This window comes from Mustela putorius, unplaced genomic scaffold (genome assembly GCF_011764305.1).
Source record: "Mustela putorius furo isolate JIRA1106 unplaced genomic scaffold, ASM1176430v1.1 tig00003859_pilon_pilon_pilon, whole genome shotgun sequence".
NCBI lineage: Eukaryota > Metazoa > Chordata > Mammalia > Carnivora > Mustelidae > Mustela > Mustela putorius.
The window spans coordinates 16,310,429-16,433,210 of record NW_025422011.1 but is presented as its reverse complement, the minus strand read 5'-3'; the positions used below and the strand labels follow the sequence as shown (position 1 = coordinate 16,433,210).

The window sequence follows — 122,782 nt, the reverse complement described above, 5'->3', positions numbered from 1 at the left end:
CTCTTGGAGCCTTCTAATATGTTGCTTGTTTCCCTATCTGTCCTTTCCAATGGCAGTGAGCTCTAGAGTAGGTACTATCACACACACAATAGTGATGCACACATGTACATATACTATATATACATACACATATGTATGTATATATGTAAGTATGTATGTATTTAGTTTTTATTTAATGAATAAACTAACAACTTTTCTATGCTTTTCTATTAGGAATTAGGGATTCATTTGTAAATATTTATTGCTATTTTTCTCATCCTATATTATTCCTCTTGTGATAAATACTAATGTTTCCTCAATCATTGGAAATTCCACAGCCAATCCATTATTCTTTCTGTAATCCAAAAAAATAACAAAAGAATAAATTTGATTACATTTGACAATCTACAATGCATATTTATGTTCCTGTTAGGTAGTGGGACAAGTATGATTTAATTACATTTGGTTAATTTTAATAAATGAATTTATGTAATTTAAAAAAAAGTGTATCACCTTTTTTCTCTACAAATTACATGTTAGAAGCACTTCTAGGGATAATAGTAAGAGAACGAGAGGTTGCAGGGGCCTCTATAAAACAAACCACTATGACCACAATTGAAAAATATGAGCAAGCCCTCCCTTCAAAATACTGTAGAAATAAATATTCGCAAATCTGGGCATATGCATGTACTTGAGAAAGTAAGCTCCTAAAGATAGCTGGGGGTGACCCAACTGGCAAAATCCAGCTTTTCGGGGAGAAAATTCACAAATGGCCTGGTAGGCTTAAGGTAGATGGCAGGTTACTAAGAGATCAAGCTATGACAAAATGTATGATCTAGTCTATAGGCATTCAAAGATGACGTAGTCTGGTAAGCCCTGTGCCAAGAGAAGAGCAGACTGTGTAAAAGTTCAGGCAAGCACCACATTTTTTTATAAGAAAATTTCTTTTCAACTTGAAAATGCTATTGACCTAGAAATTTCTGGTATGTGGGGTTTGGCTAGGCAATGAATGATGAGCTCTATCTGAACATGTCAAACAAGAGAGGATGGTTTGTTGTGTCAATACAATGTCAAACTCTTATACCCACTATTGGTAATATTTGATCGTTGATCCTCCTGGGTCTCAGACTGAGTGCTTCATATTTAACACATGGAGGTAATAAAGGCAACATAATTAGCTGGTAATACGATGAATAAGAGACAGATGTCTTTCATGTCCCCCCACCCCTGTCTTATTCAACCAGATTGTATTGATAGCCAGAGGTAATTTTTCAACTGGAGCTGGTTTAGCAAGAAGTCTAAAGATGAGATAGCAGTTGTACTTACCTGGACAAGACTTTATTTGAACAGGGACCTCGGTAGGTGTAGAGGGATACCAAACCTGCTAGAAAGAAACTGTGGAAGGTCAGTGTCGGGACTATAGCAATGGTCTCAAAGTAGGTGGAAGACTTGAGGCTGCCTTGAATGAAGCTGAATTGTCAGATGAAACATGCACGATCCTCTTCACCCACTTATCCAAGAATTTTACTTATTTATTCCAAGGATTCTAGTCCTACTTCTAAACTGCAAGAGAATAGAAAACTGGAAAAAAAGATCACTTTGGTAACAGGAGCTGGGTTTTACCTAGGTTTCATCTGTCATAGCTAATGGTGTTGCTGTGGAAATTATCTTCATGGTTTGACACCTTCTTTTACCCTTCTGCAGTGATGACATTGCTGGTGCAGATCCTTCTGCAGGCAGAAGTCATTCTTCAAGACTTGATTTCTTCACTCTCTCCAGGGTTAGGGTCTGGGAAGAGTGCTCTTTTGGGAAGACTCCCAAGGTTGCAGTTCTCTAAATGATATTTTCTCTTACTTAAAGAGACCCAAGAACCAGGGAGGCTGGCTGGATGGGAGAGAATTCCAGTCTTGGTAATGTGCTTTTCCAGAACCAACGCTTTGAAGATACTCTTTGATTTCTTTCTTTTTATAGCTAATAAAACAGAACTCCACAGGACTGAAGTGTTTTTCCCATTCATTAAATGCTGAGCCATGACAAATTTGTGGGTCTGCCTGTCAGTCAGACCAGTGACGGTCTTCCCTTCTTGCTACCATCCAGGCTGCTTGCAGTCTGCTGTGCATGCACACTCATTAGAAAGCAGTGATCTTCAGCTGGGCATAGTACAAGATACTTATCCCGATACCTTCCTCTGTGCTCTGTTTGCCTCTGCAAAACCAGGCTTGCTGGGGGTAGTAGACAAAGAACAGAAAATGAATAATTTATATTTCTCTCTTTCACAGAGGCTCCCCACTGGGTTGCTTTCTAGGAAAAATATTCCTGGCTTGCTGTCTCAGTGTGAGAGCATGTGCCAGGCCCAGCCCATTGTCCCCCTCTTCACACTATCTGAAATATTACCCAGACAGAAATGTCAGGCTGCTGGGCTTGAATATTGTCTTTTTATTTTGGTCCCTGGGCAAAGGGAATGCTTTCCATCATTTATGAGCAAAACCTCACTTTTTTAGTGTTTAGTTGCTGTCAAAATGACCCAGATGGCAGGTAAGGCAATAGTGGTGTTTCTAACAAGACCACCAGAATTCTGATTTGATATCTTCTTTGCATAGCTACTCCCAGGTGTCAGAATTATAGACTGAGAATTGACATAAATCTTGGGGCCTTTTTTTGTTTCCATTTTCTTCCTACCCACTGTTCTAAATGAATTAACCAGAATATCCACCATTCTTTCCTAAAAGAAAATAGATTGTCTACCGAGTATGTTGAGTGTCCAGCTCTGGGCTGCTGTGTTCTTTACCATATAACTTCATTCTACTCTGAACAAAGCTGCTGGGATCAGATGTAATGATCTGACCCAAATATAGACAAACCTTAAGCTAACTGGAGGTATATGATATAGCTTAGTGTTAAAAGGTCAATTAAACAATAATTTTTATGAGACAATCAATTTCCTTTCTGTTGTGCACTTTTCTGTGCTATGGAACAAATCACATTATAAGCAGTCGGAACTTAGAGAAGGACCATAACAGACATAGATGAGTAGTTATGAGTAAGTTAGACTCTTGAAGAAGCAGAAACCATGGGTAAGCAGAGACTGGGATTGAAAAGGAAGTCAGGCAGAAATACGAGAAGCAAGAGACAGAAGGAGAAACAGGCAGAGATGGTAGCTGAGAGCTTAGCCACTTTACTGACAGCCTACCTGAGACTAAAATCCCCAGACTTGTGGCTGCTGAGGTCCCTAGAGTTTCAACAAGTACAGAATTAATTTTTGTTCCAGTTTCCTTAGGTATGGCCATATTTCAATTTCTATTCATGAATATCTGGCAATATTTCCTTACCTTATTGCCACAATTATTTTTATAACATAAATTAGACTGAATGGAACTCTGTATTTTGCCACTAAAATAATATAACATCCTTCATTTCGTACCTCATCTAATATAAGAATATCCTCTATAGCATTCTGGCAAATATATTTTCTGCTAAAGACCTACAAGATTTGGGGTGCCTGGGTAAATCAGTCTTAAGCATCTGCCTTCAGCTCAGGTCATGATCCCAGGATCCTGGGATTGAGCCCCACATTGGGCTCCCTGCTCTACTGGAAAGCCTGGTTCTCCCTCTCCCACTCCCCTGGCTTGTGTTCTCTTTCTTGTTGTCTCTCTCTATCAAATAAATAAATAAATAAAATCTTTAAAAAGAAATACCTACGAGATTGAGGTGTTCTATGACGTCACTAGAAGAGCCACCCCATTAAAAAATTTTTTTTTCTTTTCAGCGTAACAGTATTCATTGTTTTTGTACCACACCCAGTGCTCCATGCAATACGTGCTCTCTCTAATACCCACCATCTCATTCCCCCAATCTCCTACTCCCCGCCCCTTCAAAACCCTCAGATTGTTTTTCAGAGTCCATAGTCTCTCATGGTTCACCTCCCCTTCCAATTTCCCTCAGCTCCCTTCTCCTCTCCATCTCCCTATGTCCTCCATGTTATTTGTTATGCTCCACAAATAAGTGAAACCATATGATAATTGACTCTCTCTGCTTGACTTATTTCACTCAGCATAATCTCTTCCAGTCCCATCCATGTTGCTACAACATGGGTATTCATCCTTTCTGAGGGAGGCATAATACTCCATAGTGTATATGGACCATATCTTCCTTATCCATTCATCCATTGAAGACCCACCCCATTTTTAATCAGTCTTGAGACAGTTTTCTACAAATCTTATCCCTCCATAATTTTCCATATTCATCTTGATCCACCCATCGTTCTTGAACTCTGTTACAAAGTGGGTATTTTTTTTGTTTGTTTGTTTTCTTTTGTTTTGCCTTTGTTTTTGTTTTTAATTTTCAGTTTTCCTTTATGGAATTTGTTGTAGCTCATCCTTAAGCTGTTGTTATCTTGAAATTTTATTTCCATTTTGGAATGCAACCCCTAGTAATTGACTCCATGAAGACTCAGTTCTTATATGTTGGTGGTGTCTCATGTATTCATACCACCTCCTGATCCTAAATTCTCTTTTCAAAGTTGTTCTATCTTTTACCCATTTATTGCCATGACTGAACTATCTATATCCCAGCTTTAAACTTAAAAACTTAAAATTTTACTACTTTAAGCCTTGATCTTTGATCTTAATACTTAGATGAAGAATAGAAGTTTTGGAAGAAAGCAAAACTTCTGTACAACCTAAGGAGATATCTTATGAAGAAATAACCTTTCTCTTGCCTTGGTAAAAATGTTGACCACATGTATTTCAATTCAGTTTATGTCATAAAGTTATAAAGCTAAAGACTGCTTACTCACAGAGATGGTTATGGAGGAGTCTGTGTCTATCAGACTTCATGCCTTTAAATGAAAAAGGCTATCACCACGTCATTCAAACAGAGGTAATAAAACATGAGTATTAGGTGGACCTATGGCTTCGAACATGGTAATTACCTTGCCTCTCTCGCTTTTCTTCTGTCTCTATTGTTTGCACTCATTACTGTTCAATTTCTACCCAGCTCTAGAGCCTCGTATATTTGTCTCCAATGTTTTCATGTCCCAAACTTGCCAACATATTTGCTTTCTCTGTTCTTGGTGGTTGGGATGCCTGGGAAAATCTTCTGCACTCCAGTTTTTTTCTGCTCCTGGATACTCACAGTAGCTACCTGGCATTCCTTCACTTCCCCTGTCCCTAAGAACATAAAAACCATGAAAAGTGAAGTGAAAGTGGTAACTTGAAGAAAGTTCACTACACTGTTGTTGCTACCTTGCAAAGGAGCTGTGGATTCTTGGGAGGCCTCAGAGAGGCCATGGATGGCTCCGAAAAAAAAGAAAAAAAAAAAAAAGAACCTGGGTTTTAATCTACCTTTGACCTGTAAATGTTTACATCAGATTATCTCCTAGGAGTCAGAAAACAATATGGCTCTGCCAGTGGATGACACATGGATGAGGTTCAGACAAGGTATGAAAACAGAACAGTGGCCTTGTGCTTGGCAGGCATTCTTATTACCTCCCATAAGAATGTAAACTTGTATTTTGTAAGCTCTACCTTTTTGAATATTGCTTATTTCTCTTTGCATGTGTGTGTGTGTGTGTGTGAGTGTGTATGTTTGCTTTCATAATGTCCTTACAAAATTTCACCCATAATCAGTTGAAATACGAGTAAAAAAAAAAAAAGGGTCACGATTCCATTTTGTTTTTTAAATATTTGTTATTTAAATAAATATTTGTTAATACTTCCTACATGTCATGACTGTGCTCAGTGCTAGGGTTAACAAGATGAAAAAGACAGATACAAGCCCTGCCCTCACAGGATATAAAGTCCATAAATGTTTTGTAGGACAAAGAGAGGAGGGAAAGCCAGTAAACTCAAAAGGACAAAGCATGTAAGAGTGGTAGAATCCAAAGAGAAAAGAGACATCTTAGAGACTAAAAACTGAAAAATCTTTGTACAGTTTCCATTGGCTTCCTTTTCTACAATAGTTGGTTTTCTCAAGAGCACTCTTAGCTGGGCCTTCAAAAGATTTTATTCAAAGTGATTCTCTTGTAGTCTTTAACCCTGCCTGCAGAAGGTTTCTTAGTAATTCTAATACAGGTTCTATCCAGTTTGCCTCTAGTCTCTACCCATATGTAGGTCCACCTTCATGTCTCTTTTAACGATGAATGTTATGACTGGCCTGAGACTATTCGCTTTCATCTTTGTAACTTGTCTTAGTGGGCAAATTCCTCTTTCTAAAAAAAAAGTAACCAATAGTGTGACAGTAAATATTTAGTCCCCAGCTCTATGAAGAAGAGTATGTGTAGGTATAGATATATACAGTACATATATACATATTTGTTATAAATTTTAGCAACATCAAGTACATGTATTACAAATAATAAAATATATGATATTTTTGTCAAAAATTCTATATTGGGAACTAATTCTCACAGAGTGTTTGTTTGTTTGTTTTTGCTAAACCCTTTCATCCTTACCTGCGCTGTGGTTTCAGTTGATGAATGACTGTAGTTCTGACATGAATGCTTCCTGGTATTTTCATTTCCATTAACTAGTAATACAGAAGAAGTATGTTGGAATTTTATTCATTTCTCAGTGATGACTACAGCTTATTTGCCGAATTTGATAAAAGTTTTAGAGTATAGCGAGATTATTTTCTCAAACACTTATAGACATAACATGCTGTTAAAGTGCAATCTGTGTTATTAACTTTTTCTCCAGCACATTCTTAAGTCTCGATAGTCAGCAAAACAATAAATCAAGCCCTGACTTATATTTCAATGCTGTGGATATGCCCACCGTGGCTGATTTTAAGCTACTAACATGATAGCACTGAATGTAGGCTTAGGAAGAGATGTCTGGCAATATACCATTAAAGTATTTCCACTTTACAGCTATCATAGGTGTAAATAATCTCAAAAGCACATATTATATCAAACATAATAAAATCATTAGTAGTGGTGGGTTTTGAGGATTTATTGACTTTGTTTTTAACATTATTTAATTATAAATTTATATAATAAAAATTTTAATAATAGTTATGTATAACAATCAGTTTGCCAACTTCCTGGAAATTTAACACCAAACTGACTCCGACATACCACTCAGTCTAGTAACCCTTTGGTTTTAGCAGAGTTATCCTCAGTCTTAATTCCCAGAGCAGACTGAGAAAGAGTAATACAATCAGTGGTATGGCTTTGTGATTATATATTATTGTTTCACATCTTCATCCCTATTTTGAGACTTTTAAGATTTTAGAACTCCAATTTGCAAGCTGTGTGCAATTGTAATTTGAAGCCTACGCAGGGACTTTGGATGTGCTTTCTTGGTAGTAAGCTTTTCACCTTGCAGTGGTTTCAGAAGAAAGAAGAGACACTTTGTCCAATTTGCACACTAACTCCCTGCTGCATAGATTTTAGTCCCGGAAGAGGTCCTTGAAGCTTTGTTCCTTTAATGGGAGCAGAGACTTGTGGCAAATGGGGTGAGGGCTTACCTGGTTAAGAAGCAATGTTTAGACAGGAAGAAGAGCGAGAAGGAATGGGTCTTCTTTGCTAATGTCAGAATGTTTTTGAAATTCCAATCTTCTTGAAAATGAGTGATTAAGGAATGAACTAAAAAATAGGTAGTTCTGGGGGGGGAAGAATGTCACATTATTGATAAAATGGTAATCCAGATGTCAGCTAAGTTTATGTACTCCTTGAAAGTTTAGAAGAATTGATCTAGGGTCTATAACCCATAACCATGTGGAAAATGGCTCTAGAAGAAATGCAGCCATGCTGACATCTTGATTTTGGAAAGCCCATTTTGGACTTCTGACCTACAGAACTCTAAGACAATAAATGCACATTGTTTTAATCCCTTGAATTTGTGGTAATTTGTTGTAGCCCAAGAGGAAACTAATACACCCTCTTTTCTATCGGCAGGGATTTGATGTAAAGGTTTTCCTATGAACATAAAGGGCAGCACAGAATTATTGATGGGTTTGCTTTTCAATTGCTCCAATTTTGGGGAACACACTCAATATCCCCACAAAGTCTCTATCTGTGGCTTTGGTGATGTAGTTGGATTTTGCTCTCTGATATCCCATGCACTAAATGAGAGGGGTCCTTTTTCCTGGAACCTCACCATAATATCCCCTAAAGTTACTAAAGTAGCCAGGGGAATCACCATCATCCTAAACAGCACAAAGCCACAGCTCAGGCTGCTCGGCAGTATCTGTGTGACAGCTCCATTAGAGGGGTGTGTCACACAGCCATTATCCAGTCACATCTTAAGTGCAGCCCGCTGGGCTCAAATACCACTTTAGGAAGCAACAAATAATTTTCTGTTATTGGAGAGGGTCGCTGCAAGTCTCCTCCTGCTCTTTGGCACTTGTTTCCACAGCCCATTGCTGTTACAAAGTGAAAACCCAGCATTAAACGTTTAATTCTGAAATATATTTTCTCAAGAGGTGTTCTTTTGAGCTCCCTGGATTTTGAAAGTTGTTTTTTTTTTTTTCCTCCCCACCCTTGACTGCAAGCTCTCTCAGCCCTAGGCACCCCTGCTGCTGGTCATTGAAGGATAAAGGATGGAATGATTGCTTTCTAGAGTGGGTAATCACTGGTCTCAACACTCCATCAAATAGCATCATCAACAGAGGGCAAGTGGGGAAGCTGTTTTTACTTGCCTGATGGCTGAAGGCTGTGGCTGCTACCTCTAGTCAGGAGCTCAACTTTCTCCTGCACACTGGGTAGAAGTTACCACACAAACAATTTCAGGTAGAGATAGGAGACTAATTATGCCTGTTTGGGAGATTTAAAAGCATGCTTTGGTGACATTCAAATCTGGGTTGGAATTGCAGGGTTTGTAGTTCCTAGCTGTGGATATTAGACAAGGCATCTCTTCAGGGTCCTTGCCTGTTGAATGATGATAATACTTCTCTTTTGGCAGGGTCTTATGAAGACCTCAGAGATAATATGTGGTGTAAAGTGCCTAGTACAGTGCTTGGCATTGTACTGAAGAACTACTCAGGAAATTCTAATTCTCATTATTAGTAAATATTAAAACAGCTTCTGAGTTAGTCTCCTCTTGCATTGGTTATTAGTTTAACAGCTTCATTTTTTCAGATGAGGAAGGTAGAGCCCAGGAAGTTTTAGCAACTTGCTCAGGTTTCAGATGGCATGCCACTGGCCAGAGCCAGTTCATTTTTGCTCAGTGCTTTGCAAAAATGTGGCTCAACATCATTTGGTAGCTTGATAGAAATTCTGAATCTTAGGGCCTATTATAAAGTCAGCGTCTCTGGAGACAGAACCCAGGAACTGATATTTTAACATGCTCTCCTGGGGTGTCTGGGTGGCCCAGTTTGTTGAGCATCCGACTCTTGGTTTTTCCTCAGGTTATGATCTCATGGGTCATGAGCTCTAGCCCCACGTTGGCTCTGTGCTCAGTGGGGAATCTGCTTGAGGATTCTCTCCTGCCCCTGCCCCCTACTTGTGTGCATGCATGTGTATGTGCATTCACTCTCTTTGTAAGATAAATAAATAGATCTTTTAAAAAATGCTCTTCTGGTAATTCTTAAGTTCAAGAGACACTGTTCGAACTCATGGCCCAGATCTCATTCCGATATAGCTTGCTGACCTTCTAGCTTCAGCTCTAAGATGTTGCTGTCATCCTGGACAATTTAATCTAAAGCTAAACTGATATAACTGACCATGTTGAGACCCAACAGGAATCATCCTCTCTCTTTTTCCCTCTTCTTCCTGTCCACATATGGGCATACTCATGTGAAAGTAAAAATGCTGCTGACTAGCCCCAAATCAGAAAATGTATCAGTTATAGCAGAAGGACCACTAGTAGGAATCTCTTTGGTGTGACACCAAAAAGAAAGAACTGTGCTGCTGGAGCAATGCAGTGCACATAAGGGGAAATATGTGCTTTGAGCTCACTCCATGTTGCCTGGCATTTGGCAAGATGGTTGGAGACAGCCAGGCTATGTAGTGGGTGGCAATGGCGGTAAATGCTGTTGACTCATGGGCCTGATGTCAGATATTTAGATGACTGATTGATGTTCAAAGCTCCATCTGCTTATTTCATCAAGCCTTAGAGACTTCCTCTTGGCCTTTCCATTAAAACCAGTAACTTTGGAGACTGTATAATAGTGATTGAGAGCCTGAGCTTGAAGACAGGCAGACTTGGGTTTGAATCTTTTCTCTGAAGCTTGCTGCATGATCCTGGACCCTACATTTATTTTTGAATCTCAATGTCTTTATCTCTTTGCAGGAGGAATTAGCAAACTTTTTCTGAAAACTTCTATCTCAACTAAGCAACCCTACCGCTGTAGCATGAACATAACTATAGCTAATACGTAAATGACTGGTGTGGCTGTGTAATGAAACTTTATTTTTACAATAGACAGCGGGCTGGATTTGGACAGCAATTTGTTGTTTCTTGGCCCCTACTCTAGAGCAAATAATGGCATTTTTTTACATTTTTTTGAAGACTAAATGTGATTTTATATATACACATATAGAGGATACATATATATCTTATATAAAGTATAAGTATATAAAGTATAAGTAAAGTATAAGTATATATATGTGTATATATAAAGTATAAGAAAAGTATAAGTATACAACAATTGGTACTTATATTTGTAGGCTATATCAAAATGCCACATTGGTACATATTTGAAAAGTGAGAGCTAGATGACAGAACTGATGTTCTGAATAAGGGCAAGGTTATAAATCTTATTCTTAATTAGCTATCCTCCCTGTTAGGACTTAGCGATATTTGAGCTGATGAAGATGATGATGATGATGATGATTATAAGAAGGAGAAGGAGGAGAACAGGAAGAACACATATTAAGTACGTGCTCTAATCTGGAATTATTAGTATGTTACTTGTACTTTATTTAATTCTCACAAACAACCCTATTAGTTGTATACTATCTTTTGCCCTCTTTTATATACAAAGAAATCAAGGCACAAGTTGAATAATTTGCTTAGTATCTTTGCTGAGATAGGAACTTAGTCTTGTCTCAGAGCTAACTCTCTCACCCATTAGGCAATACGGCTTAATATTATATAATAATAATAATAATAAATATAATAATATAATAATAATAATTATTATTATATTATAATACAGCCTAATACAACTCGAAGGCACACTGCCCTGATAATACGCACTGAGTACTAAAGAGAAGAAATGCCCCAGTGGATGCCTAGCCCACATGGATTTCAACCCTGAGCAATTTGAGGTATGCTCTTGTGTGGGGTTTCCAACTCCTTTGCTGTCTACCCCTCTCTATTCTCTCTTTAGTCTCTACTTAGGCCAACCAGTCTGAAGTCCCTTTTGAGGATTTGCTTTTGACTCTGCACACTGGCTCTATCTCCCTTGCTTCAAAACATCATAGACACTCTCATAATGACCCTGCCAACGTCTCTGCTGTCTCCCATCAACACTCTTCTTTTTCACCAGAACCCCTGCTCTTTTACTGGGTACTCAGTAGTTCTGAATGGAAACGCAGAGACACAGCAGATGAGATTCATTCTCAAGACATCAAGTAGGATTTTGCCAAAATATATGGCAAGGAGTTTCTAAAGAGTCTGGTGTCCTGCCTCAGCATTTACTGACTACATCTACAGCTGTTTGTCCTGTGTCCCATGTCTGTGCTCCATCTGCTCATGAGTCTTAGATTCTCTGATGGCTTATTTTTCTCTCCCAGGCAAATGGAGGGCAACGCTGAGGACTGGAGAGGGATTATAGGATTCTATTCATATTCTCCCTTGCTCTGGTGATACGTCCTGGTATCAAGTTTCTCCTGGCCTGTGATATCTTGTAATCCAAAAAGGAATTTTTTCTCCCACCCCGCCCCAACCCCATACACACACCAAAGGGCCACAGCTAGCATGCACATTCTTGTTTCAGCTGTTAATTTGGAGGAAAGTATGACTAACCATGCCTACACTTATTGAAAGGTAGCAAAGCAAAGAAAAATAGTTTAATTATAATGTCACGATGCTGGATAATAATAATGACAATAACTACATTTACAGGGTTCTCTATGTGCCAGGCACTGTTCTAAGGTACTAGACGTCTTTTCTTACCAATGACAAATTCATTAGTCAAGATCAAGTGCGATTCAGCATTAAGAACATAAAAACTAAATGGCCAAGAAGAGGGAACATTCAGAAATTCAGACTATTTATTAATATGAGGATAGACACATTAAGGTCAGAGGAGGAGTAAGAAGTGCTAGGAACAGAATAAATTATAATATTGGAAACTCTGATACATGCTGGGCAGATATCTTGGTGACAAGGTTCTGAGGAGGATAGGGGGTAGAAAATAAGAAATGTAAGCTTAAATGAATATTTAATAAGTGATATGTATTTCCTATACAAAATGTGATTTAGCTCTCCCCTACCAACACAATCTTGGTCAACTTGGGCTGACACACGAAAACACCATAGATGGGGTGGCTTCAACAACAGACATTTATATATCATAGCACTGGAGGGTGGAAGTCCAAGACCAGCGTGCCAGCATGGTTGGGATCTGGTAAGGACACTCCTCCTGACTAGCAGCTGTCCATCTTCTCACTGTGTCTTCACATGGCCTTTCCTTGGTGCATGTGCATGGTTAAAGAGAGAGAGAACTCTTCCTCTTCTGATAAGGTTACCCATCCTGTGAGCTTAGGATCTCACCTTTATTACTCATTTAACCTTAACTACCTCTAAAAAGTCCTTATGTCCAAAAACAGTTACATTGGGGTTACAGCTTCAAGATAATGAATTTGGGAGGGACACAACTCAGTTTACAGCAAACACTATGAGAAAAGTAGCATTAAGTTTATAGTTGAGAAAACTAATGTTTAGAGGAGGGGATAACTTGTCCATGACCTCACCTATAGGATATGGTAAAGGAAGGTTCAAACCCAGGGACTCTGACTTCTGAGTCTTCCTTTATCCCCAGCCACTTGGGGGGATAGTGTGGGCAAGTCCATGGGACCCCTCTGTGGTACTGGCGACGGAGCTAAGCCTAATGGACCTACTCCTGTGTTAATTTTTCCCAGCAAGGTATGGCTTCTCAGATGAAGAGATAGGGAATGTGTTTTTTCTTTCTCTCTCTCTCTCTCTCTTTTTTTTCCTCTGCCTTTCTTAGATTATTGGTTCAAGCAGATGATCAGCCACTTTATAGAGAAATTAGTGGGCTCTGGAGATACTGAGAGGACTTCTGTGATTTTCTCCTGTCTGTGCCAATGAGAATGAGCTTTTGCTGTTTCTTTTTCACCCAATGCTACCAGGATTGTTAATGAAGCCTGAACCTTTCTGGTGGCAGGGTGACTATCTGCCCTCTAGGCCATCTATCTGGTTGACCGTAAGTAACCTCTCATTGTCTGTGGCAATAAATCCAAGCTGGGAGCCTCTCTGAGAGAAAGAACTTTTACAGCCTCATCTGTCTTCTCCCTAACGAATCTTCAGAATGTCTTTTAGCCATGCCAGGATTTTGTAGGTGATAACTTATCTCTCTTTATCCATTCAGCTTTGAAGTTTGCACATGGGCATTGTTCACCTCGTCAGGAAGAATCAGCTTTTCCATGAAGAAAGGAGGTGAGAAAGCTTCAAGCTAGGTCAGCCGTGGCCACATTCTTCAGTGTGAGTTCTAGACAGATAGGCATGGGAAACTAAGAATAGATGCACAAATAGACCTTTAAAAAGGCACACAGAAAATGAAAATTAAGAGGGAAATATAGTGCCATTTCCTTTTATCATACTGGTAAAATAATTTTTTTTTAAGATGGCAAAAAATTCAGTTTTGGTGAGATTGCAGTGAAATGCTTAGTGTATTAAATTTCACAGCTTTTTTGGTGGGAAATATGTTGTCATATTTCAAAAGTCTTCAAAAAGTGCTCACCATTTGGGAAAAACAAATCAAATCAAAACTACAGAGAGATACCACCTCACACCAGTCAGATATGGCTAAAATTAACAACTCAGGAAATGATAGATGTTAGTGAGGAGGTGGAGAAAGGGGAACCCTCTTAAACTATTTGTAGGAGTGTAAACTAGTGCAGCCACTCTGGAAAACAGTATGGAGTTTCCTCAAAATTTTAAAGATAGAACTACCCTGTGACCCAGCAATTTCACTACCAGGCATTTAGCCAAAGGATACAAAAATAGTGCTTTGAAGGGGCATCTACACCCCAGTGTATATAGCAGCAATGTTCACAATAGCCAAAAATATGGAAAGAGCCCAACTGACTATCGACTGATGAATGGATAAAAAAGATGTAGTATATACATACAATGGAATATTACTTAGCCATCAAAAGAATGAAATCTGACTATTTGGAATGATGTGGATGGAACCAGAGGGTGTTATGCTAAGTGAAATAAGTCATAGAAAGACACATACCATAGGATTTCACTCATATGTGGAATTTAAGAAATAAAACAGATGAACCTAGGGGAAGAGAAGGAAAAATTAAATAAAATAAAAACAGAGAGGGAGGAAAATCATGAGAGACCCTTAACTATAGGGAGTAAACTGAGGGTTGCTAGAAGGGAGGTGGGTGGTGTGTGGAGTAAGTGGGTGATGGGCATTAAGGAAGGCACTTGTTGGGATGGACACTGAGTGTTATATACAAGTGAGGAATCACTAAATTCCACCCCTGAAACTAATAATAGATTATATATTAATTAATTTGAATTTAAATAAAATATTAAAAGGAAAAATAAATAAATAAAATGGTAGAAAAGAAGAAAGCACCTACTCTTTGGAACAGGTGCTCCACTTTAAAAAATGTATTCTAATAAACTAATCATGCACCTGCACAAAGATTTTGCTGTGAGACATTTATTATAACAATTATAATAGTGAAAACTGGCATAACTAACTGCTAGCAAGTACATAATTAAGTAATTTGTGGTACATTAACTCAATGGAGTAATATCCAGAAATTGAAAACCTAGTATATTAAATATTTGTTGACATAGAAAGATACTTATGATACATTTCAAATTAAAAATAGGTTAAAAACAGTATATACAGTATGATTTATTATACATACTATATGTATTATATACATTTAAAGACTGGAAAGTTGTATGCCTAAGTTACTCTGTAGCCACAAATGGTAACATGATTGTAGTTTTCTTTGCGTTCCTATATTTTTATTAAAAATTTTAATACAATTAACGGGTCTCATTTTTCTAACAGAATAAAAGTTTATGTTATAGTTATAGGAAGTTGGGATGCCTGGGTGTCTCAGTCAGATAAGCATCTGCCTTTGGGTCAGGTCATGATCCCAGGGTCCTGGGATCGAGTCCTGCATCTGGCTCCTTGCTCAGCAGGGAGCCTGCTTCTCCCTCTGTTTGCTGCTCCCCCTGCTTGTGCTCTCTCTCTCTCTGAAAAACAAATAAATAAAATCTTTTAAAAAATAAAGTTACAGAAAGAAAGAACCAGTATCTTAGAATGTACACAGCACCAAAGGCGCAGGTATAGAATCCAGCCCTACTGAATGCCCCAACACCACCCACCCACTTTTCTTCCCCCTGTCTTATCTTCTCCTCTACTTTCCCTCATGATACAGCTCCTTTCCTTGGCTTTCTGTGACTCTGAACAGTCCAATTGGGTGAAATTGTGGAAACTTTGATAAATTGTCTACAGTTTAAAAGGAAGACACATTTACTAGGATGATTGGAACCATGAGAAAGGAGAAACTTATCTTTATTTGTAACTCAAGAAAGCCAGAATTTTTAACTCCTTTGGTTACAATGGAGAATCATAACTTCTAAACTCTGGTTAGTGTCCAACTGAGGACAGTACAACAAGCAATTTCTACCTTGACTGGTAGTCCTACACTTATATGCTTATTTATATAAGGGTTTCCAACCTAGCAATGAAAATATGCTCATTTCACCAATATCTTTGCAATGAATTGTACTTCCTCTTCAAGAACAAGTCTTAAAATGTTTTGAGGCTAACAACTCCAATTAAAGCAAAATTACTCTCCTTAAAAATATTAGTTTTGAGAATAGAGGTTTCAAATGAAGCACATTTCATGAACTAACTTGCATGTATTCAAAATATTAATCATTGCGATCTCAAACCAAGTGATAACAATTATTTGAATTCTGGCATGGACTTTCTATTCTTGCATTTATTTAAAAACATTTTTGTCTCTATAGGATAACACAAGACTGAGTTTTGCAATAAGAGCATTGTGTTGTTTTCTGTCACTTCTATTTTCTCATCTGGAATTAATTTAAATGAGTATCAGCCTAGCTCTCCACAGGATCTAATCTGTTTACACCCACTAAAGCTAACTGAACTAATTTCATTACGTCCTCATTGATGCTGCCATGCTTCTCCATGTGAGGCACTGAGTTCACAGTTCTGAGGTGGGCCCTGGAATATGCAAGTCTGAGGTGCAGAGGCTGTGGTTGTGTTCTTCCCGGCTCTGTAGTCCTTCTTAGCACATGATTTCTGCTCACTCTGATTCTTGATACATTAAGTCAGTCATACACACCTGGATACCTCATCTGATTCTCAATAGCTCTGACCCCATGAGATGGTATTTGTGGATATTCCTAGGCTTGATCTCCTTATTCCCTCCTTAGGCTACAACCCTCCCTCCCCTTCCCTTACCCAGGGTAGGCATTGCTAATCGAACACAGTACTCTGTTCCTGCTGGCTGGGTGCCGTCTCAGATCATTCCCAGTCGAGCTCCTCCAGCAATCATTACCAATTGCAGTGGATGATTTACGTGAGACAAAATCAACTCGCCATTTCTGGACTGATTCTTCTAGCTTTTTTTACTTTGGACAGCTGCTAGTATAATATCTTCCCCAAATTTAGAGCCTTTAAAACACAGTTCCAGTACAGGCTGCTTGGTTGGTGCCCCAGCCCCTTCCTCTACTTTTTTTTTTTTTTAATTTTTTATTTTTTATAAACATATATTTTTATCCCCAGGGGACAACTTTTTTTAGATTTTATTTATTTATTTGACAGAGAGAGATCACAAGTAGGCAGAGAGGCAGGCAGAGAGAGAGAGGAGGAAGCAGGTTCCCCGCTGAGCAGAGAGCCCGATGTGGGGCTAGATCCCAGAACCCTGGAATCATGACCTGAGCCGAAGGCAGAGACTTTAACCCACTGAGCCACCCAGGTGCCCCTGAACTTTTAAGTTTAAAATAAGCTTCCAGATATCAAATCCTTTACTCAGAAGCCTCCTCGGCACTTGAGACCATAAATTGCTAAATGAAATAGTCAGCTATTTAAGCATACACTCCTTCACTCCCAGATACATTCAGCTCTCACCTATTGCCCATGCCCCATACCAAATGTGCTGATGTTGAAGACATACTTACATAGGACATAGTCAGTACCTTCACAGAGTAAATATGTATAGAGGTTCACAAATTACCCCAGGAAGCCAAACAAGGCATGTGCTTAAAAGGGAAACTAAGTGCTGTGGAAGCCCAGAGAGAGGTGTTACTTTCCACCAAAGGTTGAGGTGTTGATCATAGAGGAAGTAGCAATCAAGATGCACATAGATTCTGATGATTATACAGTGTGTGGCATTATACATGCTCTTACCTCTCGAAGCCTCCGGCTCCTCAAATGCCAAGTGAGGATAATATTGGTCACTCTGCAGAGGATGGCAGCAAGAATTAGACAAAGATAAGAAAATGAAGAGAAACTCAAGCTGGAACACTGTAAGTGCTCAATAACTGTTAACTCTCTGAATGCCCCCAGAATGAGACCAGGAGAAAAAGAAAAGCAGATTTTTATTTACTGGTCACTCTGTGCAGACGACCCTGCACCTGCCTTTTCCTCCTCCTTCTCTCAGAAACACTTGCAGTGGTGCTGGGGAGAGGAAGAGAAAGAGAATGAAGAAGAAGAGGTAAAGTCAAAGAAAGCTTGCAATGGATAAGGATGGAGGAAGATCAGGTGTTTTGAAGGACTGGACTTACCTTTTCTGGGGTTGAGATGTGATGGCTAAGAAAGAAGGTTTTTTGTTTTGTTTTGTTTTTTGTTTTATAAGGTTTCATTTATTTATTTGAGAGAGGCAGAGACAGAGCATGAGCAGGACGGGTAGGGACAGAACGAGTGGGAAAAGCAGACTCCCCACTGAGCAGGGAGTCCAATGTGGGGGTTGATCCCAGAACCTCCAGCTCCTGACCTGAGCTGAAGGCAGGAGCTTAACTGACTGAGCTACCCAGGCACCCCAGAAAGAAGTTTTTGAAAGGGCATCTGCAATCTGGTCCATGGGAGGAAATGTCAAGTTCTTCTTTTATGTGCTCATGTGGCATTGCAAGTGTAGTAGTTTTAGAATTTTCTCTTCCTAAACCCCAGAGACCTCTCTGAATATTCATCTCTACACAGTGATAAATGTCCTCTGTGGAATTAGACCCTTAGAGTTACCTCTGTGTTAACCAGCACCCCACCCCACCCCACCCCACCCCCAATCCATCTCTCCATAATATTCCCAGACTGAATGACCTACTATTCACCTCACATATAGTCCTAATGCCATGGAAACAACGTTGGTGTCTTAATTCAGTAGATCTCAATCCTGGCTGTACTTTAGAATCACTGGCCAGTCAGGGGTTCCTTCCCCCCACAGGATTTTAATTTAATTTATCTAAGGTGAGACCTTGTCCTTAGTCATTTTAAAAGCTCTCCAGGTGTTTCTTAAAGTGCAGTTAAGGTCAAGTACCACTAATTTAATTGAATACACTTTGAGGGGAAAACTTCAGCCATAATTTGCCTGTTAATTCTAATATACAGAAAAAGAAACTGAAGAAAATTAACAGAGAAAAAAATTGTCTGTTGAGAGAAAAATGTTTGCCTTTTAAAATAGCTAGGCTAAAGAAGCAGCATTTATACCCAGACTATGCATAAATAGATATTTTTTTGTCAAAAGGCTTGCTTATTATTTGGGGCATTATAAAGATAGAGAAATTCCAAGGATTTGAAACTGGTCCCAGGATTAGAAATTTGGAAGGATTTGTGTTGAATTATGAAGTTAAAACATGGCTAAGTTTAGCAAAAATAACTTCCCAATGAGTTATTGCTCAATATTATCTTAACACATTAAATCTTGGCCTCCCTAAAAGGGAAATTGAACAGCTTTATGAATTTTTTTAATACCTAGGGCTGGCCATGGATATGCACATAGGCAAAACAGTTCAGATGACTTAAAAGGGCTTAGGGAGACAGATCACCTATATATTTGACTCAGTAATTTTACAGATGAGTGAACCAAAGGTTAGGGAGTGGGAGAAGTTGTGTAAGGATGCAAACTTGAGGCCAAACCTTTTACCTTTTGGTCCATTTCTTCATGATGCTGAAATTAAACATCAGTATTTATCAAGTATCTATCATATGCCTGATTCTAGCAGGAGTACTTTTCCTGAACTTGGGCACAAAAATTGAGAAAAAACCTAGGTAGTAACTCAGACCCTCACTTATTCATATAGCTCAAAAAATTATTTTGGTCATGCCAGGTACTGAGCAGGATCAGGAGCAAGATAAGTGATGTTAAATCACATGTCCTACTGACTCTTTTGATTAAGAGGAATAGGATCAGAACCTGGGTGGGTTTGAACCTGAAGGTCAAGGTTAAATGGCATCAGCAGGATGCAAGGATGGGACAGAGTCTGTCAGGTCACTCCTATGTACACTTCTATTTCATCCTCAATAAATCAAGTCTATGGATATAACATCTCCCAACCTTTTCCCAAAGCAAGACAAATCCAGGCAACTTCCTCTGGGAAGAATATTGCCAAATATAATATAGGACACTAGCTAAATTTGAATTTAAGATATATAACAAATATTGTTTTAAAGTATCAGTGTTTCTTATATTGTTCCCAAATACTTATATTTTAAGAAGTATTTGTTGCATGTCTGAAATTCAAATTTAACTGGAACCTTCTATTTTTGATTTTCCAAATCTGGCAAACTGATCTGGGAAACTCCTCTGGACCTTCTCCCCCCCCCCCATAATCTATCTTCATTTCCATGCTTCTTTGTTCATATAGGATTTAGCACCGGGTACCATGTTAGTTATTAACACTTTCCCCATTTCCCCATTTTGCTGTATAAGGTATAGGCCTCCAGTCAGCTGGTACAAGTTGGCTCTCAGAAAAGGTTGATTGCATGGGTGATGAATGGAAGAAATATGTCTGAGCCCAAGAGTGTGGCTGGTCCAGGACAAACTCCTTTTTGCTTTGGGAGAAGCAATTCCATGTGCAGCTGACACTGGTGTCACATGAAAATATTTCTGAGGCTGGTCTGAGTTTTGTTATTCAGAACCACCCTCTCTATTCTGGCTTTCTAGAAGCACAATGAAGCAGCTTGTGATGCCTTCCCACCCCATGGTGGGTCTGGGTTTGGGTTGTTAGGCCAGCAGAGTTGAGAGGCACATCTTGCGGCAGGCGCTTCTCTAACTGCTCTCGAAATGTCCAAAGGCTCTGTCTGCCTGCTGTACCTCAAAGCTGCAAACCATTGAATCAGATCCCGTGGGGGGTGGTGAGTGCATAGGTTTCCTTTGACTTTATATTCTTGCTGCGTGAAAATGTCAGAAATTGATAAATTTTAGAAAAAGGAACTGGAGACAAAAAAAAAATACTTTGAATGCTGACTTATTCCCATTGTCATAAGCAATTCGTGATTCACCTGCATGTTGATACCTCCTGGAAAGCCTATGTCATGTTTCCATTTGTGATTTTTAGAAATCAAGTCTGGCTTTTCGCTTTATGAGTACAGGGTTCACAGAATTGACTAGCATTATCTGGGGACAAAGATAAAAACATTAGTCCCTTATGTAAGTACAGAATGAAATAATTTAATGTATGTAAAACACCCAACACAATGTCTGGCCTCAGTAAGGTCAGTAAGGATTTTTAGTTACGTTAGGCATACAGTGAGGGAGGCACCCTATGAGATTTAGTAATATATATATTACATAAGGCAAAACCAGCACTAGAACTCAGCTTGGCTGGTCCTCAACCCCAATAAACAGTTCCATCTGAACAGTGATGGGTTTTGAATCTCCTGGGTGATTCTGAAGACTTTGCTCTTAATGGGAAGAATGTGGAAACCGATCTCCTAGATTTACAAGCACAGATCTTCACATTTGGTTGTGTTAAGGACATAGGCATCTCTTAGTTTCTCTCTACTTCTCAGATCTGGCAACTTGTGCCCCCCCCCTTTTTTTTTTACCATCCAGTGTGAAGGATCCTATGAAACCAGTTGAAATTTGGACTACACTGTTTTTACTGTGAGCTGCTAAGTTTGGGAGTCTTGTGGACAGAATCCAGAGTGAGCCACCCCATGCTTAGTTCATCATGTGACCTCTCTTCCAGCACTTTGGATCTTAGCTTTTGGGCCTGAAGACTAAGAATGGAGCATCAATAATTAAAGGTACAATCACAGCTGAAGCTTCCGTTAGTTATTTTTCTTCAACCCTGACATTTTATGAGTCAACAAAGACAAAGCCATCAATATGAAGCAGATTATTTTTAGCAGTTTCTTAACCAGTGTGCTCTAGCTTTAAATTAAACATTTGACGTTGGTTATTATTAAAATTCTGAAAATTCTGAGCAGAGAGGAACCCACGTTAGTACAGTAAACACTGGGCTTTCATCACCTTGTTTTGAAAAACATCGACTCACTCACTGCTCCTACCAAATACAACTGTGTAAAACTAATGGATTGTGGATTTGCTAAGGATTAGTTGTTCAAGGTCAGAGTCTGAATATGTGGGTGTAATTTGCATGGTTGAATATTACTGTAGACTTCAACCTTTTTAGATGTGCAATACCTTAGCATTGATACTATGTTATTATCATTTGATTATATGAAGTTTATCCCATTCCCTGGTCAACACCAAAAATATGGCATTTACAAAATTTTAAAGTAAATTACCACTTTTGCTTTGAGAATTTTGCTACATCCTTTGCAGTATGAGATAACTAGGACAGCCTCTGGTAGCATGAAACTAGGGTTGGGAATCAATTCTATTGGCATGATGTAGGGGAAAGAACACTGATCTTGGAGCCAGAACACCTGATTTCTGCTATTTACTGGCTGTGTGTCCTTGGGAAAATGGTATAGTGTTTCAGAATCTTTTATTTCTCATATTCTAATTGAAGGGATCTGGGCTAGAGCAGTAAGATCTAAATGTTCTACATCTATATCTACTTCTGTATTGAGATGCTTAAAGTCACCCATGAAGAAGGGGAGGAGGTCTTAAAGTAGGGATATCAAACTCCCCATCCCTAGCCCACTTCAACTAATCACTGCCATTTGTTTTACCTCTTGAGCTTCTCCTAAAGATTTTGCCTGAGAGAAGTCCCACTGCCAAGAAAATTTGAAAACCACTGGACAATAGGAGTTCCTGTTTTTCTTTTGGTTATAAATTCTATTATTCTAGATGTCAAATTAGTATTGAAAATACATCATTAAGGGGCGCCTGGTGGCTTAGTGGGTTAAAGCCTCTGCCTTCGGCTCAGGTCATGATCCCAGGGTTCTGGGATCAAGTCCCACATCAGGCTCTCTGCTTGGTGGGGAGCCTGCTTCCTCCTCTCTCTCTGCCTGCCTCTCTGCCTACTTGTAATCTCTGTCTGTCAAATAAATAAAATCTTTAAAAAAAAAGAAAAAATACATCATTAAAACACTGATGGTTTTTAACTACATCATTCTGAGTTTATTTTGTGAAAAGACACTTGGATCTCAGAGGGGCCTGAGCACTCTCATTCATTCAGTGCTGTGTGGTGAATAAGAGCTTAGGCTCTGTGTTCCAATGGCCTGAATTCAAATTCAGCCCCAGACTCTTGCAATTACCTTGAACAATTCATTTTGTGCCTCTCTGTGCCTTAGTTATCTCTATAGGTCCTATTGTCATCACCTTCTATGAAGAGAAAACTGAGTCACAAAGAGGGTTTTGAGATGAGGAAGATAACAGTTTCCATCTCATGGAAATGAGTAATGATTAAATGAATTAATGTGTATAAAATGCTTATCACAGTAACTGACACAGTATGTGTGGAACAAATATCAATTATTACTATAAATTCATTTATTTTATTTTTAAAAAATGTATTTATTTGAGAGAGAGAGACAGAGAGAGTGAGCAGGAGGGCAGGGCAGAAGGAGTGGGAGAGAGAGTCTGAAGCAGACTACATGCTGAGCAGGGAGCGTGACATGGGACTCTTTCTCAGGACCCTGAGATCATGACCTGAGCCAAAAACCAAGAGTGGGATGCCTAACTGACTGTGCAACCCTGGAATCCCATAAGATCATTTATTTTAAATATCCATTGTGCATCTGTTACGTGTCAGTCATTGTGCTAAATTCTAGAGCTTCAGAGTGATTACCACATGGTCATACCCTCATGAGCATCCTAGGCTAGTGGGAAAGAGAAACCATAGGGACAGCCAAGTAAAGACTTGTAAAGCAGTGTGATGACATATGCTAAGGCTCTGAGGGAGGTGTTTACACAGACAGAAGGAAGAACTGATACAAAAGAGGTACTATCTCATGAAACACTCTCCTTAGTTCAGAAGGGGTGGAACATGGGCTGTGGGAAGACAGCAAGGGATAAAGAATGAAAAGGACAGACTGGGTTTGGATCTTTAGTAACTACAGTCTGGCTGGTCCCTCTAATTTGTTAGCTTTCCCCTGATGTAGATGCTGAGGTGATGAGCATATTAGGAATGCGTATATTCACTACCAGCTCACCCCTCCTCCACATCGTTTCTAGCATCCCATCCAATTGTGAGGAATTATAGTGTATAGCCCCTTGCCAAGTCAGTGTCTGAAAGTTTATACCAGCTTATATGTTTTATTTATTTATTTATTTTTAATTTATTTTCGGCATAACAGTATTCATTGCTTTTGTACCACACCCAGTGCTCCATGCAATCCGTGCCCTCTCTAATACCCACCACCTGGTTCCCCCAACCTCCCACCCCCCCCACCACTTCAAACCCCTCAGACTGTTTATATGTTTTAGTTATTCATTGAAAAGTCAAGGATTTCAGATAACTTCGAAACAAATCCGTTGCAAAAGAGAGGGTAGGAGAAAAGCTAAAAATCCCATAGTCTTGTCTAATAACATGCCATCTCTCTGAAAGCTAAGTGAGGCCCTTATACCAGAATCTCTGCTGTCTTTAGTTAAAGAAAAACTCAAGCACAATCCAGGCCTAAAGAAGAGATTATGTGGGAAAGTTCAGTGAAAAAGAAAAATACATTTAAGCATGAAAAGATCCTTGCTGAGAAATGAGCCCAAATATAGAACTACTATCTCTTCTTTGGACTCTACCCTTCTTTATGGCTCACCAAATTGCTCAGACATTGGCTTCTGAATGCACAAGGGGTGCCACACTTTTCATTAGTGTTATTTAGACACATGGCATAATTACTGGTCCTGTCATATCTTAGAGTTTCAATAATATACTGTGAGAATAAATGATCAATGAGCGAACAAAAGACAGAGAGAAACACAGGTGACTATCCTGGGGGCTATCTGAGCCACCACTAAATCCCACAGGTATCGAAAGGACAGGGGTTGTGGCTTTTGCTGCCCTTTGTGGCCACCAGAGAGCTTTATGTGTACATAATCAATTCCCTACTGGACACACTACAGGGATCAGTGAGTATTTAGTGAACACTTTGATTTCTTGGTTTGTGTGTCGCCTGGGTTAATAGTTTCTACTGTGAGACATCACTAAGGGGAAACATATATACTCATTGTAAATAAATGTAAGGAAATAATGATAAAGCATGAAATTGAGGCTCATCCAGTCTCCTGACTCTCTAGGCTGCCTTTAACTTTATCTCTGATTTGTGCTATCTGCATAGCTTTCCCTGAAAATTCAGATATTTCCAAAATGTGAGGATGTAAAATGCAAAACCTATCCTAATTTTTACTTACCAAATACCTCTGAACCTTCTCACTCGACTGAGATCTTTCCCATTCAGTTCAAGGGAGTCAGTACCAGACACTGCCTCTGTATTTGACATTGAGCTGGCTTATTGAGGGTAATACAGGGGAAGCTGAAGACTCAGTCTCTGCTCTTCGGACTTTTGTAACCTAGTTTGGGGATGAGGACATAAAGTTAACAACTGGGGAACAGTTAGAAGGACACTATGATAAAGAGCTAAATTGTGTTTTAGAGTTCAGAGAAAGGACAAATCTTTACAAAGTAGTGTGAATGTTACTCGGTTATCTTTAGTTTTTTACCCCTAGCCACCTCTCCTGGTGACTCCAATGGATGCAAATATTAGTGTTTTAAGGTTCTTAAATCTAATGACATTTTGTCACACAATATAAATTCTCAGTCCCCATGGAAACTGTAGTATAAGGGTATGTGTTGGGGTGAGAGGAACTTAATTTTAATCAGTGCCCAAAAAAGAGAAAGAATGACAGTTTACACACTTTGAACATGCATTCACATGTCCACCTTTTATTTATTTTATGTATTTTTATTTTTTAAAGATTATTGATTTATTTATTTGAAAGAGGGAGAGAGACAGCAAGAGAGGGAACATAAGCAGGGGGAGCAGGAAAGGGAGAAGCAGGCCTCCCATCCATCAAGGAGCCTGATGTGGGACTCAGTCCCAGGACCCTGGGAGCTGAAGGCAGACGCCCAATGACTAAGCCACCCAGGTGCCTCTTTATTTATTTGTTTTGTAAAAATATTGTATTTATTTGAGAGAGAGAGTGAGAGCAGAGTGAGCAAGTGTGTGTGTGAGAGAGAGAGAGAGAGAGCATGAGCAGGTTGAGGGGCAGAAGGAGAGGGTCAAGCAGACACCCTGCTAAGCAAAATTAATTTCCTCAGATTGTGACCTGAGCTAAAGGCAGATGCTCAACCAACTGTGTCACCTAGGCACACCCTCACATGTCCCCTTTTTAAAGAAACATATAAATTTGGTTGTTTTCTTCATGGATATATGCATCTCACTGGATTATAAGCCCTCTGAGTCCAGGGACAATCACTTCTTTTTATTTTTCATACATAGCCTGAAACTTAAATATCTAACAGATGCACTCAATAGTATTTATTGAATTACATATATATCCTAAAAAATTGAGCAACTATGTTGGTGATTATCAAAGAAATGATAATTTCTCAAGTCTCTAAAATCCCATTCCTGACTATTTGTCCTTTCTTTTTGTACTGACCTCACTAAAATTTCCCCGTTTGGTCCAGTTATCTTGATTAATTAGAGATTTATTTATATGTAAGAGCTGCTTACTTCCCATTGCCCTTTTACTAAAGGCAATAGTTCTTGGATTAATGATCTATGAAAAACCTAACATCCAAATTATTAATCCACTTCAGAGTCTTTGTGACTCTGAAGATCCCCACAAAGAACATTCATAGATACCTAGATACTGTGTATGGTCTACATTCTGCACTGTCTTGCTTTAAATTTTTTTTTACTCAATTTCTCAACTTTTCTGATATTAGCTACTTCTTATTTCTTCTCTTATGATTTATGCATTCCATATTCTATGATGTGGAGGAGTAGAGAGAGAGAGTGGTGGAGAAGCTCTGTCTAGATTCTGTCTGTGTAGTTTTGCATCTTGACTCTGCTATATGACCATGGGCAACTTATATAACTTATCTATTCCTAACTAATAGGCTTGGTATTAATAGTAAATGAGACCTGGTATATGTTATTTTGCCCCTCATATGTTCTCTGGCATTCTCCCTTGCTTCAGATTCACACCCATCCTATAGTCTCAAGGAGATTGGTTGAATCTGCCCTGCCCTTGGACTCCTCCTTTAGTATAACAGATGTTCTCCCCACTCCTCCTGACCCTGAGCCTTTTCTTTTCCTCTTCTGCTGGGTAAAGTGGGAAAGTCTGTATTGAAGGTTACAAAGGATAATAGTTCTTGAGGAGTGTTTCAGACCTCTAGTGAACATACATACACGTGTATATGATAATTGTCATCATAACTTCTAGATATGGCACTTTCATACTTCTTTTTCCCTAATAATAAAAAGGTCGTTGTAACTAACTATGTAAATGGTGATTTCTAGCCTGAAGAAATATTAGGAATACTTTAGCAAAGGTAAAAAAAAACAAACAAAAAAAACAACAAAAAAAAACTATTTTTCCTTTAGTTCTTTTTAGTCTTTGGATGATACTGATCTTCTAATTTCCATGCCAAGATTTGACGTTGATCAAAATTGTGGCCAATCCCAGATTTTTCCCATTGCCTGAAGTCTTTAAAACACTTAACATCATTGTCTCTTCCCAACTTTCTAGCACCTGACAAAATAATTTTAGAGTGGTCATTGAATGAGTGATCAGGTATCATATTGAGTTGTGACTTCACAGTCTGGAGAAATCATAACATGATCACAAAGAAAGACATTTTGGGGATTTTTCAGGCATCAGGAACTGTAAATATGGAGGACCCTTGAAAGCTTCAGCCTCCAAGTTCATTACATGCCTCAAGTCTGGGAACTGGGGCTTCAACAATCGTATAGGAAAGATAAGAAAGGAGGGGTGTTTGATGAGATTCTGACAGTCTGCCAAATTGGAATTTAACTTTGTTGATACATGTGATATTCTGGGTAGAACAATTATCCTTTTGGTTAGAAGTAATAAATATATTTTTGTTTAAAGGAGGGTGGTTGGGATTGTTAACTTTTTGCCTGTGGCAAGCCCATAATGTAAACCAATGCAGTCTGGATGGGAGGAAATAATCAAATACAATCGTGAGTTCCTAATCCCTTAGGAACAGAGACCCATGATATAGAAGCTCAGGTACTGGCTGTGAATGGTTACACACAGCGACTAAGTGTCAGAGAGAGCATTCAGATCCAGGGCTGTAAGACCCCAACACTGTTCTATTCTACCTTGTCTCATTCTGGAATTGATTCTAGAGCCAAGAATAACCTCAATCAGCTTCTGATCCAATTATTTCATTTTAAAGATAGAGAGACAAGGGCTAAGAAATGCCCATTTACTTGAATGAAAATCTCACCCTGTAAAATACTTAGACCACATCTTGGGGTTAGGGGTGATCCAAAAACCTTGATTAAAACGGAGGCTTGAATATGATCCCTCTGCATTGGTGGTAGGGCTTCCATATTTAATATTTAAGTTTTTAAGTTTTTCATGGATGCCTGATCTCTTCAAATGGATTTGATCCTGTGCATATGTAATGTGAACAATATTTTTAAATGCTTTTAATGTGCTCTTTTCTTCCACTTTTCAGTGTATATGACTTTTTCTCCAGTAAGTTCAAGAGCTACATCTATTATGTATTTCAGCAAGAATGAAAAGAAAGATAAAATTCAGCATCTGGCATCCCAATTAGGGTTTTTCAGAGCTCTAACAATACAATGGTCTTCATGCCCGAGTTTGTTGAGCGAAACTAATATACTGAATATCTTGTATCTTCACTTTCTCCCCATCTTGCCTATTAATTATTAATATGTTAAGAGTCTAACCTGGTAGGTATGATAATGGAGTTTTACAGACATCCTTAATATATAGGAAGATCCAGGTGGAAATACTCATATCAGTTAGAGGGATTTGAAGAGGATGAGGAAAGAGAGAAGTAGAAGCAGCAGATGGTTAGCCATCTGTCGTAGTCTTCCTCCTTTAGAATGAAATATCAGGGGAGAGAAGAATGTTAGAGGGGTAGGAGGGAATGCTCAAGGGTAAGAGATTTCTGCTCCCTCTTCACTTAGGATGGTAGAAGGTGAATTCCTTATAGACCATCTATCCCTCTTGCAACTAAGCATCACAGTTTGGTTAAGTGGAGGGAAAAACTGGGGTGTAGCCCTCTCAAACTATTCTTACTTCTCATGAAGCTTCAGTAAGAGTCAGAATTACCCACATGTCCCTGAGATAGGATGTGGAGGTTACTGGAAATTTTGTCTGGGGGGTTTGCCAGAAGGTATTCCTGGCATAAAGAAAAAGTGGTCCTATAGTTGAGGACTTCATGGGAGTAACAGCTGGCTCTTGATGGAGTCTGTGAAATTACCAGTAGTTAAGTCAGCATGGAAGATACCACACCCTGACCAGGGAAGGGAACACACTGTGAGTTTTACCAGTTGCAAACTTTGGCATTGAATGTCAACAGAACACTGAGGAGTAAGACTAGTCTTGTGTCTGTGGTCATTAATCCAGAGAGGAATCAATACAAATTACTGTTCAGTAGATATAAACAAAAATCCTGAAGGTGCCACATGCACTACCTCCTCCTTTTATCATGAAGTCACAGGCACCACAAACACTCTAAAAACCAGATACCATCTTGGAGAGGAGTGAAGAGACAGTAATCTGAAATACTGAGAATTTTATCCCAAAGAGACTGATAATTTACTTAAAAGAAATTTCTTCTTAGAAACCAGCAAACTGTTTCTACAAAGAGTTAAATAGAAAATATTTTATACTTTGTGAGCTATATAGACTCTTTTACAGCTACTCAACTCTGTCCTTGTAGCATGAATACAGCCATAAACAATATATATAGTGTTTTAATAAAACTTTACTTATTTAAATAGGTTGTGGGCTTATAGACCCTAGTTTGCCAATTCCTGGTTTATATCATTGTATCAGACTGAGTTTCTTGGATTTGACTAAAGATAAATTCCTCCTAGAGGTATAGAAGAAAGATGAAATTAAATGTAGGAACAATTGGCATTTTCTTTGTGCATCTTTGTGCAATATGAATAAAATTGGTTACTTTCATAGTGAAAGGGGAGAGGCAATCTTAGTATAAAGAGGAATGACTTTTCTTTTCCCCTTTCTCAAAATCTTCCAGTCCTTGGGAGTGTTGGGGTCTATGAGAAGCCAGTAAGGGGATTCAGAGTGGTTGATAGAATAGGGAGGGGGAAGAGCAGCTGACCACAAAGAAAAGAGCACACGTTCTGTGTCTCCTGGTCTTGACCTCAAAATATAGGAAAGGAGGACCTGGGAAGGGCAATCACTTTCAGTAACAGCCATAATTATGATAATGATGGTGATGATCAAAGTAATAATAATAATGATTATTGTTATTATTATTATCACTATGGTATCAGGATGGCCTAGGTTATGCTACAGTAAGAAACACCTGAAATCTTAGTAGCTTAAAGCAAAAAAAAATTTTATTTTTCATTCACTCTCCTTCTTTGTCAAGAGTCAGCTAGAGACTCTCTTTCACATTGTCCTTGAGCTCATTCCTGGACTCAGGCATTAGATGAGCCACTATCTGCACCATCATCAGTTGCAGTGTGCACCGTGTGATAAAGTACAAACTGGACTCCACTGCAAGTGACACACCTTACTTATGCTCACATTTCATTGGCCAAAACCAGTCATATGACTAAGCCCAAGTTAAAGGGCAAAAAAATTTATGATCCTTTTCCAGGGAGGAAAAATTATTGTTAATGAAAAGCAATTCAATATACCTCAACTACTATTGCCAGGTGATGACATACTGAGCATTGTGCAAAGCATGGTCTAATTTTATCTTTATTCAGAAACCCTGTAATATAGACACCATCAACATTTTACTGATGAGAAAATTGAGCATCTTGGGAATTAATAACTCATTTCATTCAGTCGGAAGATGGTAAAGATTTAAACTCAGCAAGGCCTAATTCCATAGCTTATACCCTAAGTACTATATTACACTGTCCTAATCATTTGTAGTATCTAGATTGGGGGTCTTAGACTCAAATGTGTTCAGGGGCCAGGATTTTATTACAATTTTTTAAAATTAACATATAATGTATTATTTGACCCAAGGGTACAGGTCTGTGAATCATCAGGCTTACAATTTCACAGCACTCACCATAGCACATACCCTCCCAGTGTCCATTACCCAGCCACCCTATTACTACCTCCTAACACCAGCTACCCTCAGTTTGTTTTATGAGATTAAGAGTCTCTTATGGTTTATCTCCCTCCCAATTCCATTATGTTTCACTTTTTCCCTCCCTACCCCCGTGAGCCCCTGCCCTGCCTCTCAAATTCCTTGTATCAGAGAGATCATGTGATAATTGCCTTTCTCTGATTGACTTATTTCATTTAGCATAATATCCTCTAGCTCCATCCATATCATTGCAAATGGCAATATTTCATTTCTTTTGATGGCTGCATGTATTCAATTGTGTGTGTGTGTGTGTGTGTGCACGTGCGTATACACGTGTGTATACACATCCTCCTCATACATTCATCTGTAGATGGACATCTAGGTTCTTTACATAGTTTGGCTATTATATACATTGCTGCTATAAACATTTTGGTGTGTGTGCCTCTTTGGATCACTACATTTGTATCTTTAGGGTAAATACCCAGTAGTGCAATTGCTGGGTCATAGGGTAGCTCTATTTTCAACTTTATTTTTTTTTATTTTAAATTTTTAATTTTTTATAAACATATATTTTTATCCCCAGGGGTACAGGTCTGTGAATCACCAGGTTTACACACTTCACAGCACTCACCAAAGCACATACCCTCCCCAATGTCCATAATCCCACCCCCTTCTCCCAACCTCCCTCCCCCCAGCAACCTTCAGTTTGTTTTGTGAGATTTTCAACTTTTTGAGGAACCTCCATACTGTTTTCTGTAGTGGCTGCATCAGCTTGCATTCCCATCAACAGTGTAGGAGGGTTCCCCTTTCTCTGCATCCTCACCAACATCTGTTGTTTCCTAATGTTAATTTTAGTGATTCTGGGCTGGTTTGAGGTGATATCTCACTGTGGTTTTGATTTGTATTTCCCTGATGCTGAGTGATCTTGAACACTTTTTCATGTGTCTATTGGGCATTTGGATATCTTCTTTGCTGAGATGTTTGTTCATGTCTTATGCCCATTTCTTGATTGGGTTATTTGTTCTTCAGGTGTTGAGTTTGATAAATTCTTATAGATTTTGGACGCTAGCCCTTTATCTGATATGTCATTTGTGAATATCTTCTCCCATTCTGTCAGTTGTCTTCTGGTTTTGTTGACTGTTTCCTTTGCTGTGCAAAGCTTTAGATCTTGATGAATTCCTAATAGTTAATTTTTGCTCTTGCTTCCCTTGCCTCTGATGGTGTTCCTAGGAAGAAGCCACTGTGGTTCAGGTAGAAGAGGTTACTGCCTGTGTTCTGCCCAAGGATTTTGATGGATTCCCATCTCACATTGATGTATTTCAGCCATTTTGAGTCTATTTTTTGTGTGTGGTATAAGGAAATGGTCCAGTTTCATTTTTATGCATGTGGCTGTCCAGTTTTCCCAACACCATTTGTTGAAGAGGCTGTCTTTTTTCCATTAGACTTTCTTTCTTGCTTTGTTGAAAATTAGTTGACCATAGAGTTGAGGGTCCATTTCTGGTCTCTCTATTCTGTTCCGCTGATCTGTGTGTCTGTTTTTGGCCAGTACCATACTGTCTTGAGGATTACAGTTTTGTAATAGAGTTTGAAGTCTGAAACTGTGATGCCACCAACTTTGGTTTGCTTTTTCAACATTCTTCTGGCTATTTGGGGTCTTTTCTGGTTCCATATAAATTTTAAGATTATTTGTTCCATATCTTTGATAAAAGTTGATGGTATTTTGATAGGAATTACATTAAATGTGTAGATTGCCTTAGGTAGCAGAGACATTTCACAATATTTGCTCTTCCAATCCATGAGCATGGGAAGTTTTTCCATTTCTTTGTGTCTTCCTCAATTTCTTTCATGAGTACTTTATAGTTTTCTGAGTACAGATTCTTTGCCTCTTTGGTTAGTTTTATTCTTAGGTATCATATGGTTTAGGATGCAATTGTAAATAAGATCAATTCTGCAATTTCTCTTTTTTTCTGTGTTGCTGTTTGTGTATAGAAATGAAACTGATTGGGGCGCCTGGGTGGCTCAGTGTGTTAAAGCCTCTGCCTTTGGCTCAGGTCATGATCTCAGGGTCCTGGGATTGAGCCCCACATTGGGTTCTCTGATCAGTGGGGAGCCTGCTTCCCCCCTCTCTCTCTGCCTGCTCTTCTGCCTACCTGTGATCTCTGTCAAATAAATAAACAAAATCTTGAAAAAAAAAAGAAATGTAACTGATTTCTGTGCATTGATTTTATATCCTGAAGTCCTATATGATTTCTATGAGTTTTGGAGTGGAGTCTTTTGGGTTTTCCACATAAAGTATCATATCATCTGCAAAGAGTGAGAATTTGACTTCTTCTTTGCTGATTTGGATGCTTTTTATTTCTTTTTGTTGTCTGATTGCCGAGGCTAAGATTCTAGTACTATGTTGAATAGCAATGGTGATAGTGGGCAGCCCCACCATGTTCTGACCTTAGGGGAAAACTCAGTTTTTCCCCATTAAGAATTACATTCACTGTGAGTTTTTCATAGATGGCTTGGATGGTATTGAGGTATGTACCCTCCATCCCTACGCTGTGGAGAGTTTTGATCAAGAAAGGATGCAGTACTTTGTCAAATGCTTTTTCAGCATCTACTGAGAGGATCATATGGTTCTTATCCTTTCTTTTATTAATGTATTGTTTCACATTGATTGATTTGTGGGTGTTGAACCAACCTTGTAGCCCAGGAATAAATCCCACTTGGTCATGGTGAATAACTCTTTTAATGTACTATTGGATCCTATTGACTAGTATTTTGGTGAGAATTTTTGCATCCTTGTTCATCAAGGATATTGGTCTGTAATGCTCCTTCTTGATGGCATCTTTGTCTGTTTGGGATCAGGATAATGCTGTCCTCATAAAATGAGTTTGGAAATTTTCCTCCCATTTCTATTTTTTGGAACAATTTCAGGAGAATAGGTATTCATTTTTCTTTGAATGTTTGGTAGAATTCCCCTGGGAAAGACATCTGGCCCTGGAATTTTGTTTGTTTTGGGAGATTTTTGATGACTTCTTTAATCTCCTTACTGATTATGGGTCTGTTCAGATTTTCTATTTCTTCCTGGTTTATTTTTGGTAGTTTATATGTCTCTAGGAATGCACCCATTTTTTCCAGATTGTCAAATTTACTGGAGTATGGTTGCTCATAATATGTTCTTATAATTGTGTTTCTTTGGTGTTGGTTGTGAACTTTCCTCTATCATTCATGATTTTATTTATTTGGGTCCTTTTCTTCTCTTTTTGATAAGTCTGACCAGGGGTTTAACAATCTTATTAGTTCCTTCAAAGAACCAGTTCCTAGTTTTGTTGATTTGTTCTATTGATTTTTGGTTTCTATTTCATTGATTTCTGCTCTGATCTTTATTATTTCTCTTCTCCTGCTGGGTTAGGCTTTCTTTTCTCCAGCTCCTTTTGGTGTAGGGTTAGGTTGTGTACTTGAGACCTTTCCTATTTCTTGAGAAAGGCTTGTATATAAGGAAAGGCTATATACTTTCCTCTCAGGACCTTATTTGCTGTGTCCCACAGATTTTAAACAGTTGTGTTTTCATTTTCATTTTTTTCCATGAATTTTTTCAGTTCTTTAATTTCATGGTTGACCCATTTATTCTTTAGTACAATGCTCTTTAGCCTCGTGTATTTGAGTTCTTTCCAACTTTCCTCTTGTGATTGAATTCTAGCTTCAGAGCATTGTGGTCTGAAAATATGCAGTGAGTGATCCCAATCTTTTGGTACTGGTTGAGATGTGACTTGTGAACCAGGATGTGATCTATTCTGGAGAATGTTCCATGTGCAGTAGAGAAGAATGTGTATTCTGTTGCTTTGGAATGGAATGTTCTGAATATATCTGTGATGTCCATCTAGTCCAGCGTGTCATTTAAAGCCTTTATTTCCTTGATGAACTTTTGCTTAGATGATCTGTCCATTTCAGTGAGGTGGGGGTGTTAAAGTTCCCTACTATTACTGTATTAATGTCAATGTGTTTCTTTGATTTTGTTATTATTTGTTTATATAATTGGCTGCTCCCAATGTTAGGGGCATAGATATTCAAAATTGTTAGGTCTTCTTGTTAGACAGACCTTTTGAGTACAATATAGTGTCTTTCCTCTCTTATTATAGTTTTTGGCTTAAAATCTAATTTGTCTGATATAAGGATTGCCACCCTAGCTTTCTTTTATTGTCCATTAGCATGGTAAATTGTTTTCCACCCCCCTCACTTTAAATCTGGAGGTGTCTTCGGGTCTGAAATAAGTTTCTTACAGACAGCATTTTTTTTTTTTTTTAGCATTTTTTTTAATCTATTCTGATACCCTGTGTTTTTTGATTGGGGCATTTAGCCCATTTATATTCAGGGTAACTATTGAAAGATATGAATTTAATGCCCATTGTATTGCCTGTAAAGTGACTGTTACTGTATATTGTCTCTGTTCCTTTCTGGTCTGTTACTTCTAGGCTCCCTCTTTGCTTAGAGGACCCCTTTCAATATTTTCTACAGGGCTGGTTTGGTGTTTGCAAATTCTTTTAATTTTTGTTTGTCCTAGAAGCTTTTTATCTTTTCTATTTTCAATGACTGCCTAGCTGGATATAGTATTCTTGGCTGTATATTTTTCTCATTTAGTGCTCTGAACATATAATGCCAGTCCTTCCTGGCCTGCCACCTCTCTGTGGATAAGTCTGCTGCCAATCTAATGTTTCTACCATTGTATGTTACAGACTTCTTGCCCTGAGCTGCTTTCAGAATTTTCTCTTTGTCACTAAGACTAGTAAGTTTTACTATTAGATGATGGGTGTGGACCTATTTTTATTAATTTTTGAGGGAGGTTCTCTGTACCTCCTGGATTTTGATGCTTGTTCCCTTTGTCATATTAGGGAAATTCTATATTATAGTTTTCTCCAATATACCTTATGCTCTCCTCTCTCTTTCTTCTTCTTCTGGAATCCCAATTACTCTGACATTGTTTTGTCTTACAGTATCATTTATCTCTCAAATTCTTCCCTTGTGGTCCCATAGTTGTTTGTCTCTCTTTTACTCAGCTTCTTTATTCCCCATCATTTAGTCTTCTGTATCACTAATTCTCTCTTCTGCCTCATTTATCCTGCAGTAAGAGCCTCCATTCTTGATTGCACCTCGTTAATTCCTTTTTGATTTCAACTTGCTTAGATTTTAGTTCTTTTATTTCTCCAGAAAGGGTTTTTATTTCTCCAGACAAGCGTTTCTCTAATATCTTCCATGCCTTTTTTGAGCCCAGCTAGCACCTTGAGAATAGTCATACTGGACTTTAGATCTGACATATTACCAATGTCTGTATTCATTAGGTCCATAGAAGTCAGTAGGCCTCTTGTTTTGTTTTTTTGTGATGCGTTTTTCTGCTTTGTTATTTTATTCAGATAAAAATATATGAATGAGGGAATAAAATACTAAAAGGGTGGAAAAGACCCCAGAAAAATGTACACTAACTAAATCAGAGGAGACCCAAAACTGGGGGGAGAAGAAAATGGGTTAAAAGAAAAAAATATATATATATATATTAACATAAATAAATAATAAATAATTATATATATTTATATATTTAAATATATAAATATATAAATATATTTTATATATATAAATATATAAAATATATTTTCTTTTTTGGTGAATAGACCTGAGCCACCCACTTGATTTTGGGTGTATTTTGGTTTATTAATATAAACTACCTCCCAAGATTTTAAAGAAAGAAAACCTTATATATACAGAAAAATAAGGGTAAACATGATGAAGGGATGGAATATGACTGTACAGAAAAAATTTTAAAAAAATCAGGAAAGGATTTGATAAGATAAGTTGCTCAGGAAGAGAAAGAAGAAGGAAAAAGAGGTGGAGGTAATGTGCTTAGGCTGGAGACTACAACAAAGCCCTGTATTAGATTTAGGGCATATTTTGATCTATTAGAAGAAATTGTATTCCAAAATTAAAAAAACAAAAACAAAAACAAATATCCTATATGTATACAAAAAATAAGGTTAAATACAATAAAGGATAAAATATGAATATAATAATGAAGGCTTTAAAAAATTTTTTAGAAAGGCATTAAGATAAACTAGTTAAATATGTTAAAAGAGGAAAGGGACAAATTTTAAAAATTAGAATAAGAAAAAAAAATTAAAAATTTAATTTAACTTTGCGACTTTTCTCATAGGGAGAAAGCCATGAATTCCATGCAATGCTTTCGCCTCTCTCTGGAGTTCCTCTCTTCTCCTTGATCAGTGAGCTTGATCTTGGCTGGATGTTCTTGATGATCTTCTTGGGGAGCAGCCTGTTGCAGTGATTCTCAAATGTCTTTCCTGAGGCGGAATTGCACCGCCCTTGCCAGAGGCCACGCTAAGAAATCTGCTCGAGTTCACTTTTGGGAGTTTTTGTTCCCTGAATGCTTTCTGTAGAGCTCTGGAGGATGGGAATGAAAATGACGGCTTCCCAATCTCCAGCCTGGAGGAGCTCAGGGCCCCACTCCTCAGTGCACCCTCAGAGAAAAGGGTCAATCCCTCCCGTCTCCCTGGTTTCTGGCCACGCTCTGTGCTCACCCACCCTGTGACTGAGCATTTCTGTCTCTGACACACCGCCCCATTTGGAATCTCCAAACTCAGCAGATTCCTGCCTCCAGAGGAGGAAGGTGAGTCTCCCCAGATCTGCCACTTTTGGGATCCCTTGCCTAAAGAGCAATGGCCCGACTGTGCTGCAGATCATGGCTTAAGGTAATCCTGAACTGAGAGATTGCTCCTTGGCTCTGTCTCTGTAGCTGGCTTCCCTGCTCCAATACCTGGCAGCTCTGCCACACTCAGATACCCCCAATCCTTCTGTGACCCTGTGGGACCTGAGACCATGCTGTCCCCGCGAGGGCTCCACCCCCGCTTAGCCTCTGGAGCATTGTCCTTCAGTGGAGCGGACTTCTAAAAGTTCTAATTTTGTGCTCCACAGCTCTGCCGCTTGCTGGGAGCCAGCCCCTCCCCCGCGGTTTATCTTCCTGGCGCTTCAGATTCACTTCTCCACATGTTCTACCTTTCAGAAAGTAGTCAATTTTCTGTTTCTAGAATTGCTGCTCTTCTTTTTGTCAGTCTGTTGGGTTTGTAGGTGTTCGGAATGGTTTGATAACTATCTAGCTGAACTCCTATGACCTGACATCATTTCAATCTGCTATTCCTCCACCATCTTGCCTCTTTCTGTTGAGGCTTTGGGAATGCAGGAGGAAAAATAGAAATGACCACCAGGCCACCATCTTCCAGGCCACCCCCCTCCCCTTCCTTAACCCTTGACTCTCCTGCCAAAAGGATGTATGCCGAGGTCCTGTCTCCATAAGTAACCTGATACCTACGCAAGAAACAGGAGTATCAGGACTCCCTCATTCCCTCCCATCACCAAATACCTTACCATGTATGGATGTGAACCCATGCCCTGCCTTATCCTGATGAAAGACCCTGCTGACTCCCTCCCAGCACGAACTTTCCCAGCTCCCTCCTCCCGAGTCTTGGAACCTTGCCGGAGAGTGCTGATCTCCTCCTGGCATGACTTTCCTGGCTCCCCTTCTCCTGAGCCCTGAAACTTCGCTGGAGAGTGCTATTTTTTTTTTTTTTTAAGATTTCATTTATTCATTTCACAGAGAGAGAAAGGGAGGGAAGCAGGCCCCCCACTGAGCAGAAAGCTCAGAAAGTTGCAGGGCTCGATCCCAGGACCCTGAGATCATGACCTAAGCTGAAGGCAGAGGCTTTAACCCACTGAGCTACCCAGGTGTCCCCAGAGAGTGCCATTAATAAATCTTGCCTTGCGCTTAACTCGCCTGGTGTTGTGTTTACCTTGCCTATAAAACCTTACACTTTCCCTTGTCATAGTTCACCTTAAACTGATTATTGCTGTGTAAAATTATGCTCATTATTATAAGATCTCCAGATTCTTTAAAAAGTCCGCAGCAATTTAAATTTTAATATGGAATTACCTGATTTCAAAATGTTAAGAACAGTCTAAGATTAAAAAAATATTATGCACTAAATAAAATAAATCTCTGGGCCCAACATGCCCCATAGAACAATAGTTTACAATCTCTTAAGGAGGTCTTCTGGTGGAGTCTAACCAGTTTGCTGGCAAAACACTAAATTGAGAATAACCTGCTCATATTATTAGTTAGGTAAGGTCCAAGTCTGTATGTGATCTCTGGTAAGAAGCAGAAAAGAACGATGTTGGAAAAGTCTGAATACTGAATTCAGATGATTGTCATCAAGATGTATAAATGTTTGTATACAATGGGGACATGTTTGTGAATACACATTTGATTTTCAGCCAATTCAAGTGTTTAAGGAGCCATGTAGCAATTTCATACTTGCAAGCTGCTGCCATGTAGCATGCATTAATTCTTTCTTTCTCTGGCCCGTGTGGCACTGTCATCATTCACTGGAGAACCTTCCTAAGGGAGGGGGGGCGTTCAGTGCCCTCCAGTTCAGTTTGTGCTTACCAATATAAGCAGTCTGACTTGTATTAATTACAGCAGAACAAATGGAAGGTCCATTTCCAGTTTCATTTAAAGCTAGTCACATCTATGTCTAGTAGAAGTAGTCAGGAGTGGGGTCAGATGGAAAGTTAGCTGACATGACTTTTCCTGGAAAGTGGCAGCTGAAGTTTTTAAAGGAGTTGGGAAGGAGTCTAACTTGGGACTTCTTACCTGGGGACTAAGTATGTTTTGGGGGAGTGCAGAACTATTACTTTTGTCAAATTCTCAAATAGGTCTTGCCACCTCTAACTTATCATCAAAACTTTCGACTTGGAAAATCATTAAGAAGAGTGTAGAAATGCCTCATCCCCAGCCATCTTTCCTTAAAAAGCATTGAAGGTAGAAAGTTTTGCTGACCTTTAAACATAAGCCAGGGTTTCCTGCTGCTTTTCTTTACCTGGAATGCTCTTTTGAGCCATTTCTGTCCTGCCAATTCCTTTCTTTAATAGCAAAAACAAAAACAAACTAATTTATAAAGCATTTTCCAGTTCCTTCACAGGATGTTTTTAACTCCTCTGAGTTCTGAGAACATTTTCTTTGTAGCTCTCTGATGACATTACTGTTCTGTCTCTTATACATGTGTATGTATGTGTGTGTGCATGGGTGTGTTCATATTAAATCATTTCTTTACAGAATAGTAAAGTCCATGAGGGTACCATGAGGTATCACAGGTGGTTGCTAGTACATGTTGAAGCTCAATATTTGCCAACTTGAATTGAATTCTGCTGTCTGGTTGGCTCCATAAGTTATTTGGTGTGGTCAATGAAATATTGTAGATTCTGGGCTTACGAAAGAGTGACTGAGTAATGACAGTAGATTATGTATTTGTGAACTCTAAGGGCTTCTTTGAAGAGTCACTGGGAAGAAGAGAGTTACAGTCGACTATAACTCTAACACCTAGAATAGAATCTGGTACATAGTAACTCCACAACAAATACTGTTCTGTGAGTGACTGATTAGATGAATGTGCCCATAAGTTATCCTTGTTTTAGAATTTATTAACACTATCATTTGTACTCATGGCTTTGTTCTTTTCTAGCTACCTACCTCTCCATCCATCCAAGGAACATTAGTTTTTGCCCAGGTGATAGTCTGATTACAGAAATTGAATCCACTATAGAGTACCATGGCAGGGTCATATTTTCTTTTGGTGTGATGTTTCCACATCTCTATAAGGTAGTCTTATTGTTTAATCACTTCCTTTTATAATCAATCCTTTTATAATAGGCTCCCTCTCAATTCTTGCAAGTCCTTCTGGGTTTAAGTCTGAATAATCATCAGATTGTTGTTGGTCTTAGGAAAAACTGGCCTAAGAATGGGGTACCAAGACTTATTTCCTCTGCCAGCAGTTGGAATCCAGGGATAGCTGGGGAGAAGTTCAATCAGAAAAGCAAGGAGCACCATTAAGGGATAAGACTGAAGTACCTGTTTTTGGTCTAGCCAACAAATGGACTAGTATTAGATCAAGATGGACATGATACAGTGATGTTAACCTACATACACATCTTAGAAATGTTGTACATAGAAGGGTCCTTTTCCATGTTATTGGTTTGCTGCTATGTACTAGCTTAATTTCCTAGGTCCTCTTTTTTTTTTTTTTTAACCAACTAGTATTACCTTTTCATTGATAAAGACATTAAAATTCCTCTCTTTTTCTTATTTTACAATTTATACTCTTTCTTTGTATTGATAGCATCATAGAATTAAAATCAGGGCATGTCTGTTGCTTGTTAGTACCATAACTTTTCCGTATGTTCTAACGTTTGTGAAATGAAGAATAAATTTCTTGAAAGTGGAGATTTTCAGACTCTTGACTCTAAGCATAAACATAAGAAGTGTTCTGCTTTTATGAGAACCATGAGTGGCCTAACTTATTTGACTATATCATCTGTGATCTCTGGGATCCATCATGGATCTCTGGGATCCACCTAATATAGTGCCAATGTGTAATTAATGTACGATGAGTGAAATCTTTCCAACTTTTCAATAACTGGCCAGTCCTGGAATCAGTTTAAGACTAACCTGTCTTCCTCTTCTGCACTGAATCAATCCTTTATAATTTTCAAAGGGGCACCTGGGTGGCTCAGTTGGTTAAGTGAATGCTTTCAGCTCAGGTCATGCTCCTGGAGTCCCAGAGATTGTCTCCCTCTGGCTTTTCCCCATCTCATGCTGTCTTTCTCTCTCTTTCTCAGTCTCTCTCTGACTCTCTCTCTCTCTCTCAAATAAATGCAGAAATCTTTAAAATATATATATTAGCATAATAGAAAAGATTCCTAAAGGTCTTTTGGATAGTTCTTTTATGCACTTAAATTCTGGGGATATAATGATAAAAGAAACTTGGGAAGGAAAGCAGGAGACCTTGTTTCCGCTTTGGTGTGGGCCAAGTAATTTAGTATGCTAACTTGTGTGAGTTGTCCTACCCCTCTGGGCTTGTTTCTTTATTTGTAAAATGAGGGGCTCAGATTAGATACCCTAAGAGCTTTTCCATATTTCACACTCTGTGAACCTATTGCTGAGACACCCCCAACCTTATGTCTAAACATGGTGAATGGGAGCACATTATGGGGAGCTCATTGTATCTCAGGTGTTTTCCTCCATATTGAATTAAATCCCTCACTTGTCTTTGCCTCTGCCTCATACCTCCCACAACTTTATTTTAGATTGTAAAGTTTGCTGCCAGGTTTTTTTTTTTTTTTTTTTTTTTTTTTTTTTTTTGCCTGTTCTTCTTGACCTAAAGTAGTAAAAGAGTTACCATGACAACGGAGTAATTTTCTTGGATAGCCACATTCAATTTGCTTAAGTAGATATTAGGAGTGCAACATGTTTCATTAGCTCCAGGGCCCTTGGGATGTAACACCAAAGTGCTTGGCAGACCAGAGCTTCAGGTTAAGCCCATTGAAACCTGGGTCTATTGACTGTGTAGAGATGACATTTTCTTTATAGGGTCTGTGTCTTAGTTGCTTAGACCTGGTAAGTACCAAAAGTAATTACTAAAGGAAATTGTAAGAAGATCTGCTACTTTAGCTAACAAAAAAAGAAATGGAAGAAAAGCTTTAAGCACAGTGCTGGATAGCATAAATCAGAAAGTAAATATCCAAGATATTAAAAAATATGTTTTGTGTCTGTTTGTTTATTTTCCTTTTATATGAAAGAGAAAAACAGACCTTTATCTAAATTAAAGGTTAGATTCCCAAAGGCAGTATATTAAGTAGATGGAAATTTTATGCAACTGATATCCAACAGTAAGGAAATAAAATGAATTTGGTCATTTGAGTAAAATACTAATTCTAATTAATAATCATAAGGGTGATACAGATACAAATATCTATCATAATAATAGTAGCAGTGAACATTTTTTAATGTTTTCAATGTGCCAATGTGTTCATTACAACCATATAGAATAATAATAATAATTATTATTATTATTATCTCTGTTTTACAGATAAGAGAAATGAAGATTTGGAGAGGTTAATAACCTGCCCAAAGTTATGGCTGTTAAGTAGGCAAGTTGAGTAGGAAATTTAAGGTGATCTCACTATCACCTCTTGCATTTAGTCATATTCAATACTTGCATAATATGAACATACCTTTTAACTTCCCAGACCTTTGAGGATGATGGAGTTAAAAAGCGAAGAAGGTTTTAAGATACCTTCTCCAAGGACTGTGTTAAGTGTGTGTATGTCTAGGTACTAATGTGGAAATGACAAGTTAGACAAGCAGATGTCTTCACTGTGTAACAACACCAGGATGATTTTATGGGACATATTGGAGTGTTTCTGGAGGGAGCCTAGCCATATGCCATAAACCTGTGGAGCTTTTTCAAAATTAAAGAGAGCCATGCAAGCCATCTATTGTTAAGATTTTAAGATAACCAGAAAATAGAACATATATCCATGTGCACCCTCACATCCACCATAAACATTTTCTATTCAATACATGATTATACGTAGACACAAGGACCCAGAATGTATTCTTTCCAGACTTAAACTGTGGATTCTGTACTTATAGAAAATATTATCCATACATATACATAAGAAAACAAAGCAGATTCCACTGTTCAGATGGGAAATTTCTTAACATGGTAAGCCAGGGTGGGGTGATAACATCTAACTTTGACTTATATTTGTATCAGGGTGGGAGACATCATATGGGGTATGAGAACATGGAATTGAATCAGGTGGAGCTGTGTCTGTACCCTGAGTGTACTGCTTATTAGCTGTAATATTTTAAGGGGGGATTTGATTTAAACATTCTCAATTCCATCAGCAGTGAAATAGGGATAATTTCTTACTCACAAGGCAGTGAAGCAAGGTCTAGTGAGTTGTTGGTAGGGTGTGGTAGCATGGGATCTACCTATATGAAGACATGAAGCTTGTCTTTGAAGAGACTGTAGGAGAGGGGCCAGACATGCTAACCTTGACTTAGTGTACTGGACATTGTAATTACCCTTGAAGGTCTGCTTCACTCCTCACCTATTACATAGTTACTCTGCAGATTGATTGGGCCCTGATTAGCAAAAGCCAGTCAGCATTCTTTCATCCCATTTGGCAAAGCATTTATGCTCAGGTATTAGCAATAACCATAGATCTAAACCAATGAACATATGCCATTTACCTGACCAGGTTAGTTAAGTCAGAATATGGAATTATTTTATATGTAATTAGAGAAAAGATAGGGTCCCTGTCTTATTTTGAAAGATATAGTGTACAGGTACAAGTTCTGAGGCCACTATAGCCACAAGAGAAGATGTTTGGATATAGCTATCAAATGTAGGAAGGAAGAGACAAGTGAATTTTAAGGAAATAGAGCCAGATCCCTGATCAAGCCATTCCTAAACCCCGTCCTACTTTTTTTCACTTAAATGAGACCAGAAGTTCCTTATGCCATTTAAATATGGTTGATTTGGATTTGAATTTGTTATTACTTACAACTGAAGGCATGATAAAATACACACACTTACAGTTTTAATTGCTGGAGGACAGAAATGATGATGAGTTTAGAGTGAGCTTGTGTTTTGAACTTGTTCCTGGTAAAAGCGTCAACCACTCCATCCCCTTCCCCCACCATCTCTCCATCCTTCCTAACCATCTGCCCCCAAACTTTGGACACATGTTTGATGCATAGGCTGAGATAGTTTTGTAATTAGAAGTTAAGCAAGAATTTTACCACACTCTGGTGCACATTAGTTTCAAGCTATATTGCTTTAGGGCCCGCTAATGGACATTAACACAAAGAAGGCACCAGGCCTTTTACTTTTACAACTTTGGCCATAGAAGACAGTAATACCTTTGTGTGTGGCACATGGTTGCTCTTTTCCTTAACCAGGTTATCTATGACAACTTGCTACAAAGTTTAAAGAAATATGTACGGAGTTAAGTGTAGCAGTACAGTATTGAAGCAGGTTTATGGAGTAAAGTATATCATGTTTTACTTCTTTTTTATATGACCAACTGTTAAAGTATAAGACAGAGGACAGGAGAATAGGAAGAAAAGGATGAGAACAAGTAACTGATTCTAGGAACCAGCATGGATCAGGAGACTGGTGAGCAGCAGAATAGGATCTTGTGGCTCTGCCTTATGCTCATCTTGGTGGCTCTTCAACTTTACATATTTAATTCTCAATTTTTAAATTTTGTACTAGAATCATGCTAGTGAAGACCGCCCTAACTTATTTAATAAATAAGCTCTAAAATCTCAGTGGCCCAACAAAATAGAAGTTAGCTATTATATTCATGTAATAAGTGAAGTCTTGTGATCCTGGCATGTGTTGCTGATTTTTCTCCATGTTGAATTTGAGGAGTCAACTTTTTCTATCTCATGTTCTGCTATCATCTAAGGCAGGGGTTGGAAAATAATGTCCTGTGGACTTACCACTTATTTTGTAAATAAAGTTTTATTAGAACATGATTTCAAATGTTTATGTGTTGCTCATGGCTTCTTTTGTACTATGAAGGTAGAGTGGAGTACTTCTAACAGAGATAAGATGACAACAAAGTATTAAATATTTACTATCTATTCCTTTTCAGAGAAGTTTGCCAGCCTTCGCTCCATGGTCCCTGTGTCCTCTGCATTCAACAAGCAGGAATAAAAGTGCATGGAGAACTTATAAATGCGTCTTTAAAGCCTAGGATGAGAGAAGACATTCATTTCTTCTATTTCTATTTTATTGGTGAAACTTGGTCACATGGCCACAATAGATGTAAACAGTTCCAGGAAATGTAGTCTTTGGCTAAGAAGTCTCCTCCCAGCAATGATTTGACATTATGAAGGGTAGCACCCAGATTTTGGTAAACAATTATCAGTTTCTGCTACAAAACACATCATCATAGCCTTGAAAGAGACCTTATGGGAGCACCTGGGTGGCTCAGTTGGTAAAGTATCTGCCTTCCACACAGGTCCTGATCCCAGAGCCCAGGATTGAACTCTTTATCAGGCTCTCTGCTCAAGGAGAGTCTGCTTTTCCCTGTGCCCCTCACCCCTCTTGTGCTCTCTCTCTTTCTCAAATAAATAAATAAAAATATTTTTTTTTAAAAAAAGGGATTATAGGAGTTATGTTTAATGAATTAATTTCTCTTCATCCCCTGTATCCTATGTTTCAGGCGAAAAAAAATTTTAAATAAATGAATAAGATTCAGTCAAATAAGTGAAACCACCACACACAGATCTCTTTCACTCTTGTTACAGGAAATTCAAATTTAAGACAATCATTTCAATAATCATGTTGGGAATAATGGATTGATAGGAGAGGGGAGTATGGGTTCTGTCTGGTCCTGGGTTAGTGTTTCCAGAGATGTCAGCTGCTGGCTGTTCCTGGATGGATGAGGAAATTGAAAATGGATTTGTTTACATTGAAAGACTTGAGCAGAGACTCAGAATTGAGGCTCAGAGGACACTGGGCATGTGGAACTAGGCTATGCAGACCATACCTAAAGCTTACCAAGGAACCTTGCTGGCAACTGGGGAAGATGGAAGATGTCAACAATAATGTCAGTTTCAGCTGATGAGTACAGGACCAAGAAAGGCTTGCCTATCATGTCCTTATGAAGGCTCCCTTTCTTTGATTAAATTCAATTAGATGTTTACTTTTTGCTTGGCAGTGAGGACACTAAATAAGACATCATCTTTATCCTTGAGGAACCTGTGCTTTAATAGAGGAGATACACACAAAAATAAGTAATTTCAATAAAATGGTAATTCTCTTGAGGATACCATTCACAGGTGCCTAATTCCATATGAAGGAGTGGTCTGGGATGCTAAGAATGACTTCCTAGATGTGATGGCACCTGAGTTCTATATTGACAGGTGAGGTTAGGTACAAACAAAAGAATGAGTAAGGGGAGAATTGAAATATCATAGGAAAACCCATAGAAGCCTAAAGTAGCACAGTCATTTGGAGGAAATTAAAGTTTCTGAAACTGTTTAACCTAAGGTATAAGAGGCAAAATATTAGGACTTGGATCTGGAACAGTGGCAAGGGGCAGATTATAGTGGTCCATGTAGACCATGTTGAAGACCTAGGATTCTGTTATTTTGGTGATGGGGAGACATTGGAGCTTTTCATTCTACATTGCCATTTCTTTTTACTAATGGGCTAAAGCTGCGTTCAGAATAGAGGCTGCTGACGTGCTATAAAAACTATAGTGTAAGGAGAAGCATGGAAGATGATGCATATCTCACTAAAGACATAAGCCAAGATCAAAAACCTAGAGCCCCTAATAAGCCCTTGATCAATAGCAGCATCCTTAGTTTGGCCATGGCTCAGCTAAGGAGTGGAGAGAACCCTTAGTTCCACAGGGTTTTTTTTTTTTTTTTCTTTGAGATTATGAAAGGTGGGGTTGTATTTTCAGAATCCTAGCTCCTGCTTCCATATTATATATCCTCAAGCATAGTTTTCTTCATTGTTCTGGGCCTTGTTTTAACTCCAAAGAATTAAAAGGCAACATTTTGTTTGTGGGAAGAGGTAGGGGTATACCTGGCATCCTGGATTAGTAATTTTTCTTATCTGTTTGCCTTTATAAATAATTTTGCTTTCGGTCCAGTCTTGCCAGATGAGAAAAGGCACTTTGAGCTTTTAGAGGACAAGGGACTCCTTTCCCTTTTTAGCAACTTCTCTTGTTTATATCAATACCTCATTCCTATGTTTCACTCCTTTCCTGCCACTCTTTCCATTCTGAGCTGTCATTACCACTTTTTTAGCAATAAATAAGGAATGAAGGGCAAAACACAATAGCCTGCCACGGTTGCTAACAAGGATAAGTCTGTGGGAAACTTTTTTAGAAACCTCAGAGAAGAGACTCTAGTGGTGTCTCAGCCCACAGGTTTCAGCTGCAATGGGAACAATGACTCTTCTGCCTACCTCCAAAGGACAAGATGAGACATGGGGCTTGTTTTTCCTTTCTCTTCCAAGCTTCAAACTTGAGCAAACAATCTTTACTTAACCCATATGGAAAACTTGCAAACACAAACACATTCCTCTTCTCCTATTAGTGCTGGGATGAAAAGCAAATTTCAAATTAGTTAATGTTCATGTAGTTAAGTGGTTCCCTATTGACTGGGAATACGTAGGTGGGGGAGTGGATTTGGAGGTGGGCTTTTGCGGTCTGGCCAAAGGCAGAATGAAAGCCCGAGTCACTCAAATTGCAAGAGAAAGTTTAGGGGGAAAAAAGCACAAAGAAATCATGCAGGTAGTACAGAGCCTTGCCTATGTTATATGTTGGAGTTCCCACTCCAACATATCTTATGGTATATTTGGGTGGCACTGTGAAAAATGGAGACAGACTTTTGAGGAGGGACCATCATGTTCCTTGTCATGGTCCATGAATATTTATGGAACAGCCCTTTATAGGGGTGCTTGGCGCCACCACACAGTTTTATTGTTTGGCAGATTGAAAACTAGTTCCATGCTCACCCTTGGTCCTCTGAAAAGAATGTTGGGGCTTCCAAAAATGAGGTGGCCACATCATTCCTGTTGGAAGACATGACCCTCTTTTTCCATCGTGAGAATGTCTATGCATGCAATTTGGGAAGCAAACCAATTAGGAACTGAACAGTCCTTATATCAAGAATCTTGGGGAAATATCAGCTAGTTTAGCAATTTCATCCTCATACCTATAGTGAAGTATTTGAGGAAAATTCAGGATGACACTATCCTGGTGAATAAGAGAAACAAACAAACAAAAAAATCAAATATTTTGAACAAGTTCAAAACTGGTTTACAGGTCATAAATCAGAGGAAGCTTTGATTTAGAGCAATATCCAGCAGTCAAGAGAGTTTGATTTAATCCCAGAAGGGCTCCTTCTCTAATAAATCGCCACATTCACCCTGAAATATCACTGTTATGTCATAGATGTCAGAGTGGTTTTAACTATGGGCCCATAGTGTTCATGGATGGACATCAGGAAGGTACATAACTGGGTATTTTGTCTTTAGAGAAAGAGGAAGAGTGAGCAAGTGGGGTGGGGGAATAGAGGAGAGAGGCAGAGGGAGATGGAAAGCGAATCTTAAGCAGGATCTACTCCAAGCCCCGTGCAGAGCCTGTAGCAGAACTCAGTCTCACAACCCTGGGATCACAGCCTGAGCTGAAATCAAGGGCTGGTCACTTAACTAACTGAACTACCCAGTCACCCCATAACTGGGTATTTAAACTTGCTAAAATTCTAGGCAAATTTCAGGTATGTGTCTGTGTTCATGTGTGAGTACTTTGTGCTCGTGTGTGTATGTGTGTGTGTACTTTTCTCAGAAGATTTATTGCTTTCATCAGATTTCAAAGGGATTTGTCAGACTTAAGTATTAACAATGAAAGTTAGAGTGTTGAAGTAGAAAAAGACTTCAGAAATACCTGGCCCTGAGCATTTCAGTGTGCTTTGCTGTGCTCAAATTTTCATGTTCACGAGATTTACCTGAGATGCTTGTTTAAATATTGCTGAGCCCTACTTCTAACCAGACAGACTAATTTAGTAGATGGTAGAGGCGGTGCCCAGAGTTCTGCTTCTTTTTTTTTTTTTTTTTTTTTTTGGTCTAAAAAAAATTATTGGAGGTTTTTTGTTTGTTTATTTTTAATTTATTTATTAATTGCAGTATAATTGACACACAATGTTACAGTAGTTTCAGGTGTACAACATAGTGATTCTACAAGTTTGTACATTATGCCTTGTTCACCACAAGTGTAGCTAGCTTCTGTCATTATACAACACTATTACAATACTCTTGTAGAGTTCTGTTTTTTAAAAATACTAATTCCAGCATAGTGAATATACAGTGTTATATTAGTTTTAGGTGTACAATACAGTGATTCTGCACTTCCATATATTACTCAGTGTTCATGAGTTAATTGTAGGCTTCGTCCTCTTCACCTATTTCATTCATCGCCCCACCCACCTCCTCCCTGTAGAGTTCTGCTTTTTAATAACTTCAGGGATCATGAGCTGAATGCATGGGCTAAAGATCATACTCTGAATGCCAGGTGAATTTAAAAGATAGAGGGAAGTGTAATGGTCAGGTGCACAGGATTGGTAGAAGTCACATTTCCTTCAAGCCAAAGAAGCTCTTTTTCTGCTTGGCATATTGAACTTCGTGTAAGATTTCATTTGAACGAAGACTGAAAAACAGCATGGAAGTCACCAACGAAATGCAACACCCTCCTATTGCAGAAGAGGAAACAGACTCAGAGAGATAAAGTGGTGACGCCAAAGTCACAATAGCCAATGTCACAATGGCATGATTAAAACCAGAACCTAAACTCCCCGATTCCTTGTCTAGGCCTTTCCATCATGGCTGATTCTCTTAAAAGTCACAAACTGGAGTTAAACACCAAACGGTTTTTAGCATAGTATCTGGAAAGGGAAATAGGAAGCATTTAAGCTTTCTCATCCAAACAGATAAGGAAGTCTTCTGGCCTTGGAATGTTTAAAGTAGGAGAGAATTGAGTGATCAGGAGGCCTGAGTGAAGGCCAGGGAGAGCAAGAGAGTGATAAGAGTTATAAAGGCACCTGGGGCCCACATGACTGAAAATAGCTTCATTGCGTCTACTGCCAGACTTGCCATCCAAGAGACATTGCCTTCACAATGGTCCCAAGAAAATAATTTAGTGGTAGGCCACCCTGTGAGTTCTTTTATTCATCTGTATAGATGAGCGTTTTCTTTGGTTTAAGCATTATCTGGTAATTAATGGCTTCAAGGTGATTCTTCAAACTTGACTTAAGAATTTCCAACATCGTATAAAATTTCAATTCAGTTTATTTTTGGGGAGGAGTAACACTTAGCATTCTTCATGGAGTTTAGAATTGTATCCATTTAGGAAGGTGAACTTCAAAAGTTTTCAAAGCTTAGTCAAGGTACATTTGGGTGGTAATATCAATTAACCAGGCTAACAGGAGTTGTAAAACCAGTCTGAAAATGTTTTCTGACCTCTCTCATGATTTCTGAAGCTGCCGCCTCTGATTTATAAAAACAGTTTCTTTTCTTTGTTCTCAGTTTCCATTTTGGGTTCTGGCCAGTATTGAGAACTAGGAATTTCAAAGCTGGTTTACAAAATGATCAAAAACCTTTTTTTAAAAAAAATGTCAGATGTTATTAACATGGAACATGCAGTAAAGTGCTATTTATCCAGGATGCAAATAATCAACCTCGTAAAATAAAACCAGAGTTACATTTTATACACTTTTGTACAATAACTATTGACATTCAGAATCCTGAAGCCCTGCAGATTCTTGATTTGCCTAACTTATCAAAGAAAGATTCCACTTAAATCAGTCACTGTTCATTGCTAAGTACATCTTACCATATTTTATTGTATCATGAAGGTCTCAACATGGAGGTCTCAGCATAGACATGTCCAGCTAATTCTGACATGTCAATACCTGTCCCCAAGCCTGGGGGCATGTACCCACTGGTGTTCTAGCTGGGAAAAAAGAAGGCCCAAATAACACTGTACCAGATGCAAAAGAATTTCCACCCTGATGGGAGAGAGTTGGGGGTACAGGTTTGTGAGGTGGATAAGTATATTAAAGAAGACTGTTGGCTTTATCTTGAAGCAGCCATATGAAGTAGGAGTGCCAGAGGTTTATGAAGATAGGGCAACATGCTGGGTATCTGATGTTTGCGGACCCTCCAGATTGACTCTCTATCCTTTTCCATCCTTCTCTGAATGCCAGAGAGGATCTTGGACTCTCTTGAACTCTGGTTTCTGGTTGGGTTTGGTTGGACCCATTAGCAGGAGACAAAGAGTAAAATGAGGTCATTACTCTGATATTGTCACTCCAGTTTCCTTAAAATCCTCAGACTTGGTGTTTCTCTCAAGTGAAAGTCCCAGCTCCGTTGATTGTCCTCCACCCACATCTCTATCTTCCCAGGTTCATAAGTGGCAGTCCCATCTTGTCTCTTCAAGCCTGGGGTTGGTGATGGTGATCCTCTGTCAATTACTTTGGGATAGTGCACTACCCCATGTGGTTTTTCCATATGTTCTGTATTTTCCACAACTTGGCCAAGAATCCTTTTTTTTTTTTTTTAATGATTTATTTATTTATTTTAGAAAGAGAGAAAGAGCATGAGTGGGGGGGCAGAGGGAGAGGGAAAGAATCTCAAGCAGGCTTTACACTGAGCACCAAGCAATCAAGAATCTTTTTATTTGGATACCTTTTATTTCTCTTTGTTGTTTGATTGCTGTTGCTAGGACATCTAATACTATGTTGAACAAGAGTGATGAGAGTGAGCATCCTTGTCGTGTTCCTGATCTCAAAGAGCAGGATGAAAGCTTTTTCGCATTGAGGATGATATTTGCTGTGGGTCTTTCATAGATAGATTTGATGAAGTTCAGGAATGTTCCCTCTATCCCTATAAATTGAAGCGTTTTAATCAGGAATGGATGCTGGATTTTGTCAAATGCTTTTTCTGCATCAATTGAGAGAACCATGTGGTTCTTCTCTCTTTTCTTATTAATTTGTTCTATCACATTGATTGATTTGCGAATGTTGAACCATCCTTGTAGCCCAGGAATGAATCCCACCTGGTCATGGTGGATAATCTTTTAAATGTGCTATTGGATCCTGTTTGCTAGGATCTTGTTGAGAATCTTAGCACCCATATTCATCAGTGATATTGGTCTGAAATTCTACTTTTTGGTAGGGTCTTTGCCTGGTTTGGGGGTCAGGGTAATGCTGGCTTCATAGAAAGAGTCTGGAAATTTTCCTTCTGCTTCAATTTTTTGAAACAGATTCAGGAGAATAGGTGTTATTTCTTCTTTGAAAGTTTGGGAAAATTCCCCAGGGAATCTGTGAGGTCCTGGACTCTTGTTTTTTGGGAGGTTTTTGATCACTGCTTCAATCTCGTTACTAGATATCAGTCTATTTAGGTTGTCAGTTTCTTCCTGGTTCAATTTTGGGAGTTTATAGTTTTCCAGGAATGCATCCATTTCATCTAGGTTGTTTAGCTTATTGGCATATAACTGTTGATAATAACTTCTGGTGATTGTTTCTACTTCCTTGGTGTTCGCTGTGATATCTCCCTTTTCATTCATAATTTTATTAATTTGGGCTTTCTCTCCTTTCTTTTGGATTAGTGTAGCCAGTAGTTTGTCAATCTTATTGATTCTTTCAAAAAACAAGCTTCTAGTTTCATTGATACACTCTACTGTATCTCTGGTTTCTGCCTCATTGATCTCAGCTCTAATCTTGATTATTTCCCTTCTTATGTGTGGAATTAGTTTGATTTGTTGTTGATTCTCCAGTTCTTTAAGGTGTAGAGACAACTGTGTTCTGGATTTTTCAATTTTTTTGAGAGAGGCTTGGATGGCTATGTATTTCCCCCTTAGGACTGCCTTTGCTGTATCCCATGGGTTTTGGACTGGAGTGTCTTCATTGTCATTGGTTTCCATGAATTGTTTTAGTTCTTCTTTGATCTCCTGGTTGATCCAAGCATTCTTAAGCAAGGTGGTCTTTAGCTTCCAGGTGTTTGAGTTCCTTCTGAACTTTTCCTTGTGATTGAGCTCCAGTTTCAAAGCACTGTGATCTGAGAGCATGCAGGGAATAATTTCAGTCTTTTGGTATCAGTTGAGTCCTGATTTGTGACCCAATATGTGGTCTATTCTTGAGAGGGTTCCATGTGCACTTGAGAAGAATGAGTATTCTGTTGTTTTAGGGTGGAATGTTCTGTATATATCTATGAGGTCCATCTGGTCCAATGTGTCATTCAATGTTCTTGTTTCTTTATTGATTTTCTGCTTAGATGATCTGTCTATTTCTGAGAAAGGCATGTTAAGATCTCCTACTATTAATGTATTCCTATCACTATGACTCTTTATCTTGATTAACAGTTTTCTTATGTAAGTGGCTTCTCCCATATTGGGGGCATAGATATTTACAATTGTTAGATCATCTTGGTGGATAGTCCATTTAAGAATTATGTAGTATCCTTCTTTATCTCTGTCAATGTACAGAAATCAGTGGCTTTATTATACACTAACAATGAAAATACAAGAAGGGAAATTAGAGAATCGATTCCATTTACTAGAGCACCAAGAACCATAGGATACCTGGGAATAAACCTAACCAAAGAGGTAAAGGATCTGTACTTGAGGAACTACAGAACACTCATAAAAGAAATTGAAGACACAAAAAGATGGAAGACCATTCCACGCTCTTGGATCGGAAGAATAAACATTGTTAAAATGTCTATACTGCCTAGAGAAATCTATATTTTTAATGCCATTCTGATCAAAATTTCACCAGTATTCTTCAAAGAGCTGGAGCAAGTAATCCTAAAATTTGTATGGAATCAGAAGAGACCCCGAATCGTTATAAAACTGGGGGCATCACATTACCTGATTTCAAGCTTTACGACAAAGCTGTTACCACTAAGACAGCATGGTACTGGCATAAAAACAGACACATAGACCAGTGGAACAGAGTAGAGAGCCCAGATATGGACTCTCAACTCTATGGTCAAATAATCTTCAACAAAACAGGAAAAAATATACAGTGGAAAAAAGACAGTCTCTTCAATAAATGGTGCTGGGAAAACTGGACAGCTATATGTAGAAGAATGAAATTCGACCATTCTCTTACACCGTACACAAAGATAAACTCAAAATGGATAAAAGACCTCAGTGTGAGACAGGAATCCATCAGAATCCTAGAGGAGAACATAGGCAGTAATCTCCTCGATATCAGTCACAGCAACTTCTTTCAAGATATGTCTCTAAAGGCAAAGGAAACAAAAGCAAAAATAAACTTTTGGGACTTCATCAAAATCAAAAGCTTCTGCACAGCAAAGGAAACAGTCAAGAAAACGAAGAGGCAACCCACGGCATGGGAGAAGATATTTGCAAATGACAGTACAGACAAAAGGTTGATATCCAGGATCTATAAAGAACTCCTCAAACTCAACACACACAAAACAGACAATCATAGCAAAAAATGGGCAGAAGATATGAACAGACACTTCTCCAATGAAGACATACAAATGGCTAACAGACACATGAAAAAATGTTCATCATCACTAGCCGTCAGGGAGATTCAAATTAAAACCACATTAAGATAACACCTTACACCAGTTAGAATGGCCAAAATTAGCAAGACAGGAAACAACATGTGTTGGAGGGGATGTGGAGAATGGGGAACCCTCTTACACTGTTGGTGGGAATGCAAGTTGGTGCAGCCTCTTTGGAGAACAGTGTGGAGATTCCTCAAGAAATTAAAAATAGAACTTTCCTATGACCCTGTAATTGTACTCCTGGGTACTTATCCCAAAGATACAGATGTAGTGAAAAGAAGGGCCATCTGTACCCCAATGTTTATAGCAGCAATGGCCACGGTCGCCAAACTGTGGAAAGAGCCAAGATGCCCTTTAACGGATGAATGGATAAGGAGGATGTGGTCCATATACACTATGGAGTATTATGCCTCCATCAGAAAGGATGAATACCCAACTTTTGTAGCAACATGGATGGGACTGGAAGAGATTATGCTGAGTGAAATCAGTCAAGCAGAGAGAGTCAATTTTCATATGGTTTCACTTATTTGTGGAGCATAACAAATAGCATGGAGGACATGGGAAGTTAGAGAGAAGGGAGTTGGCAGAAATTGGAAGGTGAGGTGAACCATGAGAGACTATGGACTCTGAAAAACAATTTGAGGGGTTTGAAGTAGCAGGGGGGTGGGAGGTTGGGGGAACCAGGTGGTGGGTATTATAGAGGGCACGGATTGCATGGAGCACTGGGTGTGGTGCAAAAATACTGAATACTGTTATGCTGAAAATAAATAAAAAATCAATTAAAAAAAGAATCTTTTTATTAAAATTGCTTATTTTTCCAAGTTTGAGGGGTGCCTGGGTGGCTTAGTCATCAAATGTCTGCCTTCAGCTTGGATCATGATCCCTGGTCCTGGGATCAAGCCTGCATTGGGCTCCCTACTCAGCCAGAAGTCTGCTTCTCCCTCTCCCTCTCCTACTCCCCACGCTTGTATTCCCCCTTTCTCTTTGTGTGTGTGTGTGTGTGTGTGTGTGTGTGTGTGTGTCTGTCAAATAAATGAATAAATAAAATCTTTAATATATATATATATATATATATAGTTTGGGTGTATCATCTGTTTCCTGATGGGATCCTGACTGACAGGTATGTAATAATGAGCCAGTAAAATGAACTTGTATCATTAATATTTTGATAAGATACTGAGAGCATGCAAGGCAAGGAAGCTCTGGGTCTTAATATATACCGGAATATCTGGGGATGTATAGGGTTTGGAATTAATATTAACACATAACACATAATTTCTCTGAATCTAGCTATCCCAGGTTACTGTCACTATCTAGTTCTGGTCTTTTTAGATGAACCAGTTTGTTCAAATAAAGTCCCCCTAGTGATAGATTTCAGATCCTTCAGACAAAAGAAGTTTTCAAAACTCATTTATATCATCTTCCACTTGCCTACGTCACTCAGATCCTAATTTTTCAGATTCCTTAGTTTCCTCAATTTCTTCTGATTTGCCATTAAAGTGCAGTTTTTTTAAAATTTAATTTTATTTTTAAAATTAAAATTTTAATTTTAATTAAATGTTCCAAGATTCATTGTTTATGTACCACACCCAGTGCTCCATGCAATACATGCCCTCCTTAATACCCACTACCATGCTCACCCATCCCCCTACCCCCTCCCCTCTAAAACCCTCAATTTGTGTCTCGGAGTCCACAGTCTCTCATGGTTCATCTCCCCCTCTGATTTCCCCCAATTCATTTTTCTTTTCCTTCTCCTAATGTCAAACATGTTATTCCTTATGCTCCACACGTAAGTGAAACCATATGATAATTGACTTTCTCTGCTTGACTTATTTCACTTAGCATAATCTCCTCCAGTCCAATCCATGCTGATACAAAAGTTGGGTATTTATCCTTTTCGATGGCTGAGTTTTGATGGCCTGCACCAACGTCCATTCCTACCAACAGTGTAAGAGGGTTCCCCTTTCTCCACATCCTCTTTAACCTTTGTTGTTTCATGTCTTGTTAATTTTTGCCATTCTGACTAGTGAAAGGTGGTATCGCAATATGGTTCTGATTTGAATTTCCCTGATGGCTAATGATGATGAACATCAAAATCCTGGAGGACATAGGCAGTAACCTCTTTGACATTGGCTACTGTGCAGTTCTTATTACTAGTTTACCTTTTGATTAAATACTATTTGGACTGATGTCCTGACTTTGACCTTGGCACCTTTCTAGGACACAATAACAGCTATTAATTGTTCATGTTTTTTGAACTCTTGCTATGGCCAGATATTTTGATAAATGCTTTATATGCTTGATCTCATTTAATTCACACCAACATTATAATGTAGTTATTATTATTATCCCCATTTACAGATGAGGAACCTAAGACTTGAATGGTCATAGGACTCATACGTGGCAGAGCTAGAGGTTAAAGTCAGGTCAGCCCATGCTGGTAAACACTATGTGATATTTACCACTTGACTTTCCATATTGTTACAACAGGAGGAAAAAAGTGCAAGCCCTATATTTTTAGCTGGCTAAATTTTTCTCTAAGGAGACACCCTCAAAGACTTCTACACAATCACAACATACTGAAAGTAATCAGAAATGTGGGAATGTAGATAAAGGTGATATTTGGTGGGGGATCACATCAGGATTTCCCTTACTTTAGCCATATGAGAAAAATGGTTTGTGATGAACCCCTATATTTTAGCAGATAAGTATTGAGCTATTCATGTATTCATTCATTTCTTTAATTAACATACTTAAAAAATCTTTTATTATGGGCAGAATACAAGGGATAAAAAGATGGAAATGATACAGCATTTGCCCTCAAGGGGCTTAAAACCAAGTGAAATAAATAAATGTGGGAATATATAAGTGAAATCTAATTCCCACAGATTTAAAGACCTCTTTTTACTTCAGACATGAATACAAGTCCATGCAAACTCTTTGAAAGTAGGTATTCATGTAATATATAGGGATGATCCTATTACCTAGAATGAAGTCTGGAATCAATATACGTACATGAACAGTGTATTGGGCTCTCTAGAAAAATAAAACGTACATCTATATCTACTCTATATCTGTATATTTATTCTATATATCTATATCTGAATCTGTATTTAGAAAAAGATTTATCTTAAGTAATCGGCTCACATGATTATGGACACTGGTCAGTCCAAAATATGCAGGCTGTGCTGGCAGGCTGAAGACCCAAAGAGGCAAGGAGTTCAAGTCTTAAGGCTGTCTGTTGCAGAATTCCCTCTTGCTCAGGAGTAATCAGTCTTTAGTTTTTGTTTGTTTGTTTTTTAATTTTTATTTATTTATTTATTTTTAATTTCTTTTCAGTGTTCCAGAATTCATTGTTTATGGAGCACCCAGTGCTCCATCCAATATGTGCCCTCCATAATACCCACCACCAGGCTCACCCAACCTCCTACCTCCCTTCCCTCCAAAACCCTGTTTGTTTCTCAGAGTACACAGTCTCTCATAGTTCATCTCTGCCTGATTAGATGAAGCCTACCCACATTATGGAGAGCATTCTGCCCACCATAAAGTCCATCATGTTCCAACACCATCATGTTCCACACATGAGTGAAACCAATTGTCTTACTCTGCTTGACTTATCTCACTTAACTTAATTCCCTCCAGTTTCAACCATGTTGATGAAAATGGTGGAAGAGAAAACTGAACAGGAAGAAATCAGAGAGGGAGACAAACCATGAGAGACTCTGGACTCTAGGAACCAAACCAAGGGTTACAGAAGGAAGAAGGGTGGGGGGACGGAGTAATCAGGTGATGTATATTAAGAAGGGCAAGTGTTGTAATGAGCACTGGGTGTTATATGCAACTAATGAATCACTGAGCACTACATAAAAAAACTAATGATGTACTATGTGCTGGCTAACTGAACATAAAAAAGGAACAAACAAACACCATCATGGAACTATCCAGAATCATGTGTGATCACATATCTAGGCACTTTGACCCAGCCAAGGTGGGTAGATAAAATTAACTATCACAATTAGGCAGAAGGTGCCTCAGGAACCAATACAATTAGTAAGAGGTAGGCTCTGAAGACTACATAACCCCTTTTCTCCTCACTATAGTTGAGGAGAGCAGAACCAGCTTAAGTACTCTAATAAGCTGGGTAAGCATGAGATAATGAATTCAGGAGAGAAAACTCTACGCTACTGTACTGAATTCTAATTTTTGCTTGCTAGCATCCCCATCCTCACCCTCCATCATTAGGATATTCCTCTGTTCTCCTAGGTCAGCCAGTCATTATCTCTTGTTGACCAATGCCTGGATCTGTGTCTGGCAGAATAATATGCTATTATAAAGATTTAGTAGGTCATATCCAAATCAAGGATCATATATATCATTAATTCATTCATCCATGTATTAATTCATTTATTCATCCATTTAGTAAGTCTTTATTAAGAAGGTACTCAATGCCAAAAATTCTTCTAGATGTTGGGAACTGAACAAGCTTCAAACAAAATAGTTTTAATTCTGATCTTTGTGGAGCATATTGCCCTTGAGGTCAGGTGGATAATAAACCAATGGCTGCTCAAATAATTACTTTATAGTAGATTTAATAAATAGCATAAAGGAAAAAAAAATAAAGGGTACAAGATAGGATGAGTAAAAGTAGCAGACACTAAAAGCTGATAATAAAACCTATTTTTTCCCCAAAATAGTCCATAAAATCCCATTTATATAATGCTCCATAATCTTTTTCTTTATGGCTTGAAACACATGAGTTATGGTGACTCTTGAAGCTATATGTTGAAAATGGCAGAACCACACACTGAAAACAGCTTGGGTTTCTGAACCTCACAGAAGGCCACCCATCAAATGGCAGAATCGCACTGCTACATGCAATAAATTAATATATATTGGGCTTACCCACAATAATGTTGGTATTTGTTTATTCTGAAGCTAGAATTATGGCGACTAATCTGGAAACTCACTCTGAATCTTGAAACACAGTGCTATCTATGACAAATATTTTAAATAGGTGATATTGACCTCTCAGTAATGTGTTAGAAAGTCAAAAAACTCTAAGAGGCTGGAAAGATGAAGTCCCATGCTGTAAATTTGAGCAAAAATTTGGTAAAGATATTGCTTCTGATAATTTGAAGGCAGAAGATGGACCTAATGAGCCTGTAGTTTCAGTTCTTGATCATGGGTGATTTTGCACACCATGGGACATTTGGTATTGTCTAGAGACATCTCACAACTGGAGATGACGGTGGTGTCACTGGCTTGTAATGGGTAGAGGCCAAGGGATGCTGTTAACTAATAGTGTGTAGGATAGATTGCTGCAATAACATGATTATCTGTTGTAAAATGTCAATGATGCTAAAGCTGAGAAACTCTGTTCTAGGGTATGTAGTTGGAAAGATTCAGAATGATCATGTAAGTTGGCTTTCATTTCCATCTTTCATCAGATGTTACTAGAAAAATAAAGATAAATCCAGATAAAAAACTGCAGTTTTCATAAAGCAAGGAAATCATGAAAATCTCAAATTTTGGATACTCTAAAAAAATCTTGCCTTTTGAGAGACCCCAAACCATAACAGATGAGATCTGAAGGGGTGTTGAATGACAGTGGCTAATTTACACAGAACCTTGGAGAAAAAATCAGATTAAAGGTTATGTGACCTTCCCACCAAGTCTTTGATTTCAGGTGGCCTCAAGATATCTGCTATTAATTTCAGACAGATTGCCCTGAGAACTTGGAAGCAAAAACCTAAATCAGTCTTGAGAATTTCACCTCGGTAAAAACTTTGGACATGTTTACTGGAACATGAAACTTAATTGGAACTAGTTTAGAAGCCAACCAAGTATGTGAGGAAAAGATATTGTGAAATAAATGTTCTTTGGTAAAGCAGTTTGTATTATTTTAATGAATAGTTACTTATTAATTATAAGGGGCTCAAGAATCTTTCTGGAAATAGAGTTTAAATGAGTCCTTAAAGATAAAAGGGAACAATCAACAAGTAAAAATTGTAGAACAATTATAGAACAATTGTATACTCCCTGATCCCAGGAACTAAATGAGAGCCAGAGTAATTGAGATACAGTAAATTAAAAGGGGCATGATGATAGATGAGGCTGTTATGTAGGATAAGAACATAAAGGGCTTAAAGGTTATGGGATGATTTTTCGTAGCTTGTGTCTTTCTAGGGATTTGTCTGTTTCATCTAGGTTGTCTAATTTTCTTGGCATACATTTTGTCATAGCATTTCCACATATTTCTTTTAATATATTTTTTAGCACTTAAAATATATCATCCCACTGCCTACTGGCCTTCATAACTTTGATGAGAAGTCATCTGATAATCTCCTTGATACTACCTGACCCATAATGAGTCACAATAACTACACTCAAGATTCTCCGTCTTCAACACTGATATACTTCGAGCTAAAAATCATGTGAAGACACAGGGAAAAGATGGCCATCTGCAAGCCAGTTGGAAAGGTTAAGATGAAACAAATCCTGCTGACACCTTAATCTTGGACTATTTTCCTTCAGAACTGTGAGAAAACAAATTTACGTTTAAACCATCCAGTCTGTATTATTTGTTATGACAGCCCAAGAAAACTAGAAACTAGTATAAGCTTCATATAGGTTTCATGCAACTTAATTCTCCTTTTTAGGTCATGATTTTCTCTTCCGTTAGGTGCTCTATCAGTGATGAAAACTAAATGTGTATGTAATTGTTAAGGAACAGCAAAGAAAATAAAAACCCTTGTTCTTGTTTACCTGATCTGCCTATTTTTAGGAAGCATCTGCTTTTATACCTAGTTTAAGCAGGTGCAGACTTTATAAGATATAATTATTTTCTCCTTTCCTTTAAAAAGTAAGTATCCATTTTCTGAGGAGGCATTTTTATTTGGTTGAAGGATGTTTAACCCTCTTTTGCAAATATCATTCACCTAGAATATCGCTGATGGCTGTGCAAGTAGCAGAGAACACTTGATTTATTTTACTACCCTGGTTGTAAAACAAATTTGGTTAGTTAGTTTCCACATTTTGTTGAATTTATTTGAGTCATTTATGCTTTGGTTTAAAGTTTTTTCTCATAAGACACACTAGGAAAAGAAAATAGGATGAGAAATTAAGTCCCACCTAGCTCTGTTACTAAATGGCCATGTTCTATTGAGTTTACTAACTCGATATTCTGAGTCTACTAACTGCTTTGTAATATGGCATCAATCTCATGGTTGCCTTACCTGTTCACTCATTCCTAATTCAAGAAATAATCAAGTAAGTTTCGAGGACCTCCTGCATGCCAGGCACTGTTTGAGATGTTAGTGACTCAGTGGAGGGCAAAACTAGCTACAGTCTATTTTTGAGAAGTTACATTATGAGGAGCAAAAAAATAAACATTTGTCAAAGAACTACACAAATAAATATAAAGTTGCAAGTTTGCCAGCTCTTGTAAGGAGAAAGTCATGATACTTTGAAAGCTTATCATGGGATTGGAGGTGGGGCAGGAGAAGAGGGTATTTGATTTAATCAGAGTGTTTGAAGTTCTCCCCAAGGATTCATAATTGGACTGACATCTGACAGAAGGAGTAGATGCTAACTAGGTCACTGGGAAGATAAAAAAAGGCAGTGGATATGCATGTGATACTATTTTCGTACTATCATTACTATTATTTAATAAATAGATGCCTACTCAGCTATTTTTTTTAACCTAGTCAGTGAAGTTACAGTGTGTCTTATGATAACAACTTGTCTTCAAAATCTTTCCAAACTTGAAGGTGATGTACCCACAAAAATTCATACTCTGAGAGTAATTGCCACCGGCCACGTTCTTGAGAAGAACTAGTGAAGAAAAAAAGAAAACCACACACAACACAACAATTCAGTGTAAATCATGGCCCTTTTGCATTTTTCTTAATCTTGTTGCTATTTCCATTCTCTATACCCATATGAAATAATAACTTTTATACTGTATTTCTCATATTAAATCTGAATTATGGAATTCTTTCTGTATCTCATCTCATGTATTGGAAAAGGAGTTAATTCTCTTCAGCTTAATCCTACTCAGTTGGAAGCCTTTGTAATAATGTACATTATTTTTGAAGACTTCTCGCCAGCTATCTGATTCCCTAATACCGGGCAATTATATAAGGACCATCCAAACATAATAAACTACATTTTCCCCTCAAGGGAAGACTTAAGTGAATATTCACCTATTTCGGCTCCTTCATATAACATTGTTGCTTTCTCATCTGAATTGAGACCAACTCAGCAAGATGGTTAAACTCTTCTGAGAACAAACTGAACTCAGATGTGAATTGGGCAGGGTGGTCCAATTTTGCTTTCAGTCTTGGCAGTACGAAAGGGTCAATTTTTTCAAAGCTTTACAGTACTTGGCAACATTGGGCCAATGCTATAAAGGTCAAGCTTATGAATGTTTATTTAGCAATTCTCTGATGATTAGTTTGCCATCAGTAATCCAAATGGACAAAAAAAAAAAAAAAAAAACAACCCAAAACCATTAAATTATTTTGCTTTTTCTTCCTTTTGTGAAGTATTTTTGGTAGTGTTTGTACTACCAAGATACTAAATAGCTGGATTTTTAGATCATTCCAAGCTGGTTTAACTGAGAACTTTTTTCTTAAAATTTTTTAAAAAATTTATTTATTTTCAGCATAACAGTATCATTATTCTTTCACCACACCCAGTGCTCCATGCAATCCGTGCCCTCTATAATACCCACCACCTGGTACCCCGCCCTCCCACCCTCTCGCCACTTCAATCCCCTCAGATTGTTTTTCAGAGTCCATAGTCTCTCATGGTTCACTTCACCTTCCAATTTCCCCCAACTCCCTTCTCCTCTCTAACTCCCCATGTCCTCCATGCTATTTGTTATGCTCCACAAATAAGTGAAACCATATGATAATCGACTCTCTCTGCTTGACTTATTTCACTCAGCATAATCTCTTCCAGTCCCATCCATGTTGCTGCAAAAGTTGGGTATTCGTCCTTTCTGATGGAGGCATAATACTCCATAGTATATATGGACCACATCTTCCTTATCCATTTGTCTGTTGAAGGGCATCTTGGTTCTTTCCACAGTTTGGCGACCGTGGCCATTGCTGCTATAAACATTGGGGTACAGATGGCCCTTCTTTTCGCTACATCTGTATCTTTGCAGTAAATATCCAGGAGTACAATTGCAGGGTCATAGGGAAGTTCTATTTTTAATTTCTTGAGGAATCTCTACACTGTTCTCCAAAGAGGCTGCACCAACTTGCATTCCCACCAACAGTGTAAGAGGGTTCTCCTTCCTCCACATCCTCTCCAACACATGTTGTTTCCTGTCTTGCTAATTTTGGCCATTCTAACTGGTGTAAGGTGTTATCTTAATGTGGTTTTAATTTGAATCTCCCTGACGGCTAGTGATGATGAACATTTTTTCATGTGTCTGTTAGCCATTTGTATGTCTTCATTGGAGAAGTGTCTGTTCATATCTTCTGCCCATTTTTTGCTATGATTGTCTGTTTTGTGTGTGTTGAGTTTGAGGAGTTCTTTATAGATCCTGGATATCAACCTTTTGTCTGTACTGTCATTTGCAAATATCTTCTCCCATGCCGTGGGTTGCCTCTTCGTTTTCTTGACTGTTTCCTTTGCTGTGCAGAAGCTTTTGATTTTGATGAAGTCCCAAAAGTTTATTTTTGCTTTTGTTTCCTTTGCCTTTAGAGACATATCTTGAAAGAAGTTGCTGTGACTGATATCGAGGAGATTACTGCCTATGTTCTCCTCTAGGATTCTGATGGATTCCTGTCTCACACTGAGGTCTTTTATCCATTTTGAGTTTATCTTTGTGTACGGTGTAAGAGAATGGTCGAATTTCATTCTTCTACATATAGCTGTCCAGTTTTCCCAGCACCATTTATTGAAGAGACTGTCTTTTTTCCACTGTATATTTTTTCCTGTTTTGTTGAAGATTATTTGACCATAGAGTTGAGGGTCCATATCTGGGCTCTCTACTCTGTTCCACTGGTCTATGTGTCTGTTTTTATGCCAGTACCATGCTGTCTTGGTGATCACAGCTTTGTAGTAAAGCTTGAAATCAGCTAACGTGATGCCCCCAGTTTTATTTTTGTTTTTCAACATTTCCTTAGCAATTCAGGGTCTCTTCTGATTCCATACAAATTTTAGGATTATTTGCTCCAGCTCTTTGAACAATACCAGTGGAATTTTGATCGGAATAGCATTAAATGTATAAATTGCTCTATGCAGTATAGACATTTTAACAATGTTTATTCTTCCGATCCAAGAGCATGGAATGGTCTTCCATCTTTTTGTGTCTTCTTCAATTTCTTTCATGAGTGTTCTTTAGTTCCTCGAGTACAGATCCTTTACCTCTTTGGTTAGGTTTATTCCCAGGTATCTTATGGTTCTTGGTGCTATAGTAAATGGAATCGATTCTCTAATTTTCCTTTCTGTATTTTCATTGTTAGTGTATAAGAAAGCCACTGATTTCTGTACATTGACTTTGTATCCTGCCACGTTCCTGAATTGCTGTATGAGTTCTAGTAGTTTGGGGGTGGAGTCTTTTGGGTTTTCCATATAAAGAATCATGTCATCTGCAAAGAGAGAGAGTTTGACTTCTTCATTACCAATTTGGATACCTTTTATTTCCCTTTCTTGTCTGATTGCTGTTGCTAGGACTTCTAATACTATGTTGAACAAGAGTGGTGAGAGTGGGCATCCTTGTCATATTCCTGATCTCAACGGGAAGGATGTAAGCTTTTTCCCATTGAGGATGATATTTGCTGTGGGTCTTTCATCGATAGATTTGATGAAATTCAGGAATGTTCTCTCTATCCCTATAATTTGAAGCGTTTTAATCAGGAATGGATGCTGGATTTTGTCAAATGCTTTTTCTGCATCAATTGAGAGGACCATGTGGTTCTTCTCTCTTCTCTTATTAATTTGTTCTATCACATTGATTGATTTGCGAATGTTGAACCATCCTTGTAGCCCAGGGATGAATCCCACCGGATCATGGTGGATAATCTTTTTAATGTGCTGTTGGATCCTGTTTGCTAGGATCTTCTTGAGAATCTTAGCATCCATATTCATCAGTGGTATTGGACCAGATGGACCTCATAGATATATACAGAACATTCCACCCTAAAACAACAGAATACTCATTCTTCTCAAGTGCACATGGAACTTTCTCCAGAATAGACCACATACTGGGTCACAAATCAGGACTCAACCGATACCAAAAGACTGAGATTATTCCCTGCACGTTCTCAGATCACAATGCTTTGAAACTGGAGCTCAATCACAAGGAAAAGTTCAGAAGGAACTCAAACACCTGGAAGTTAAAGACCACCTTGCTTAAGAATGCTTGGATCAACCAGGAGATCAAAGAAGAACTAAAACAATTCATGGAAACCAATGACAATGAAGACACTCCAGTCCAAAACCCATGGGATACAGCAAAGGCAGTCCTAAGGGGGAAATACATAGCCATCCAAGCCTCTCTCAAAAAAATTGAAAAATCCAGAACACAGTTGTCTCTACACCTTAAAGAACTGGAGAATCAACAACAAATCAAACTAATTCCACACATAAGAAGGGAAATAATCAAGATTAGAGCTGAGATCAATGAGGCAGAAACCAGAGATACAGTAGAGTGTATCAATGAAACTAGAAGCTTGTTTTTTGAAAGAATCAATAAGATTGACAAACTACTGGCTACACTAATCCAAAAGAAAGGAGAGAAAGCCCAAATTAATAAAATTGTGAATGAAAAGGGAGATATCACAGCGAACACCAAGGAAGTAGAAACAATCACCAGAAGTTATTATCAACAGTTATATGCCAATAAGCTAAGCAACCTAGATGAAATGGATGCATTCCTCGAAAACTATAAACTCCCAAAATTGAATCAGGAAGAAATTGACAACCTGAATAGAACAATATCTAGTAATAAGATTGAAGCAGTGATCAAAAACCTCCCAAAGAACAAGAGCCCAGGACCTAATGGATTCCCCGGGGAATTCTACCAAACTTTCAAAGAAGAAATAACACCTATTCTCCTGAATCTGTTTCAAAAAATTGAAGCAGAAGAAAAACTTCCAGACTCTTTCTATGAATCCAGCATTACCCTGATCCCCAAACCAGGCAAAGACCCTACCAAAAAGGAGAATTTCAGACCAATATAACTGACAACTTTTTAAAATTGAGAAGAAATTGAGACTTTTCTTTGGTGAGCAATTCTGAAGCGGATATAATTTAATGGATCTTTTTATTGGTCTAATTTTGAATGATCTGCATAAAAATGTCCCTGTAGAGAAATAAAAGCGGATGAAACCAATGTTTGACATGGTAACAAAACTGGAATGAGAGCGACTACTTACTTCAGATCTAGTGCCTTAAACTGAGCAATTGCTAAGGTCTAGCTGGTGGATTCATAATTCTGGAATGTTTGGAAAAGATGGAGACATAGGTGAAAGTCGACTTGCATTGAGGAGAGAGAGAGAAAGTTTAAGATCAATAAACAGCACTTAGTTGAAACCACTAATGAGTTACATAACATGTTTCAGAAATCACAAGGTTTTTTTTTTTTTTTTTTTTTTTTTTTTTTCATGAGAACTTAGAATAACTTGTGGCTGAGGCTGTCAACACAATAGACCACAGTCTTGTGGCAGCCTCTGGTTTTCTAGTGCCCAAGAAGTGTAAAGTTCCAAGACAAGAGCAGGAGTCCTTTCATCTGAAGCGTGTAGCTCATCAGCTCCACAATGGAAAACAACTTGAGACGTACCATCTTAAAGCACCAAGGATGTACTATTATAAAAGCCAATTTCTTGATATTTCTCTGCACTTCCAACACTCCCACATTTTAAAAAAATGTATACCCTCTTCTAAAGCTAGCACTTTGAACAAGTGGAATACAGACTATCATCCTGAGCTCTTCTTCTTCTTCTTTTTTCCCCCCCCTTCTTGAATTTACAAATATACTTGAAAATATTTTGTGTTTTGTGTTGTGTGTATTGGCAGGAGGGTGAAGGGGTAGGAGAAGAGGAAATAAAATGGAATTTAAAAATTTACTTTTATTCTTCTCTTTAGATTTAGTGAAGACTTAAGTAGTCCTGGGGCGTTATTTCATTTCTGACTCTAAGATTTCTCTTTAAATCGTCATAATTCTTAGCTCTATACTTGGAACAATATGAGTGCCCTCTGGTGGACAAAATGTCATTTTAAAGTTTGTGTATATGGACTGAACATGGGTAAGTATGGAGAAAATAAGTCTTATGTTTCAAATGTCCTCATTGAACTTCTGAAATCCCTGGAAAATTAGTTCCTGATGTTCTGGGGGTGGTGACAGCTATGAACATAGTTTCATAGAATAAGGGGATAAAAAGCAAGCTGGGGTGGCACTTCCAGGCCCTATTTGCCATCAAAATAGTGTATTGGAACAAAACATAAACTGGAGCTTGAACAGGGAACTCAAATGTTTAAGGTAAGGCTTCTAACCTTATTTCTTGGCCATCAATGCCAAGATCAGAAATGCTCTCATTAAGAATGAGACACTAATGAAACAACTTTGGCATAGGCAAAACCTCTACAGACCTCTGACTGGTGGCATTTATGGTTAAAAATCTTTAAAAAAGAAGGGAAGATATTGAAAGAAAAAAGGAGGCAGGGAATGAAGGAAGGAGAAAGGAAGGGAGGGATGGAGAGAAAGGAGGGAAGAGAGAGGGAGGGAGCGTGGGAGACTGGGAGGAAGGATGGAAGGAGGAAAACCCACAGGTTGTGTAACCCTTTCACATACCCAACTAATGCAAAGGACCTAAGCCAATGCAGGCCTTGAAGGGCTCATAAAGCATATTTTCTCATTGTTTATTCAGATACTTTTTACCTTCTCTGTTAGATGATGACACATTAAAGGCTGAAGACAGACTATCTGGTTCTTCTTCTTCTTCTTCTTTTTTTTTTTTTTAAATCTCTTTTGATTCTTTTACTTGCTACAAGGATAGCAATCTGATTTAAGATTCACCAAATTGACAAAGCCTTAGGATTATGGGCAGTAGTATGCTGATAAATGTTTAACAATTGGTTCTTCAGGAAAGAAAGCTCTGCTTTTTAACATTTGCCCATTTCTGTGGTGTAAATAATCTCACCATGGTTGATTTCAAGCTACCAGCACAATATCAATGGACATGTGATTGGGAAGAGATGCACACATTTGACTCTCACATATTAAAACAAGGCAATCCAGCCAGCCACTACATAAGGGACTTTTAATTATTTCTTCCTATAACTTTGACACTTTGGACCCTGAAGATGTATTATTTTTGTAATAGGAAAAGGAACACTCAAATAAAAGTTATTGAAAAGTTGACCCCTACTGAAGAAATTATTTGTAATAAAAAAATGTCTTCCAAATTGACACATATCCCACAATGTTTAATACTCCTCAAAACATTTCCAAGCTCACTGTGCCACTGGACTCTTGTAAAAAAAAAATCATTAAAATAAATATAATAGATCTATATACTACCATTGAAAAGGGAGAAATATGAACACCAAGGGGATTGCAGCAATATATAGAACTGGTCCTAGAATTCTAGTTTTCTACCTGTTAATTCAGTGATTTCCCTGTTTTATATAGATATTAAAAAGAAAATTTACAACTGGAATTGGTGAATTCAAACTGTATTCACAGTTTTCACTCAATAATGGTGTTTACTCTGTTCACTGCTTTGGACAGAAAGGATTGTCTACAGCTATCTCTTTAAGAGACTTCTGACTTCACAAAACAATTTATGACTAGGTAGTTCTGTGCTACCAGTGCTGGAATCAAAAATTATTATAAAAGCACTATCCCCCTCTAGCTCTCATGGATCTGGTAAGTAAGAGCAGAGTCTGATTATATTTCTCACCACATCTTTCCCTTTGTTTAATTCTTTTGTTGGTTCAATGTTGATAGAGTTCTTGGTAATTCATTTCTGTAAACAATCCTCATATCCTTGGGCTTAAAAGACTTAAGCGGCTAGTTTGAGTATCTTCAAGACCACCCCCAAAACACTGTGCTATGTGAAAATCAGTATATTAAGATAATGGAAAGAGAACAGACCTGGGAATCAAGAATACTGCTTCAGATACTTACAGTGTGACATTCAGCAAGTCACTCAATCTTTCTGATCCTGTTTCCTTTTAAAAAATTTTTTTAAATTTTAATTTTTTTTAAAGATTTTATGTATTTATTTGACAGAGAGAAATCACAAGTAGATGGAGAGGCAGGAAGAGAGAGAGAGGGAAGCAGGCTCCCTGATGAGCAGAGAGCCTGATGTGGGACTCGATCCCAGGACCCCGGGGTCACCACCTGAGCCGAAGGCAGCGGCTCAACCCACTGAGCCACCCAGGCACCCCTAAATTTTAAATTTTTATTAACATATAATGTATTATTAGCCCCAGAGGTACAGGTCTGTGAATTGCCATATTTACACACTTCATGGCACTCACCATAGCACATACCTTCCCCAATGTCCATAGCCCAGCCACCCTCTCCCGACCCTGTTTCCTTTTCTAATAATAATGCCTACATCATAGGAAAGTTGAGAAAACTAAATAAGATGATATTGATTATGGGCTTACCAAAATACCTGGAATAATTTTTAGAGGCAGGGAGAGGGGAAAAGAGAGGAGGAGAGGGAATATTAAGCAGTCTCCATGCCCAACACAGAGCCCAATCTCATGACCCTGAGATCATGACTGGAGCCAAAATCAAGAGTCAGATCCTTAACCTACTGAGCTAACCAGATGACCCAAAATACCTGGCATGTTGTAAATATTTACAAATGGTAAATGTAGTAGCAGTAATAATAACCACCATATTATTATTATATATGTATGTATGCATATGACTATATATTATATATATAATTGGTAGCAGTAACAATTACAAAAATCATAATGATAGGAATAGCAATAATATATAATACTTTTTACATATGTGTATAATTGTAACTTGTTATTTCTCAAATGCTTCACTGAATATCTGACATTTTTATAATAGGTGCTAAATTAGGATTAGTTTCTAGGCAAGCAGTCAGTCAAATAGCAAATAGTAAAAGACAGAGAATGATGTATGTCTTCTTAAACCCAAAACACAAATTTCTATCAGGAATAATTTAAATGCTTTTGTATTTTGTTTCCATGTATTAGTATTCATTCATTCATTTCCTTAGCTATTTTGATCTCCCCTTTACCGATAAGGAAAATCTTAAGTTAGGTAAATGCAACACTGCCTCCATGGAAGAGATGTTTTTTTTTTTTTTTTTTTTTTTTTTAAAGATTTTATTTATTTATTTGACAGAGAGAGAGATCACAAGTAGGTGAACAGTCAGGCAGAGAGAGAGAGAGAAGCAGGCTCCCGCTGAGCAAAGAGCCCCATGCGGGGCTCGATCCCAGGACACAGATCATGACCTGAGCCGAAGGCAGCGGCTTAATCCACTGAGCCATCCAGGCGCCCCGGAAGAGATGGTTTTAAAAAAAATTAATTCACTGTTTGTCAAGCTCATGATAAATATGTTATCTATCTCTATCTATCTCTCATCTATCTATCTATCTATCATCTATTTATCTATCATCTATCATCTATCTTATATCTTCATCGTCATCGTTTATCCAAGCTAATCCATACATCTGGCGGCTAAAACCATCCCCATGCTGGCCGGACTCTTAGAGACTTATATTGTTGAATAACTAATCAACTAAAACTAACTTATTAAAACATTTGATTCTATGGAATTGCTTTTTGCTTCCATTAGGTCAGCAACCAATCTTGATCAGGAAGTGTTGTTATTAAAATGAATACCAAGAAAGCAAGCAAGAATGCATTTCTATTCCACAACTATATCAAGGATTATGATTTTTCTGGAATTTGGAAGTTTTGACTTAATTCAACCATTTCTGTGTCCTTTTTAAAGGTATTTTTTCTAACTATGGAAAGAACAACAAATTTATTAAAGAGAGTTTGAATACTTTAGAAAAGCACAAGCAAGGTAGTACAGTAGTACGGTCATAGTTCTATTACTCAGAGAAAACAACTGTCCATTTTTTTTTTTATTCACCTATATGGGTGGTCTGAGTACATGTTTTTGTCTGTTGGTATATATATGTTAAAAAAATAAAATTTGTGTTTACTGCTTTTGTTTTAATTTAATAATGCATGAGAATAATTTCTTTGTGTCATCTGATATTATTTTGTGACCTAATTCTTAATGATGGTATGCCAGTGTATTGTGGAGGGAAGCCTGATTTATTTGAATAATTGACTAGTATAGGATATTTAAAGTACTTCTATTTTTTTCTATTTAAAAATGCTGAGATGTATATCCTTGTTCTTGATCATGAGCTAAGACTTGGTTTTAAATTTATGACTTAGATGTAGATGTATTAAGGACTACCCAACTCCTCTGATGCCTTCTCTCAGACACAAGATTTAGAACTTCCAACTATGCTACTGCTGAATTTGGTGATATTAACAGTTGTCGGGCACTCCCTTTCCTAGAGTCAATAGCGGGGGTGAGGGGACAAAACAAAAAAGAAAGGAAAAAGTGTTGTTTTGAGAGCTGGCACCTTTGTTGTAGCCAGGGAATATATTTCAAGGAGAAACAAGAAACACCATAGAAGAGGGTTTGTTTTACTCCTTGAAGATGGCTTTTCCTCCAGCATCCTTGGAGAAATCTATTCCCTTTCCTGCCTAAGTGGCAGGGTTTCCTGCAAGAAACAGAACTGCTCATGCAGATGAGAAGGATGTAGTCAAGGCAGCCATAGCAGGTGCCACTAGCACAACGCGGGTGGTAAGAGCATATGTGAGCTCAATGTTAGAAAGAGCCTCGGCAATGAGTCAGAAGACTTTAATAAAACCAGACTTCAAGGCACAAGAGCCAGCTGTGCAATGTGGCAGCCCTGGAGGTAGTACTAAAATCCTGAAATAGTCATTCCTGGATTATCAACTTTTCAGGGATTGGTAGTTAAAACTAAACACATATTAATGTGGTATGTTTATAATTAATTGCTTATACTTATTTATAATAATTATTATTTATTATTTAGCATAATTTCATAGATGCATTTGTTTAAATGTGTATAGTAAACTCAATAAATAATATTTTAAAAATAATTCATTTATCTAAAGATTATAGAATATATAATGATGTGTAAAAGAACATATTTCTATTATTAAATCATACATTATACAAGTGTATATGTGGATGTATGTAAGTGGATACATAAACAAATTAACTATAAACAAATAGTCAAAGAAACAAGAGGTGAATTAGTCTAGGTCTAGTGAAGAGAGGCAGAAACCACCCAGTAATTTTAACAGGGAAAGTTCAAGATAAAATATTATTAGCTCTATCTGGAGGTTGAAGTAACAAGACATTGGGTAGTAAGAAATAAAAATAACTTCCAAAAAACAAAGGAATAACTTATATAAGGAGCAGCCATTACTCCTATGGCTGAGAGAGAGTACCTAAGGAAGGTACCACCTTCTTTCCCCTCAGGAATGAGATACAGGCCTTGTGGAGAGGGCAGAGTTGCTGCTTTCTGGATTGTAGAGAATATGCTGGTCTTGGCAATATGTGCTTTAGAAGTTGCCAGAAATCTGTCCTCTGGAGTGCCCAGGAAAACTGTCCCCACAGCTTGAAAAGGGGACATTGTCTCAAGTGTCCTCATAAAAAAAAACCCTGAAAGGAGACACTCAATATATAATTATACTACATGAATGGCAATGTCCTCAATAAAATTAATATAGAAAAGGTGATCATATTGTTATAGTATATATTTCTCTTACACCCATTTATTTACAGAGGGATTATTCAACTCAACTCTTATATAATGTTTCAACCAAAAGATCTTAATCAGTTATTGTCTGAGGTAGAAATAACTGGTTGAATTTTACCAATCATGGGATCAGCATGCCTTATGTTTGTGTCAGTAAGTATTGTGTCTTCACAACTGTCTGTGTTTCCAGTAGCAAAGTCTAGAGCAACATGATGGAGCACAAAACAGCAGTGGCTAGAAGGACAACAAACCATTAAAGGAAAAATAGCCACCATGATTAAAGTATTTTTAGAAAAAGCTGATGTGTCCCTTGCTTCTGAGGAGCAGAATCTACCAGTATGAAAAAGGACATTGCAGAGTGAATAGCAAGAGCCTTACTACTGTCCTTTATTTCAAAGTCAGCAAACTTAATATTAAATAGTCAAAATAGTGACGATGTGAGCTGTCCTAAGCCATACTGTCTCTGTGACAATGACTGAACTCTGTTGTTGTAGCCCCAAAATCAATAAGTTTACTTAGTAAACAAGCACATTAGTTTGGTATAGGTTGTTGAACCTTGTTTTTTGGGTAAATTAAATTGTGCAATTGTGTTAGTCTTCTAGGGTTTTCATGCTATTTCTTGCCAACCTAGAAACATGCCCATTCTTTCATTGATCTTTAACAGAGGTCTTCAAACTTTTTCAGTAAAGGATTAAGTACCAAATATTTTATAATTTATGAATTATATTTGTGGGAAAAGTCTGTGTCACTTTTCTTTCCATTCCATTTTTTCCCCTTCTTAGCAACACTTTAAAAATATAAAAAAACCTTCTCAACTTATGGGCCTTATAAAACAGATCATAGGCTGTAGTTTTATGACTCCTGATTGATCTAGTAGAGCAATCTCTAGTAGAGATTTTGGTGGCATATTTAAAGGTATTAAATTGGATCTACAGTGTTTTGGTTGCTCCTCAGCACTTGTGGTTAGTTGAGTAGAACTATTTACTGCCTTGACCTCACTCTCCTATATATTCATAATTTAAGGTTCTTTCTTGCTCCAGTAAACAACTAATCTTTCCCAGCTTGACATAATGTAATATCTTATCTTTTATTCCTTACAAATTATATGCCATTCCATAGTGTTGTGTCTGGCCCACTTAATCTAACATCTTAATGTAGATGTCACCTTGAAGGTATCTACTATATACTGAAGAAAACGTTTCCTTATTGTTAAATTTGCCACCATGCTTTGAAAGGTTTGCAGTATTCACTTTTCTCCCCCTATTACAAATGTGGTAATAGTTGAGGTATTTGAAGTACTTAACCATGTTGCCTTTACTGTACCTGTGAGAAGTTGCACTGGAACAAACTATTTTCAGACAATGTTTACACAGTGTAGAAAAAGAAAAGTTCTAGATGTTGTTTCTTTGTCCATCCAGTCTAATTTACTAGCTATAGTTGTATTGTCCTTGATGTAACTATGTGAACAACTGAGGGTTAAGGGCTTTCTATAGGCTCCTGTAATCTCAGACTCAAACCACATTCCCCTTAGAGCTATAAGGAATTCTTTTTTCTTGTGTCAGACTGAGTATTAAGAGTCAAATGAGGGCTAGATAAAAATGAGTTCAAAAACTGAGTTCTAAAACTTCAAAAAAGTTTGTATCATGTAATCCTACATATTGATTTTAGCTTTTGTTGCCTTTGCTTTTGGCATTAAATCTAAAAACTCACTGCCCACACAATGTGAAGGAGCGAATCCCCTATATTTTCTTCTAGGAGTTTTACAATTTCAGGTCTTACATTTAAGGCTTTAATACATTTTGAGTTGATGTTTCTGTATGGTGTAAGGTAGGGGTTCAGTTGTATTCTCTTACATATGGCTGTCTAGTTTTCCCAACACTAGTTACTGAAAACATTATCCTTTCTGCTTTGTATTTTCTTATATCCTTTTGTCATAAATTAACTGACCATGCATGTGTACATGTGTGGGTTAATTTATGTACTCTCTATTCTGTTCCAATGATCTATGTGGTTTTTTTTCCCCCCAAATCATATGGCTTTGTAATATAGTTTGAAATTGGGAAGTCTGAAGCCTCCAGTTTTGTTCTTTCTCAAGATTGTTTTGGCTATTTGGAATCTCTTATAGTTCCATACCAATATTAGGATTGTTTTTTCTATTTCTGTAAAAAGTGTCAGTAGAATTTTGATAGATGACTGTAGCTGACAACAATGTATTATATAATTGAAGTTTGCTAACAGAGCAGAGCTTAAATCTTCTTAGCAAATATGTATTCATACATATATGAAGAAGTGAGCTGTGTAACATGGATGTGTTAATTAACTAGATAGGATGATTCTTTTCGTGGTATGCATGTCTATCATCATGGTGTTCCCTTCAAACATCTTCATTTTTATTTGTCAACTAAGACTGAGATTAAAAAAGTATTCACAAGTTGAGAATTTTTATTATAACTTGAGTTCTTAACTGTCAGTGTAAATTTAGAACAATTCACTTACTACTTCTTTCCATTAGCTTCTTGATATACCCAACTGTAGTTAATATCCTTTACTTTGATGATTAAATAAGATAACATATATAACAAAGCACTGTAGGTATAAAAAATGATACCATTTATTAAATACCTTTCCCATACCAGGCATTTATGACACTCCTCTGTCCTGTAAAAAAAAAAAAAATCCTACACTCCTTTTGTCTCATTTCCTTAAGAGTTTGATAGAGACAAGAACACATCCGATAATTTATTGTCAAGAAGGTATATATGTGAAATTATCTGTCTTAAGTCATGTATTTGAAAGGGGACCTACAAATCTTTCTTAAGGAATACCTATTGAACAGAATTGATTTGACATATTCAGTTCACGGTACATTGCCGTCAATTATTGTAAGGCATTATTTATTACTATTTATTATTTTACTTTATTGTTTGTTATTCTTATGAGTCACTCAACATCCACTTACTTTCCTTATTCCTCATAGATACCCATCCCAATCTAATGGGTATATTGTACTTCCTTTCAGTTGACCTTCCATATGTTTATTTCGATATATGTTTGTCCTTGAAAAACATCTTTTGTTGTTTCATTAATAACATTTTTAAAACACAAACATTGTGTTGTATTATAAATTTAATTTCTGATTATTTCTTTTTAAAAATTTGAACTTAGTACTTAAATATATCACTTTTCATTGATATAGTGAAATATATTACAGGTATCTCCTACTATCTCCTATTATTTATACCACTTTGCTTTTGCCAAAAAAAACCCACAAAAAACAAAAAAAAAACAACAACCCAAAAATCCCTACATTGGTACCTGTTTTCACTAACTGAAAGAAATCTGAAGAGGATTTTGCCCTTATGAGATGATAATTGTTTCTTTGCTTTATGCTGTTTTAGTTTGCAAAAGATTTCATAGGAACATTCTACTTTCAGATAGTGGGAGAAACCTACTTTCAGATAGTGGGAGAAACCTGCATCAGTTCTGAAGACTACATGAAGCAATATCCCAGTTTATTCATTCATTCCCCTTCTTGGTAGACACACAGACAAAGTCAAACTCCTTGACTGTTATAAATGGTGCAGCAATGAATATACAGTATAGTAGACTATGGCTGTTCATCAATATTAATTGACCTTCTTATGGAGGATTATTCTCTACAATTTTAAGTTTAGACTTAGTTATATATGTTACTGTGATTGATGAATTGTGAGCAGAAGTGACACATGCCACTTCCAGTTGGAGACATATGTAGCATGTGCTTTGCCTTTATCTCTATGACTGGCAATGTTCCAGATAATTCCAGCTCTGTCAGCGTAGGTTCTAGAGTCAGAGTGATTACTATCATCAGAGCCATCATGTCACAGAGTGTACAAACAGCACAAATGAACAAACCTATTCTATTCTGACTGAAATAGAGACTGATGTTATGATTAGATGAGATGATAAAATTGTTTCTCTTGAGGGAATGTTGAGGGTATTTTGTAGAATGGAGAATGAACCCAATATTTACGACCACAGAGCTCAACTGTTATGGTCATTAGGACTGTTCAAAATATCAGTTTTATTAGTCTAAATATAGGGTAGAATTATGTTGTTACCCAATTTGGTTATGTCTGTTCATGGACTTGGTGGACCAAGTTCATGGACCAAATTTTATCTGGCCTATATACTCAGGAGCTGAATTGCTAAATTATAACCTACATAGCTTTTCATAGTGGATATACCCTACAGCAAAGTGAGAATCCTTCTCATTTGTGACGTTCTCAGTAACACTTTACATATCCATCTTTCTAACTTGTACCAGTCTTTTGGGTAAAAAGTGGTATGTCATTACTGCTTTCAAGATTCTTCTAAGTGCTGGTAAGATTGAGTGCCTATTCAGTTAATCCTTTATTACCATGTTCCATGAACTCTATAGATTCAATTTTTGACTATTTTAGCATTGTGTCTCTTGTGGTTTTCATGCTGATTTTCTGGAGTTCTTTGTATTTTTTGGATGTTAATCTCTTGTCAGATTTTGATATTGCAAATATCTTCTCTCAGTCTGTCACCCATCTGTTAACTTTGACAATGATGTTCATTAAACAGAAATCTTTAATTTTTATGTAATTTCATCAGTTTTTCTGCTGATTGCCTGTAATTTATAGTCTTTTTAAAGAAATCCTTCCCTAATCCTACAGTAACAAAAATAATTTCCTACTTCAACTTCTATAATTTTATAATTTTGCCTTTGTCATTTAGGTCTTTAATTGATTTGGAGTTTAATTTTTATGTAATGTTTGAAGTGGGAAATATGACTTATTTTTTCTTGACACCATTTGCTAAATAATTCATATTTTCTCCGCTGATCTTTGATGCTGTCTCTATTGTATAGCAGATTCTTTTAGTAAGGGATCTGTGTCTAGGTTTCAATCACATGCCATTGTTCTAATTTGTTAATTCCCTACCAGGACCACACTGTGATTACTATGACTTACCAATTATTCATCTATTCATGGATGTTTATTCTTCATTACAAATTTTAGAATAAATCTGTTGCATTTCTCAGTGCTATTCAGATTGGAACTACATTTAATTTATATAACACTTGGGGGACTTAACATGTTTACAGTGCTATTATCTCAACGAATGAAACTTACTTCTCTATATATTCACATTTATTTTGGGGGGGGAAGCAAGAGAAGTCATTTAAAAAAATTTAAATATTTTCTCCACAGAAGACTTGAGTGCTTTTATTAGTTTAATTCCTATACATGTTTGGTTTTTTTATTGCCATATTATTTGGTGCTTCTTACTGACAAAGATGGATGTTACTGATTTGGAGGAATTGACTTTGTCTCTGGCTACTTTGGTCAAATCTTATTAGTTCTAATGGTTTGCCTTTTGATTTTATTGACTTTTCTGTACATATATTATTTGTTAAGTCTTTAAAAAATGGTATCATCTTTGTATCCTCCTTTCTAATTCCTGTCCTACCCCACCTCGGCCATTTTATTATGTTAGTCAAGACCTCTAGGACCATGTTAAACAATTGAAATGATAGTACATACTCTTCTTCTCCCAGCCTCAAAAGATATAAATTAAAATTTTACAATATGAATGATGTTTGGTCTAGTTCGGCAGACTATTATTATTATCATTATTTTTTATCAAGTTAGCAGGTTTTTTTCCTATTTCTTGTTTTCTAAGAGGATTTTTTAAATTAAAATAAAATGTATTACATTTATCAAATGTTTTCTGTATCTATTAAAGTGACTATAAGAATTATCTTCCTAAGTGCATAGTAAATTACATTCCTTGTTGATATTTAACCATATAGTAAATTAAATTCTTGGTTGATATTTAGCCATTCAAGAATTTCTGAAATGAATGCTGCTTGCCTTATTTTTTTTATTTTGAACTATGCTGTTGAATTTAGTTAGCTAATCAGATTTTCATATTCATATTTATAGATAAGGTTGACCCAGATTTTCTATTTATTATAAATTACTCTGGTTTAAATATAGAGGTTATATTATAGCCTTTCAAAATTAGTTGGATAACTTTTATTGCTTTTATGTTTTCTGCAATAACTTAAGTTTGGTAGTTTATCTGTTTCTTTAAAGTTTGCTTACTCACCCACACAACTCTCTTGGTCTAAAATGTTTTTTGGGGGGATTGTGGAAGAGGAAGTTTTAAAAATTATTATCATAATTTCTTTAATGAGCTTGGTATATTCAAGAGTTCTGTTTCATCATATGCCTATTTTGACATTTTGTATCTTTTCCAGGACATTTAGTAATTTCATTTATATTTTTAAATGTAATTCAGTATGGTTGTTCAGTTGTTCATAGTGTTTTACATAATTTTAAAAATTTGTCATTTTTTACAGTTAGTTCTTTTTAAAAAATTGTTTATTTTCATCTTTGCTCCCACAAATTTGTCAGGTTTTTTTTTTTCTATTTTATTATTCTTTTAAAGAACCCATTCTTGGTTTACTTAATATCTTTTTCCTCCTCTTATTCTTAATTTCATTGCTTTCTAATATTTTTATTACTACCTTCCTTTTTATCTCTTTGGATTTACTCTTTTGCAATTTTTTTTTCCCTAGCTCTTGTGTTGAATGCTTGGATCATTTGTCTTTAATAAAAACTGGTTTATTGAACAGTCTGATTTCTGCAGGATATAAACATGAAGAAGTTTTATTGTTATTTTCTCTATTGCTTCCTTCAAACATTCTCCACCCTGTCCCCTTTCCTATCCTTTAATAACATCTATGGCAGCTCCCATTGTTTCTTGGTCACTTTTACATATAAAAAAGTCCAGTCTTGTTTAGAGTAGTTTAAAAATTCAGTTTCACTTTCTTCTAGTGTTCACCTTCTTGGTAACCTTTCAGGCCACAGCCTGGGTGCAGAGGAGTGTCAGTTGCTTTTTCACTTCTCCCTCCTTACTATTTTAATTCTAGTTTCTCTGGTATTGGCATAGGGAGGGAGAGATTAGAGAAAAAGTTAAAAACCAAAACAAAATCTTTTCACTTATTTTTTAAAGGATTTTACTCATTCAGTTGGGCACCTAGGTGGCTCAGTTGGTTAAGAGTCTGCCTTTGGCTCAAGTCATGATCCCAGGCTCCTGAGATCAAGACCCAAATAGGGCTCCCTGCTCAGTGAGAAGTCTGCTTCTTCCTTTCCCCCTTCCCCCCTGCTCCTGAGCTCTCTCTCATACACATTCTCTCTCTAAATGAAAGAATAAAAATTAATAAAAAGATTTTAGTCATTCATTGAGAGAGAGCAAGCAAGTGGGGGGAGGGGCAGAAGGAGACAGAATCTCCAATGGACTTCGCACTGAGCACAGAGCCCCAGATGGAGTTCCATACCACAATCTCCAGATGGTGACTTGAACTAAAATCAGGAATTGGTTGTTCAACCAACTTAGCCACCTAGGAACCTCAGAAGCTTTTAGTTATATGATGTGGTTTTAACATTCTACTGACTGGTGGTTTCTTATAGGAAGTAAGGGCCTTAATTGTTGGCTTTCTCATGAGATACCCCTATATAATCTTTCAGAAGCTCTGCAAGGTTTTTCCCAATGCACTGGGTCCTGGTTGGGGATACTTGGTCTGCTATGGCATGTTTTGACCTTTCCCATCATACCTCTCAGAAATACACCTTATAACATCTTTCTGGACAATACTTTACTTTGGCTAGTAGCCCTTTTGAGCAAAATAGTTTATACTCAGCTACTTTCCATAGTGTCCAAACTTTCCATAGTGTCCAGTAGCTTATGGGACCCTTATACATGTTGATTTGAAAGTGTTCCTCATTGTGGCTCCCTTTTGGTATCATGGACTTCCCGCCCCCCTCTCCCCTTCTTAAAAATGCTATTTATTTATTTTAGGAGAGGGAGAGTGAGAGAGAACATGAGTAGGACGGAAGGAGAGGGAGAAGCAGACTCCCCACTGAGCAGGGAGCCCTACATTGGTCTTGAACTCAGGACCCTGGGATCATAACCCAAGCCAAAGGCAGAGACTTAACCAACTGGGCCACCCAGGCATCCCTTGAGCTGTTTTTGTTGTTGTTGTTGTTTGTTTGTTTCCTTTCTGTCATATTTCTTCTTTCTTGATTAAAATATTTAAAGTTATCTATTTTTCTCTAGGTGCTGCTTTAGCTAAATTCCACAAATATTGACATGTTATACTTTTATTGCCATTCTGTTCAAATTGTTTTAAATTCCCTTCGTGATTTCTTCTTTCTTTCTTTCTTTTCTTTTTTTTTTTTTAATTTCCCAGAAAGAGAGCATGATGCAAGTGAGGGTAGAGGGAGGGGTGGAGGAAGAAGGAGAGAGAGAGAATCCCAAGCAGACTCCATGCCCAGCATGAAGCCCCACACAGGGCTTGATCCTGAGACCATGACCTGACTCAAAATCCTGAGTAAGACACTTAATGAACTGAGCTACCCAGGCACCCCATTCATGATTTCTTCTTTATCAAAGAGTAGGTTAGTAGTATTTAGCTGTTACAAATATTTTAAAGTTAATTTTTAATTAATTTTCAATTTCATCACATTTTAGTAATTCACAGGAATACAATCTGTGTGATGTTTTCTCTAGATATCATAACACAAGTGACTGATATATGTGTGTGTGTGTGTGTGTATGTGTGTGTGTGTGTGTGTGTATTTATATATATATATATATATATATATATATATATATATATATATATAATTGGTCTGGCTCAGGCACCGCAGAAGGGCACAAGGGGAAGATCTGGCTCAGGGAATATTTGTATATGGTGCTGACTCTATGCTTATCACAAGAGGGTATAATAAACCAGAAAGCTATAATTCAAACTTTCTCCACATAGAAGGATGGGAAATCTGAAACTGACAGGGTAAGCAAGGCTAGAGGATATGGAAAGAAAGCTTCATTGCCAACTCCTTTCGCCATATTAATCCTCACTTTTCATGGTGGGGGTAGATATCAGCACTACAGTTCAAGGCACTACAGTAGGTCTTTGGGAGATTCTGATTGACTCTGTAATTGCAGCCTGTGGCAGAAACTGGCTAGATGCTCACTAAAAAAACTTCCACTTCTTTCTGTTCACACTACTAACTTACCTTCTTAGCTCACCTGGACTTTGGTGAAGATATGCAACCACTGGTCATGAATGGAAAGTGAGAAGTGATGTGTCACCCCTAGAATAAGGCTGTCAAGAGTACAGTTTCTCTATGCTCTCTCCTCTTTCTTCCAGTGAGATTCAGAGGATCAAGTAGAGGATTCCAAGGCCCCAAAAATGATACTGCCACCAGAGGGAAGGAACAGCTTGAATCCAAATGACTGGGAAGAGCAGAGTCTCCTTCCCCACCTCCCTTCTGCCCTATCCCTACCAAGTCACACTGGACTGTGGTATATCACACACACACACACACACACACACACACACACACCCCTTCATTTTGTTAAGCCACAGATTATAGAATCATTTAACACAACAGCTATCATTTACCCTGCCTAATACAAGAAACTTATGGACTGTTAGAAAAAAATAAAAAAAAATAAGACAAACATAGAAAACTGCAGTAGAAATTAGAAACTGAAATGTACCATGTGAGAGATGAAGAAGAGTTTCAGCTCCTTTGGGAGAATCAAAGAAGATTATATTGGAGGAGATGATAGCTGAGCCAGGTGTTAAACATTTAGATAAGGTATACATAATTGGAAATGGGAGTAGCAGAAGAGTGAGTAATTATTTCAGAGATGGAAGTAAAAGAATAAAGGAGAATATTGTGAGGTATAAATAAGTCATGTATCCCATGTAAGTCTGAGTGGCGAGAAAGGGGGAGGAAGGTGGAAAGAGTTGTAAAGGTAGAATTTTGAATTCTAGTCAAAACAGCTAGAATTTTATTCTGTAGGGGTTTCTTTGTCTGTTCTTGGAATAGAGAAGAAAGAGAAAATATTTGAAAGGATGTTTAAGATGATTGATTTGGATATTGAGCTCAATAATGTACCATTGTTACAATAAAACCCTAACCATAGCATGCGTAATGATAGAGTAGAAGTAACAGGGAAAAAGTTGTACAAATGAGGTTGGAGAAGTGGTAGATGCCAGACCATGGTCCTACATTCAGGAAAGCAGATTTTCTTCTAAGTTCTATGGGACAGCATCAGGAGTTTTCCTGCAGAAGGATGTTATGATTTGATTTGTACATTTAAATGAGCATGACTGCTGTGTGGGGAATGGACAGTAATGGGTAAGAGTGGAAGCAGGGCACCAATTAGGAGGTGATGACTCAAGTGCAGCAGGTCTTTCACAAAACATTCGAAATCCTAGTCTTAGTATATTCACTTAGGGAGAGTAATACATTAGCAGGTCAAGGCACACAGTTAAAAAGGAAATATATTTTCATAATTCCTCAGAGTAGAAGTAAAGAAACAGAAAAATGAACAATTAAATGAATATATAAATAATCACAACAGTAATAGCAGAAAAATTGAGCTTAATAATCTTTTCTAGTTACAGAATATATCAGAAAAGTTGACTCGGATCACCCTGTTTAACCCAACCGCCACTTGCCCCATATTATTTTTCTTTATAGCATATATCTCCACCTAAGATACAATAATCTACTTTTTGGATTCATTTATTGTTAGTCCCTCAAACCCTTTCAACATAAGAAAGCAGGGGACTCATTTATTTATTTATTTTTCCACTATTTTTCTCCTGTATCTAAAGTTGTGCTTGGGAGAGAAGATAGCATTTGTTAAATGAATGAATGGATGGATGGATGAATAACAACTGACCATTCACACTAATGCATTTTCCTGGACAAAATATGCTGTTATGATGAAAATCTTGAAGGCTTAGGAAAGCTAAGGTACCACATGTGAAAGTCATTCTTAAATAAAGGAACCCAGCATAGAATAATAGTGGGGAAAGCATGAGCTTTCAAATCACAAAGGAGTGTACTCAGAGCCTGGTTTATTCTGTTTTTAGTTTTCAAATCCTGGGTGTGTGAAACATCTCTCTGAATCTTATTCCTCCTCTATAAAATGGTATACTTTCTCTTACCATAATCTAATGTATGTAAAGCGCAGTACCTGGCTACTACCTCCAATCCCAATTTTTAAAAATCTTTAATTCAGTAAATGTTTAATAGGGTTTTCTAGAATTCTTTTCCAGAATTCATACTTCATATACTGAAAATTTGGCTGAGATTAACTTCTCTATCTGCCTTTGTTTCCTCCATGCTCCACCCAATTAAAATAAATAATTGCATCCCTTTCCCCTTTGCTTTTCTTGAATCTTGCTTCCTACCTACTATACCACACTGAGCCAGTGAAAACTTGTTTAACTGCACAGCGTTGCCTAGCAATGTCATGCTTCTCTCGTGGTCTCACTCTGGGATACGGTAACTGGACTCCTGTTACTAATTCTTCCATCTTCATATCGCCGTATATCCAGTCTTTTAATAATTATTAGAAGGGACATTCTGCTTGTATTAGCTGAAGGTCTTATAGAAGAGTCGCTATTGTTATTCATTCTGATAGAATTAAGCCGAACTGTTTCTCTTTTATCCAAATCACTCAGGTTCTGTGTTTAAAAGGTCAATTACATTTATTTCAAATTGGTAAGACCAACATTTCCTGTGCATCCTGAAAATAAAATGGCCCAATAAACAGTTTCTTGAAAACATTTTATTTTTTAATTTTAAATATGTATACGGCACTGATAAGTTTCCTGCCCAACCTTAGGACTGTGTTGAAAGTGGTATTGAGCATATGCTGGTGTCTGAAATGGAATCCATACCCCAGGAAGCTGACACCAGGAATGGTGTAGGTGAGGTGACCTGGCTCTGTTATTGTATCCTTCAGCACAAAATGACCATCTCGGCCGCACCATGAGTTTGCAAGTATTAAACTGAAAAAGTAACACCCACTCACAGTGCTACATCGTGGAACGGTGGAGGTGAGCCAGATGTAATAAGTGTAATTGGAAAGAGAAATAATTTCAAATCACTAATCTGTAGATGACAAGGCAATCTTAAAGCACCAAGCAATGGTCCGCATGTTTTTAGAATCCTCAGGGCGAGAATATTCAAATGTTATAAAAGAATTTAGAGTTTCCTACTGTGTAGAAATAAGCTGTGCTATCTTACCAGTAGCTTTAGCAATGGCCTCAGAGATCTGTTACATACAGTGTGAGGAATCAGACCTAGTCCTGCCCAATAACAAATATTTAACTATTACATTATATTGCATGGGTTATAAACTCAAATGTCTACTGGGCTAGTCAGGTAGTTGGGTAAAATGGGAGAGACTGTGCCTGTTTAGAAGGCCAGCCACTACTTCGTGCTAGAAGTATACAGCCTGCAGGAATGTGGGTCCAGTGATGTCAGATCACCTGATTGCTTTAGGAGAGTCTGATTATCTGAATTTTACAGTGAAATGCCTTGATTGTTTACATGTTGACAGTTTAGTAAAACAATGCGGTCAAACATGTCTTTGATACAGATGCAGCAAAGGGTCGAGCAGTCTATGACTTCTGTGCACAGTCTCTGCTATTTGTGGACATAGGGCTGGATCCAGTATCCATTATTCATAGGGTCCCACAGGCTCTTTAGGGAAAGTACAACGATGTTCTGGGTGAGAGACTACAGGTCAAAGTTCATCTAACAAAACTAACTCTCAAATGGAGAAAATACAAATACTCCCTTTTTGTAGCTACTCCTTTCTCACAGGAAGACATGAAGCAGTTCTCAGAGAAGAGAATTAGAAAGAGGAAGGAGGAAGAAGAGGCCAGGGATAGGGGAGGGAGTAGAAAAGATGTGTCGGCCGTAGTCTCTGGTTGGGTTTCAGTCTCTTGTTCTGCCAGGAAGGATGACCCACTGCCTTTCACAAAGCAAAGTTAAATTCTGCCATGGCCTTTATCAAAGCCTGGAAATCTACAACTCCTTTAAATTTACCCTATGGCCTTGAGCGTCAAGTTTTGGAAACTCGTCACCGCTCTAAAAAGAAAACATAACCCAATGTCAGCGATATTCATTTCTCTTTTCTCTGTGTCCGCTGAAATCTGGCCCCTGTTTGGCTATTGCATTTTCCAGTTTCCTCTGAGAGAAGGAGACAGGGAGGCTTTTGCTATAAGCAGGGAGGTCCTGGGAGGTGTTGCATTTGGTGGAAGAGATACATCCCTCAACTGGAAGCCATTGTTGGAATACTTTCTGTTCCATAAATGGAGTCAAAATCTGAGCCTAGCTAAGTCAATTTTTTTTTTCTGGTGAAGGCATTGGAAAATGTATCCTTGGAGCAGCCTCCCTGAGTATCCCATTCTTTTATCCTTGAGGCACTCTGTCAGGCCCAGGAATCCAACCCAGTTGGTTGAGCATCCAACTCTTGATTTGGCTCAGGTCATGATCTCATGTCTTGGGATCAAGCCCCCCATTGAGCCCTTTACTGAACCCAATGCTCAGCGGGGAGAATCCTTGAGGATTTCTCTCTCCCTCTCCCTCTGCCCCTGCACCACACTGGTGTGCATGCTCTCTCTTTCTCCCTCAAATAAATAAATCTTAAAAAAAAAAGAATATAATTTTATGATATTTATGGCTGGATGATGTTTTAAGGGTAGGAAGGTATGCTATACAGGGCACAAGAACCAGCTCAAGGCTGATGTGAGGCCAAATCTCTGAACACTTTAAGTTGCCTGGACCATTGCAAACTGCAGGTGTGATAGGCAGAATCATGACTCTCTGAGAGTCCTAACACACCAAACCTGTGACTGTGTTAACTTGCATAGCAAAAGGCACTCTGATCTTGAGACAGGGAGATTATCTTAGATTCTCCAGTCAGACCCAATGTAATCTCATGGGTCCTTATGAGAAGAAAACAAGAGTATCAGAGAGATTAGAAGGTGCAATATTGCTGGTCGTGAGGATGAAGGTAAGAGCCATTAGCTGATGAATTTAGGCAATCTTTAGACACAGAAAATGGTAAGAACACCCATTGTCTCCTAGAGCATCCAGAAAAAGTGTAGCCTTGCCAAAAATTTGACTTTAGCCTATTGGGACATATTTTGGACTGCTGACCTGAAGAACTTAAGATAATACATTTGTGTTGTTTTAAACCACTGCATTTGAGATAATTTATTATAGTAGCAATAGGAAACTAACACAGTGGGCAAACATGTTTTTGTTTAAAAAAAAAATTTGCCCATTTAAAAAGTCCTATTTTATATAAAAAATCTGTATTTCTGATTCTTCAAAAACAAACTGGAAGCTTTGGCAAAGCTGGTCTTGTGTTTGTTCTGGAAGAGTCTGTTGGAGCTGCACTGTGCTGCAGCATTCTGATGAGCATAGACTCTCGGGTTTACCACAGTTTCTACTACCCCTACTATCAAAGTTATTGTAATATCTTTCCATTTTTTTTTATTCCATGTGTCCCTCTGGGCATCTGAATTTAAGCTCCTTGCCCAAGTTATTATAGGTCATTTTCTCTGACAAGCATCAAGATCGACCTTAGATGTGGGAGTTAGGCTGAATTTGCAAGTTGGTGTTAAGTTAGCCAGTTATCTATGTTGAAGAAACAAAGGAGATAGGACCCTAAATGATGAGAACATGGTCTGTACTGGGAAACAGGAATCTTGCTTGGCTTCTTGAAAAACCTCTTGCTGGGCAGACACCCGAGGAGTCACCCTCCTTTTCAGGTGCGCCTTGTCAGTAGCTCATCAAGCTGAGCGAGCTGATATCACAGAGCCAGTCTGGCCTGTGGAAGAATCCCTCACAACCCAGTCTCTCTGGGGTTTTGCTTATGATTGTTCACTGAAAGAAGTAGAGGACCTGGGCACCTGGGTGGCTCAGTGGGTTAAGGCCTCTGCCTTTGGCCCAGGTCATGATCCCGGGGTCCTGAGACAGCCCCGAGTCGGGCTCTCTGCTCAGTGGGGAGCCTGCTTCCTCCTCTCTCTGCCTGCCTCTCTGTCTACTTGTGATTTCTGTCAAATAAATAAATAAAATTAAAAAAAAAAAAAGAAGTAGACAACCCAATCCTGGATGTCAGCAGCTGTGATGACAGGTACGTGGAGACTGTGGTGATGGACACAGGTGCTTTGAAAAGTGGCTGGCAGCGGTCAGAGTCGCTCTTGTGGAATGTGGAGCACATCACATTACCAGAGGGCCACGTTTACTATAGACGAGTAACTTGGTATAGAACTAACAGCCTTAAATGGCATTGTTTTCCTATTACTCAGCGTGGTAATATGTTGTGAGCATTTGCTCTGCTCTGCCTAGCATAATGGTGTCATGGTGAGTTTCCCAGGATTTTATTGGCACTGATGTGAAATAGCTGTTTTTTTTTTCTCTCCAACACTATAATTTTCCATGTTCTGATCCTGCAATCATAGCACCATTTGGGTTAACTCAATTGCTTTGTCGCTTTGGTAAAGACAGCCCACACATAATGGCAATTTAAAAAATCATACAATTTTAATAATTGAGTGACTAAGACCCAAAGTGTCTGATACAGGAAGCTCATAATATTTTGTAATACAATTTTGAAAAGATAATAGAGGATAGAGAAATGAGTCTGACAAGGAAATGACAACACTTTCTTAAAGTACTGCTATTAAGTGGGCATGACAAGCCCAGCTGGTTACCTACAACATTTAGCAAAGAGTGAGCCCCTTCTGAGCTGCTGCCAAGGGCAACTTCTGTGCAGTGAGGGTAGTATGGTGATGAGTTCATTTTCTTTCCTCTTTCCTGCTCTGCTGCCTTTTCTCCCAAGAATTATTTTAGTACTTTCCCACCCCTCCCTGCTCCCAACAGACCTGGTGGACTAAGGGAAACTAGAACCTGTTTCCATTTTAAGCTCTCTCTTTAATTTTTCCTACTTCAGGCAGAGGTTTTCAAGTTGTTTTGTTTTTCTCCCAAAGCCCTAGAATTCTTTAAGGGAAACATTTCGTGGAAGTTGAATATGTGATACGTATAAAAGTAGTACGCTCTTGTAAAAGCAGTATACTCTTGATTGAAGAGTTGGGGAGGCAGGATGAGTGAGACCTTCCAACCCAGGCTCTCCCTTTTCTCCATCATTCACAGGGACACAGAGAAAAATGTTTGAAATGCATTGGGTTGGAGCTTGCTAAGAATCCCTGAAGATGATTCGAAATGGTATTTCCAAGGTTTGCTTCAAGTCAAGGCTACAGAGTTTCTAATTCAACTGCATGGGTCAATTGATGGGGTCCATGATCAAAGGAGCGAGACTGATACAAAGCGAAGCTCAAGCAAAGCTTTATTTTGCACCAAACATCTCTTACGGAGAGAGCGACCCCCTCTACCCAGTGTCACAGACTAGCTTTTATAGAGCAAAGGCCATGTGATTGAGCCTGGCCAATGAGATTGTCTTCAACTGGCCTGACTCATCCTTGGATTATGGGTTCTGTTATCTCCACCTGACCTGACCCATCCTTGTATTTATCTGTTATCAGGGACTGGTCAACCATATTTTACTGGTTTCCCAGACTTGCTTTTAAGTAAGTTCCTGGGGGGTGGGGCAGGGCCAGTTTAAGTTTTACTGCACAAACAACAAAATGGCTGTTTAACCGAGATGGAGTCAGTCTGGCTAAGTATGCCCCTACATCAATAATCTCTGATTTGAACACGCATCTATAAATAAGGCTCGGAGGGCCTTATTCAGATTAAAAGAGCATTTCTTTTATTCTTTAAACACTTATTTGCTTATTTATTTATCTATGTTTGGCCAAGGCTTTGTTTGTTTGATAAACCTGAAGGAAGGGTTAGAATTTGAAAAGGCTCCCCCTGTGGTCTGTAACCATTGTAACATATCAAGTAATTCCCTTCAGACTTAGAAGTAGTGCTGGTGAAAAGTCCAGTGTCCTGGGCACTTGGTTTTCTCTCCAATATTGCTTTCTCATCCCTCGAGGTTTATATGAAACAGTTTCTACTCTTGTTGGATCATGCAGAGATTATGGAAGGTTAATTTTTAGCTATTCTTTCACAGAGCAGCACACATTTCAGGCGCTTCTTTCCTAAGTAACCAGAAAGTGTAAAATGGCACCCGGGTCATATAGCCTTCAGTCTCAGCTCTGCTGCTCTCTCCTGAGGCCACAGAAAGCTCTGAGAGGCCAATTGAATTTCTAATGACACATGTTATTCTTTTTTGGTTTCTCATATGTCAGATTAAAATATAACTACGGTGCTGAAGGAGATTCAAAAAGCCCCAGGCAAGAGTCTTGACTTTGATAAAGAAGCTGTTAACACACAGAGACAAATTGAAGCCTGTCCCAGGTCATTGGTCATCAGGTGGATAGTGCAGATTTATCTGATGTCAGAACCAAATTTCAGTTTGCCTAACATTTTTGCTGTATTCACAGGATGCTGTAGCACTGTATAGAGAACTTATATGAAGTCTCCTTGGAAGTGAGAGCTCACTGTAAAATTAAAGAAAACAGCCTATGTTTTATTCTTGATCCAAGGATCAAACTCAGAAAGTGACCTTAAGGCAATTTCAACCCTTCAGGGGTTCAGTTGTTCACCAGGGAAAATCACTTCAGCTGTGTAGGTTGCTTTAGAGAAAAATGGTGTTAATAGAGGAATTGCCTTTCTTACTTCAATGCTGTGGATAGTGAGTGGCCAATTTACTCAGATCTAAGCTTCGACAGGTGGTTTTGGATGCCCAGCCCCACTCAAAGTCGTAAAAGTAGATCAGAGAAGATCTCTTTAGAAAGTGTTCCTAGCTAAATTGTATAGTTATTATTACCAGACATTTAGCACACGGTAGAGAGGAGGAATTTCCTATTCTGCAAGCCTAAGTCAGTCTCTCTTTTCTTTTGCCCTCTAATTCCCCTTTTAAACTGACTGTGTCAGGGATGCCTGGGTGGCTCAGTCAGTTAAGCATCTGCCTTTGGTTCAGGTCACGATCCCAGGGTCCTGAGATTAAGTCCCACATTGGGCTCCTTGCTCAGTGGGGAGCCTGCTTCTGCCTCTGCCTGCTGTTCTCCCTGCTTGTGCTTGCTCTCTCTCTCTGGCAAATTAATTAAAAACAACAACAACAACAACAAAATCGTGTGTCACATCAGCCTGCAAATATTCCTAAACCATTGTCTTTTTTTGAACCTCTGAAATAATTCTTCATATTGACTCTCTTTATGTACTTAAGTGGTTACTTTTTTTATAGAGATTGGAGTCAACTTTAGAATATTCCTCTATTTAGAATATTATTTCCCAATTCTAACCTTCTATAATAGAATTCCCGAGGACTGCTGTCTCTCTTTAGAAGAGAATTCTACTTCCATGCCTCATTGATAGCAGCCTTGACTTGTAAATTGATTTATCTGATGAAACGTGAATGAAGGTTCCTTAAGTCACTTCTCTGTAGCAGCTTTATGAACCATTCTATGGTTCTGTCAATTATTCTTTTATTTATTTATTTTTTTTAATTTATTTTTTCAGTGTTCCAAGATTCATTGTTTATGTGCCACACCCAGTGCTCCATGCAAAACGTGCCCTTCTTTAATACCCACCACCTGGCTCACCCATCCCCCCACCCCTCACCCCTCTGAAATTCTGTTTGTTTCTCAAAGTCCAAAGTTTCTCATGGTTCATCTCCCCCTCCAGTTTCCCCCCAATTCACTTTTCCTTTCTTTCTCCTAATGTTCTCCAAGTTATTCCTTATGCTCCACAAGTAAGTGAAGCCATATGTTAATTGACTTTCTCTGCTTGACTATTTCACTCAGCATAATCTCCTCCAGACCCACCCATGTTAATACAAAATTGGGTATTCATCCTTTCTGATGGAGGCATAATACTCCATTGTATGTATGTACCACATCTTCTTTATCCATTCGTCTGTTGAAGGGTATCTTGACTCCTTTCACAGTTTGGCAATTGTGGACAGTGCTGCTGTTAACATTGGGGTGCATATGGTCCTTCTTTTCACTACATCTGTATCTTTGTGGTAAATACCCAGTAGTGCAATTACAGGGTCATAGGGTAACTCTATTTTTAATTTTTTGAGGAATCTCCACACTATTACCCAAAGTGGCTATGCCAACTTGCATTCCCCATTCTCTACTTCCTCTCCAACATTTGTTGTTTCCTGTCTTGTAATCTTTGCCATTCTGACTGGTATAAGGTGATATCTCAATTATTCTTTTTTCTCTGTCTTCAGACAGATATGTTCAAATAGAACATGTTCTATCAAACTAGTTGCAGAACTAAAAAAAAAATATATCCAGCTGAGCCACGGTGGATTTGTAATACAAGAAGAAAAAGACATTATAGTTGAGATTTTGAGATTGTTTGATATCACAGGATATCCTAATATAATCTGACTAATGTACTTGTTCATCTTTCGAAGCCTGATTCAGTGTTATCTCTTCCATGAAACCTCTTATCCGTAATATGACATCCATGGATTTGAATCTTAGATTTACTATTTTATAAGTAATACAACATTGAGAAAGTCATTTGATCTTTCTGAAGTTTAGGAAGATTCCTTACATTTTACCTGGAAAATAAGGAAAATGCCAATATCTCAAGGATTGTCACAAGGCTTAAGATAATTCATATGAAGTTCTTAGCATTCAGTAATTGTTAACTATTATTTACCTTTAATTTTCCTTGTATCATTCTTACTGACTGGGTACACTGCCTTGCATTTCAGAAATGCTTGATACCGGTTGAGTAAATAACTGGATAAAGAAATGCCCATTTATGTCTATATTCTTTTGCTTTCTCCTTAAGAGTTGAGAGTAGAAATACTGGAAGGTTACCCTGTAATCTGCTTTGGACTAGACCAGACAGCTGAACAGGAAAAGAGCATAGTTTTAATTTGCAAGTCACCCTGAATTATTGAAGATTCAGAGAAGTTAGAAAAGGTTTCCCCCTCTCTGTTGGAAGAATTTACTTGAGATTCCCTTCTAGGTATTATGAGGCATAAACCTATACACTTTTGCTTAGTTGACTTCTGCCACTCCTTGCCAGATAATTCTATATGAATGAGCTAAACAATGGTTAGAAGTCATATTCTTATTATTATCATATGAAAAGATAGTTGTAAAATAATAAAATGTAAGGATGGATTTTATTGCTCCTTAAATTTTTTTATAAAATGTGCTCATTTTATATACAGAACATTCATGCTGCATTTATACTTATACTTCAGGGTAATTTCCTTCTGTATTCAGAATTAATCCTTTTTAAAAATGGCTCCCCAAAGTCTTCTATTTGTAATAGTTGCTCACTCATCTGTGCATTTGTATGCCTTTCTGGAATTCTGGTTTCTAAGCACAGGGAATTTTTGTCTCCAATGATACCAACTGTAGGGTGGATAATATAAATCAACTTTTTAGTGATTATCTCCTCAGTACTATCACTGTAGACAACACAGTTCAGGAGATAGAAAGAATATGAAAGAGATTTGTAATTAAGAATCTAGTCACTTGGGGTACCTGGGTGGCTCAGTCAGGTAAGTGTCTGCCTTTGGCTGGGGTCATGATTCTAGGGTCCTAGATGGAATCCCAGTTGGGCTCCCTGCTCAGTGGGGAGTCTGCTTCTCCCTCTCCCTCTGCCCTTCCCTTGAACCATGTCCCCTCATTCATGTGCTGTCTCTCAAATAAATAAATAAATAAAATTTTTAAAAAAGAAAGAAAGAGAAGCTAGTCACCTAAGTCTAGATCAGTATTGTTTTCCTGCAATTAGGTATGAAGTTTGGAGCCTCAGACAACTGAGGTAGAAAGATAGAAATCACTTCACACATGATTTGTTGATTTCCTGATTATGATTTTTCTCAAGTTATGAGTCTTTTTCCTGCAACAATACTATTAAGTAGTATATGAAAGCCAAGTTCTAACTTTTGTGGCATAGAATATGAGTGTGGGAGAAGTTAATGAAATGGCCTGAGTAACTACTATAGATGTATGTTTAATGACTGTCTGTGACAAGAAATCAAGATCAGTTGTTCTACAACTTGATAGGTGAAGCACAGACACAAGTTTAAGCTACAGAATGAGCACAGAGGAGTGAGATTTAACAAGTCATAGAAGGCTTTGTGTAGGAATTCTGTTTAAGCTGGGCCTGGAAGAACTAGTGATTATATGGCTTAAGGACAATGGGAAAGAGCCCTGATATCAGAAGGCATGTGGGATAAAAGTGACATGTATTTTGCAAACTACATTAGGACTACATTTGAGTGTGAGGGATTCAGTTGGGAGAGAACTGGAAATGGTCTCTCTGCATGGACTGGAAAGGATTTTGTAGTTTTCAAGGTGGCAGTTTTGATTGGCAGGAGAATATGAATAGATAATGAAAGCCAGTGTTTCAGGTAGAAGGTCAGGAGAAACAGAGAGGGTGATTGAAGTGTAGGCCGGAGATAATGAATACAGATGGCCTTGAGTTGGGAGATTTTGGGGTTTAGTTGGGTTTTCAGAGACCAATAACAAGCTCTTTTTTTTCTAGTCTGTCCCCAGTGGTAAATGTATATAGATTTATAAGCCCCTTTAAGACAGGCCCAATAACTGATCTGATTAATTTTCAAGGACTACTATGTAACTGGACTTATACTTAATGAAGCTTGGGAAAGGAAAAAAATGCAATTGATCTTATTATTTTCTTTTCTTTTTTGTTTGTTTGTTTTATTCATTCAATGCTACCTATCAAACAGCCTTGTCAATTTTACCCCCTCATGCTTTGTTTCACACTAACAATAACTAACCTTCACAGAGTGTCAATTATGGGTCAGGCTCTATTTTAAGTGCTGTATATATGTTACTCCATAGTACATAAACAATGAAGAAGGTAGTGTTATCTTAAAAATACTATAAGGAAGCTGATGTGGCATATGGGTTTCCTCATAAAAGTCCTATGAGTGAGATCATAGAAATAAAATCTGAGTCACGTCAAATAACTTTCCCAACTGGAGAAAGTGGAATTTGAACCCAAGCCATCTAAATCTGAATTGTTGGTGTTTTACTAACATGCTCTTACTGATTCTCAAAGACAGCAAGAAGTTATTTTATGATCACCCTCCTAAACCTATGGTTCTTGGCAATGTATTGAACCATTTCTGAAGAGACATGGCAGTGTGAGTGGAAGGAACACTTGCTTTGGAGTCAAAATGGACTCTAAATATAATAACTGTGTCACCTCTGGTAAAAGACTTCATTGTAACTTTTCAATAGTTCTTCATTTGTAAAACGGAAATGGAAATTTACACATTACGGGGTTGGTATGAAGATTATGACTAATCCAGGTAAATTTTTTTGGAATATAGTAAATTCTTGATAAACATTAACCATTAGAAGTAGTTGTTTTTGTAAATGTGGAGAGCACCTGTTTCTTTTACATTCTTAGGCTTGGATACTTTTGAAAACAGATTAGGTACTAAATAAAGCCTCGCTGAGTTGATATTTTTTGCATTGCTTGGGGGAAGACATCCTAGAACAATATGTTACTATTAGTCATTTTTCTCTAATGTGTACACAGCCGCTTTAGTGATGATTTGCACTTGCACAGCATTTTCTATTAACTAGAATAAATTTTAGTAATGTTAATGAGGTTTGTAAATACCTGTGCTCTGGTAGGATTATGTTTTCCATTAAAGTTGGTTGGGGAGACAAACCATAAGTGACTCTTAATCTCACAAAACAAACTGAGGGTTGCCGGGGGGAGGGGGTTTGGGAGAAGGGGGTGGGATTATGGACATTGGGGAGGGTATGTGCTTTGGTGAGTGCTGTGAAGTGTGTAAACCTGGTGATTCACAGACCTGTACCCCTGGGGATAAAAATATATGTTTATAAAAAATAAAAAATTAAAAAAAAAAAAAAGATCTACTCAAGCATGAAAAAAAAAATATCTTAATGATTTAAAGGAAAAAATGAAACTAGAATATTCATATTCCACCATGGCTCTTTTTTTAAGAAGGTCCACTATTTGAAAGTACCAGTACCTTTTCCTTCTCATGACAATTTGTAAATGAAGTCCAATACTGACATCAAAGGCACTGATGTTATGAATTATTTGTGTATTCAATTTGTACCAGCTTGTTGTTTATCTGTTGAAAATCCTCTAGATCTGGTTAGCAACAGAAGACATGTATTTAGGTCTTGGTACAACTTAAAATAAACTCTGTTGCAAAAAGCAAGTCACACTATTGACATGAACCAATGGCCTAGTATATTATGATGCAAAAGAAACCACTGATACTTGTTAGTAGCATAGGAGCCAGCACTCTGGCTTTTCAGTATTTCATTTTACAACCTAAAACACACATAATTTTGTTCCAAAGAGTAAAGGTATCTATTTATATAATGTGAGCATTTTTTTTTTTTAATTCAAGCAACAGATAATGAGACAGCCACTAATCCCATGTGGCGAATCCTACTCAAAGAGTACTTTTTCTCCTCTTGCAGCCAATCTGTTATTTGTTATTGTATTTTTTATTGAGTATTCTTTTAAAAAATTGGGTAGAGACCTCCTTGACTTTTGGTCTGCAAGGCAGAGAAAAGCTGTACTATTTGTTATTCCTCAAGATCACCATATGTAGAACAGATTATCCAAAGCTGTTTCTCCTCTCTTTTGACCATTTTTTCCTCTCACTATCTTAAAACATAGGTGGTCTCCCTGAGGCTTTCCCACTAGCCATTTTTTGCTCATTACCTTATCTCCTTGAACTTCAATTTTTCATCTGCATTATGAGAAAGAGGCTAGAGGTAATATTTTAAAAGATTTTTCCAGCTCTAAATTATATATATTTTGTCATAGTATGCTAAATTATTAACAATTCCATTTTACTCAAATATTTTTTGAGCTAAAGTCAATCAGGAATTGTATTGAATTTCTGTGGGCAAAGCAATAGTCTATGTTACTGTATTAGTTTCCTATTGATGCTGTAACAAGTTACCACAAACATAGGGGCTTAGTATGAATTCATTATCTTTAAATTCTGCAGGTTAATGGGTCTTACTAGGATAAAATCAAGGCATTGGCAAGGATGTGTTCTTTCTGGAGGCTTTAGGGAAGAAATAATTCCCTTGCATTTTATAGCTTCCAGAGGCTGCCCCATTCCTTGGATCTAGGCCCTGTTTCCCCATTTTTTTTTTTAAGTTTTTATTTTAATTTAAGTTAGTTGACATACAGTGTTCTATTAGTTCCAGGTATACAATATAGTGATTCAACATGTCCCTAAATCACCTGGCGCTCAGCACAAGCACACTCCTTAATCCCCAGCATCTATTTCATCAATCGCTCCACTCACTTCCTGTCTGGTAACCATCAGTTTGTTCTCTATAATTAAAAAGTCTGTTTCTTGGTTTGTCTCTCTCTCTCCTTTTTTCCCTTTGCTCGTTTGTTTTGTTTCTTAAAGTCAACATATGAGTGAAATCATATGGCATTTGTCTTTCTTTGACTGACTTAGCATTTTACTCTCTAGATCCATCCATGTTGTTGCAAATGGCAAAATTTAATCATTTTTATGGCTGAATAGTATTTCATTGTATATATACATCACATCTTCTTTACCCAATGGTCAGTCAGTAGACAGCTGGGTTGCATCCATCTCTTGGCTGTTGTAAATAATGCTGCTATAAACATGGTGGTGCATGTATTCCTTTGAATTACTTCTTTGTGTTCTTGGGTAAATACCCAGTAACGTAATTGCTGGGTTGTAGGGTAGTTCTATTTACTTTTTAAGAAACCTCCATTCTGTTTTCCATAGTGGCTACACCAGTTTGCATTCCCACCAACATGCACAAGCATTCCTTTTTCTTTCCTTTTTGATGTCTTCTTTGGGGAAATATCTGTCTTCTGCCCATTTTAAAATGAAAACATTTGTATTTTGGCTGGTGAATTATGTAAAGTTGTTTATATATTTTGGATACTAATACCTTACCGAATATGTCATTTGCAAATATCTTATCCCACTCTGTAGGTTGCTTTTTAGTTTTGTTGATTGTTTCTTTTGCTGTGCAGAAGCTTTTTCTTCTGATGTAGTACCATTAACTTATCTTTGCTTTTGTTTCCCTTGCCTCAGGAGATATATCTAGAAAAAAATTACTGAGAGGGTATATCTGTATTGTGTTCTCTTCTAAAAATTTCTTATAGATTTTTATAGTTTTAAGTCTCTCATTTAGGTCTTTGATTCATTTTGAATTTATTTTTGTATATAGTATAAGAAAGTGACCCAGTGACTTTTTTTTTTTTTTTTTTTTTGCCTGTTGCTCTTTGGTTTTCCCAACACTATTGAAGAGACTGCCCTTCTCCTATTGAATATTCTTATCTGCTTTGTTGAAGATTAATTAACCACAGAGTTGTGGATTTATTTCTTGGGTTTCCACTATGTTCTATTGATCTATGTGTCTATTTTTGTGCCAGTACCATATATTTTGATTACTACAACTTTGTAATAAAACTTGAAGTCCAGAGTTGTGATGCCTCCAGCTTTGCTTTTCTTTTGCAAGATTGCTTGGGTTATTCAGGGTCTTTTGTGGTTATATGCAAATTTTAAGATTCTTTGTTCTACCTCTGTGAAAAATGCTGGTGGTATTTTGATAGGGATTGCATTAAATATGTATATTTTTTGGGGTAGTATAAACATTTTAATAATATTTGTTTTTCTAATCCATGAGCATGATGTGTCTTTCCACTTCTGTGTGTTGTTTTCAATTCCTTTCATCAGTGCTTTATAGTTTTCAGTTCTTTGGTTTCATCAGTGCTTTATAGTTTTCAGTTCCAAGGTATCTTATTGTTTATGGTGCAATTATAGATGGAATTATTTTCTTAATTTCTCTTTCTGTTGTTTCATTATTGGTGCATAGAAAGTCAACAGAATTCTGCACATTGATTTTGTATCTACGACTTTACTGAATTTGTGTATCAGTTATACAGTTTTTTTTGTGTGTGTGTGTGGAGTCTTTTGGGTTTTCTATATATAAAGTCATATTATCTGCAAATAGTGAACATTTTACTTCTTTACAAATTTGTGTGATTTTTTTTCTTTCTTTTTTTTTTTTTTTTTTTTTGTCTAATTGCTATGGCTAGGACTTTCAGTACTATTTTGAAGAAAAGTAGAGAATTGGCATCCTTGTCTTGTTCCTGATATTAGGGGGAAGGCTCTGTTTTTCCCCACTGAGGATGATATAAGGTGTGGGTTTTTCATATATAGCATTTATTAGGTTGAGGTATATTCCCTCTAAACCTACTCTGTTGAGAGTTTTTTATCATGAATAAATAATGTACTTTGCCAAATGCTTTTCTGCATCTTTTGAAATGATCAGATACCTCATATCCTTTCTCTTATTAATGTGATGTATGACATTGACTGATTAGCAAACATCAACTCACCCTAGCAACCCAGGAACAACTCCCATTTGATTTTGGTGAATGATTTTTTTTAATGTATCATTGAATTTGGTTTGCTAGTACTTTACTGAGGATTTTTGCATCTATGTTCATCTATGTTCATTCTGTAGTTCCTTTTTTTTTAGTCATGTCTTTATCTGGTTTGGAATCAGGATAATACTGGTCTCATAGAATGAATTGGAAATTTCCCTTCTTTTTCTGTTTTTTTTTTTTTTTTTTTTTTTTCTCATTGGAGAAGAATAGACATTAACTCTCATTTAAATATTTGGTAGAATTTTCCTATGAAACTATCTGGTGCTGGACTTTGTTTTTGGGGAGTTTTTTTGATTACTGATTTAATTTATTTGCTGGTTACCAGTCTGTTCAAATTTTTTATTTCTTCCTGTTTCAGTTTCAGTAGTTTATATGTTTCTAGGAATTTATTTTTTCTAGGTTGTCCATTGTGTTGGCATATAATTTTCCATAATAATCTCTTACAATTGTTTATATTTCTATGATGCTGGTTTTATTTTTCCTCTCTTATTTCTTTCCCCCTTTCTCTTGTTTTCTAGATAAATCTCACTAGAGGTTTATCAATTTTGCTAAACTCTTCAAATCACTAGCTCTGTTTCACTGATTCACTGGTTTCACTGATCTGTTCTATTTTTGTTTTGTTTTGTTTTTTTTCTAGTCTATATCATTTATTTCTTCTCTAATCTTTATTATTTCCTTCTTTCTGCTTGTTTTAGGTTTTGTTTGTTTTTGTTTTTCTAGCTTCTTTAGGTGTAAGGTTAGGTTGTTTAATCTGACATTTTTCTTGTTTCTTGAGGTGGGCCTCTACTGCTATATAAATTTCCCTCCTAGAACCACTTTTGCTACATCCCAAAGGTTTTGAACTACCGTGTTTTCATTTTCATTTGTTTCCTTGTATTTTTAAATTTCTTCTTGGCTTTCCTCTTTGACCTATTCATTGTTTAGTAGCATGTTATTTAGCCGGCATGTATTTGTTGTCTTGCCAGAATTTTTTCTTGTGGTTTATGTCTAGTTTCATAGTGTTGTGGTCCAAAAAGATGTGTGATATGACTTCGATCTTCTTCCGTTTATTGAGGCTGGTTTTGTGGGCTAATATGTGATCTATTCTGGAGATGTTCCATGAGCACGTGTGAAGAATGTGTATTCTGCTGTCTTAGGATGGAATGTTCTGAGTATATTTGTTAAATCCATCTGTTCCATCTGTCATCAAAACTATTGTTTCCTTGTTGATTTTTTGTTTAGATGATCTGTCCATTGATGTTTAAGTAGGATGTTAAAGTCTCCTACTATTGTTGTTACTGTTACTGATTTGGTCCTTTACATTTGTTATTAACTTTTTCTGTATTTTGGTGCTTATATGTTAGGTGCACAAATATTTAAAATTGTTATATCTTATTGTCCTTTTTTTAAAAATTACATTTATTTATTTTCAGCATAACAGTATTCATTATTTTTGCACCACACCCAGTGCTCCATGCAATCTGTGCCCTCTCTAATACCCACCACCTGGTACCCCAACTTCCCATCCCCCCACCACTTCATTCCCCTCAGATTGTTTTTCAGAGTCCATAGTCTCTCATGGTTCACCTCCCCTTCCAATTTCCCCCAACTCCCTTCTCCTCTCCAACTCCCCATGTCCTCCATGATATTTGTTATGCTCCACAAGTAAGTATTGTCCTTTTTTTGGTCTCTGGTTACAGTATTTATTTTAAAAGTCAATTTTGTCTGATATAAGTATGGCTACTCCCGCATTCTTTTAACATCCATTAACATGGTGGATATTTCTCCATCCCTTCCCTTTCAATCTGCAGATGTCATTAGGTCTAAAATGAGTCTCTTGTAGGCAGTCTATAGAGGGGCTTTGTTTTCTTTTATCTGTTCTGTCACTCTATGCCTTTTGATTGAAGCTTTCAGCTCATTTACATTTGAAGTAGTTATTGATATAATGCATTTATTGTTATTTTGTTTTTCTGTGATTGTTTCTGAAGATTTTTCTCTGATTCTTGTCTTTCATTCATGTTTTGCTGATTTTATTTAGTAATACACTTGGATTTATTTTTATTATTTGAATGCTTCTTAGTGGTTTTTGGTATACGGTTACTATTGGGTTTGTATATGACCTCTACTGCATACAGGAGTCTATATTAAGTTGATGGTCATTTGAGTTTGAATCTATTCTTCATTCCTCTCCTCCCCATGTTTTAAATATATGTTATTACATTTTATATCTCCTTTTTAGTGAGTTTCTTCATGGATTTTTTACAGAAATATTCATTTTTACTGCTTTTATGGGTTTTTTAAATTTATTTTTTATTTTCAGCATAACAGTATTCATTGTTTTTGCACCACACCCAGTGCTCCATGCAATCCGTGCCCTCTATAATACCCACCATCTGGTACCCGGACCTCCCACCCCCCATCCCTTCAAACCCCTCAGATTGTTTTTCAGAGTACATATCCATCATGGTTCACCTCCCCTTCCAATTTCCCCCAACTCCCTTCTCCTCTCTAACTCCCCATGTCCTCCATGCTATTTGTTATGCTCCACAAATAAGTGAAACCATATGATAATTGACTCTCTCTGCTTGACTTATTTCACTCAGCATAATCTCTTCCAGTCCCGTCCATGTTGCTACAAAAGTTGGGTATTCATGTTTTCTTTGTACTGTCACTTTTGGTCTTTCATTTCCACTCAGAATCTCCTTTATATTTCTTGCAGGGCTAATTTAGTGGTCATGAACTCCTTTAGTTTTTGTCAGGGAAACTCTTTATTTGTTATTCTATTCTAAATGATAACCTTGCTAGATGAAGTATTCTTGGATGCAGATTTTCCCATTCAGCATTTTGAATATATCATGCCATTTTCTTCTTGCCTTCAAAATTTCTGTTGAACAATCTCCTGCTAGATTTATGGGTTTTCTTTTGTAAGTTACTGACTTCTTTTGCTACTTAAAAAAATTTTTTTTAATCGGTATATTTTGCCAATTTAATTACAATATATTTTAGTGTGGGTCTGTTTCATTTATTTTGATGAAAGTTCTTGTGCCTCCTGGATCTGGATATGTTTCCTTAGATTAGGGATGTTTTCATCTATTATTCCTTCAAATAAATTTTCTGCTTCTTTTCCCTCTCTTATTCTGGGGCTCCTGTTATATGAATGTTAATAAGTTTGATGAAATCACTGAGTTCCCACAATCTAGTCTCATGTTGCATAATCTTTTGTTCAGCTGATTATTTTCCATTACTCTGTTTTCTGGGTCACAAATTAATTACTCTGCTTCTATTAAGCATGTTTCTCATTTCATTTATTGAGCCCTTTATCTCTGTTATGTTATTCCTTATCTCTGTGTTAAGGGTCTCACTCATGTCTTCCACTGTTTTCTCAAGTCCCATGACTATCCTTATGATCATTGTTTTAAATTCTCTGTCAGGCTTGTTAGTAGTATCTGTTTTGCTTAGATCTCTGGCCATTGGTCTTGTTCTATTCCTTCTTTTGGAATAAATTTCTCTGTTTCCTCATTTTGTCTGCATTTCTGTGCCTCTGTGTGTGTGTGTGTGTGTGTGTGTGTGTGTGTAGAAAGTCAGCTATGTCTTCTGTTCTTGAAAGTAGTGAGTTAATGAAGAAGTAGTCTGGAGTGCCCTGCAGTGCAGTGTCTCCTCTTCACCAGAACCTGAACTTCAGGAGAATATCCTATGTGTGTTATTTATGCCCTGCTGTTGTATCTTAGTCACTTTTCCTTTAAGTGTCATTGTCTGCATTGACTCTGTACCAGTTATGGGCTGTGCTTGCTCTCTGTGGTGATAGTGGGACCCAGGCAGGCCACCTCTAATACCTCAAGCTTGGTAGGGAACTTGGGAGTGGGGTAATGGCATTAGCAAAATTTGTACTGGGTCCGTAGTTATATGTCAAATTACCCAAAGCACTGGTTCTTTGGGGCTGCACACTAGTGTAGCTAGGGGTATGAGGTTAGGCATATTGTGTGGTGATAGATGGGTATAGTGGCTGGCCATGGTATGGTGGCTGGGTGGGGCACATGCACAGTTTAAATAAAATTTTCCCTGAGCCCAGGGCCAGAGCTGGCAGACTTGGAGTGGGTGAGATCTCAGAACTCATGGGCATGGTACATGCTAGATGGTTAGGTATAAGTGTTTGCATCATTGCTTCCTGCAGGTGGTTCTGTGTTTATGCTGGGAGTGAGGGAGGAAAATGTGTCTTCTATCTCCCTTGTTTTTGGAGAAGTCCCCCAACATGCTCTGAAATCAGTATGAACAGATCTGTCTCTCATTTGCCCCCAGCATTGTGTGTAAACTGCCATTTTTATGTTGCCTTTCTGTGCAGGCTGTTTCTTTAAGGGCAGTGACCCAGCTATCACTCACCTTCTCAGCCTACCTTGTGCTGAGTCAGCTGAGTTTTAAAATTCCAGGCTCCAAGTCCCACTGGTTTTATAATTGCATGGAATTCAGCCCCTTTGATTTTTAAAGCCAAATGTTATGGGTGCTAGTCTTCCCTGTGTAAGCTTCCTCGTGCAAGGGCTCATTTCTATGCCTTCTCCACATACACAGCTCCCTTCCTTCTGTGGACAGCCTCCCTCCACATTTTTGACCTTCCTAACCTTTCAGATACAGGTTCTCTGTAGGTAGTTGTGGAGTTTTTTTCTGCCAGTCTTCAGATCACTATTTGGTTTATTGACTTGAATATGGATGATACTTAGTTTTAAATGTGAATTTAGTGAGCTCAGGGTCCTTTTACTCCACCATCTTCCCAACCTTCCACCTCTCTTTTTCCATTTTTCAAAGCCAAAAACATTGCATCTTTATTCATGGCTCTTCTCTAGGGACATCTTTCTCTGATTCTTTTTTATGCCTCCCTTTTCTACTTTTAAGAACCCTTGTAAATTATATGGTATCACTCAGATGAACCAGGGTAAACTTTTTCTTCCTATTAGAGAGAGGTAGATAGAAAAAGGGTGAAAGGGGTTGGGGAAGTGGGGGAGGGAAAGGGAGAGATAGAGTTTTGAGCAGGCTCAACACTCAGGGAAGAGTCCAGTGCAGGGCTTGATCTTAGCCCTGCAGTCATGGCCTGAGTCAAAATCAAGAGTCAGATGCTTAATCAACTGAGCCATGTAGAGAATGGTAACCAGAATAATCCTTTTATTTTAAGTTTAGCTAATAAGCAAACTTAATTTTTCTTTGCCATATAATCTAATGTATTCACAGGTTTCAGAGATGAGAGTATGACTAGCTTGAGGGTATGACATTATTCTACCATACCTGTATATGCACTTAATTGTGAAATAATTTCTTAATACAACTATTATGTACCAGGCATCCTGTGAGGCATTAAGAATATACTAGAGAACAAAAATGGACATCTTGGAATTTATTGGTGGGTGACATGACATTAATCAGATTATCTCAGATTCAAGTATTAAATCCCAACTATAGTAAGGAAGGAGTGATACTGTGATAACCTATAAAAAGGCTCAGTGGCCTAATAAAAGATGTGAGGAAAGGAGGTAGTGACCATTGAGTTAAGATCTAAAGGAGTAGTTGGAATCTACCAAGCAGAAAGGAGAGGGAAGAGGGATTCAGGGAGAGGGAACAGAACATGTGCAAAGACCCTCAAAGCCAATAAGAGAGATGAGACTATAGAATAATCATGAAAGAAATTGAATAAGACACAAAGAAATGGAAAAACATTCCATCCTTATGGATTGGAAGAAAAAAAAATATTGTGAAAATAGGTATGTTACCTGGAGAAATCTACACATTTAATGCAGTCACTCTTAAAATATCATCAACTTTTTCAAGGAAATGGAACAAATAATTCTAAAATTTATATGGAGCCAGAAAAGACCCTAGATAGCTAGAAGAATGTTGAAAAAGAAAACCAAACCCAGGGGCATCACAATGCCAGACCTCAAACTCTATTACAAAGCTGTAATCATCAAGACAGTATGGTACTAGCACAAAAACAAGCACATAGATCAATGGAACAGAATGGAGAGCCTAGAAATGGACCCTCAACTCTATGGCCAACTAATCTTCAACAAAGTAGGAAAGAATGTCCAGTGGAAGAAAGATAGTCTCTTCAACAAATGGTGTTGGGAAAATTGGACAGCCATATTTAGAAGAATGAAACTGGACCACTTCCTTACACCACACACACAAAAATAGACTCAAAATGGATGAAAGACCTCAATGTGAGACAGGAATCCATCAAAATCCTTGAGGAGAACACAGGCAGTAACCTCTCCAATCTCAGCTGCAGTGACTTCTTCCTAGAAATATAACCAAAGGCAAGGAAAGCAAAGGCAAAAATGAACTACTGGGACTTCATCATGATAAAAAGCTTTTCACAGCAAACAGTCAACAAAATGAAAAGACAACTGACAGAACAGGAGAAGGTATTTAGAAATGGCATATCAGATAAAGGGCTTGTATACAAAATCTATAAAGAACTTATCAAGCTCAACACCCAAAGAACAAATAATCCAACCAAGAAATGGGCAGAAGATATGAACAGACATTTTGGCAAAGAAGACATCCAAATGGCCAACAGATACAGGAAAAAGTACTCAAGATTACTCAGCATCAGGGAAATACAAATCAAAACCACAGTGAGATACCACCTCACACCAGTCAGAATGGCTAACATTAACAAGTCAGGAAAGGATAGGTGTTGGCGAGGATGTACAGAAAAGGAAATTGTCCTACACTGTTGGTGGGAATGCAAGTTCATGCATCCATTCTGGAAAACAGTATGGAGGTTCCTCAAAAAATTGAAAATAGAGCTATCCTATGACCCTGCAATTGCACTACTGGATATTTATCCTAAAGATACAAACGTAGCGATCCTAAGTGAAAACCGAATGTTTATAGCAGCAATGTCCACAATAGCCAAACTATGGAAAGAGCCTAGATGTCCATCAACAGATGAATGGAGAAAGATGTGGTATACAATGGAATATTAAGCAGTCTTAAAAAAAAAAACAAACCCAAATCTTGCCATTTACAATGACAAGGTTGGAACTAGAGGGTATTATGCTAAGCAAAATAAGTCAGAAAAGACAATTATCGTATGATCACTGATATGAGGAGTTTGAAAAACAAGACAGGATCATAAGGGAAGGGAGAGGAAAATGAAACAAGATGAAACCAGAGAGGGAGACAAACCATAAGAAACTCTTAATCTTGGGAAACAAACTGAGGGTTGCTGGAGTGGAGTGATTGGGTGATTGGGGTGGCTGGGTGATTAACATTGGAGAGGGTATGTGCTATGGTGAGTGCTGTGAATTGTGTAAGACTGATGAGTCACAGACTTGTGACCCTAAAACAAATAATACATTATATATTAATTTTAAAAATAAATATAAATAAAAATTAGGTAGAACTCATCTTTCGGGGGAGGTGGGGAGAGACTGAGATGAGGCCATTGTGGCTGGAGATCCAGCAGGAGGGTTCCATGATGTCTTATGAGTCGAAAATAGAGAGGTAGGAGGGACCCAGGTTATGTTCTACCATGTCTATTGGTTACACCCAGAAAACTTTGTTTATGCTAATGACATTTGAAAGCCATACAATAATTTAGGTAGTGCTGTGACCTGACCAAATCAGATTTTCAGAAGTTGATTTTGAGGATAGAAGACCTGTCACCTGTGTTCAAGAAACTTTCAGTCTGTTTAACAGAAGTTATAAAAACACACATGAAAATGTAAATAGTATGAGAATTAAATAGCCAAACAAGTAAATCATATGTTTTTAGATGGTACAGATAAGAGTTCTTAATTTAGAGGATGAAAATCACATAGAATGATCTAAGCAGTATTTCTGGAAAAAATATGGACTGAGGAGAACCATAGATATACTTCAATATTAATACTTTAAAGATACTGTTTTAAATCCTTAATATTCTATTAATGTGTAACAAATTACCACACACTCTGTGGCCTAAAGCAGCATACATTTATTGTCTCATAGGTCTTTAGGTCAGAAGTCCAGTATCTAGCAACCTGTCTGGATTCTCTGCTCAGAGTCTCAAAGGCTGAAATCAAAGTATTAGCAAGATTGTTTTCCTTTCTGAAGCTTTGGGGCACAATCTTCTGACAAGTTCATCCAAATTGTTGCCATAATACAGATGTCTTTGTTGTTGTATGTCTGGGGTCACGTTTTCCTTGCCATGTAGCCCTCTCCATCTTCAAGCCTGCAAAAGCAAACTCTTACACATTGAAGCTCTCTGACTGCTCTTTCTGCTCTCCTCTTCTGCTTTTGTGAACTCATGTGATTACATTGGGTCCACTAGATAATCCAGGATAATCTCCTTATTTTAAGGTCAACCAATTAAACTTAATCACATCAGCAAGGTTCCTTTTGCCAGATATGGCAACATATTCAAAATGCCAGAATTAGAACATAGAATATTCTTGGAGTCCCTAACTCTCTCGGCCATAGACACAGAAGTAGACAGAATGGGAAATTTCAAAGGGCATACCTTTGGATTTACCTTATGAGGAGGTAAGTTTAAGCACAATAATTAATGTGTTTTGGTGTGTGTGTGTGTGATATTACCATAAATGCCTGCAAGACCCAGAAACATATATCTGTTTTATTTATTTATTTATTATTTTTTTAATAAGGATTTTATTTATTTATTTGACAGACAGAGATTACAAGTAGGCAGAGAGGCAGGCAGAGAGAGAGAGGAGGAAGCAGGCTCCCTGCTGAGGAGAGAGCCCGATGCGGGACTAGATCCCAGGACCCTGAGATCATGACCCAAGCCGAAGGCAGCGGCTTAACCCACTGAGCCACCCAGGCGCCCCATATACCTGTTTTAAACAAAACATCACGATCCTTAGTTAATTGCAGAGCACATGACCAACATCAAGGCTTTGAGATTAAATTTTTTAAAATAAAGCCTGACAAACAATAAGAGACCCTTAATCTCACAAAACAAACTGAGGGTTGCTGGAGGGAGGGGGGAGGGGGAAGAAGAGGGTGTTTGGGTTATGGACATTGGGGAAGGTATGTGCTATGATGAGTGCTATGAAGTGTAAACCTGGCGATTCACAGACCTGTACCCCTGGGGCTAGTAATACATTATATATTAATTAAAAAAATTAAAAAAAAAACAAAATCTGAGCTGGCCAAACAAAATATATTTGTGAACAAGAGCTGGCCCAATGGCTGCTAGATATGAGTCGTGAAATTGATTCTCTATGAACTAGTAAAAAAAAAAAATCATATAGAAAAGTGACACTTAAAATTTGAGGCCCTCAGACCTAGAACTATTTCTTTTGTCATCACTATCATTTGAAAAAAATTAATTTCTACCTACTTCTTGAATCATGTGTTCCAGGATAACACTCTCTTTAGTTCTCTTTCTACTTCAGTGTCCTTTGTGCCTATTCTTCCCCAGCTCCAGGTGTTGGCGTGCCTCAGGCTTGCTCCTCTGACCTCTTCTTGGTTCACATCTAGTTGATTACACAAGTCCTTGGCTATAAACACTACCTTTAGGGTGATGACTCCCAAATTTATGTTTTCAGCCCTGATTTCTCCCCTGAATTTGTCACTTCTATCCAACCACCTTTTGGACATCTACACTTCCATTTCAAATAGCCACCTACATCTTAATGTTAAAGCTGAACTCCTGTTTTTCCCTCTAAAAACTGCCCTCTCTCAATCTCATCTCAGTACATTGCTACCCAATTTTTTTTTTTTTTTTTTTTTTTTTGGCTGTTCAGCCTCCAAAGCATGGTTCAATCCATATTATCTGTCTTTCTTTCACATTATACATTTATTATGCATCTAATCAATTAAGCAATCTCTCTGCATCTTTGAAATGTATCTAGGATCTGGCCATCTTTCACCACTCCCAATGCTATCATTCTGGAGATGACCCAAAACCATGTATTCCCTCGATATTGTACAACCTCTTGTTTAGACCCTTTCTCTCCTATTGTCTGTTATCCACACTTCAGCCAGGGTGATTATATTTTAAATATAAAACAACTCAGATTATATTCCTCCTGTCTTAGGATACTCCAGTTGCTTCCCATGTTATCCAGAATAACTGTCAGTGTCCTTCTTCGCCCATCATCTGGCTCTGCCTGTGTACCTGACCTCATCTCCCACATCTTTCTCTTTTCCTTGTTATTTCAATCATGCCTACCACCCTGCTGTTTCTTGAACCAAACACACAGACTCCATCATCTGCCTCTCTACTTGTTTTACTTTATAGCTTCATTTGGTTGTCTATTCAAATGCCAGGTAATCAGAAGACCTCCCTTGACTACCTTAGATAAAACTGCACCCTCATACCACCCCAACCGACTGTATCTTTCACTTTGTTTATTTTTTAAAGAACATTTATACTCCACAACAAAGGATGATATTTATTTACATATTTGTTGACTTAGTGACTGTTTTTCTTCACTAGATTGTAAGATCTAGGAGTGCTACAATTTTATCTGTTTTGTTGACTGAAGTACTACTCAGCACTTGGAACAGGAATACACACGTATTTGTTAAAAGGACTTAAAATATGAGATTTGTCTTTCAGAGAATTTTCTGAAGTCTAAGCTAGGCTTTGAATAAAAAGAAGAATGGGTAGATAGAGGAAAACAATAGGGCATTTCTAGAGGGAAGACAGTTCCAATAAGAGAACAACCTAGAGGTCAGCCAGACCCAGATCTTATAAATAACTACTACTACTGATAGTAGTAGTATTAGTATTACTAATAGTAATAGTAATAACACTTCTTTATAATACTTTCAATATTTATTGAATGTTTAATAAACATTTCAGTTTTCTCTTTGTTCCTAGATTTATACCCCAATCCATGCCTTCTCTCATTTATCTTTCACGCACCTTCTTCTCCCCACCTCTGTCTGTTTTCCAGCTTACTGCTTCACTATTTTAAACAATTTAATTCCTGTACTATTACCATTAGGCAGATGGTATTACAGTTTTACTACTAAATGTGGATTTGTGCAATTGAAGGTTTTACATGAAAAGATCAGCTTACCCTGACAACCAGCAACCGTACAGGTTACTGATCTTCAAACACACATCAGAGTATGCAATCAGAAATTAACAATGAGTAATCTATAGAATTGTGGAAGCAATATGTTGTGCACCTGGAACTAGCATAGCATTATATGTCAATTATATGTTAATAATTAAAAATGAAAAGAAATCGACTATGACATGTCTCCTATATAAAATCCTAAATATGACTAAAGAGTTTTGCATTAAAGTAATTATTGCAACATGGTATATAAGTGAAAAAGCAGTGTTAAGTCATTCTTCTTCCACATATAAGTAGATTCAGGAAAATGGGGCAGACCATCTCCCCACTAATACGCACTTCTTATTCTAAAGAATGTTTTTGTCTGTTCAAGAATTTAGATAAGTAATTGCTCAAGATCCCAGAGGTCTGCACATTAAAACCCTAACTCACCATATTAATCTAAAAGAATCTCAAAACTTAGAGTCATATAAGCCTAGGCTCCAATCTTGGCACTGCCATTTAGAAATAGAGAAATTAAAGGTAATTTTATTATAGAATTCTCAGATTCTACTCTATAAAATGGGCTTCATAACCGCACCATATGACAGGAGACCTATGAGGAGATTATTGCTCCTTCCTTATGAGATTGGACCACTTTGACTGTTTCTTGTCTCTTAGAGATGGCCGGCATCATCATATTTCCAGTAGTGTACTCTAGAACCTCATCCTTAAGCGCTGTCACTTTCTCCATCTTCCCTGTCCCAGGATTCTGCCAATGTCACCACCTACCTATCAGAGCTATTTACTTCTCTTCATCTTTTCCCTTAGAGTCTCTTACACTCTTCTTAACTTTAGACCCTCAGCTCTTGCCCAGGTTACTATAATAGCCTCGGAAGGAGAATTCACACCAGCACCTTTGTCTTCTTTTTCTCTATTTCTATGTCACAGTGAAAATAATGTGCTTATAATGAAAATCTGATCACATTCCCTTCTTCTAAACTCCCCAAACTCTTAAACTTTCAGTTTTTTCTTTGTTCATAGATTTATACCTAAATCCATACTTGTCTCACCTTGCCTGTCTCTTGTCATGCATTCTTCTTCCTCTCTCTCTTTGTTTTCCAACTCACAAAGTTTCTTTGAATTCTTCAAAAATCCCATGCTCTTTACCGCCTCAGAGCTTTTGTGTTTCCTTTGATCAGAATGCTTTTCCCATTGCTACTTCTTCTTTCATATACTGACCTTCATGATGCACCCTTTCTTTACCTCATAACCTATGACAGATTCATTTTTAATGTATTTTCTGAGCATCTTGTTATTGTCTCTTTATAGCTATATTAATTTGTAATTATATATTACTGTTCTGATCATTCAGTTAACTCACTTAGTGGAATCTATGCTCTGGAATCTAGACAGCCATTCTATCCTCAGTTCTTAGCACTGCATATTCTAGATAGTAGCTATTTTGGTAATACTTACAGAATGAATAAGTAAAAAAATACAATGTCTGTCATATAGTAAGCTCTCAATAATGGTAGTTATTACCATTTTTAAAATTTTTTTATTTTTTATAAACATATATTTTTATCCCCAGGGGTACAGGTCTGTGACTCACCAGGTTTACACACTTCACAGCACTCACCAAAGCACATACCCTCCCCAATGTCCATAATCCCACCCCCTTCTTCCAAACCCCCTCCCCCCAGCAACCCTTAGTTTGTTTTGTGAGATTAAGAGTCACTTATGGTTTGTCTCCTTCCCAATCCCATCTTGTTTCATTTATTCTTCTCCTACCCACTTAAGCCCCCATGTTGCATCACCACTTCCTCATATCAGGGAGATCATATGATAGTTGTCTTTCTCTGCTTGACTTATTTCACTAAGCATGATATGCTCTAGTTCCATCCACGTTGTTGCCATTTTATCTTCTAGCTGTTTTAGTTGTAAAATTACTTCAGAATATTCCCCGAAGAATATTCAAACGGGTTCTACCATTTTTTAAGAACAGACTGCAAATGTCCCCTAAGCTAGCTGAAAAACTGTCCTGTTGTATAGAGTTATTTAACATTTAAGTCTGCATTTAAAATGAAAGAATAAGTGCCAAACAGAATGATTTCTATTTTTATATAGTATACTTAAAAATAATGTCTCTGGTAATTAGCTAAGAGAATCCATTCTTTTCTTGAGGCCACTCCCAGTGTATAAAAATAATACTGTTGTCAGCATAGTGGAGGATTCTTGGTTTCCTTTGGTAAGTGGGCAAACAGCCCATTCTTCTAACAGCTGAATCGTGTTCATGAGACATGAACACAAAAAGAAGGGGGTTATGACCCAACTTTCTCTTCCAATTAAGTATAATTGAAATTTTATCTGTGTAACTACTCTGATTTTTGACTCAGTATAGGTCTGAGTCTACTCTGTCTTTCCAAATTTATCTCTTCCTACTTCCTTTTTAATACTGTGTTCCATTCAAACAGAACTGCTTGCTGTTTTTTATCTATGCCCCAGAACTACCCACTTTTGTCCTTTTACTAATGTCTTCTTTGTTACTATGTCCTCTATCTCTACCAGTATAATCTTACCGGCATCTTAGGGCTCACTCAAAGGCAATCTCTTTGCTGATTTCCCACCTGGAAATGAATCTCAACTTTTCAGGTCTCCCTGTACTTTAAAAAAACAAAATTCTGCAGTGGTATTTATTATTTTGTTTTTTCTAACCTTACAATGTCTTCATTTCTTATCTCTTCTGTCAGATTTTAAATTCTTGTGGGAAGAATTCATATCTGATGCAATCCTATGGCATCTTAATTGTACACTGATGACCTTAAATATTTACTAAATGAATAAATTAGTAAGTAAGTGTTAAATAGAAGGAAGGGATATAAAGACTTTAATAAAACACTGTTAACCTAGAGGACCTAGAAATTATATTAATAGCATATATCTATATCCTTAGGTTATACCAGTCTCTAAAAGGAAAAGCTGAAGAAAGGTCAACAAGTCATGAGAGAAGCCTTACCTTATCCTTAATCATTTTCTTGAGATATGAGCCTTAGTTTTACTTGATCTTCATATAACACATTAGAAAGAAAAAAAATCTTATAAAAGTCGTTCAACAGAAACAAGTAAGATAACATCTATAACATTGAAGAGTTGGATATAACTGATACAGCAACTCTATTCTTAGAAATCACCTAAGGGGGTGCCTGGGTGGCTCAGTGGGTTAAGCCACTGCCTTCGGCTCAGGTCATGATCTCAGGGTCCTGGGATTGAGTCCCGAATCGGGCTCTCTGCTCAGCAGGGAGCCTGCTTCCCTCTCTCTCTCTCTCTGCCTGCCTCTCTGTCTACCGTGATCTCTCTCTGTCAAATAAATAAATAAAATCTTAAAAAAAAAATTAAAAAAAAAAAAGAAATCACTTAAGGAGTTAACCAGTTTATGTAAATAATGGGCACCATCATGGAAATGGTATTTGGATCAAGGATGGCAAAAAACAGGTATATACCATATATTCTTCTATTCATTGGACAGACTAGACTTCACTAATCAAACATGACATTTTTTTCCTGCTAATGGGTGTGGTCTTAGAACTTCTCTGAACCCAGCACTCCAGGCAGCCACTACCAATTGATGTGAGTTGACACTTGAGAGAAAACCCACTTTATATACCTCACACTTAAATGATCCTAAATGATGGAGGAATTTTCCAAAGGTGTTCTGTTCTAGTTTTGTTTGTTTTAGTTTCAGGTGACTGATAACATGTTAAGTTGTGTGAAACTTCTGGAACCCAGGTGAAGGGTATGTATGGATCATTATAGATGGGAGGGCAAAACATTGTCTCCAGTCATCACAAGATACTTGCTTTTCTAAGATGTCTCCTGCAAAAGCCATATTGTGTACAGCAGTGCCCTTTAAACTGTCTTCATTAGTGGATCTGATAGATATCAAAGCCTCCCAAACATTTGAATTTAATACTCTTTTTTTTCCTCTGAAAATAATTAGTTTCTTGGGAAAGGTTTGAATTTCACAACTGTGTGAGTGTGACCTTATTTGAATTCTATGAAAATGTTGTGTCATAAACTTTTCCAGGAAACCAAAAATAGCCTAGCACTCATTTTGGAACCAGAAAATTTGGATGGCTTGGACCAAGAATAGTATAGGGAGCTTTCACTGATATCAGTTACTTATTGGTATGTGGAGTTAGAGCAGTGGTCCTCACCCAGGTGCAATTTTGTCCCTAATCTCCTCCTAGGGGACATTCGTCAATGTCTGTTGTCATACTGGGAAGGGAGGTGCCACTGGCATTAATGGGCCAAGGATAAGTACACAGCACAGCATAGTCCTTACAACAAAGAATCATCTGGCCCAAAATGTCAATAGTGACATTTTTTGAGAAACTCTGATTTAGAGAGAGCCTCTCCAGAATGTTAGCTCACTGAGGTCAAGGATCTGCTTTTCTTAGAGTCCATATTATAGGTTGATATTTAGGTCTGGTTCTGGGACTTGGCAGCCACTGGATCCAAAACAAGCAAGAAAACAAACCAACCAACCCAGCAAACAATAAAGAAGAGATTGACATATATCAAGCAACAACACAATGTCTTTAAAGTATATCTCTCTTTATTCTTATAATCATTCCATGAATAAATATTATGTTTTTACTCATTTTATAGACTTGGACACTGATGCTCAGAGAGCATAACCTTTGGCAGCATCATTAAGATATGAAGGGCAGAGTTAAATAGAACCTAACTTCGCTTTATTACAAAGTCTCAATTATAATCAGTTTCTTTATCTAATTTTTTTTATTGGTGCTCTGACTAGATATAGGTGCATTTGCTTATCCAGGTACTTCCTCTTCCCTATTTAAAAGAATAGATATAAAACATGTAGAGAAGATGGTAAGTGACAAAATAGATTGAAGATAAATTTCAGTTATTATTATGATTATTTTATGTAGGCTCCATGCCCAGTGTGAAGCCCAAAGTGGGACTTGAACTCACAACCCTGAGATCAAGACCTGAGTTGAAATCAAGAATCAGACACTCAATCAACTGAACTACCCAGGTGCCTCTTATTTATTTATTTATTTACAGTTAAGCAGCTAGAAAATTCTTCTCCTGAGCTAATGTATTTAAAATAAGTTTTAAAAAATGTCCTAGGCAACTATTGTAATAAAGTTGGTTTCTTATCAAGAGAAACATTTGTAATTGCTTCCAGGAAGTTCTGTAAACAGCCTCCCCATGTTCCATACCCAAAAACACACATATACATGCACATTCCTCAAAGTAGGTTTGAGATATTTACTACCAATGACTTGTGAATTGCTTTTCTATACTCACAAGGAACATGCGAATAATAATTCTTCCTTACAGGATTATTGAAAGGATTTAATACAATTATAGGAATAAGAGTGTAGAACTCTGTCACACATTGTAAGTACTTGGTGGTGATTTTTTTCTCAGGTATTCAGAGAGGACAAGTGTCCTGAGTTTCTAGTAGCTGTGCTTTAGTGTCCCATGTCAAGATAACTTTGTTGATTCTTCATTTTCCCATTATCCTAGTGTATTTCCAAGGACCCTCTTCAAATTAGTTTATTGCAACCAGTGAGTTGTACAAAATCACTCTCTCATATTGACTCAACCACTTGGGCATCACCCTTAAGCTGACATCAGAACAGTCTGAAGCTGCATGTTAACATGACTTTCTCCTCAGGACCTATCAATCACTAGGGAAAACAGAATGGAACATAAATTCTGGTGATCCTCTGTAATAAACATAACTCTAAAAGAATTGAATTTTACAATCTGGATGTATATGTGTTTGTTTTTTAAACCAACCTAAGGATCCAAAATTGTGATGTATATAATAAAAGATGCCCTATGGCTCTTCAACATACCAGATTCTCCAAATTCCTTAAATAAACTGATTGTGTCCCCATGATCAGAAGCAGGGTTGATCCCATTATGCCTTTTATAAATTAAAATTGTATTTTATAAATTAAAATTGTATTTGTTCAAAGAGATGTCTTATTTTTTACAAAGGAGATATTCTATGGATCACGCTAGGGAAAATGTGTCCATATTAAACTTGGCTCTTATTTTAACAAGTGGGAAACATGTTGCCATTTTTTCCCCCTCTTGACTTCATGATTGTCTTTGCTTGAACAATGCAATCAGTGCTATCAGAGCTCAAGAAATCCAGAAAAAAATTTTCTGTTTTTAAAAGTCATTTTGATGACTGATCAGCGTGATATTTTCTTTGTTAACTAAATGCTTAATTTCACATATTTTGATATTAGCATAAAAAGTAAATTGAGTTAAAATGCATTCCCAACCTGTTTGCTTTATATAATGAATAGTTTTATTTTCTGCCAATCCAGAAGATTATCTTCTAAGGTAAAACCTGTGAAGAATTCAAATTTATATAAATCAATAGATTATTTTTGAGAAAGGGTAAAAGTGGCCATCAAACAGATTCTGGTTTATTCAGGAAAAAATAATTTTGTAATTGTTACCTGTTTCCCCTACCCCAAAATATTCTACTCCATTCTGTTTTTTTTGAGATTTGATCTTTGATCTATTTATAAATTGCAGCTACATATAGTACTTTTCAGATTTGCCAAGTTGTGACTCCCTAAAAGTTGACTTGGAAATATCTAGTGTCACAGGTATTAACAAAATGACCATAGCACACACGTGACTTTATATCAGGGAGAGGTGCATAGTGGGAAAACCAAGTGATGTTTTATTTCAAAGGACTTAGGGTAGTGGAAAATGTGGTTGCAGGATATATTACACTAAACTTCCTAGCCTTTTAAATTGCTCTCATTTTGGCAAGAACAAACAAAGGAAATTACAATAAATTCAACCAGTCACACAAAGAATCTAATAGAGGAAATGCGTGTATGTATTCTAGAAACTGAAACCTCCAGGGTTGATTAGTAATGAAATGTCTATGGAATTAAAATAACATCAGAAGGTTTTTTTAGAATGACTCTCAAAAGTACACTGTCCTTCTGAAGATTCTGCTTGGCCCCTGCAAAGAATTTCCAACGTATTCCAGAACAAGAGGAAAGTTCGTATTTGCAAAAGTACAGCTAAAAGAATGGATGGGAGTAAGAGAGAAAGCTTTGTCTTTCCTTCTCTCTTCATTATGGCCATGATAAAAAGCTCCAGGGCCTCCTGCCCATGACCTTAGTCCTTTGGAGAGGGCCAGTGGGGTGCAGGCCCGGCTCGAGCTTGCCTTTAGTCAGTGATGTGTGAATAGCTCTCAGTCCCTTAATGACGTGAGCGCAGGCTCCAAAGGGAGCGGGTGACTCAGAGCGCAGGAGGCACGGAGATTGCCTGAGCAGCCATTAGCACGTCATTGGTAATCCCAGCGACACCTTTCACATCCGCGGTATTTGTCTCCGTGCTCTCCGCGGAAGGCTGCGCGAATGTTTTATTTAAGGGCTCTGGGCTGCCTTCTGCCTGACGGATGGCTTGTCTGCAGGGCTTACTAACACTTGCAGATCTTCCAAGAGGAGAAGGGTGGGGGGGTGCAGAATTCCTAGTATAGTTACAGGCCATTTCTGTGAAGGCAGACATGATGTTTCTGCACTTTGGAAACTGCATGGCAAATTAAAACTGCAGCCCTAGTCCTTTCGCTTCATGACAGGAAGAAGCAAAGACTCAGCTGTTATTGTGCACAGAAAAAGCTGTATAATTACATGAATATCTGTTTAGCATCTAGGGGAGTGGTATAAAATAGTGGTTAAGATCAGGTCTTGTGCTGTATGATAGACCTTCATCTGAATTCCAGCTCTATTGCTTTCTATTTCTGTGAATTTACGTGAGTTACTTATACTCTCTGAGCACGGATTTCTTTATCTGCAAAATGGAAATAACAGTGACCTTCTCATAGGATTGTTGTAAAGATTAAATGATGGGAAGTATATATATATCAGCACCTGGCAAATAATAAGTATGGAATATGTGGTAGCTATTTTATTCCTACTTCTTACTGGACACTTGGCTAGGTGCTAGGCTATAGGGATCCATAAAATGCAGTTCATTTTTGGAGGAAATCAGTGTAGGGAGAGATAGGCAAGGAAACAAACAACTGTAATGCAGTGTGATAAGTCTACATTAGCACAGTGGTTCTAGAATTTTAATGTGCATAAAGGTCACCTGGGGCATCTTGTACAAATGAAGATTTTGATTTAGTAGGTCTGGAGTGGAACCTAAGAGTCTGAATTTCTTACAAGCACCTAGGGTTTATGATGATTTTGTGATTTTGGTATAAAGACCCTAGTTTCAGGGGCAAGAACCTAGCACAATGTATAAGGCTTCACTGTGAGCAAATAAAAGGGGAACAGATTCTGACTGTTTATCTCTGAGTTTCTGCCTGTGGATGTTTGGAACTCTGCATTTTTTCCTCCATTTTTTTCCATTCCCCCTGCTAACACCCCCCCACCCCCCAGCACCAAAATGCTAAGCACAGGAAGGAAGAATTCAGTGGGAGGGATGCTTCATCAGGGACAGCTTTAATTTTTTTATTTTTTAATTTTTTTAAAGATTTTATTTATTTATTTGACAGACAGAGATCACAAGTAGGCAGAGAGGCAGGCAGAGAGAGGGGCAAAGCAGGCTCCCCGCTGAGCAGAGAGCCCAATGCGGGGGCTTGATCCCAGGACCCTGGAATCATGACTTGAGCTGAAGGCAGAGGCTTTAACACACTGAGACACCCAGGCACCCCAAGGGACAGCTTTTAAAACAGGTTAATCTTGAGCCAGATTTTCAAAACAGTGGTAGACATGGGTGGTCTCCTAGAAAGGTGGAAGACAAAGGAGCAGGGAAGAGTGTCTGTCCTGCCAAGTGCCTGAAATTGTTGGTTTAATATATTTCAAGAGCCAGCGAATATGCAACAGGAGTTAAATATAGTTATTGAACATTTGCCACATTTATGAACTTCAAAAATGTTGAGAGAACATTTTTATTTTTTCCTTCTCACACGGGAGGCTTTGGAAATGTGTACAATTAGCTCGGATTATCAACCCCAGTGGGTGGGGAGTTCCATGTGCACCTCCCACGATTTCTTACGAGTGTAACTCCTGCAAGCGGCACCCAGCAAACACAGCTCTGGCTGCTTTCCTTTTGACAACTGAAGCTTCATTCCAAATCAAACCTAGATGTAGTCCTTGGGCTTGATTGTAGAACATTTGAATAGTTAGGTTAGCATCCAACTGGTCTGCAAATCTGTTTGGGGATCTGACACTTTCTAGCACAGCTTCTCTGTATCATCTCTCTGTCTCCTATTCCTTCACACCTTAGAACTTTGCTCACCCTGATTTTCCTGCCTAGGGCACTCTTCCAGCTCCCCTCACCCAGCTGAATTTTAAAATCAAGCTTATGATTCATTGTTCTAGTCAAGGCGATCTTCATCCCACACTGAATACTTTTCTTTTCAGCCAGATTGTCCAGCTACAAATGTTAAGACTTTAAGGTCTTTGTATGGTTCAGTCTGTGTATATCTTTCAGAGGACTTTGTTCCTAGCTATCTACATTGTAGGGACCACAGACCTACAAGCTCACAGTGATGATAAGCCTTTGCTTTGCAATTGAATGGTCCTGGATTAGAATCCCAGTCTTCCTGGGTGTGGTGCATAAACAATGAATCTTGGAACATGGAAAAAAATTTTAAAAATTAAAAAAAAAAAAGAATCCCAGTCTTCCTATTCAACAGCTGTCTAACCTTAGGCAAAGCACATTAATAACAACACAACCATAGTAAGAGTGTTAATAATGAACATTTTCTGTATACCAGGCCACTGTGCAAATGTTTTTATAAATACTGTCTTATTCAAGCATTATAACAGTCTTATGAGGTTGATACTATATTCCTTGATTAAGGTCTTCATTTTATCTGTAAACTGTATTATTTATAGTAATTGCTATTTCCATAGTAGCTACCTCTTCTGAAAAAAGATTTTTTCAGAGTGTGACATGTGACACTAGTGAGTCACACACATGTGCGCACGCACACACACACACATATACATATACATACATATGTATATGTATATATATACACTAAACATATATTTGGACAGCCTAAGGCACCTCAACGTCATCATCTTGAAATATTTGCTCCTATTTTTTTCCTTCCTTATCTACTAATATTACCCCCTACCTACTCACATGAGCCGTTGATCAAAGATGCATCCTAGACTCATCTTGTTCCCATAAGCATCTACTTTGTGCCACATACTGTTCTGAGCACTTTGTCATATCAACTATATGAGACCTATACCCTTATAATCCATACTTTACATTTTAATGATATCTTAATAGTCATATAATCTTGTGAGGTAAGTTATACACTGCTCATGTGCTTTGTAACTTCAAGTTTGGATAGCCTGCTGTATCTACCATTGTCTCCACTGTCTCTGCTATCGGGATATACTGTTGAGGCAGACAGGGTACTTGTAGTCGTCTGGTGACATCCTCCCTTCCCCACACTTGTAGACAAGACTTAGATAGGCACTGACCTTTTACTGCCTTACTCATCATATGGGAACATCCTACGATTATTTCTTCATATATGCTAATATTCTTAGTCTTTTCATAGATATGGGAGTCATTCTTTCTTTAAAAGTTCATTTTGAATATTTCAACCCCATTTCAAAATATGTGACTTTCATTGCTTAATGCCTAGAGAGCAATTTTATTTCCTCTCCTTCCAAAAACAGTGGATGTTCTTATTAACTGCATGCTGCCAAGTTTCCTCACAACTGTATATCTTTACATATGGGGGTCTCACTATGTGACAGACACTAAGTTATCAAGACCTAACTCTGCCTCCTTCGATGATGCATTCTTCAATTTTGCTGAGCTCAGTTGGGGAACATGATTTTATGTGTGCACTCTGTTCCTATTTCTACAATGGTCTATCTCATAATGTGCCTGCTACTCACACTTTTAATTATATTCTAATGTCTGTATTTTCCATGCATATCTGGCTTAGGGGTCTTCATGAGGTTGCCATTAAGATGTCAGGTGGGGTTGCAGTCATCTCAGGTTTTCAGTGAGTCTGAAAGATCTGATTCCAAGGTAGCTCACTCACATGCCTAGCCTATTACTGTTAATTCTTGGCAAGAAGCCAGAGTATCTTGCTGTGTGGCCCTAACCATGAGTATCTGTACCAAACAGCAGCTAGCTTCAGGCAAGTGATCCAAGAAGGTGAGATAAAAATGACAATGTCCTTTAAGATCCATCTTTGAGAGTCACAAACCATCATTTCCATGATATCCTATTGGTTTCACAGATAAGCATGACAGGGTGTGAATGCCAGGAGGTAAGGATCCTTAGGGCCATCTTGGAGGCTATCACAGCCTATTCTTGCATTTATCTATCCTGTTGATCACAAGCACAGAGAAGAGGTGCTATAAAAATAGTGGTTGCATTGAACAAAGAAAGGAAGGAAGATGAAGAAGAAAGGGGAAAAAAGGAAGCGGGAAGGAAAGAGAGAAAGAAAAGAACAGGAAGAAAAGAAGAAATTCTAATTATTTCTTTACTTCTGTCTTTGACTATACTAATAGCTGCTTGAGAATAGGAACTGAGATGTTTTAAAGAAATCTCTCTAGCTGAAGCAGTTTACTCTTAGCACAGAGTAGAATCTTAATTAATATTAGTTGATTGAATGATTGAATATATGAGTGATGAATGTCTGAATGAATGCTGAATTAAAGTGAATTCATCTTGTTTTCTCACTCTGAGCAAAAGCTCTCTAAGGAAAAGAACTGTATCATTTCCTTCTCTTC

General features: G+C 37.7%; 1 long non-coding RNA gene across 4 annotated transcripts; it reads left to right on the top strand.

The window, feature by feature from the left end:
- The first annotated feature begins 4,140 nt into the window (after positions 1–4,140).
- On the top strand, positions 4,141–45,773 carry LOC106006136. Of its 4 annotated transcripts, none has more exons than XR_006602261.1 (6): positions 4,141–5,417; positions 11,080–11,191; positions 13,480–13,547; positions 17,545–17,654; positions 21,176–21,369; positions 45,333–45,773. It is a non-coding gene; the product is annotated as an uncharacterized LOC106006136 (long non-coding RNA). The 4 variants fall into 4 exon arrangements; XR_006602260.1 differs by lacking the exon at positions 4,141–5,417 and adding an exon at positions 10,561–10,797; XR_006602262.1 differs by lacking the exons at positions 4,141–5,417; positions 45,333–45,773 and adding exons at positions 10,561–10,797; positions 42,749–45,293.
- Positions 45,774–122,782: the final 77,009 nt, after the last annotated feature.